This window comes from Cinclus cinclus, chromosome 2, assembly GCF_963662255.1.
Source record: "Cinclus cinclus chromosome 2, bCinCin1.1, whole genome shotgun sequence".
NCBI lineage: Eukaryota > Metazoa > Chordata > Aves > Passeriformes > Cinclidae > Cinclus > Cinclus cinclus.
The window spans coordinates 54,333,850-54,462,802 of NC_085047.1; the positions used below are offsets into that span (position 1 = coordinate 54,333,850).

The 128,953-nt window shown below is 42.9% G+C and overlaps 1 protein-coding gene across 1 annotated transcript; it reads right to left on the minus strand.

The window, feature by feature from the left end:
- Positions 1–47,942: 47,942 nt before the first annotated feature.
- FOXO1 (forkhead box O1) lies at positions 47,943–104,164 on the minus strand. The gene is made up of 2 exons (XM_062487657.1): positions 103,544–104,164; positions 47,943–50,345 (listed from the first exon to the last, which is right to left on the minus strand). The coding sequence occupies exons 1-2, from the start codon at positions 104,147–104,149 to the stop codon at positions 49,002–49,004; spliced, it is 1,950 nt and encodes a 649-aa protein (XP_062343641.1). The 5' UTR covers positions 104,150–104,164; the 3' UTR covers positions 47,943–49,001.
- Positions 104,165–128,953: the final 24,789 nt, after the last annotated feature.

Genomic DNA, 128,953 nt, shown 5'->3' on the forward strand with positions numbered 1-128,953 from the left:
TTCTGGCTTTTCATGTGTTTGTGCACATAGGCATGTCTGCAAGTGACTTTCCCTGTCGATTCCTCACCAAGAACCGAGCCTAAAAAGCTGAAATCAAGTCCGTCCCAAAATAATGCATCCCAGGTTCTCAATCAAACCTCTCATTTTCTGGCAGTAGGAACTTAGTCAGTATATTGTCAGTGTTCACACATTGCAGACGTGATCATTCAAAAAAGCTTAGGGTTGTCTGCAGCCCAGACTCCCTGTTAGACCCCTTCATTTTGCAGCACTGAGTCTGTGTCCTGGAAAGGCAGTGGCAGCACCCCCTAATCCTTTAAACTCAACTCTTCCAGACTACCAACAAGAAGCAGGGTCGATTATGTGTCAGCCTGTGGTTTTCCAGCTGCATGTTAGGAGACCTCTTTTTCACTGCCTCCAGCCTGAGGCTGGTATTTTCGGCTGCAATGTCTGTGGTGTTTACCTCAGGGAGGGGCTGCCAGAAGGGCAGCTGCCCTCCTGCCCTGAGGCACTCTGGACTGGAAGGAAGCAGGAGATCCACCCGCTCCTGCATCCCTGAAGGAGCTGCCCCTGCCTGGCTGCAAGGAGCAAGCACCTGACTGAGCCAAAGGGCTTTCCCTGCTCAGGTTCCTAGGTGTGGGAACATCTTACCTGTCATCTCCAGTCTTTATCCCACAACAGTCACCACTCCAAAGCATAAACAGGAGTAGAAACAAGATGTGAATATAGGGAGAGCAGAGTGTCCTCACCCTCTCCACAGATATATTTGCCCAACTATAAGTCTATAAGAAGAAAAAAACCTGTAAGAATTCTTTAATCTTAGTTTGGGCATGACTAGTAAGTAAGCTAAGTGTTGTATTTCCAATCTGTACAGTGTCATGAGATTCAGTTTCTCAGTGATGAACAGAACTAGAAATTATGCTTTGACAGACATACTTAATTCTATTGATTGAAAAATCTAGCTAAATATAATATAACCAATATATTTTTATCAATTAGTCTGTTTTCCATGTAGCAGTAAAAATTGCCCTAGTACAGCCTGGCAAAAGAAAAATAAATTACTCAAGTTGTCTGTCTCTCTTTTCCTTCCCCACCATGAGGTCATGCAGAGCCATGCATTATCCTAATATGGGCTAGTTAATAACTCAAATTAGAAAGAATAAATATGCACACTTTCATGTTGTGCCATGATTACTTGCTAATGATAAAAATAAATCTGATCAGGCAGGAACTTTGGAGGGTTCCAAGTGGCCAAAAAAGGTCATAATTTCCCAAAAGGATATGTTTAACAATTAACATTAAGTTATTTTCCTAAAATCTTGGTGAAAACCTGCCTAGCTGCAGGTCTAACACTTTGAGGTAGGTCAGAGCTCTATGGTCCCTTATGGGTTAAGATCTATGCAAATTATAAAAGGCACATCCAAAGGGAAGCCAGACAGGTGGGAACTCAAATATTAATTCATGGATCTGGTAACTCTCAGCCTCCAGATTCCTCTCCTGCAGATACCAAATCTGTACAAAGCAAAAATCCACTTCAGTATTCCATTCACCCTTTGCTTCTCAATGAAGACAGGTCAAATAAGCTTCTTCCACGTGAGACTGCTTTGCTGTTTGATGTAAGGGGCTTATTTTGGTACCTCTGAATCAGGGGTTCATATTAAGCATTCATTGCTATCACAATCTTGACTCAACCAAAACTGCAAGGGTAGTTTACGATTACAATAACAAATAGAACTGACTTTATCCTTCTGAAAATGATCTATCAGCAATGAAATACAAAAAACCCCAAACCTTTGATGAGTCAGGATCTTTCACCATCCCCTGCTGGGAAGTTTGAAAGGACAGTAGGTTCCTGACAAAACAATACTCAAGCTAAGACTGGCTTTCGGGTAATACAAAAATTCTTATTCCTCAGTGATCAAACTGTTGTTGTGATTGGCTGGAATTTGTGTTTCCAAAATAAATGACTGACTGCAGGGGATGGTCTAATGGGTGGAGGCTAGTATCCAGTCACAAAGGACTATCCATTTTTAAATAAAATTATATACTTGTAATTGCATTTTGGCTCTTATTCACAATGGACCAAACCACAATAATTCTCAGTAAGACAACCATCAACTACTGAGCCCCAAACAACTCAGACTGAGTTGCCCTGAAGGATTACGGTCAGGAAATCACTTCTGCTAAGATGCGATGTTATGAAAATGTTTCAAAATACGAGCTCTGGGACATAAGGTCAGCTTTGGGGGAATCTGCCAAGCAGGCTTTGCTTTCAAATCCTCACTTCCCACTCTCCAAGTCAGAGAGGGTCTGATTTGGTGTAGATGTCACAGTTTATGCAATATCATCCAGCAAAAAACCAAAATGCACGCGTCCCACGCTGACTCAGCAGAACAGGACTACAGGCATGTGGTCTGATGAGGAGGGATCATGCAAAAGCTCAGGTCACTGGTTCCCCTTTCATGGCCTTTCTCCTCCTAGGCAAACAAATAGTCCACAAGCTGGCAGCCACTCTGGATGTTCCCTGTTCACGGACAGGGTAACGCAGCAGATTTGGGAGCACCCACTCACTAGTGGCCCCAAAGTGCACCTGTGGATATGGAACCAACAGCCCAGACACCAGAGACCTCTTTGTAAGCTCAGGGATGCTGCTGCATGGGAATCATATTGTCTTCCTTCCCTCTTTCTGGGTTACTTTTTCCCTCGCCCAAACCCACTGTCCCTCTGCCTTTCCCCCATACCCTGCTCCAACCAGACCCCCATCATGAGAGGCATTTCTTAATCCGTTCTCATAGCCCCACTTCCTGCACCTCCCAGCTATGAGCTGTAATGTATGAATGCCAACTTTAACATTTCTGGCTTGTTATGAATTCACGTTCCTTTCTTCTTGAACTTGAACTCAAAACTCAGCTGGTGGGAACAGCTGTCCTCTCTTCTTCCTTTTCAGTTACCTGCTGAGGGACAGCCCTTCACATCTGACTCACCACCTCACAGGCAAACCCAGAAGTTAGCTTCCTTATCACCTGGCTTTGAGGCTTTCTGCTTTGATACTGTGAAGAATGAAAAAAGAAAAGGCAGAGGGGGGAAGCCCCTCTTGTTGTAACACCTGGTCACAATTGGCTTGCGTGAATAAAAATTATGCTCCTCTTTCTCTTGAGCTGAAGGTGATCAGGACTATTTTCCTGAAACCAGAACTAAATAAGCATCCAGCCAGACTGAGTAGGGAATGAGGAACTGCAGTTCAGTGTTTGACACACAAGCTGCTGTTGGCTTCAGCAGCTCTGCCTGTACACTGCGGGTGTGGGATGTACTGACCAGCCCACATTCACAACATTTTGGGATTGTCCCTCAATGGCAGAGGGGCTCTATTATACAGCCATGGCCCTAAATCTCTTCCACTGTGGTCCTCTATAACAGTATCAGACTATCATAGACCTTTTTCGACTTGGACAGGACCAATAAGGATGCCTTGATCGTCACAGGACTACCTAAAGCTAAACCGCATGACTAAAAGCATTTTCCAGATGGGCCTTGAACTTTTGACAGGCTTAGTACCATGATGACTTCCCTAAGGAGTCTGCTCCAGTGATTGAGTATTATTAATTTTCATACATTTCTTAAATGAAAATTTCTTAAGTAATGAGGATTTGGCTCTAGCCCAAGGTATAGTGCCATGGCACTATGAGAGGGCCCATGCTGCATAACTCCTGGGGGGACAAGAGAGGTGTGTGGGCACAGCTGAGGATGCACAGCCCTCTGAGAGCAGAGACAGACTGTGTGACTGTGCAGGGCAAAGGCATGCACACCTGCTGCCCTCCTGGGGGAAAACAGGAGCTGTTCCCAGGACTCTGCTGGACTGTGTCTTGGACTCAGCTCGCTGACAGATTTCAAAAGAGAGTCAAGCTGAAGAGTCAATCATGGCTGCAGTGCCCACAGTTCTTTCCTGGCCTTTTCTCTTTAACATTATGAACATACCCTGTGGGGCCGATAGCATGGAGTGTCAGCTTTTCTGGGAATATCCACAGTGGCCTGCCTGCAAGGCTTTTTTCACTGAGAAACAGGAGCCAGCAAGGATGCAGGATCCATTTAAACCAATTGAGCTGATCCATGGCAGCTATGTATGAGTCTGTTTTCTGTCTGTATCAAATGCAAAGAGGACCTGTCTAAACCACACTAATAGGGGGCTAAGCTGTTCAGATTTCCTCCCATGTGCTAAAAGGTAGGAGCAGGCACTCAGGCACTGTGCCCCAGCTGATACTCAATATATTTATTGTGCTACAATATGCTGATCATATGTCTGAGCCTAGAGAAATGATTAACATTTCTGGTTTGATTAAGTGAAGGTCCCTTTTGAAGCTGCAAATGATGCTGCTACAATCTATCAAGCAAATATGTATTTATGAATATTTTAAAATGCTAGTTATGCAAATGTGCACTTAGGGAATTTAAAAATACATGTAATTAATCTCTTTGGGGTTGCTGTGATCTGTTGAGTGAATACATATCCAAGGAGAATAATCAAGTCAATAAGTCAATGACTATTGAAGAAGGATACTCAGTTCTCCACAGATGATGCTAACACACAGTTGTTCTAGAGTAGACTGCTATCTTGCTCTTCAGCCATTTCTCTGTTAGGTTGCAGTAACTCAGGTGGGCTGACGAAGCAATCCCTGCCACAGCCACAATTAATCAGGTTGTTAAGACTCACAACAAAATCATTGCTGCAAAAAATAAAGTATGCAGCATCTTTTCTAGATTCAATGTTTGTGTTTACATCCTTCATTCCACCATTCACTTCAGACAAAGTCCTCAAAGATACTCAATTCTTATTTTTGTACTGTCTGACCCCACAGCACCCCACTCCATGGTGGAATCCTCACGCCTAAGTGCATGCAATTCCCATGGAACATAGATTATCTAACAAAAGAGATCCTGGAAACCAGCCAGGCTGGGATCCACTTAAGCTAGCAAAGACACAAAGGAAAGAGATGGTGCTTAAAGTATAGAAGGGTTGTTTTCACTATCTAATAGCTCTGCTTCCATGCTTACACTGCATCTTGGTCCTCTTGCACCCACACTGCATTTATATTTCTTCACATCTGCAATCTCTTTTGTAGAATTCAACAAGATAAAACATCAGCACAGTAATAGCAGGACAGACATAGCCTAAAAGCTATGGATGGGCAGCATTGCCACACTCTAGCTGCCCAGTTGCTCTCTCATGACTTCCACTAAGCCTATCAGCCTGTCTTTGTGGAGCAAACAAATGGCTCTAGGAGCCATACGTTGTCTCCAGGCTATACAGTGTAAAGGTACCATTGGAGAAATCTGGCATCTTTGAGATTGCTTCCCATTTTCTTAATTTGATTGAAATTAGATAAAGGATATAAAATTTATTGGGGGCTTGGGTGGGGAAAAAGACAGCAAAAACATGCATGTAGAATATATTCTCATCATATTTTTGTATAATTTTCTCAGAAGACAGTATTTTAGAAACTGTATTTGCACATTAATCTCTGTGATTGCTTACCTGGTGACTAAGTAAGAACCTGGAGATTTTTCTACCTGATTCATTTCCTCTTAAGCTTTCAGATATTCTGGGGTGTGCTTCTGGCTAGACCTATTTCACTTCTTCATCCCTTATCCATGTCAACTGGTAATTGGCTTCATAATCTGTTCAAAAGGTACAGGAGGTACCTTTTTGTACTCTGAGGTACAGGAGACTGAGAATCAGATCCTCCTCATAACTTATTCGTACAGCATTCAAAAACTACAGTGAGGGGAGTCTCACACCACAATTCTCCACAGGTAACAGCTCACCTTGCTACTAAGGAAAAGAATTTGAACCTGATAGAGGAAGGTTTTGACTGTCAGGGCTCCATTCTTTCTGCAAAGGATTCAGTCTGCAGCAGGTCCCCTGTCTCTGAGGGTCACTGGCATCTACTGCTGGACTGTCCATGAAGCCAGCAGCCTCTACTGCCCACATGCTCCAGCTCCTAGCCTCCAAAAAAATGCTCTTTGAGCTCAATGTCAACAATGACAACATTGAGTACAAATACTGTGCACTGACAGCTCTGTATAAGCAGCACAGCTAATTTTTTATTTATTTCACATATCAACTAAGACAAGCAGTCAATTTCCATCTCCAGACTTGCCAGAGTAAAACAGAAAGCATTAAAAAACATTAAATTTCCAGTGACGAAAGTGAGAATGCAGTACAGGTATTTAAAAATAATTGCTTCAAAATCATGGGAGCTGGGTCCATTGTTTCTGGAAGTGAAAAGTATATCAGGATCTCCTAGAAGGCATTGAGCAGGCTACAGAACTGGAATACAGAGAGAGCAAGAGCAGTGTTGACTCTCTGGAGATGCCTACAGTAAATTTGAGCTGCATTGAAGCTCACAGTCCACATAGACCTGAGTACTCTCCATCACACACATGGTAACGCAAGCACTCTGCACTGAGGGCACCCACCCCACCCAGGAGCAGGGCTGGTCCCAGAGCAGGCTCAGGAAATGTAAGGGCAGCTGAGTACCAGTGCACTGCAGCAGGTGAAAGTGGGGATGGTTACATTCACTTAATTCCTTTCCAAAAGCACGTAAACACAGCACAGTCTTTCACAAAACTGATGGTGAAATCTACACCTAGAGCCACACTTGTGCAAAGAGGTGAAGCTCAACCTTTAGGGAACAATGTTAGCCTCACAGACACCTTTAGCAGTTACATCTGAATCCATTGCTCCCACACCTTGTGACCACAGGAACAGCACAGGTACCTCTAAACCCTGCCTGGGAATCTGACTGGTGTGAACAGGAACAATGAACTTCAGCACAGCTCAGCAAAACTGACTAAAGTTTAGGAAATGGCAGCCTGTTTCTCATTTCAGATGTCTGTGACAAAAGGAAAAATCAAGACTATCGTGTTCAGCAGTGCACTCACTGATATTTTCATATGTTAGGTTTCAGTAAGAAAACCACATCTCTAGTGGAAATATTGACCCAAATATGAACAGTGGCACTAAATACTTTTAGAAAAGCATTTTATTTCTGAGCTTAGGACTTACTGTTTCAAGCGGCCACAACTAGTAGTTCTCATAAGCAAATTAGGTCCAATTATCTGACGTCTAAATTAGAATCCTCTCCCTCCTCAGCTCCATTTGCAGCAATTTTTAGCACAAGAGCAATAACAGTTAAACACACTTACCTAATTATAGATAATGATCTTTATAAAGAGCTGCTAGAATATGCTAAGCATCTTAGCATAAACATTCTCATTCATTCCTACAGAAGGATTATGGTAAAGCCTAGTGATTGTGGCAAATAGTACCCCTATGAAAGCAACCTGCTCAGTATAAGACACCATATTAGTCAAATGACCTACCTCCTCCCTTTCTTCCATCCCATCAGCTGCAGGTGTTCATTTCCAGCTCAGACAGAAGATCTCAGCCCACCCTTACATCAGCAGTTTGGTGGAAAGCATCCTTTCTTGCCTCTGATTTGTGACACTGTCTCTTACTGCTGCCATGAGGCAGGCCAGCTTGAAGATTCATTTTGTCCCTGACCTCACAGTGCTCACACTGTTAGATAAAAATTCATGACCAAATTCTTCTACCAGGGCAGATTAAAGTCACCACTTGTCACAAACAGGTCAGATTTCCTCAGTATGGGACAGTCAACATAATAGAACTCGAGTTCTGTCTAGTCCTCCTCCTTCCCTTCCTGACATTGCATCCTAGGAGCTCAGGAGCAAATGCCTCTGGTTCCCAAAAGGACACTTTCCACCCTTCCCTGCTTGACAAGACCAGTTTCAAGCTACTGGGAAGACAAGCTCTCCTCCTGTGACCACGAACTCCCATTGGCATGTCTCTGGCAAACACTTGTGCTGCTAAGAGACAACTACTGGGAGCTGAAACACAGCCCTTGTGCAGCAGAAACAGCTGCCAAAGCCCTGGGGTGATCCTTCGGCCACTTTTGGAGGAACCAGATCCTAATGTGCTGTCTGGAGCACACACACTTTCTTATGTCTGAGGACAGGTCTGCAAGCTCTGGGGAAGCAACAGGCAGAGCAGCAAGAGCATTTCCTCCCCTGCTGCCAGCAAACCTGAAAAACCACAAACTGTGGGGCTGAGAGGGACTGTGAGAGCAACCTCTGCACTGCAGACTGCTCTGGCACCTGCACCTGACACAAAAGCCTCCTGAGAGAGATTCTACTATCCAAAAAGTTTCTTCCAGAGTGGTCTGTTCTCTTGCAGCTTTGATAGCACTGGGCTCACGCCCCTGTTATTCCTGCTTTGTATCCCTGCCAAATAACAAGAGAGGAAGCCTAATGCAAACTCTGGTCTGCAGTTCTGTGTTCCTGCCCATCAAATTGCCAGCAGCCACCTCACCATTTTAGGCAATGCCAGTGGCCTGTTGTAGCAAGTTTTGCTATCCTGGTCAGAGCAGAAAAAAAATTCCTGCACAGAGCATTGTGAGAAGCATTATATGGGACACTTAAAAGATGTGTTGCCATGAGTTGTTGAGGGTCTGTATCTCTTGAGACTACAAATAAGCCACTTCTGTTAGGGGAAATACATGAGGGAACACCTTTGCTGCTCTCAGGAGCAAAAGAAGATGCAGCAAAAAGAGAAAATTATAAATTGGCCTCATTAAGGCATCAGCTGTTTGATGCTGCTAAATTACAAGGTCTAGTCAGAGAACAGCATGGTAGTGAAACAAAACTGCTTCGAGAGGCCAAACCCATGCTTGGGAAAAGCAGTAGATATGAGCTGGTTACAAAAGAAGTACGTCTGGTGTAGGACCTGCTTTTACATGTGGTATACTATCTGTGTGAATATCAGCATATCTGATGCCAGCTCCTAAGACAAGTTACTGTGCAAAACCTTTCGTAAGCTAGAGGTGAGGTTGCAAGAACTGCTAAGATCACCATCACAAACCTCAATACTGCAGGCAAACTTACCTCATGGCTGCTGCTTGCAGCCCACAGCCAGACCCTCCCCACATCTCTGCACTAAACCACCATAAAAAAATGGTTTTGGGAAAGTCATACTAATAGTGTGCAGAGGAGATGAGTGTGTAGCTGGTGTGCTGGGTTCTGAAGACTTCCTGCCTCTTACCCAGGAAGGGCAGGGTCCGCAGGTGTCATCTGAGGTGAAAAATAAAGTGCAGCTCCCAATGACTTATTCCTAGTTACTCCTTTGGCTTTCAAGGTCTGCATTAGTGAGAGAAACTGAACTGTATTTATATGGAAATACAAATGTCTACAGAATACGTGTGATAGTAGAAAAAAGAAGTGCCATATTATTTTGGGCAGGCAGAGTGCAATTGCAGCAGCATGCACACAAAACCCCACTCTTTGCAGTGATAGAAAGAATGGACAGACCTGTTTCCAGCACCTGAAGATCTGTCTGCCGTGCCTCCGCATGACTGACTAGAAAGCAGAGACCCCTGAGAGAGGGTTGAGAGAGATTTTCCACCTCAGCCATCTGCCTGCCACAGAAGCTCAGTGAGAACCACCCAAGAATGGCCTGGGTGCCTTTAACTGACAAGAAAACAGGCGTTTCCTGCTGCTATGAGCAACAGCACTGACTCTTTCCTGCACAGAAACCTTTTTTTGTCCCATTTTACATTTAAGAAACAAAGGAACAGAAAAGGGCTGGTTCACCTGACCTGCAGTCAGGCCTAAGACCCATCCAAACTGGTGAAGAGCTTGCACCATCTGCTCCTGTGGTTGAAGGCTTTCTCTTCAAGGGAACACACCAGAAGAATCAATATTAATAGCATCAGCCAGGAGCTATTCTCTTTCAGTAACCTGCAACTGCAGGTTTTCTTCCAAATGAGCTCTGATAAGTGATCTAAAATACTCCATCAAATACAATCTTGAATATATGAACTTTTCCATAAAATACTGCCTCTTCATAACTAGGAAATGTGAAGGGTATACTCTCTTCTGCATACACAGGCCTCTTGCTGCATACGTCCTGTATGCATGTTGACAACTACTTGCCATAGACCTAATCTGGAACAATAATTCTTGTAACGAGGAGAGGAGAGGAGAGGAGAGGAGAGGAGAGGAGAGGAGAGGAGAGGAGAGGAGAGGAGAGGAGAGGAGAGGAGAGGAGAGGAGAGGAGAGGAGAGGAGAGGAGAGGAGAGGAGAGGAGAGGAGAGGAGAGGAGAGGAGAGGAGAGGAGAGGAGAGGAGAGGAGAGGAGAGGAGAGGAGAGGAGAGGAGAGGAGAGGAGAGGAGAGGAGAGGAGAGGAGAGGAGAGGAGAGGAGAGGAGAGGAGAGGAGAGGAGAGGAGAGGAGAGGAGAGGAGAGGAGAGGAGAGGAGAGGAGAGGAGAGGAGAGGAGAGGAGAGCTGGGCCAGCCCTTCAGAACACCTTAACCAGGGTAGTTCATGTGTGGCCATTGTTTCTGTGATTATAGCTCTAGCATGTTGAGAGACTACATCTGTTCCTCAGGTTCTCAATTTATTTCCTAATTGTCTAGATGTGTAAACCTTATGTATTACCTTACACGTAAGATTTAGTCTTGTGCCTTCTTGCAAAGCTTGTTTCCATTAGATGTTGCTTCCCTCCGAGGTGCTGAGCTTCATCCACTTTAATCCATTTAGGAGTTGAGCTGCAATTCACAATGAGCTGGAGGTGATGGTTACTGCATAAACATCAGGAAGAGTGTGTTTTCTTTCCAGCACAAATCACTTCACTTGGCTAGGTCTCTGTCAGCCTCATTTACAGAGGTGAAAATATTTAGCCTCTTTGGAAATCTACAAACACAAAAGCATGAGATAAGTGCTAAGTATTAGCTGAGGGATAGTAACACTTCAAAGAGACATTGCCACCATGATGGAATTTCCTTAGCAGTAAGGAAAAGACATTGCTTTGAGTAGAGGAAGAAAATATAATTCCTTCTTGTTCACTCACTGAAAGCATAATTGTAAATCAGCCTTGACCAGATGGCATGAGAGGGAGAAATGTTGTTTCCAAAGTTGTAGAAATCAGTATATATATAACTAGCACTGACTGCCCCAAATAGTTGTTTTTAAACTGGGGACAGTAAAATTACAGTCCCTGTCATGTACACCAGCAGTGACAGATAATGTAACTAAACAGCTTCTATTCTGCAAATTAAACACAAAATTAAATGCAAGTGCTCTCAAAGGGATGGGTTTATATTCATTTAGTGAACAGCCACAGGCAATTGATTACTGAGTGTATGCATTAGAAAAATTCCCTTTCTCTGCAAGCAGGTGGTTTCAACTATAGACCCTACTAGAAGGTGCACATTCTAAGACCTGTGGTGTTCTGTCCATTTATGCCAATGGGAATTCTATCCAATTATAATCAATGTGCTTGTCATTGTTTGAGTCTCTCTAAAACACACACACATACCACGGGCTGGAGGAAATTACGAGCAAACCATTATAATGATTAAGTAACCGAGCAACCTCTTGATAGGTTCCAAGTAATTTAGTTTCCCCTGGAGCCACACTGTTGAGTCCATAGAGAGAGAGTGCCAGCAAGACTGAGGGTCTGGCTTGGAGAGAAGCCATCCAGCAGCTCTGCTTGTGCATGCAAACAGAGTTTCTGGAACATTCACCTCCTTAATCATGCGTCCACTGAGCTCACTTTTTAAAGCTACAATTATGTTACACGCTCCTGCCAAAAAAGCAGCTGACACATGATGAAATTTTAAAGAATTCTATTTCCTCTATGACTCCAGCACTTGTCCTACCCCACATTATTTTTCTTGATAACTTCATAGAAAGGCTTCATTTCCTGTAAATAAAGATTTGGGGAGTGAGCACCTGGATGGCAGATTCCAGCTCTGCCAATTTTCTTCTTTTTAGAACACTGATTTTCAAGAAACAGGGAACACTCTTCCGAGACAGAGATGCTGACAGACTTCTTTATATTAACAGTACTTCTTAGTCCAGTCTTGGTGATTAAGAAACCAAGTCTTAAAAATGGATTGCAATTTAGCTAGAAGCAACGCTGCAGGAGAGGAACATGGATATGAGTTCCCAGAAAAACCTGGCTTAGCATCTGGAAGTATCTACGGTGCTGTGTTCCTCTGACACAAACCCATAAAGTACCAGTGCCCAAGTAGCACTACTCCATATGCACAAAAATAACTTGCACAGGACCTACACACATACCTCCTAGGCAACTTCAAATGTCTCTCACCACACAAAGAAATACCCAAAAGGTTGAAAGGAAGGAAATGGGTATCAAAGCACCCAGGGAGGGGCTCCCTGCTCCTGCAAAATCAGGTCCTTGGAACCATCATCTCCAGTATTCAAGTGCACCTTCAGGTGCCAGATACTTCTGCAACTCTGACCCTAAACAAACTTCAGTTGCTGGGGAATGACACATCTTCACAACTGTTGCCCTCATCTTCATTTGCAAAATAATCGGAATCTGGTCACTCTTTCTTGAGAGTCAGGTGTTCTACTTATACATACCTCTTAACCTGCAGGAATATAGCAGCATCCCTGTAACTTACTTCACATTATATGGAACTGTAGCAATGAAAGACCAAAAACTTCTGGTTTTAACCACAGCCCGATAGTTAATGTTACATAGATAAACATAGTTCAGAGGCAAATGAAGTTTCAATCAAAGGCGATGAGTGTCATTTTTCTGAATGGGAGAGTAGCAAACACCAAAATCCTGACCTAATGCAATTTTTTTCATGTTTTTCATAAAAGAAAACAAATATTTGGCTGTAAAAGTAGATCTGCTCTTTCAAAAAAAAGATGTGAGGGGCATTTTTTGGTGATATTGTGCTGGCCCATCACCACCATCACTGAAGTCAAAGGCATAGGGAGATAGCAGCTGATTTTGGTAGAGCAAGGTTAAACCTGTGCTGCCTGCCTTTAAAGACCCAGACCCTGGCCTGAGGGTCTTCCATGTGCAAAAGCTTGGCAAAATCAGGGCCCAAATAGCAGAACCTCAAGCAGGAAGGAAGTAGGTGAAGAGACTGCAGTGAGTTTTGATGAAAGAGGAACTACCAATCTGTTGAGAAGCTACTAATAGAAATACTCAGGGAGCAGCCCTGGGTCTGTCTTCTTTAATGTTTTTGCAAGTGACCTTGTTATGCAAAACAAGTGTGCTGCTGGTATTTGCTCATAGCATTAAGGAGACAAGCCCCATTTTTCTAGGAGAGGCTTGCAAAGCCAAGAACTGAGGAGAAGGTGACAGGAGACACTAAAACAGGATGAAATTCAAAGCTACTCAACACAAGATCATATATTTGGGGAGTAACAGTGAGAACTGCCACCATAAGCTGAGAGCTCATTAACTGGAGATGACTGAGGAGAAGAAGCAGAGAGTATTAGTTAATTATAGGATGACTTAAGCTACCAGGTGATGCAACTATGAGAAAAAGCAAATGTGATCCTAGGATATGTCAGCCAAGATACTTCCAGAGAAGACAGGTAGTGGTTGTCATGACATAAAGCAGTGGTGCAACAAGGAATGGTAATAACATAAAAATGGCTGTAATAGTTCCGGCCAAAGCACCTCCTAGCCCATTAGCCTTTCTTCAACCGTGGCCAGAGTGAGAACAGGAAGAATAAGAATAGGACAAGCACATCTAAGACTTCCTTCTGATACTCTCACAGCCTTGAAACATTTTCAGCTAAGGGGATTTCCTTCATTAATTGTCATTTGACTGTTAAGCAACCCACAATGGATTTTTCTTCTAAAGTATTTTCAATCTACTCATGAGCCCATGTAAATTTTTTGAATCCACTTTGTGCTTCTGCAAGGACTTCCTTACATTTACTGCTTATCACATGAATCATCACTCCCTTTTTTAAATGTTTTGAGCCTACTTTCAAATAATTTCATAATGCTTCCCCTAATTCTTCTGCAGGATGTAACACAGAGTAGCCAATCCCCATCAACCTTTTCCCAAATTTTGCAATCTGTCAAAAGTTCCCAAGAGACCTCTCAGACCAAACAAGTCCCATGTATTCAGACAGTTTCTACTCCTGGTCATTCTTGCTGCCCTGCTTTCAGATTAAACAGACCCTTTCTAAGCTAAGGAGAGCAGGAAAGCTTTCAAGGTTTGTTAAGTCACACGTTGTGTCATGAAGATGTGTCCTCTTTGTCCTCCTAATAGTTCCTACATTTGATGTGGATGGGGATTTTTATTTTGCTTTCTGATGGGTATAAATCTACTGTTTGTATGTCTAATCCAGTCATCCATGCCCAAGAAATATTAGCTTCACCTTGAAGAGGAACTGAAGTACAACATCAAACTAAGACAATGAGTGACATGAAGAGTCTGTCGTATGAGTTGAATTTAAAAGTTATGATTCTTCTCTGTACAAAGCACTGAAAGCACCAGGAAAAGAGCAGAGATATTGAGAATGAAAGGCAGTGTTGGGACACGGATGTAAATTTGGTTTGGATGTAAATGAGGCTTGGATATTAATCAGACTCTTGATTAGAACAAAGCCTGGAGACTCTGAAACAGCCTCTCAACAGAAAAGAGGGTAAAAAATGAAATTAGTTTCAGGATGTGCCAGAGTCAGCTTGTGAAATGTTGGTTACCTGCAGTACTGGGAGATTCATAACACAGGAAGGCCCCACCTAGGTTATGCATTTAATAACAAATGAGGTGCTTCACACCAGCTCCCTCTGCGGCTGTATTTAGGCCTTCCCCAGGGCCAATGCTGCTTGCTTTCCCTTTAGGACAGAGTACAGTTCTTTGCACATAGGCATCCAGAGATCTACCAAAAGCATGAACAGAGAAGTAAAGGTGGAGAAAGCAAGAAAGGCTGTAAAGCTTGTTCCTGGTTAGGGTTACAAGCCATTTTGAGATGAAGAATTAGCTTGAGCAGATACATGGGAGTAAGAAACCTGCATGAATCCTACTGCAGAGCAATGTGGTGGGAGGATCAGGCTGCATAATCCCTAACCATTTAAATAATTCTATGCTTATTAAATAGTTAAATCATTTAAGTAATTATTTATGGATTGACTAATCCCCTCATTTATTGTTCCTTGTGTAGACAATCTTGGAGTAACCATTACTGCAAATACCAGAGCTTACAATAGATCAGATAACACAAGTGTTTGACTAGGCACCTGATGGACAAAAAAAAAAAACCCAACCTGATTTAGTTTGTAAAAAGGGGCTTTTTTTTTTCACCAGTCTCAGCACTTATAAAACCTTGGTCTAATGCCACGCTAAAGAGAGGGTAAAAAAAAAAAAGAGAGAGAGAAGACAGAGCTGCCAGAAGTCTTCAGGATCACTGTCTTACTTATCACTGGATTTATGACTAAAACACTAGCGGATACATGCTGGAAAGTTAACTAGCCAAAGGTATTATTGTAAACACTGGCATAACACAGACACATTTCAGTGAAGTGTAAAGCAACTTTAAGGCATTTCTCTGGGGAAGTCAGAAAACGGGGAGGATCATTTCCGTATGCTCAAAGAGGTCCTGTCTCACAGGCAGGGAAAGTAGAAGACTTCTTTACTAAATTGCCAGTAGAGGAGGCAACCCTGATTCAAAAGAGTAAGACTAGTACAGCAAACTCTCTTTACTTCAGCTGCCAAACAGCTGCCAGGCTCTTTGACAATGCTTTCAATGCTGTGTTTTAGTGCCAAAGTCACCCAGACAAAACCTACTGTCCAGAAGGACAAAGATTAGAAATTGACTACAGGTAGGTCTTGTTAGATAATCTTACAACATGAAAATATGAAATATGAAAAAATAATGTCAATTTTCTATAAGGTGCATGGAAAAACACATGTAAAGGTGGTTTAAAATTATTTTTACTTTGGTGTATGTAAGTAATGTACAAATCATTCTTTTCTTGACAAAAATATACTTTTCCCATCACAGAAGCACACAAATGTGGATCCGATAATCACTCAGTAATTTTTCTTTCAAGGCTAGAGGAGGGGTGTATCACAAAGGTAGCTGCAGAGTTGCAGAACTAAAGATTCACACCACCCACCTATAAATACCTCCCAAATGTACATGCATGGAGATCAGCAGAGAACAATGCAACCTCTCTAAAACACAGCCCAAATAAATTAAAGTTATTGACATCTTGTTTGGAAAACAACAACAAAAAAAAAAAGAAAAAGAAAAACCCTCATGATTTCTGCTCTATTCCCACCGGGGTTGTGTCATCTCATCATCAAGAATAACAATAAAATCAATTCATTACGTTCCACTGAAGGCAGCCTCAGGAGAAAGATCAAAGAATAAGAGGAAATGAAAGCTGACCGACTTTATCACCTTTGGAGTCAGTCCCAAAGATCTCAAATTAATTTAGATTGGTGGGGCAGTGCATAAAAGCTGCCAAGGTCTTTTTCCAGTGCGCAGCCTCTATACAAATCAGTGAAGTGCTGTTGTTTCTGGGGTTTTTCAGTAAGCCAAATGTTTCTGTGAGCACTAAGTACTTTTTCCTTTGGCCATTTCAAGTTTATTATCGTATACGGGAGGAATATTTTCACGTTTTCTTCTCGAATTCTGCAGAGAGCCATCTGTCACTCCTGAAAGATCCAGCTGTGACATTTCTGCATGAAAATTCTTCTCCCATGGGAGGCTGCCAGACTTCAGCCCTTTCTGCTCCCAGCAGCAGCCCCGAATAGTCAGCCACCCTGCAACACCATCCCACGTAGACAACAGTCCCTGCAAGGGCTGGGAGCTGCCTGCAGCAAACCTTTCTCCCTGCTCAAGAGAGCAAAGCAATTCCCCAAAGCTGCAAGTCACAGGGAACTTGCTGCGGCTGCTGCAGCACAGAAGCTCTCTGGAAAGGGGCTGTGACCAGAGCGGGCTGCTCACATGGGGGTTGCAGATCCCCCCTCCACTGATTACAGTGGGCAGCACAAAACCTGATTCCAGCTTCTCTCCCCGCATCCACAGCAGGTCCCAGAGATTCCTCACCCTGCTATTCATTTTTGTCTCTTTCCTATGAATTTTATTTCAGATGCTTGAGAGCAGCAGCCCTCTGAGCACTAGCTTTCCCTCTGGACTTTCCTTGCCATGCCTTATTGTATTTCATTTTCAAACCAGACCCCTATTTCCTTTTCAGCCTTTGTTTTAACACCCAGGCCCTAGACAACCAGACATGAGACTGGCTCTATGCAACTTCTGTCTTATCTCAGGCCAGATTTCACAGCATCTGTGGCACCACATGCCAGAGAGAAAGAGAGAAAGAGAGAGAGAGAGAGAGATTTTGATAGACACCTTCCCTTCCTTTCCGTCATTTCTTTGGCAAATAGCTGCCACTTGAAAACACCCAGTTAGTCAGTGGATCCCATTAGTCCCAGTGATTCAAAGCTGTGTAATCTGCAGCTGCAGACAGGCACTGCTTTTTTCCTTTCCACTGTGTGCAACTCTCCAAATGGCATAAAGGTATTTAGCATCTCTGACCTGATTTCTTAGCAGCCAGCAATGTGGAGCCTAAGACTACAAGGCTGCAGCATTTCCTTCGAAAAGAGATGTGCCTGATACCCTAAAACCTCCTACATAAGCTGGAAAATGCTTTGAACTGTGTGTTTTAGAGAGGCCTCCAGGTACCCAGGCATTACTCACTGTGTGATCAAGCCCCACCACCAAAACCAGGGCCCTATGAAAGGACCCTCTTTTCAGCTCACCAAATGTCCAAAAAAAAAAAATTAATTCCTTCATTCAGCCTCAGTACTACATTCAGTGGAAGGTAAAATCTCATTAAAAAATTGTATTTTATAGAATAATTCTTGATCTTCCAATTTTACTTCTTAACTTACCACCTGAGGACTCCCTCAAGGGAGTCCCAGAGTACAAAGTTTACATATCCGACTATATAACCCAATTTCGAAAGCTCAGCCATGAAAGAAAGCTGCTCTAAAGAGCAGCTCTAAATTTACTGCCATTAGAAATCTATACTTCTCACAATCAGTTTGAAAACCAACATTTTCTTTTGCTAGCCCCCCACTGGAGAGCAGCTAATATTTTTGGAGGTTTTCCTTGCCTGTTACTTAGCATGGTGGAAATACATAATGAATAAGCTTCAGCATGAACTGTGTGCTCCAAAAAGTGAAACTCTGTCCTAAATCCACCTATTCATCCACAAGCATTCAAACTTGTACACAAATATAAAATAAAACAAAACAAAACAAAACAAAACAAAAAACAAACAAAAAAAAACAAACAAAAAAAAAAAAAGGAAGGGGGGTAATTTTTTTAACTGTCTGACCAGCTGCTCCTGGACTTTGCGAGGAGTCATTTGTCCCACTGTAGCTCTTGATGGATAGATCCACATGACCAAAACCACTTTCAAAAGCAAAGTGTAGTCAGGCTGCTGGCAAGCTTAGAGGACAGAAGGAAAGAGAGACAGAAGGACTTTTCAGCTGCTTTTCCTGGTGGTCAGTTCAGCTGAGTGTCAAAGTACAGCAATAGTCTCAAGCAGAGTTGCTGTCAGAGGATCATGCCAGCCTTGCCTGTAAATAAATAAAAGGCATCATTTTCCTCTGCTATGAACCTGGCACTTTTCACCAACACTAAATTGATTTTAAACCTTCCAGAGGAAAAGCCTCAATGTTTAATTTCTCTGGCTAGCCTTAGATTCCTGGCCCTACTTTTATTTTCCATAACATCCAGTTTATTTCTTTTGACGTTTGTTATCCTTCAAAAATGCTATTGTAATTAGATCATGACACTCTACAACTATCTCCAAACTTAAATATTTCCTTTCATTTAAGAGACTTTATGTGTAAATTTCATGAGTTTTTGAGCAATGTTATCTTGAAAATACACTGTGTTCAGAGCCAGGGTGAAAGGAAAATAAACCCATAGAAAATAAAAAGCAATTCAAACTTCTACCCCATACTCAAATTAAACTCTTTTGATCCTCCAGAACAACTTACTTGATTTTATTTATTTTCCCATTCTTCTTTGCTTCCTCTGTTCAGACTGGGAGGGAAACACTGAAATACTGCATAAAAAACCCCTCTTTTTTACTGTATTTTCAGCTCAGCAAGGACTGGAAAAATAAAGAGAAAGCAGTGTGGCCTGAAAGTAATCTCTGTTCATTCACCTCAGGAAAGTTGTCTGACCAAGGGTTGTTATGTAATAAATTATCTGAAATACGGATCTGTCTGCTTCAAACTGGTGTGATACCACAGACTCAAGTTCACTGGTACTGCCAAACTTGTTGCTCCCCAAATTACTTTGAGTTCAGCCTCATATAGTTCACCATCAAGTAGTTCTCTCTTCTCTTTTTTCCGGAGTGGCTGTGACCTAAACCAGAAGACTGTTTTCTTTTCCCAATAAAACTCATCTGCTGAGGAAACCTATCCAAAAAGCAAGCAGACTAAACAGCAGTTGGTTTTTAAATATGAAATGCTCCTGCTTGGCCCTTGCCTGTCCCCAAGTTCCTGTGACAGCTTCAGAGTTTGGTTGGAACCTCTCTAACTGCTGGCTACCAGCCTTGAGGGCCCCTTTCCACAAAGGCACCCAGGGATTCCTCCATGGATATCCTCCCAAGCTGATGTATGGGCCAGAAGCAGGTGCAGGCCTTGACTTGGCAAAGCTTCGTAACCAACCACGTAAACACACCTTCAAGATGCTGAATACAAGAGCAAATGAATGCCAGGGGAGGAATCTCTGAGCTGCTCTCAAGCAAGCCCAAAGAAAGAAGAGATAGGAGGAAAAAAGCATGCAAGAAAAAATACTAGAACTGGCTCCAATAATGTTCACACTGCCTTTGTATACTAATGGCACAAAATTTCTGAAAACCAGTGATCTCACCAAAACAGGGTAGAGAACCCAAACAGCAAGACAAGCAACTGAGTGCAAGAGGTGGTTCCTTTTACCATGGTCACATTATGGGGTCCAACCACAGTCACCTACAGGCTATCTGACCCACCTGATCCTGCTGCTACGCAACAGCCCCCTGTGCTGGATATGACTCCGATTTTATGTCATGCTATGGGAATATAATCTCCACCTAATCCGCTCAAAGTGGCGTCTGAATCATGCTTGCTTTATTGGCTTGATTTCCTAGAAGCTTCAGACTACACTCAGTCTACCAACTCTTTCATCCCCATCTCAACCACCCCATCTAATAACAAAGCCTTAAAAGTCAGCATTTCTAGATGCTAAAAGGACACCAAGCATGTTTCTTAACATGCAAGGAGAGACCATTTTTTAACGCTGATGTACTCAACATTTAGGAGCCCAAACCAAGCTCCTGGAATTTTGAAAACTACAGAGGGCATTAAGGCACTTGGCTTTGGATCAATTGCCAGACATCTATTAATCTGGAGATTCTTTTCCTGTTGATTGGTAGATTTTAAAGCAGATGACAGTAACACACCTTTCCAGCACATTTTGTAGGCGGAAAGCATCTTTCTTGGGCCTGCCTGTGAATTTGTCCCTCCCATTTCAAAGCTGACTGCTTTAAACATCTGGTCCCTGGGGCTCCTTGCCCAAACCATCAGTTGTTCTTCTGATGTTGCTTCTTTGGCCTGGCCTCTGCATTCCCCCAGTCCAACAGGCGTGTTCTGGAGAGTAGCCCTGCAATGAAGAGTTAATGAAAGCCCTGGAGGGCTCACAGAATGCACATGAATGCACCCAATCTCCCCACAGCGAAACACTTACAGAGTCCCAGTGCTCCATACAGTGATCTCCAGCAGCTCTCATGCAACAGCCTTGTTTTTAGACACACTACCCAGTGCTTATGCTCGTGTTTCTTAAACATGCAGGAAATGTTGATTCAGCCTGTACTAAATGTAAAACTTCTTGGAGTATAAAAAAAAAAAGTCCTCAAGCATATCATCTAATCATTAAGAAAACTATTTCAGGCAGTTTTGGGGTCCTTTTCTTTGAGATTTGGGTTGCCCTACAGGACCAGCTGGCTTCCAAAATAAAGGATCAATTCAGGATCTTTAGGATAAAAGCTGTAACTGAAATCCATAGGCATTTTTTCTGAAAGGTCAAAGGGAGTGACCATTATAAGGCTCTTCTGAAGGTCTCCCCTTTAAAACCTCTTTTTCTTAATCCAGTCTGCTCTCTAGAAGCAAACATATGGAAAGATCATTAATACCCACTTCTGTCAAACAGGTTTGTTTCCTTCCTCTGCTGATATCCAGTACAACTCACAGCATCAATACACCACTTGAAGGAAAGGCTGTGAATGATCATGAGTTCCAGGGGTTCCAGCTCTTCTCACCTTTTAGGGCACTGGAGTAATCTTCAAAACATGGTTCCATACCTCTCAGTCTGAGTGCCCATTGGAGGGAACCTGACCTCCTCTTGTACTTTTCCTCTTCTGAAAAAAAAACCCAGTTCATACCAGGAGGAAATTAATCCAGGCTTAATTCCTCCAGTATAAAACTTGATGACATTTTGGGTGCTCTATGAACAGATCAGAGGGACTGACTGTGTGCTTTGTGCAATTCAACTAAGTGCAATTCGGGTTTAAAAAAATGTGTGAAAGCAATAGAAGTGCAAAGTTCCTGGGAATGAAAACTGACCTCTTTCTTCTACTGTTGAGGGAATCAAAGGGGGTGCTCTTTCCAATTAATTGTGGTGGCAGAGTCAGTATGTCCCAGGGTCAAAATGCTCCTCCAGTTTCCGCAAGTACAAGATGGAAAGAATTTCATGAGACATTATCAGAAAGAATTCACAGTGAGATAAACACTTACTTCTTCCATTTGTTTTCACTCAGGCTTGACTTGTCACTAGTAATTATGACAGAGGATGTGATAAATGTCCGTCCAACATTTGTAAGAACAATATGCTTTACCTAAACATGAGAACACACAGGAAAAAAAGACTAATCATAAGCTAATTATTTCTTTTACTAATTGTTACTGCTCTGAGTCACTGTTTCTACACTTGCCTCACTTTTTTTTCCTTCAGGAGTGAAGCAAAGGGATGTTTCAACCATGTCATGTTTCTTACTTTTAATCTTTGTCTTTTAAGGTTATTTATTTTATTTCTCCTTGACAAGAGTTTTTTGATGTTCCAAAACCTACACTTAATTTTTCCAGCCTTCAAAAATCTATTTAATGACTAAGAAGAGGTAAAATACCAAAATGCTGTCTTTTCTTTCACCAAAAATGTCTCTCCTGAGGAGCTAAACTCTTTTCATGGTGCTGGAAGGAGCTTGAATGACAATTTAGACCTTTAATTTAGATGCTTTACTCCTCTTTCACCTGCCACTTTTCCAGGGGGTGGAAGAGCCCTTCTGACACAGAGATAAGACCTGTTCTGCTTTGTTTTTGTGCCTTAGCAATGGGTGAAACATCTCCAGCAGATCACCTTCTTACCATTCCTGACGGAAAAAATAAATATGATAGTTTCAAAGTCTTGACACTTCCTGCTGCCAGGAGAATAAAAATCACACCAAAAGCCCTGGAGAGCAGGTGCCATAGGTAGGTGGTGAGGAAAATGACACAGGCTCTTTTGGAAGACTACAACTGATGAACCAGATGCATTTAGAAAAGTTGACATTTCACTGAGTTGAACATTTCCCTCATGAACTGTTGCGGTTCTTTCATCAAAATGTCTGTGTAAAATCGCAAAACTGAACAAACATTTTGGAGTCATGTAATTACTAAGGGAGTTTTATAGACACAGATACCTGTGCTGCTTTTGGGTACATTCTGTAGAGCCACGTGGGCTCTCAAACCCACCATCACACTGTCCAGACATAGATCCATGTATCATGCTGGACATCTTCAGGGGGTTGTGCTGCTAAGTAGGCTTTCTACATATCTTATTATTTCATCTTAAATGACAAAGTCTAGATTCTGGAAATAACTGTGTAACTCCTGTGGTGCTGAGTGATCTCCCATTCTCTTGGCTTCCTCAAAAGTGCAGGATTCTCAGTGCTTTACAGTAGATTCTCAGCAACCTGATGGATTTTCCCCCTGATAAAAAAGTGCTGTTTCTTAAGTACTAAACTCGGGTCTGTCATTTACTTAACATTTGAGAAATGTGAGAAGTTCTTCATATGCCACAAACTCTGAGGAAAAGAAGAAAAAAAACCTACTAACTACCAACAGATGAGCAGGGGCAAAATAAACAAATTGCTCTTTAGAAGCTGCACAGTCTAACAGTTAGACAGCAATTTAGAGTTATTGTCAACAGCCCTATTGCCTTGGAGACTGGCTGACGCTGCAGAGAAATATTAGATGGGAAATTAAGGTTAACAAAGGGTTTCCTACTGTTGTTCCTAGTAATATAAGCACTTTACACATCAGTTCTAATTCTGTTGAAACGGGGAAAAGGAAATGGGAGAGGAAAATTTAAACAGGGACCACCCATTAAAATTAGAGGTACCCTTTTCTCAATAAACTCACTTTCCCACCAGAAAATCACTGCTGCAGCCTTCCTTCACCTTGACTGACTTGTTTGGAGACAATTTTTTGATTGCAGTTTCTTTAAAGTCACATAATTTTGCCATTAACCCAAGTTTGGCAGCTGTTTTTCAGCAAAGTCTTGCTTCTGTTCAGGTAGAAACTTGACATGGCAATGTCCTCAGAGTCCTTATTTATCCAAAAACAATGTCCTTATTTATCCAAAAGCTGCCTCAGGCCTGATGCTGAGAGTCAGCGTGTGAGCCCAACAAGCAGTGCCAATGATGCTGTGTCAGCACTGCTCACCCCCATGCACACCAAGTGTTCCAGCTGAATACCAGCTCAAGACTCTTGATGACAGCTGTGTTGTGCTTTGCTTTCCAGTAAGACTCTGACGTGAATCAATTGAAAGGCAACAATTCCCAATTCTCTTACACAGATGCATCAGCAGTAATGAAAATATTTCAAGAGGTCTAGAAATTCATTTGCAGTCAAAGACTGCCTTTTCTGCTCTTTTCCCCAAGTGCTGTAATGTTGCCATCATCCACTGAGAAACCCTCGGGTGCTCAGAGATCATACTGCCAAGTCCACATTAATATGAGGGGTTATGGTTCCCCGCATTCCCACATGCTTGTGCCAAAGAAGTTGGTTACATTGAAGTAGAAGCAGAACAGTATGCTTGCTTAGGGCATCTTTCATCAGGACCCTGAGAAGGAGCAAACATTTCCCAGGTCAGGATCCTGTCTGAAGAGAAAAGCCTCTCACCCTTCTCATTCATGTGGAGAACACACCCAGCCTTGGACACTGGACTTCACTGATTACAGATTTCCCTGCTCAGTCAGTCCCAGCCTCTCCTTCTCTTCAGCCACAGAGCTGACTCTGTCTTCCCATGCACCTCCCTCTTGGCTAAATCCTTCATCCACTTAAACTGAATTTCTCAGCCTCCAGTGTTTCTCCTCAGTATTTCTCTCCCCTCTTGCTGCCTTGACCCGCTGAGCTCCATATAAACCTCCCCATATTTGATAAGACAGCTTTCTCCTCCGTACTATACTGTGGCGTCAGGGAAAGATCATGCAGGGGAAAGTCATTCTCCATTCTGCTCTCTCTTCCAGCAGCTGTCCAGAGCAGTTCAAGACACCGTCACAGGAGATGCTTTCCAGCCCACCACTAACACAGATGCTCTGCAGGGATGGAGTCTGCACATGAGGATATTGCCAGGGCTGGGAATTGGCCAGTCAGAAAGGTGTCTTCAGGAGATTTGAATTCTAAAAAGACCTGCAATTTTCTACTGCACAAATTTGTTCAAAATGCGTATTTCACATGACCTGTTACTTGAATTATCTTGGAGAGATTTTCAGAGGGATGGGAAAGAGCCATTTTTTTACAGAAAAGCAACAATTTCCTATAGTATTTTGCATCTCTCCTACAAAGCAGAGGGAAGAATGGAAATGAGAGCATTAAAAAAATCGCTAGAGTGATAATAAATTTTAATTTGTTTTTAATTCTACCTTGAACTCTTCTTTGGGGGGGAAACAAAAGCCTTTCTGGCCTCATTTTCCTTATGGCAGCACACTGCATTGAAAATTTCATCCTGCCCAATTGAGCCTTGAGAATGTGAGTAATAATTAAAAGCATAATATTGAGCTGCCACATGACTTTAATGATGACCAAAGCTATCAACCCCACCTATAATCACATCTTTAAAAGAACACAAATGAACCAGCCATTTCTAACCTCTTTATGTTCATTATTACTATGCCTTCAATTTTTTCCCACCTGCCACTCACCTCCAGCTCCTCCCATCCCAGCCTGCATACAATGTGAAAATACCAGTCACAGCCTGAGGGCTATGATTGTTTACTAGGACATGTACATGGAGGATTTCACTACATCTGGCCATTTAATGCTACAGCACATTGTACAGTAACATCATAATATTTTCAAGCAGCTGTGTAATGCTTTATTCTTTCTGAATCAGTCAAGACTTTCATTATCTAAATCCATGTGAGAACACAGGAAGCTGTGTTTCCCCAGCTCCTGAAATATCTGCCTCAGGAAGGAAGGTATATTGTCTTTTTGATGCCCCTGTTTTGCTTGTGAGGTCGTTCTGTGTGCCTGTTTTGCAACAGCACTATGAAAGCAAACTAATTCAAATCTTCTATGGAAATGCCATGTTTGCTAGACACAGTTTGCATCCTTTTAACTCAAGGGTGACTAGATCTTGAGCATATCTCTAGCGCTATCAAAATCTCTATGATCTGAGGAGCTCCAAAGTATGATTGTTGCAGTGTGAGCTGCAGTAGGAAATTAAAAATATGAAAATGATAGCCTGCATTTCAATCACCCCATGTTTTTGTTTTAAGAAAGGGAAATATACTTCCTGAAAATCTTTGGCTAAGTCCAGGACTTAAAAAAAAAAAAAACAGTTTAATCCTTCCTTTTAGTGTGTGAAAAATATCTGTGGCAAGGGATAATTTTTATGACCTCTAAAGGCATGAAAGCAGAGCTGAAATAATAATGATTATCCAGACTTCGACCTTCCTTACTCTTTGGCTACACAAATCCTACTCCAGACACCAGGATTTTGATCTAACCAATAAAAACTAAAGATACAGAGATTTAGCACAGCTAGGAAAGCAATACTAAGTAAGTGCAAGTTGCTGACATGACAAATCTCAATTCACAAGTGTTAATCATCATATTTCTGTGAAGTTCAATTTTTTAGACTTAAAAGGAGGCTAGATTTATAAGGCTTCAAAATAGTTTTTGGAAATTATGCTCTTTTTTCTACTCTCTGCTCTTCCTTCCCTACCAACAAGAGACACAGCTCAGAGAAGCACTTACACATGTACAACAAGACACCATCAAGTCCCACTAGTGTCAGCTGGGAACTGCATGTGAATTTACACCACTTTAAACTACCCCTTTGACTCGCTTTAGACCTGGGAAAAGCATCACCAGCTGGGCAAGGGAGGGGATTGTCCTGCTCTGCTCTGAGCTGGGGCAGCCTCACCTCCAGTGCTGGGGAAAGTTTGGGGTGCCACAATATAAACAAGACATTAAGCTATTAGAAGTGTCCAAAGGAAGGCAATGAGGATGGTGAAGGGCCTTGAGAAGTTGAATGAGGAGTGGCTGAGGGCATTTGGTCTGTTCAAACTGGAGGAGACCACAATGCTGTCTAGAGGTTCTTCATGAGGGGAAGAGAAAGGGCAGGCACTGATCTCTTCTCTCTCACAACCAGTCACAGGACCCGAGGCAAGGCCTGAAGCTGTGCCGGGGAGGTTTAAGTTTGATATCAGGAAAAGGTTTTTCACCCAGAATGTGGCTGGGCACTGGAACAGCTCCCCAGGGAAGTGGTGACAGCACCAAGCCTGACAGAGTTCAGGAAGCATTTGGACAATTCTGTCAAGCATGTGGTGTGCTTCTTTGGGACGGTGCTGTGCAGGGCCAGCAGTTGGATTTGATGACTCTTGTGGGTCCCTTCCAACTCAGAATATTCTGTGATACTATTAATTACCATGAGATCAGGCAGAAACAAGCAAGCTTTGGGAGAGTCATCAGTGGCTCCCCTTCTGAGCATCATTTTGGTCACCAGGGAGAAGCAAGGAGGACAGAAAAGTGACCAAGAAGCCATGCAAAGCAGGTAACTGAGTCTACCCAAGGAGACATCTCCCATGACAAAGAGGGATGTGCTCAGAAACAAGTCAAAAGTCAGGAAAAATCTTTATACAAGGAAAAGGAGCACTGTGGATCTGGAGCCCTGCTGCAGCCTGCCATGCAGATTGGTACTTATTACTGTGCTGAGAACACAAGACAGCTGTAAGCAACAGCTTAGCCTAGAGCTCACCAGTAATTCAGGAAATTTTATACTCACCACATCTACTGTTCTCATATTTACTGGTGTGGGAGAGCTGGCATGTTCTAGCAAAGCTAGTGGAAAGGAATAATGCTTGAAAAAGGTGAAAAGGGGGGTTTTCTTTTTGGACTCATAAATGAATGTTTTTAGAAAGGCAAGATTTTACTTAAGTTTACAGGAAAACTTCTCCCCCTACTACTCATTAGACTGAATAAACATTTCACAGCAACAACAAAAAAAAAAGTCTAGAAATTGTCCCTGTGGGCTCTGGTAGTCCATACCACTTATTATTTCTCTCTCAGCTTAAAAAGACAACTTGATTATTTTTAAAACTTCACATATCCATCTTTATAAATAGTCAGCATTGGTCTACTGGTATAAAACAGGGAAAAAAAACCCCTGAAATGTTAAAAATAGTGCTTTTGGTCCACGTATATGATCAACTCAGAAATCCCCAGGAACAATTTGTGGTAAGAAAAGAATAATAAAATCACACAAAAGGCTGCAGAATAAGATAGAACAGTTCTTCGGGACTCCTTAATGTATTCTCACATGGATATATTTGTACTTTATAATTCAGTTTCTCCACTGTCTAATTATCTACAGACAGTTTAGACTTGGGTGGATTATAATAGGTTCTGCTTCAGTTCAGCCAAGACAGAATCATAGATGGCTGGTACAAGGCCAGCAGCAAAGGACTAGAAGACTGCTGAACTATTTTCAGGGTCACTTCTTATTCTAACCTTCCTAGAGTATGTCCAAGCATAAAGTAATCTTGCCTTTTTATGTGCAGCACATATCCAGATCTGAGGTAGAAATTTTTATTTTCCTGCTTAATTCAAACATCTTTGAGATGTGAATAATTACCAGCTCACCAATTGAGCAGGGTCCAGATATAGCTGGTTTTGTCCTTTTTTCAAGATCAGATGCTACAGACAATGCTTTCTACTGACTAACTTATCTGATGTCCAACTAAGGATAACAGCTTGGTTTTCACTACTTTGCTACAACCTCTTAACTTAGGAGGAGTGGGCCTTGGGGAAAAATTTTCTCTAAGTGCTTTTGAAAATGACAAGTCTATGCTCCACAGTTCAACCAGTATGATACTGCTTGTGCCTGGGAATATACTGAAATAGGGATAAACTGAATGCTAGGAGACCTCCATTATTACAGCGCATTAATACCACAGACTTGAACTTCTCTGTAATTCTTACACACAGCTTCCTGTAATGTTATAAAGTCCCTATTGTCTTGAACAGAACAGAGTCTGGTACTTTCCTCCTTCTTATAACATGCTTGACATTTATAATACCATCAAAAGCTTTGAGGTTTTCTGACAGAAGCTCTCAAAGCCTTGCTTCCTGTTCTGATCTACAGGCAGACATAGAATTCACAGCACAGCAGTATGTGCACCAGCAAGCTCTCAGTTTCGAAAGTGTTCCTGTATTTTAGGGTTGTATTTTTTTCATTTTGCCTCTCCCAGCATTGCACTATTGGCTGATACTCTATTTGAAAACCAGCATCAAGGTGGTCTTAAGCTCCTCTTTGGGCAAAGGTAAACTTTCAAAGTATTATCTGCCAGACAACAGCACGCACTTCAGATTCTTGGAACCCCTGTATGACCTTTCCGTTGCATGGTTTGCTTTTTCCATCACGTTTGCACCAGAGCTAAAATCTGCTTTAGTGTGTTGATGCGGCAATCAACATTCTATGTTGTGAGCTGGAAGAGACCCAGGTGGTGCAAGTACTCACTCTAAACACAAAGGCTCTCCCTGATCCCTCAATCTTTCTGCCAAACTATGGGAAGAGTCTACCTGATTCACGTACACAACACAAGTCCAACTTCAGTGGCTTCACTCCAGACTTGGAGTCCCTGGCTGGCAAGAACATCCTGCTGCGTAGGTGTTCAGGGTGACATGAGCTTTAGCTCCTGCCAGCAGAGACACGCCTGGATCCTCCCACAGAGAGCACCCAAGCTGTTCACAAACAACTATCCTGGAGAGCAAATGTTCCATTCCCTCTACAGGTTTCTCGACATTTTTGAATTTCCTATTGTTCCCAGAGAAGTAACTCCTGGATTATAGCCCTGTTTGGTGCAGCACCTTTCCCTAGAGCTAGGAATATGTTGATTGTGTGAATAATAGAAGGACCTTGGCAATAGCTTCCACCGGATAATATCCATTTCCTCCCACTAAACAACTCAATTTCCATCAAAAAAAATATCCTTAGAAGGATATTTTTCATTTAGATAGTTGTGCTGTCTCCAAGATCAACCAGTCAGACAGGTCTATAGATTTATTCCCTTCTCTAAATTTTTTTAGCGGGATACATCCTTATAACCCAAAGGCATAACTAAAAAGCCAATATCCTCAACATCATTAAATCCTTCTCAAAGGATTTAAATTCAAGACAATAAACTAATGCAGTCAGTGGGCTAACATAAGCTAGGTTTGTTTTCCACTATCTGTCTCCTGGCAGAGACTCTGCCAAATTTAGTTGGACTGTTTACATTGTAGATGGCCCCTTAATTACTTCTACAAGAATCTAACAGCACATCTTGGTCCACACCCTTTTTTTACAGCAAACAGCAATGCCTTTCAATGCCTCTGAGTGACTGTTCTGCAATAATTAAGCCTGTTTTGCAGGAGTCTGTGGGCTGCAAACAGCTAAGGACAGTCAACTCATTCCAGTTCATCCATAGGTCCTAAGGCAACCACCAAGCAAACCTAGCTCCCTGGATGTCTTTTTTTCCTGTACTATTTCAGAGTCATAAGGAATGTAGCAGCAAAGTCCATCATGTCTGGTGGTCTGAGAAGTATTTCAGAGAAGAAATTAGTATGCTGTGATCCTGTTCACAAGGGGAGATCATGGTCAGAGGCTAAGGAAAGTGAACTACTCCCAGTTCACAGAAGCAAAGAGCTCACATTGCAAGTGGCAAACCTGGTGTGCCAGTGAAATACAAATGGTACTTAGCATGGACTTAAGAGATCATTAAGATCCACAAACTGCAATTTAAGACTCACCAGCTTAGGCTTTAATAATACAGACAGTCCATATATCGCTTAAAAAAATTTGTCTAAACTTTTCATTTTTATGGATCTGCAGACAAACAACTTTTCTCACAATCACTGCTCACATTCTAAAGCCAGGTTTCCAAGCTTCCCACCCAGCATTTTCAGGTTACCAAAGGAAGAAAACCTCTAACACTACAAACTCTTAAGCAATAAAAGTGTTTGTCGAGTAGCATAATCAAGACAGTCCGAATGGTTATATTCCTGATTCATTTGTACCATAACTTCTGTGTGACTTCATTCAGAATATTAATACTGTGCTAGGAAAGGTACTAGGCAAACCAAAGACAGAACACATCAGGACTTCAAAAACCCTCAGCACTCAAGGTTGAAAGAAGATTGGAAAAGACGAAAAGCATGGACAATTTGTAATGTCAAATTAGTACCCCAGGTTAATGGATAGATAAATAGGTCAACCCCATTCTATCAGTCTGACACCAACCCTAGTAAAATATCAACGCAATTGACAAAAGTACTGAGAACTGTGTAGAAAATAACTATGTAGAAAATATCCTATCAAATAAATTGATGTCCTATCATGACAGTTTTTTATAGCAATAATGGGAGTGGTAGAACAACTTAAACACATAGAAAGGATTTTGATGGGCACCAACATTTGCACCAGAAAGATAGAAGATGAAGAAATCAATAAAGTGTGTGGTAAATTTAATCAAAACCATATTGTCAAAATATCAACAATGGCCATCAAGTAACAGTCTTAAGGGATGCTTGATAGGCAGAGAATCCCCTCAGGCATCCATGGCTCTGACCAATTACAGGTCATGATTTGATAACAAGCTTGCAGTGCTGCACTTTGGATCTTTGAACAGATCTGTACTAAATCCACTGTGGGAATCATAGGACTAATGCTGCTTCAGTGCACCTACTCCTGATGTCAAGGGGAACACTGGAAATCAGACAGGATCCTAAAGAATGGCCAAGGGGTTTTAAAGATGTGCCTTACGAAGATTACAACACATTGCTCCATTTTTTTCCTCAAAAAGATAAAGAAAGAAACTTTACCAAGGAGCAGAGGTTCATCTACCCTATTAGAAAATAGGAGGACAAGATTCACAGACTGAAGGGAGGGGAAACTGGTGCAGCACCTTCAGCAGGGTTGGTTATTTTGGACTCCCTTGATAGCCCACAGACAAAATTAGGTTCTTGCAGGATGCAGTCCACCTACACCCATTTTAGATATCTAAATACTCTCTCATACTTTAGATTAGATTAATCATAGCCCAAAATTGCCCATGGCTCTTTACTTACCTGAGGGAGAATCTGGGGTGGAGGGAAACAAACTTGAATACCCCTTATGCAGAGATCTGAAGCTGGGAGGGAGAAAACCCACCCAGCCTAACTGGAGGTCAGATTCACTTTTGACAGCACTGGGACAACATATCAAGAGTCAGAGTGGATTTCCTTCAGCAGAGGCATCTAAATCAGGGGCAGAAAGTGCATTGCTGTTGTGACAAGTCCCATGGCCCGCATCATACAGGCAGTCAGGCAGTGCTGCTGCAGTGCTTCTTTCTGGATTTCCATCAATCTACGCTTGCCTAAATTCCTTGCAAGGTGGCTTGAACTCTTCACATGAGCAGCCCCATTCATTTAAACCACTGGTCTTGTTCCACTGACTACTGTCATGTAACAATGCCTATACTATGCAGGCTTAAATAAACATTGTATGTGTGCTTGTATACACATGTAAATATATAACACATGTATGTACAAAGAGTTTTTACATTTATGACGGGATCTTGATCCAGAAACGAGCAAGCAGGTCTCTATTCACAACAGTGTACTTGGATCTAGGTTGTTGGTGACTTTCTGACACTTTCTTTGGTGACTAGCAGATCAAGGGTGGTGATTCTACCCCACTGCCCTCCTCTAGTGAGATCCCACCTGGAGTGCAATATCCAGCTCTGGGGGCATCAATAAAAGACTATGGACCTGCTGGAGTGAGTCCAGAGGAGGGCCATGAAGATAATCAGAGGGATGGAGGGAAGAACTACAAACGCAGGCTAAGTAGCTTGAGAAGTGAGGGATATAACTACAAATAGGGGAGGTGAGCAGTAATTATTTAAAAAGTTGTGCAATCTGTAACCAAGGAATGCTGAAGCATTTGTTAAAATGTGTAAATAGTGTAAACTTTTGATGACTGGGTAGCCAATCCTTTGTGAGTTACCACCCAGCTCCCTACTTCCTCCAAAGTAGAAAAGAAAGTAGAAACAGCTTGCCTTGGTGTGTGAGTTGGTACCATGCACCAGGTAACAAACACTCATGTTTGGGACACCTTGGGCTGTTCAGCCTTCAAAAAAACTCAAGGGAGGTCTTATAGAGGGACTAGAAGAAGATTGGAGTAAGATTTTTTACAAAGGCATGCAGTGAGGAGAATGGCTTTAGACTGAAAGAGGGTAGGTTTGGATTAGGTGTTAGGAAGAAATTCTTGTGAGGGTGGTGAGACACTGGCAGAGGTTGCCCAGGGAAGCTGTGGACATCCTGTCCCTGGCCAGTGTTCCAGGCCAGGCTGGATGGGGCTCTGAGAAACCTGGTCTAGTGGAGGGTATTCCTGCCCATGTCAGAGAGGTTGGAACCTGATGATCTTTAAGGTCCTTTCCAACTCAAACCATTCCATAATTTGGTGATTCTATGATTCACTAAGCAGACCCTTGCTTTAGCACAGCAGCAGTTTACATCTAGACACTTAGAGTGGTGAAGTTTGTTGACATAGTCAACCGGTTTGTTCACATAGTATTTTAAAAATTAGCAAAGTTAGTTGATAGTGTTTACTGATCCCCTGTGAAGCAATGGCAATCTTTCTCAATCCAGAGGGACGGGAGCAACTGCAGAAACATATATAAAAAGACCATTTAAATTGTTTTGCTCAGTAACTAGACATAAGGTCTTGCCAGCAGTTCTTGGTTTGTCCATCCATGCTCTGGGCAAAAATGGAGATTTTTCAAGAAGATACCTACAAACGCTGACCTAGCATCTCTAATAAAAACATTCACACCTGCTGCTTGTAGTTGTGCTCTTCAGGTTCCACCTTGGTGAGCAGCAGAGGCCAAACAAAAGGCAGGAGTTACCTGGGCCAGTTCACATCTTGTGTTGCAATTTTGTGGGAGGGAACACTTGCTCTCACTATTGTAAATTAGGGAGAATAATTCCCTCATTTCTGTCTGGGGTGGAGCTGCCACTGAATTGCACACCTTTGGTTTCTGAAATCCAGCCAAGGGCTATTATAGTCCCATATGTGGCCAAGAAGCAGACAATCAGCTTAAGCTGACCATGCTAGTTTGGTTCTGGTACTCTCACTGTCCTGGCAGCCCTAGGAACAATGATAATAGAGCAATGAGTAAAGAAATAGAAAGTGACATGGGTATTTTCAGACTATTAAGTGAAATCTGTTCCTCAGTCCAGCAGAAAACTCAGATTTTTTGGGTCACTCTTAAACCAAATAAGAACAGCTGCCTAGAAGAATCCAATCCAGTGACAAATGATCGAGCCAACACGTGGAGAGAGGATAGTGTTACTAAGAGAAGCTGGTCAGAGTAGAGAATGTCTGGTCACTTTCTGTAGTGCCAGGTGACAAAGCAAAACAAAACAAAAAAGATTGCAAGATGAGGAGTTTTAAGGCACTTTTTAAACCCTGTGTTTGCTCTAAGTCTAAAACTCCAAATTAGCATAAGCACCTGTTGTGTTTACCAGCCCAGCTCCACAAAAATATCAGGGGATGGCCAAAAGGCCTCTCCAGTTTTCTTGTGCATGGCTTTTATACATACAGAACTCCATTTTATGGTGTGCACAAACGTGAGCAGGAAGCTCTAGGCTAAGTGAACAGCCTCTGTAGGAACAACATTTAGGCATTCCTATGTATTTTCATCCAGAGAACTCAGAATATTTATAAACTGTCATTAACTAACCTCCCAACATTTCCTGTGAAATACGTAGGTAGTCTCATGGGTTTGGGGACATGGTATAGAAGCTCTAGAGTAACTTTTTTTTTCTTTTTTTTTTTTTTAATACCAGCCCATTTCAGTTAAAAGTGAGAAGGCTGGAAGCTAAACAAATGCTGAATCTGAGACCTTAAAACTGGAACACATTTCTTGATTTAGCAGCTTAAATTTTCCAACAAATGCAGTTTTATAGCATGAAGTCTCCAAAGCTGAACATCTCAGACTTAAAGACATCAGGCTTAACCCATGCTTAAAGGTCCCTCAGCACCTGGTAGTCTTCGCAGCTGCTGAGTTTTATTGCTCGAACCAGACAGTTCAAACTGGGGACATCAGCCAGTTTAATAAAAGCACAGCAAAATATCTCAACTGTGACCTATTTCAAGTATCATGTGTTATGGGCATGCTCATGCCTTATCACAAAGCCATGAAAGCCAAAGTTTGGACAGGATGTTGGACTGGAAACAGCAGCTTGCTACACCTGGTTGTGGAGCACATGTCCATTACAAGGAGAAGCCCAACTCTCTGACAGAGAAATACACTGTTACACCAACTACAGGCTCAAAAAATTCTAGCACGGCACAGACCAAAACCAAAGGAAAGTAATGAGAGAGGAGAAAGTCTCAACCTTCCCCTCCAAACAGACTTATTTCTTCAAAATTATTATGAGGAGCGAAGAGTAAATTTGAGCATCAGTCTTATTTTGCACAGATCCATCCATGTCTAAAAGTAAAAGGCCTCCTAGAAATCTAGCTATCATGCAAATAAGGCATATCTTAGTTTCTGCTAGTTTCTGTAGGGGCCCAAAATGTTGAGCAGAGCTTGCAGAGGGTGGGAATGTGGGTAGAGAGGATATGTCAATTGTCATGAACTCTCTCAAATAAATGGGAGTGTGGTGGCTAGCATCATAAACAGGGCTAGACCTCTCAGACAAGAACTGAAAAACAGAAGCACTGGGGACTTTTGATGCCCTCCAGGAATAAGCTGAGACCCTAAGTCAGACATGCCTTACTCCACTTGTTGGAAAATTTAAGGTGCTAAATCCACAGCCATGCTCCAGTTTTAAGGTTTTATCTTCAGCATTTGCTTAGCTGCAGCTAGGTCACTCTTAACTGAAATAGGTTGGCAACAGGATAAAAAGATGAAATTATTCCAAATTTCTGGACCGGAAGCACTGTTTGTAGTTCTGTAAATCAAATGGACCTGGCTTTGCAGAGAAGAAAAAAAATTGAATGGACATGGAAGATATAATATTTAAAGCATGATCCTTCAGGGCTTTCACAAAAGTGAAAGCTTTCTTGCTTGGCCAGTGCTCACAATCACTTGGTTCACAGGCACAGTCAGTGGTGTAGGTCTCTACACCTGCCTTTTAGGCTGGATAGTAATGCCTGGGTTTCCCTGTGCCTTTCTTTGGAGGGAGTGCTGATCTAGCACAGCTCCATCTCTTAGCCACAAATTTCCAAGACCTCTTTTCTGGCATGTTATGTTTTGGCTGAATCAGCTCCCTGGGCTGATTCCTGAGCAGCTCCCATGCATGGTCAGCAAAAAGGTCAGGATGAGTAGCCAGAGTCTCTGAGATTCTGTAGTCACCAGCGTGTGGAGCCATGGGTGATGTTGGGTTTGGCTGGAGCTGAAAGGTGTGTGCCATCTGTTTGTTTTTGCAGGTGACTGCTGGTTAGCAGACAACTAACAGCCTCATCCCAAAATTCAGCACTTGGCTAGATGAATCCCATTTCCAGCTTCCCTAAAGAAAACCAGCCTTGAAAACAGGTCTTTTGAATTGCACATGCACCCACCATTTTCTTGAGACTGTCTACATACACACCACAAATTCATCTGCTTCACCTCAACCCTGTGAGCAAATAGGTGATAGATATATAAGCTGACATAGCAAGCAAAAACGTTTAGCAAAAACTGAGAACAGGTTTGATGTCTTGGAAACAAAGCCCAGGATATACCCCTGTTTGTAGCCCAAGGGATTCAGGAAACATTTTGAAGACTACTTTCAGTTCTGAAAAACCTCCATTTCCATTGCCATCTGCCTTGTTTTGGTTCCACTGGCTCCAAGTGTGCACTGACATCTCCACCTGATGTCAGACTCTCCCAGTGACTGAAAATGTGCTCACATTTATGGCTCACATCTGATCAGCTACACAAATTCCATTAATGACTTCTCAAGGAGCTATTTCCCAGCAGCCTGGTGGCCAAATACTCTCCATATGTAGTCCAGAAAATTCATTTAATACAAGACTTTAAATGCACTCCATAATGTGCCATAGTTATTCACTTAGCTATTAACACCTCCACCAAGCTCATTGCTTTGGCTTTCTTTATCAGCTTTAGCAGAAAGACCACACACTCACATTGCACAAACAGGCCGAGAAGCTGCTTTGCCTGGACGTGTGACTGAGAAAATGCTCTCCCAGCAATTTTGGTTGGCTCTCTGCACTACAGCAACTCTCAGACCAGGTACATCTTGCCCAGCCATTGGTTCAAATGACTGATAACTCTCCCTGTCTCTCTGTTCTGCACTGACCAGCAACTGAGTGTGTCCTTTGCCATTTCTTTCTCCACTGGCCTTCAACTCTCCTTCTCAATCTCCTTCCATTTACCTTCCTTCCTTTCTGCAACTCGTGTCCTTTTGGTTTTTCTTCCCCTTAGCTTCTTTCTTCCTAAACCCATCAAAATCAAAGATGAAAGATTTGGATCATAACACTGATAGACAGCATGCTATTCCATCCATTTATTTGTTCCCCCTTTTCCCATTCTGTTTCCCTTTTCACACCAAAGACCATAGAGACTGCAAAGCAGAAATTACTTTCTGGAGAAGGCTTTTCCAGCACTGACCCCATTCTGACACATACAATGCTGATAAGCAGGAGTATAAAACTCTTCAAAGAGTGGAGGGCCAAAGGAATGTTAAAAAAAAAAACCAGGAATCCAGAAGCCCAGCCCTCCTTAATTTCCATCATCTTTCAATGAGTATGTTTATATCTATGCTCCACAACATTGGATTTCTTTAGGACTGTGTCATATTAAAAGCAAGTCGATTGTTTCTGCACACAAATCTAGGAACTAAGATGTGCCTCGTTCAAATGTACAGATAAAATGTTTCAGAATTTTCTATAAGCTAAGAGAGCATGAAGGAATAGAGGTTCTTTTAAATTTAAATTCACTGATCAGAGCCATATTTTTGTCTTGCCTTAGAAATAAAGTCAAAATAACTTATTAGATATGTTTGTATTGGTATATCAGAATCCTTTCTCAAGTGAGAAAGAAATAATTTTCAAATATGGTTAAATATATCTTGACCTTAAAAGAAATCACGCTTGCAAATTTTTAAAATGCTACTGGTGTAAAAAACACGACAGTCCCCTAGAGAACTGGATCATTTTTCCAACAGATAGAGAACACCCCTAGTAAACACAGATGCTGTTTAACTATGGTTTTCAGAGCCACTGAAGTTAGAGGTTTCTCTTGCAGCTGCTGAGTGCAGTTTATTATGTCTGCACCACTAAAGCCTCTAAGAACCTGAACATGCAGAATCAGAGCTTATCCTTCCTACAGCCTCCCCTTTATGACTATTTTCCAACTGGGTAAACCAAACCCATAAAACCAGTGCCACTGTGATCCCCACACGCAGCCATCAGCAGGGAGAGCTCAGGGCTCCCCGTGGGCAGCTCACAGGTGAAGCAGCAGTGCCTTACCTAAAGCACAGCAGCCTTTGGACCTGGGGGCAGCCATGGGTTTGGCAAAGGCATAGGCAAGCCTTGGCTGGCCAGGGTTCATGCTCTCCCCTTGCGCCGTGGGTAGGAGTCACATTCCAGCAATTAGCACAGCAGCCCCAGGAACGCAGAGCGTGCAGGGCTGGCTGGCTGAGACCCTGAGCCAGCAGATCTGCCAGCTGGATTTCATCCCCTTGGCTGCCAGAAACAGCTTTGTATCATCACTCAGTTAACTAATGCGCAAAAAGCAACTGTGACGCTGGTATGCAGTTGTCTCTTAAATTATGGAATTATGAGGCCTTCCTCAGTCAAATTATGAGGATGCACAGTAAGAGTGAATAAGGGAACTGTCACGGTCAGCCATATTCTGGGTTCCCTTTACCCTGCCAAAGGTGCAAGAAATTCTCCACAAAGCTGCAGTAACGGACTGAGTAAATACCAGCAGATCACTGCACATGACGGGGGGGAAAGCAAATAAAAATAAGATTTTAAAAAATAGTTAACACACGTCACCTCCAAATTAACTTTATTCAGAGGGAGCAGGCTCATATGTTTCACTTTGCATTTGCAATAGCCTCAGATTATCTGTGTAACTTCTGGAGTGGGTGGAAGAGAACTTCCTGAAATTCTCATAATGACCTCAACACATCTTAATGTTGCTAATGGCTAATGAAGTCAAAACAGGGCTCAGCACAAACTAGGAAAATTTTAGGAGAGACACAGAAGCTTTCAGAACCAGTCATACAAAACTACTGCTTACTACAAATTGTCAGTTGCAAGCTTCTTCAGAAACAGGAGTATTTTCATTCTGTTTGGAAAGTGCTCTACACCTTGTGAGCACTGCTAATCAAAGCACACAAAAGAACTGCTAAATAACAGCTGATGCAAATATAAACAGGAAGGAACTCTGGATGCCCAGATGCTGACATTGCACCCGTGATTTGGGTGTCCCTAAATCACTGCCAAACTTATCACCAAGGAGAGGGTGGAGGAGAAAAGACAGAGAAGAGAGAATGGGTCTGCTTGATAATAAAGTCTAACAGTTATTTATAAAATGCATGATTCTCTGTTATTCAATTTGAAATAAGTTAAAAAGTTCCGATTTCAGTCAGCTGAGGTACCAAACATGAAGTTAATTTAAACCTTAAAACCTTACAGTTTGCATTAATGAAGGTTTAGGTATCTCCCTTTCCCTTTTAAAAGTGGAAATTTAGAGAAAATAACCACTCAGTCTTCAAGAGGAACATACAGAGGTGACAGCTTTCTTAAAAATTCTTTTTGAATATTTTGAGAACAGTCAGCATTGATCAGACTGCACATTTCAAAGCTTCACAAAGGAAGCAGCTTTGGACACAGATCTAAGGAAAGAAAGTTACGTTTGCAATGCATATGGTAGTCCATTAGCATTATATTTTCAACACTTGAGTGAAGTCTGTGATTTCCTGCATGTTGACTGGTGAGCTACAGCATAAATTCACTCTCACACAGTATTCATAGCTGCTGGCATTGAAGGCTCAGTTGTGATGTCTACTCAGCGTCTCTTCATATGAAGTCCTCTAATAGGCTGGTTAAGCTTCAGGCAGGGCAAGACTTACCTTTCCTTCATCTTTAGGTCAGCATTTCTTAATCACTTCCCATGAGTTAACAAGCTTGGTGTCATTCTGTTAACACCCAAAGGAAAGAGCTCAAACTATGGACCTGGCAAGAAAATGCTATTCTGTCCTCCACTGGAACTCCATTCTATATCATGAAGACCTTTAAAAAACAGTAAAACGGAACATTTCGAACACATTTCTTTCCTGGCTGACCCCAGCTATCAGTGCTGGAGAAGCTCCTGCTACTGACACACCACTACTTCCAGACCAATACTGCTAGGCTCACTGTCCAGCATCACTGCTGAGTATCTTTGAAAGGTTTTCAAATGCCCACATAAATGACTTTAATTCCTTACTGGTCAACAAAAAAAAAAAAAAATAAAAAATAAAAAAAAAAAAGAAAAAAAAAAAAAAAAAAAGAAAAGAAAGCCACAAAGGTAGTGCTTTAGTCATGGGGGGGATGGATTTGTAACACTGTCTTATCCCTGCCCTTAGCTCAGCCTCCATAGAGCTGCTTGGGATGAACAGAGATTTTTTTTCTCCTTGCTCTGTCTTCCTCTTGACAAATATCTGTGCTTTTTGTCTTTTTTTTTCCTTTTTCCCCCTAAAAGTTTAAAAACCTAACCAGGTATTTTGCATTTGTTACATCACAGGTTAAGCATCATCTCAGCTGATGCCTCCCAGTGACAGGTATCAAGCAAAACACCCAACACAATGTCCAAGACCATTGAGAGAGAACTGGAAAGGGACTCATGGAGGTCTGAAACCTCCTCACAGGAGAGTGTCACACATCTGTTTCTGGCTGCACTTATTCCCAGCATAATTAGATCTCTGAACACAACCCCTGTTAAGGTCAGATCAAGAGGTTCACTTACAACAATGTCCAGTCAGTGATAATGGCCAGCAGCAGATGCAGAGGAAAAAACAGCGTAAGGGACAGGCCACAGACTGAATAAACCCTTCCCTGGAACATGCTCCAAGCTCCCAGCACTGGCCATTTAGAGACTTCCTGAGCTAAAGGCCACATCCAGACCATTGTAATTAGTAGCTACTAGTGGACATATCTTCTGTTAATCTATATAATCTTTCTTTTTAATCCATTTATACTTTTGGCCTTCATCACATCCCATGGCAGTGAGTTCCAAATTTTAATAATACAGTGTGTGAAGAAGTACTTCTTCTTGTTTTAAACCTGCTGCCTGATCATTTCATTGGGTGCCTCCAACTGTGTCACAAGAAATACTGATTAATCACTTCCTGTTCACCTTCTCCATAGCACCCAGTTTTATAAACCCCTATCACCTCACTCAGATATACCCACTCTCACTCACCCTTTCTGCTATTTAAAATCTGCTATGAACTCTGCCAGTCTTACTATTATTTCTCCTGTGGGTTTTTTTTGTCCACAGCTAATTATGAGGTGAGGCTTGCAAGAAATCCTTTCAACTGCTCTAAGATGCTTCTCATGGTGGTAACAACCTCATCCACAGCTGTATGTGCTAAACTCACTTTCTCCTTCTCCCTGTGCATTATTCCACATTTACCAACAATCATATCTGCTAGTTTATCCAGCTAGTCACAAAATATGCTGAAACCTCTTGCAGAGACCAGCATCATAATTTTTTTAACTTAATATACCTGGACCTATTTAAGCAACAGGACTCCAGCAGCTGGAATCCAGCATATTCAATGTAATTAGTCACTACCAGCCCCATCTGCCTGGCAGTCTTCTCAGCCACCAGCAGGCTCTTGCCTTTCCGTACCTACCCCACCAGGACCATGGAGATGGAGACAGTCAGCACACAAGGAGTCTGTAGGAAAGAGTGCTATTTCTTATTTTATGCTGAAAATAAACTTCCAGACAGATGTACTTGTACCAGAAGGGTTTGCCCATGGCAGAACAAGATGTGAAAACCCTACTCGGAAAGTCCTCTTGTGAAAGCCCTGATTGCAGACCAACAATGGTCAGTGAGAGGGTTACAGGATGCTGAGGCTGTGTGAGACAGGGCCAGCAGTGGAACAGATGAATGGCTCCAAGACAAGCCCCCTTCCTAGGGATTACCCTGTCATCTCCAGGCTATTTTCAATTTAGAAGCACCCCCCCAGCAGGACAGCCACAAGCAGACAAAACTTGCCCCCTCAGAGGGCTCCTGGAGTCATCCAGGAATGGATGAAGGTTCCTGGGAATGAACTTTGGCTTCAGGGACGTTTGGGCACTAAAAGGAGATTTGTTTTATGGGCTGGGAAAGGAGGAGGAAAAGAACTTCCTTAGCACAGCTCAGCCATTACTGTGGGGAATGAAAGGACACAGAGTCTTGCCTAATCCAGCTTCTCTGAGTGGGGTGAATAAAAAAACCCCAACCAAACAGGAGCACTCTTCTCAACTGCTGTAAATCGGTGGGGGGGGGGGGGGGGGGGGGGGGGGGGGGGGGGGAAGGAACGACAGGGAGGAGCAGGAAGTGGTAACTTATTTGGCCTCCTGAAATGAAACTCCAGTACTCACAGGGTTTCACAGCTCACCACTTGTTTTCACCTGGTCAAAAAAACTGAATCAACAATTCAGGCCAGGATTTTGTGCTGTCTGTGGTTGCTCCTAGACACAGCTTCAAAATCCAACAAAAAGAAAGCTCTTTTATTTGGAACACTAGCCCTTTCCCCAGAGAAAATCCACTCTTCCTTGGCCCCTAAGGCAAGCACTTAACACACTTCCTCATCCCAGAATCTCTCGCCTCCCCCCCATCTTTCCAATGCATATACACTTTTATATGGGCTTTTCCACTCTGCTGACTTGACTGAAGTTGACCGAATATTTCAGAAACAATTTAGACATTCCAGCAAGGCTCCTGTGGAAGGTCTGAGCTGCTGCCTGCTCAGGTAAGTGTCACTCTAGGGAACTGAGAAAGAAATGTAACTATAGAATCATACAGTCATTTAGGTTGGAAAAGAGCTTTAAGATCATCAAGCCTGACCATTAAATCAGCACTGCCAAGTCCACCACTAAACCATGTCCCTAAGTGACTCATCTACATGGCTTTTTAAATACCTCCAGGGATGGTGACTCAACCACTTCCCTGGACAGCCTATTCCAATGCTTGACAACCTTATGGTGAAGAAATTTTTCCTAATATCCAAACTAAATCTCCCCTTGGGCAACTTGAAGCCATTTCCTCTTTTTTCTTGTTACTTAGGAGAAGAGACCAACACTCATCTTTCTTGGAAATGTCCCTTCGTTTAAGGATGGCGTGAGCAACTGTAGATGAGCAGACAGGAAGGATGGAAAATGTTGAGGTTCCAAGTTATGAACGAGCTCTTTGTCTGATTCTTCTCTCCACAGCCCTATTATACCCATCAGAAGCTTCCTGCAATGCTCTTCCAGTTGTACTGCACAAAGCCCTCATCCCTTTTCCCATCATCTCAGTGATAAACACCCCCACAAGAAGTTTACTTGCAAAAAATACATGCAAAATTTCTGTACGCCCCAGGGTCCAACAGCAATAAGACAGGGTGCAGTCCCTGCCTTCTCATTTTAGCTATCATTTTGGCACATGCCAGAACATTACCCCAAGCAAAACATAATCAGGTAATGAACAGGGATTTGCATGCAATTCCAGCAGTGGGCATGACCACAGGCACTGATCACTGCAAGTTATTCCTTCCAAGGAGCTTCACAAATCCCATCTTTGCACACCAGCTGCACAATAAATGGCTGCAAGACTTAATGTCATTTGTAGTTTTAACTGGATTATCAACTGAGGTGACATAGTAGTTGACGTTTCTGCACAAAAACATGTTTATTACATTGATGTAGAACTGACTCAGAGCACAACGATGCTTTGAGGTTTTCCTGCTTGATCAGCAGATTCAAATCCCTTGCTGCCAGATTGGCATAAATTGCTAGCCAGTCCCTTCCCAAGAGACAAGCTTTGACTATCTCTCCTGACAACAGTAACTAGTCATGTACCAATTAGATGTGCATCCTTTCCAAAAACAGCGTCATGAACACCCAAATAAGAGTATCTTTGGATCTTACAACCCTCTCATTCCAGAAGTCAGGCTTTTGAAAATGTCAGGGAAGATATCCTCAGCTTCCCCTAACATGCAAAAACCCTTCCAAAATGTACACTGAAGAAAAAAGGGTAAAGTTAAAATAAGACGAAACTACAAGGTACAAGCAGAAATTATTTTTCAGCTATCTTTAAATATTTCTATTTTTACATGCAATTAGTTCTTTAATGTTCTTTAGGTCTACCTCTGCTCACTTTAAGATCAAACTGGTGCCTTTTTTGCCAGCAATTCATTTAGAGCCTGCTCTCTGCCACCCCTTCCCTCCCCACCTGCAGGCAAGCAGGGATCTGGGCCTCACAAGACAACTGTGGCGTGGGTGTTATTGGCTGTCTGTTTTGGCAGCCTCTCATCCTTTCTTCCAGTTCTGTTTTGAAACACAATCTAAATTAAAACAAAAAAAAAAAAAAAAAAATTTAAAAAATAGACATTCCTGCTCTCCCTATTCACTCACATCAGCAGCACTCCCATCACCACAGCCTAAAGCATGGCTGCAAAAGGAGCAGCACCAGGAAGGCTGGCAAATGTTCAGCAAGGAAAAAATTAACTCTGAGAAAAGGTACAGACTTCAGGAGGGGCACAGGCAAAAACCAGGGGAAAGATGACCAAGAAGGCTTGGGCCTGCTCTCTCCCACATTTAATAGCATTAGGTTCTAACATATAATTTGGACTAAAAGACTAATTCTTTCCTGTGGTTTGATGGATGTTAACATCCCCTTTTTTATTATTCTTTAATAATGTATTACATAACATTCTGATACACTAATTACCATCTCATGTCATAGCAATTTTATTAAGAGCTTATACTTACAAATACCCATTCTGAAACGATTTCAGGACTTTTTGCCATTTTCTCTGAACTATGCTTGTTGAAGCACTGGCAACACGGTCTGATGCCACTTCGTTCATCTTCCAGTAACAACACATCTCTACACAAAGATGTCTCATGAGCCCTGGGAGTCAGGCATGGATTCTTCTTGTGTTTAGTCTCAAAGACTTGTAAACAAGTTACTTTTAGCACACTAGGTTGTGATTAAACACTGGTAACACAGCCCTATTAGGTTCCTGTACCTGCTACAGTTCCAAATCCAGAAGCAATGCCAAGAGAGAAAAATTCCTTTATACCAAGTAATGGAAAATTTGTTAACTATTCTGCAGTTAGTGTTTGCTCATTAATATGTTATCATCTCGCCAGGCAAGACTTGGTACCATGAGGTATTTTTCTGTATAAAATTGCTAATGCCATCAGGATTGTCCAAATGGGATCATCATCATTAAAAAGATTACACGGTGAGGAAAGTGATTACGACAACATCTCAGTAGAAGGATTACTAATCACAAGTAGAATCCTGGTACAAATCTCATTCTCTGTATACAAGAAAGGACACAAAATCTTTTTAACATAATTTATATACATTTATGGCTTTATACAACAAACTGTCAGGGATTGTTCTCATGTGTCTGTAGAAGTACATCAGGCACTTTTTCTGAAAATATCCACGTATGAATTTTAATTTTGCAATGTGACTAAGTCAGAGCAGTGAAGCGTTGAAGAGCTGTCACGCCACTCACAAATAGAACTAGCAGTATGTACATGCCAATCTCTCAGATATTGCTGGTTTGTGGAACACCTTCAAAAAAGAGGCCAGTTTTCATGTCAAATAATTTGCTTTTCGCTTGCATAAACCATGCTGCATCTTACATTACGATTACCAAAATAATATTAATAATAATAATAATGAGAATACCTTATTTAAAATCAGTCATAAATTAAGAATCCTAGCAATTTCATAATGAAAATAGGAATTTCAAATCAGTAAAAAAATAAAAAAGTACTAACATACATCCAGTGGTTTAACAAGTGCAAATTTTATACTGTTTTATAATTGGTCCAATTTTAACTTCTCAGGGATGCTCTGTTGACTTAAGCCAATAATAAGCAGTATGATTTTTGCTTATAAGTGTAGGCAAACTGTCAGTTTATCAAAGCAGAGCTTTTCAATTAATGCATCTACTACCTAAACATGTATCATATAGCTATATTATGGAAACAATACATCTTTATATTTAAAATATCTGAACAGCTCTATAATACAATAAACTTTTAATAACAGTACAAACCAGAGAAAAGTCAAAAACAAGGCTGCATAGGTAAGATCATCTGCACAATTCACAAACCAATCATTTACAACAATTCTGACAAACTAAGTTACTCCAGAAACTTGGTACTTTTACTGAAAAAGGATTTATAACTAGAGGTCACATAATGTTTATTTTCAAGGCAGACAACATGCTCCTTCACCAACTTCACAGTATTCCAGAATTACAATTGCAAAACATTAGAATGGCACCACAAAAAAAAAACCCAAAACAAAACAAAAAACCCCAAACAAATGAACAAAAAAACCCCTCAACATTAAAAAAAACCCCAAACCCCAAAACATGCCAAATTGACCACGCTGCTCAAATCTCTGATTACCTACAACCTTTTTCTCACAATATTTAAAAGGGCTTTCTACAGACTGATGTAATTAAGGAAAGGCTACATTTATGTTATTCATAGGTATAAAAGGAAATGAATAAAATATCTGTTTACAGGAATTTATACAGTAGCAGTAAATAATAAACAGGAGGTATATTGTTAAATGTAGCATGTTCAGCTGCATCCCCATGGAGTATAGCATTGATTACTGGTGGATTTTATTACTACTTTGGCCTATGTGTATCAGTGCCTATTCAGGAGCAAACACTTTTGCATGTGCAGCAGACAGAATGATCTTCAGAAACCCCTGTATGAGCCCTCCACTTCCTCCACTGCCAGGATTTACTATCACGTTTCAGAAACTAGGCATTTGATGGTGAAGATGCTACTGGAGATATCAGCCTGTAAAAGCAGGTGGCTTCATTGAGGCTTTGGCACTAAGAACATTTGATTTTGTTCAAAACAAGTTCAAAGACCAATTTCACGCTGGGGAAGATCCTGTGTCACATCAGCCTCTGTAACTGCCTGACAACTGTAATAGCAATCTAGAAAAGTAGGACCAGCTGTAATTAGTAGTGATTTAAGCCCAATAGGGAGCTAAATGCTAACACATCAATAAATACATTGCAGAGCCTTAGGAAAGTCATAACAGGATCATTAAATATATGGCTTGTTACTAAACTTCATTTACTTGGCATGTCCTGCTTCCTTCTCCACCATACACCATCACTATGAGTTTCAATTAGGACATCATCTGGTTGTGAGCTATTTGGACAAAAGACAAGTCAGTGTAAAGGTATTTGTTTCTCCCCTTCTTCGTAACAGCCAGCCCTAGCAAAAAAAGATGTTAATTTTGTCAGTGCATGAAAAAAGCTCCAAGGATTTCTGTAACACAAATATTGTGTAGCAACCAGTGAAAAGACAGGTGAGGCCTGTTATTCACACATCCATGAAAACTACATCAAGCAATTACAAAAAAATCAGGAATCATTTATCAGGAATCATTTATTCCAAGACCCACTCCTGAAAATGCTCAGGTAGCTGTCAGTGTGCTTACTCCAGCAAGATCAAGTTTTTCCACAGAAACCAGATGTCTGTGATTAATGCTCCCCACTACCCTAAACCTCATGCATTTGTATAACTTTGCCATTTACTTTATCTTTCTTTTTGAAAACAAGTAATGTTTTGTCCTGCAAAAAGGTTGAAGTTTTAGTCTCCCACTCAAAAGCAGCATTTTTGCCTCTTCAAATCTACTGCTTTACAACAGAAACACTGATGAACCTGAAACTAATGCTAATTAAGACAAATGACAATTTTGTCATTAATTTTACTACAATTACAAATTTTCCGCAACAGGTCCTGCTCTTGAGTGCACAAACATTATGAGACCTCCATGAAATAAATATAAATGTGAAGCATTGTACAAGCATTTTAACAATGAAATACTTAACACTTTGTGGTAGTTTAAATGATAATAGAAGCAGATGCCATTTCTAAAAATGCATATATAAAACTGATTAAATATTTCTAAACATAAAGTTGTCTATATTTATACATTACACAACAAAAAAAAGGGACAGAAATGTTTTGTATTCAAGATCCTTATTAAGCTTTTCCTTTATTAGCACTCCCAAGTGCTAGGGAAATTTATAAAAACATGCATTTAATCCAGTTAAAATACTGTACAAAATGAAGAGGTTATGAATGCTGCCAGATCTCAGATTTATTTTTTTTTAAGTTGCCTATGTAACAAAAGTAGATTTTAATTATAAGAAAAATAGCATGGAAAATATTCCAAAAATTATCTTAAGCCCAACAATAAAGTGATTAATCTGACAATGAAATCCAGATATATTCTTGCATAAATTTACACAAATACAGGTAACTTATCAAATGGTATTTAACCTACTTGTTTGCTTTGAATAGTCAGTGAGCTTAGTAGGATCATATTTAACAGGCTATTCTATTCCCATATGAAATGTGTGGCAATTTTGAGTAAAATAATGCAGTTCATACTGCTGCAAGGCAAGTCCACAGTTATCTCAATTCATCAAAACACAGGTAACATCAACAAAGGTTAAACTTACTTAGGGCATGAGATCATCACAGTATTCTTACAAAAGTTTATAAACTTTTCTTGGACCAAAACAGATAGTCTTAAAAAACAATTCTTCTTCTACAGATCATACTGTACAAAACCGAGAGCACAACATGATGTAAGTAGGAGTCTTTGCTGTGATTATATGGTGTAGTGAATTTGGCACTTCAGAGTAATGAAATTTTCAATGGCACAGTTCTTATCTACAGCAGCACATAACCTGCAAACCTTGGGCAAACATCCTGTACAGGAAAATACTCTCTCTGCTGCCAACTCTGACGAAAGGAAGAAAAAAGAAAAAAAAAAAAAAATACCCCCCCCAAAAAAGTTAGTGCATGCGCACAGCTTTGTCAAGAACATTAAAAAGAAAGGTGAAGGACATCTTTGTACTGCTTTTCTCAGTTCCTGCTGTCAGACAAGTCTGGAGAATTTAACCATAGCCTAGGAAGAAAGAAAAAACAACAAAAAGAACAAATTAACATTCACAACAGATGAATAAATCTATTAAAATATGCTCAAGCTAGCTTTAAGATACTTCAAATGGGGGGGAAAAGTATTCATTACTGGCTAGTAACCAACAAGTTTTTTGTTTAAAACATCAATGACAAAACATTAGCACTCCACATGAAATAAGAGAAGTCGATACTTGACAGTCCTAATGCATCAGTGCAAACCTGATTCTCAAATTAACAAAGGACTGGAAAGTGACTGACTGTTACCAAGGGAGTACACATGCCAACACAGAAGAACTCCCAGATTTTAAGCATCTTGACATTTCTTTCTTTTCCCTTTAGCTGTTTTGCAGATTTATTATAAAAAGCACAGCTTACCTCCTACTACATCCTAGCCTGACACCCAACTGTGTGTGGTTGTCTTTACGCTGTGCTGAAAACTTTGGTTAGGCAATACACTGTCAAAGTTAAAATCTAATGTTTCTCCATCCATAAGGTCATTACGGATAATCGACTCCATGTCACAGTCCAACCGCTCAATTAACATGTCATCTAAGTCACTGGGAAGCTTCTCTTGGTGGAGGGAAACAATTCCCACCCTCCCGTAGCCATTGCAACTGTTAACAGGGGCATATGGATTCATGGCATTCATCTGCATCGGGTGACTCATAGGCACTTGTAACGAAGTCTTCACTGTGGACAGGCGATTCAGCCCTGACGTGTGTGACATGGTGTTCACGGTGTGTGACAAGGCACGGCCATTGACTGCAGGCGCTGGCTGGTTGTGTCCCTGGTGAGGGCGGGCGTTGGGGTTCATCATTTTGCTGTGAGGTGGCTGGCTGCCGTAGGTTGGCACCACCGAGTTGGCGACCATCAGCACACTCTGGCCCAGCGCCCTGCCACCAGCCTGGGAAACGCCGGTGTCCACTGATGCCAAGATATCGTTGTGCGGCGGAGAATCAGAAGTCAGTAACTCCTTCAGAAGTCCTGCAGGACAGTTGTATTGGTTCATTGATCCGTAGCTTGATTTACTGTCTTGGAGAGTCTGCATAGGCATTTGGGACAAAGAGTTCATGCTAGCTTGAGCATAAGTGAATTTCCTGTAGTCAGGATTTGGTGAACCTATACTTGTGGTCGAGGATGCGAATGAGTAACCTGGTGTTTGCTGCATCAGGGTGGCAGATGAAGACTGGGTTGACACAGTCATTGATGTATTAGGTGACAAGAGATTGAGATTATCCAAAAGGTTTTCCATGTTCTCAGAATTACTCATCTCTGAAAGGCTTGGCAGAGTAGAAGTCATTTTGGTGGTTGATGATGGGTATACCATGGAGTGCACATCCCCATCTCCAAGGTCATCTTGCTCTGGCAAAATAGGAGAAAGTCTTCCACTAATTGTGCTAGCATTAGAGCTCGTTCTAGGTCGAAATGTACTCCAGTTATCAAAGTCATCGTTACTGTGAGAGCTGGGACTTGCAGGCCACTTTGAGAACTGTGATCCGGGGCTATCACCGTTTCCCTCTTGACCAGACTGAAGGGCTGCTTTTTTCTTGGCAGCTCTGCCTCTGCTTTTGGCAAACTTGCTGTTGTTATCCATGGATGCTGCTCGCCTCCTAGGAGATTTGCCACTCTTCCCTCCTTCAGGATTGAGCATCCACCAGGAACTCTTCCCTGTTCCTTCATTCTGCACTCTGATGAACTTGCTGTGCAGAGACAGGTTGTGACGGATTGAATTCTGAAAAACAGAAAAGCATGTAAGAAACGGAGAAGACATGCATCTTTTATGGCATATTAACATCTGCTTTTGTAAGCATACTCTCATTTTGTTAGAAAACACAGGGGTAATCATTAAATAAGAAAACATGCCAACCTGGAAACATCTTTTGTCTGCTCACTGCTCTGAACCGGCTGAAACAAGCTTGCAAAGAGTCACCATGTGAATTTGTCTGTCAACTGCCTCCATCACGTCTGACATTATAAAAAGTTAAATAAAACTGCAGGAACTGTTCTGAAATAGGAATTCCACATAAAGAAGACAAAATAAGCCAGAAGATCAAGAAAAAGACTGAAGTGAATTGTCTAATGAGTGAACCTGACTGTATTTATGTATTTTTTAAAATTATTATCTTACACGAAGTTCAGGAGCACTAGATCCTGTTGTATGGTCCTTATAATGGATTATCATTCTGCACATCCCAAAACCCTACGTGACACACAAACTGTCACTATTGCCACTGAGTATTAGTGAGGTTTACATCATCTGTGTTATATAAGAAAACACATATAGAAAACCAGTTGAGGATTAAGTTCTAATTTTTGTAAATATGCATGATAAATGGCCTAAGAAATCATAGAAGATAAAGGAATGTAAAGAGCACAGACAAGCTTGTAATGAAACCCTCAGTCTTAAAACCATCTTTCTCTTTCAAAATCAACATTTTAATATGCAAAATTGACTCTTTAAATACCTGAAGGCACCAGATATCTTTGTGCCAAGAATGACCAGAGGTACTGGAGCTTTTTATTTTACCTCCTCAGCAATGAGTAATGTTTCATGTTTTGTTCTTAAAAACAAAGAATTTTTTAAAAATTCCAAAATGGAAGGCCACAGGCTAACCTGTTAACAAGAGACTAATCTTTGCATTATCAAGCTGTAAATAAATCTATTTCTGCTCATTTGATTTTCTGTTGAGCACATGTAAAAAAACATAGTATGAACAGAAAAGTTTTCCTGTATCTTAACACAATTGCTAACAAAAGGCCACAAGTTCAAAAAGCACTGAAACAGGCTGCCATAGATGTTAGTTTAAGGGTGAGACAGTACCATGGTCTATGCTAGGACTGCAATTTGTGCAGAACAAGGAGGAGGGAACCACAAAGCAACACATGAAATAAATGTTTAAAACCAGAAATTAGGCCTCAGTGGCAGAGATATCAGTAATTCACTACCTGCCTTCCATACACAGTAATTTTTAGCAACTAAAAATCTTAAGTAGGCATGCCAGGCACAGTCATCTCACAGCTTAAACCAGAGACAACTGGCTCAAATTTCCAGCAAGAGCCATGACATGTTTTAGACCATGGAAAGCAAAGAGACAAAGCAGGACTGGCCATCTGCAGAGCTCAACAGAAGTAGTTACTCTGTGATCAAAGAGGAGACTTTCAGTAGATGAGGGCAGCAAGGAGGTGTTACACCTTACAGGTGCTACTGACTTGAGACTATGCCCCCAAAGTGCAGCTTCACCCCAAAGAGGGCCACAAGACACTCCCAGAAGATGGCAGAGCATGGCCTCAAGGCACTGACTGTTCAACCAGCACAGCACTGAGTCAAACCATGTGCCTGAACTCAGAAGCCTTTCCAACCTCTCCTCCAAAGAACCATCTTTACAAGTTATCCCATCTGAACAGACACCACCAAAAATTCCCCATCCCCATCAGTATTCAAGGCCGGGCTTGGATGGGGCTTGGAGCCACCTGGTCTAGGGGAAGGAATCCCTGCCCATGGCAGAAGGGATTTGAACTAGATGATCTTTAAGGTCTCTTCCAACCCAAAGCATTCTATGACTCTGTGATGGCTCTATGATTTGAGTCTTTCCTTACTCAATTTCTAAAGGATGCCATTCTCCTAGAAAACGTAAAGTAGGACAGTAGCTCTTCACTTCAGGTAATCTTACAATCAAAATACCATCTCTGATCTAGCAACAGGGTGCTAGGGAAGGCCTCAGAATTTTTTATTTGGACCAGGTGCAGCTAACACATAGGAAGGATAAGCTTGGAAATCCATCTCTGGACTTGCTCTCATCCCCAGGGCCTGGCCAAGAAGCCTTGTGAGGACAGCCTGGAGCAGTCCGTTGTTTTCACTCAAGGGCCACAGACAAATCCATGGCTGACACAAGTCCAGCTCTACAAATGTCGCAAGAAAGTTGCTCAGTGTGGCTGTTGATTAAAAAACCTCCTGCGCCAGTTCATTTTTTTACTGTATTTTGTAAACATGCCCGGTTGGCTCAGGATCACTGTTTACTATCAAAATAGCCATATCAAACACACAAAACATCGGTCAGGGAAAACACTGCAATGAGGCTCAGCTCCCTCTGCTCTGCTACACAAGCGTTAAATATTTAAGAAATCGCTGTTATTCCTTAGTCATCAAAAATGTTATAATCTGGTATTATTGTACTGAGGACATTTGAGGTCGCTCTTTGAGTAACAGAGCTGTCTCCTAACTCTGCCAGCAATGAAAAAAAAAATTTTCCTAACAGGAAAAGGTTTGCGGCCCAGAGCTTGTTACATAAATTCCTGTTTTTCACGCAGCCAGCAGGACATTAAAGAAGCTATGATTTACTAACTTGGAAAAAGTGTTGAAGAGGTAAATCTTGTGAAAATATGCACTGCTGTTAATGATGTTGTGTCTACAAATCCTTGCCAGATGCAAACATGACCTGATAAAAAAGTATAGTTTCAGCAGTGGATCTTGGCAGCAGGAGGAATGGCGCAGCTGTTAGCGGCTGGGGTGTGCGGCGGCACCGCCAGCCCCAGCACACTGAGGAGATGCCTTCAGCCATGGCTTTCAATCTGGACTTTGAAGCAAAGCCTCCCAAAACCTGGCCTGAATGACTCCAAAAGCAAGCATCTGCATTTTGAAGCGGGTCTTCGCACAGCAGCAGTTCACGACAGATTGCACTGAGCATAACCGCACTGGAATTTTATCAGAATCTGGGTCAGGATGGCAGCAGGGCTGCTGCCACCTGTGGAGTGCTTCCTGGGATTGACTTTTTGCCTCTGGGATAAAGTAAATTTACTGCAGCATTCGGGCCAGGAACTGTGGATATACTTACTGCTACTTTCTGAGTTGAGGCTCAAAATATGCCAAACCCATATCAGCTACGTGCAATGTGAAGAGCACATCCTGACTAACAAAACTCATGGAGTCAAGATAATTATTCCTTTCAATCGACATATTTATATCATTCAACTGTACTTCTGACATTTCCAACAGCTCTACCAATATACAATACTGCATTTAAACCCAAGATATAAGTAGCAAAATGCGCAACTTAAGTTAAATTAAACTTATCTCCTTGTGGTGACAACACCAAAGCAAAAGTTTTGCAGCAGAGAAGACCCCATCCCCCCAGGATTTGCATATGCCTTATGGAAGATATTTAACCTTTCCCCCTAGGCCTTTGTATAGGGAGTCTACAGCAGGTCCAGATGTTCGCAACATCATCCTCCTCTTGGAGTCTCAGTGGCAAGCACCACTCTAAAAAGAAGTCATTAACACTCCTAGTAAAGTGTGCAGAGGCCAGGAAGATCTCCAGCACACTTGCTCACAGTTCATTCAGCATTAACAGCTGGACAGCAGCAGCAGAGGCTATCCATGGCAAGTGGCACCATGTGGCATCTATCCAAGGCTAAGTTAGATCATGCCTGGCAAAACAGGCAGGTTTGCCTGCAATAGCTACACTGCCTGCACCCCTATTTCTGCGTTTTCCAACCACACTGCCAAGTTTACAGGCCTTGGATGAAGAGGCCAAGGAGGAAAGAAAACATTGCTAACTCCAGACCTACCAAAATTTCCTTTGGTACAATAGTCTGGTGTAAGGCAATCCTGTTTGTCTTACCTAGTAACTATGAAATACAAGAAGTACAGATGCTGATGCTGCACATGCAGCTTGGATTTGTCTCAGAGCTAGTGCTGGACAGTCATAAGCACTTGGTCTACTGACAGCACACATTTCTCTCTCAAAAAGTTTCCTGACACTACAATGTTTACCAACACAACCACACTCAGTGTCAGAGGCCTCAAACGCTAATGAAACAGCTAATTTTGCCATTCAGTTGTGGTATTTTTTTATTACAGCTCAAACCTTGTCTGTTGTCCAGTAAGAGTATGGACAGAAAGCATGTCAGTTAGCCTCAGGTCAAAGTGTAATATTTAGAAGATGCTGGAAACTTGCCACCTGCAGCTGCGTGAAGGTGGAGGGGCAGGATTTCCTCCCAAACAGGTCATGCATTTTTTGGGTCCTTTGTTCTTCGGGAGGTGCTTTTGTTTGACTTCATTTTTTCTCCTGCACTGTAAAACAGTTAAAAAGTATCAGCTGGAAAAAGTGAAGAAATACTTCTCTCTTCCTAAGGGGACCTTGCACTGTTTCTTTGTGCTTTCCATGACATATGGTGGCATAGTGAGAGTCTCTCCCAGACCACCACCCACGAAACACCACCTCCAGACATGGAGATACTTCCATAAACTGTTCCACGCGGTAAGATTTCAGCAATGCATCCCTTTTTCCATGCATGAATGTGCAAGAACAGGATGGAGGGTGTGTTATTGCTACATGTGAATCCTGAACACAAAAGGGCTTCCTGTGGTCATGTCAATGGCATTAATCTAAGTCCCGTACGATCTGCTTTCAAGTTCACAGATTTATACTATCCTGTGATTCCTTCTCATGGCTGTCCAACACTAGAAAACTTTGACCACTGAAGGTGTTTGGCCATCCTCCAGGTTGCATCTTGCTGCCACCAGGGACTGGAGGGGATTTCTCACCCACTGGAGTTTTCTTCTCTGGATCATGGTAACATTTAGGAAGAGAAAATGCATTCAGACATTGATGTTTAAGACTTGGCTGTGCATGCCTACGTGTCAGAGAGGGCAACTCTGTTGACATGTATTTGAGTATTTCCCAGCTGCTACACCTTATATCCTCTTCCTCATCCTAGGTAGACTCTTGGAAATCACTTTTCCACAATGACAGTTTGGACATTTCTAATGAGATGATAACACTGCCTACTCTCCCTGCACAGGCATTTAGGAAGAATTAAAGCAAAACCATGAACAAGGTTCACAGTATGTGCACAAAGGGCAAGCACACACCTGGATACTGTTCCACATGATGACCCAAACCAAAATTTCTAATCACTCTTACGTTTTCTGTACCTTCCAGAGAAAGACAGGGCCACAGATAGGTTAACCATCATACTACAACAGTGTCATTACAGTGTTTTATAACTACATTTATTTCTGTGAGCGCAATACAGGCATGATGTCTCATCGACACAGTGTATACCAAATATATAGATATTTCCTAGGATTTTAAAGCCAAGGAAATTATGTGACACTGACTAGGAAAAACAAGTGACAAAATGCACAAGAAAAACATGAGATTTTTAAATTAAGTTTGTTGAATGGACCTTCATCTCTCTGGTAAAACCATCTGGAAAACTAACACAGCCAACAGGATTGTCTAAAATCTATCCATTTTCAAAAGTGAAAGAAAGGCAACAGTAAGATGGCACCTCAGTGTCAGTAAAAAAAAAAAAAAAAAAAAAAAAGCAAATAACCATCAGGATAAATATAAATTACGGCTTCATTTATCAACTTCCTTTACCACAGCATTAAAAGTTAAAATGTAGAAAAAAAAGGGAAGAAATAAATATCAGATAAAAAAATTCAAAGATAACAGAGATAACTATTTTTGGTGATCCAGACAAATTCTAATACTGCCTTTACAAAATTGATGCTGCAAGCTTTCTATTCCCACAGGTAGAAAACAAGTGTTTGACAAATAGAAGGTTTCCATATTTGTAAACAAACATTTATGTTTTCCACTGATATGAAACATATATGTGTATGCACATATACAGCTCACAATGAAGCGAGTTCAGTGCAGTGACAGAGGAGGCCAATAAGGAAACCTCACTGAAGAGCAATGTTTCAAAGCCAGGATGCCCTTCAAAGCAGGGCTTCTCTGCTGTTCTTAAGCACTCTCAGATCTCTGGCCTTCACAAGCAGCCTGTGTAATTAATGTCAGTAACACAAAACCACCAAAGCAGGAGGACTTGTGAATAACCAAGTGTGATCAGGTGCTATCATAGAAAAGCTGCTAAAGGATTCAATTAATAAAACATCAGAGGTCAGGGAAATGATCAGTCTTTCAAACCAGTCCCACAAAATACTGCCCTTCCACGTACAAAAGCCTGCATCTTTTCCTCAGGAAAGATGAGGAATCACCCACATTGTGCCAACACCAGACTGAACGAATGACAGCACACCACTGCAAAGGTGTGCCCATCAAAGGGGTTAGAAGCATTGGCATCATCTGTAGTCCGTCAAGCCCTGAGGAAGGCTGCTGTGATTCGTGGTAGGCAGACAGCCCTTTTACAATTATTCACTGTGGGCTCTAATGCAGCGACCAGGAATGCAACTCTGCAGGGATGCAGGCACTACATAGTCTGAGGAAAAGCTGCCCTCAAATGCAGAGCAAAAGCAGGTTATTGCTAGGAAAACATAAATCATAATTTTAGGCAAAGTTAATTAAGCAGGAAAAAAAAAGAAAAAAAGCAATAAAGTAACAGTTCATCCATACAATGCCAGAATGACTAATAGCTCAAAATTTTATTCTGCAGCTATAGTAAAGAGACTAAGCAGTGTTTATTAGTTTTTTCAGCCAGTGGGAATAATTATGATCAATAGGACAAAAAATGTTAATCACTCGTTTCCTGTTTAACAGACAGCCTGCTTCACCTCTGCCACTCTCCACTGTTACACCCAATTCATCACAAAGACTACAGCACTGTTTTTAGAAATCTTTCCCCCCAGCTCTTTTTCTTTCTAAAACTAAGCTGGCTTTTATTGACATTTGTTAGCTCTAATGAAGAGGTACAAACGTGTATACATACTAAATATATCAATGCTAATTAGACTAACAGATCATCTTAAAAGGAACACTGGAAGTAAGTTCTTACCAATTAGAAGCAATAAGGTCAGAAGTAGGCCAAGGTCTTAAGTGCAAATTACAGAGGTGAAAACACATTGTAGTAGAAAATAGAGTTAATTTTTTGCATTGGCCTTGAGTCCACATCGAGAAATTCCAAGGAAAAAAAAAAATCAAAAACCCCAGATAGGATTACTCAAAAAGTTTTGACTGGTTTAAGTGGAACAACTATAAAGATCCTTGCCGGAGAAGACACATGAGTTTTACGGACTAAAATCTCTGCATAATGGCCAAAGCCAATCTCTGCCGCTTGTCTAGGTAAAGGCTAGGGAGCCACAGATCTTAGTTTTCATGAATTAAGACTATCTCTTTCCACAAAACCACTGATAACCTAAAGGGTTGGAATGAGTGTCAGGACCTGATGGATTTACAGGCAATATGCCGCCCAAAACAGTTGAAAATGATAAAAAACTGAGGCAGGTAAAGCATAGCAGGATGTACTGGAGACATGGGCTAATAAGTTCATGACACTTGCCCCATCCACTGTGCTGTCCATGAGTTTGCCATGCCTGGAGCAGCTCAAGGGCTGTCTGTATTTCTTACCTTGAGAAGCAACATACCAAAGGGGATGTACAGAACCAATGGTATAAAAAGTTCTGTTCACTGAGCCTTCGTATAGAATATAAAACAAAAGTAAATGTATCTCCTTATTACACTTGTATTAGGCATAGCAGAGGCAGTCTTTTCATTTAGCAAACAAAGGACTACAGGACTCACACTCTGTGGTCATGGATGTCACTGAATACCAGTTTTTCAGAAACAAAGAGTCAATGAAAGCAGCAAGCTTCCTCTGCAGCAGGGTTGGCTGTGCCCCACAGGAAATCCTTGGCTTGAGGAAGCTGTAAGGCTTGTGAAAAGAAGGGCAGAGACTTTTATTTACAGGCTGAACAGTATCTTGGGCTACATCTCACTATGCATTCTATCTTTATTTTGACTACGGCAAGTGCAAGGATATACTAGAAGAGTTTTAGTACAATCCCCAAAACTACAAGAAGAAAACTAAAACAAAGTTAAGTGCAATTTTTTGGTTGGTTTAGGCCATTTTAGAAACTATTTAGTGCATGTAATGGTTAATATGCTGAAGGTTTTATATCTGTAAGGGGACAGTGCCAGCTTAAAAGTAACAACCACCCCATGAATTTCACCTTGTGTTGTAAAATCTGATGCTAATGTAGCAAACAAGAGAAACTGAGGACAGAAGAAAGGGACATTTCTCTTTCCCTTAGTTTCTTTTGCATCTGAATACAGTCCAGTGCATAGTTGCTGTTTTACTATTTATGTTTCCACCAGCCAATTTACCCTTTATCTGTCTCATACAAGAAAATAAAATATCATTTTCCTGCTAACAAAGCGCAGCAGAGAATAATTGGCTTCTTACATTTTTATTAAAATAGCTTAAATAGGATCACATTTAAGTTCTCTTTAAACTCCTGCATATATGCAAATATGTAAAGGATATTGATTTATACTGTCAATATTTGTTCATTTCTCTTTTCACAAGAAGCAGTTATATATTTTCTATTACTCCTCTCTGTACATCCTGAAGAGATACCACATAAACTAGGTATTAAGTTTCCCCCCAGATTCTTAGAACACAGTTTGCCTTGGTACTTATTTTTCCCCACCACAGAAGCAGGTCAGACCACCACCACACTCTCATCAGGAGAGCTCTTTCCAATTCAAATTTGGTCCCACAGTCTAGCAGATTTTATGTAACACAATTTACTACTCCAAAGACAGCAAAAAACCCTCATCCAGATTTCAATACAGCCTTTGGCTATATTCCAGCATTCACTGCCCCTCTCCACTGTCTGGCCACTTGCAGCCATGCTCTTTTAAAAGGTGAGGTTAACAGTTAAAGGGATTTAAGTTGATTTTCTTGGGACTCGGAAGACTCCTGATGGGTGGGTGCACTGCTCATGCCAGCGTCTTCCTCTCAGATGCTGCTTGCTGTGATGTTCTTCAGGCTGCAGTTCAAGAATTGCTGGCACTCATCACTGGGTTTTATGACATCTGCTCAATATTATAAAGCCAGAGTCGTCCAGTCTTGCAAAACATGTAGTACCAACTCTGAACAGTTACTGCCAGACACGCTCCCAGTTTTCAGTAGGCTATGGGAAGGCAGAATCGTATTTCTCAGAGCAAGATGGGCACCCAGAGGAGGGAAATCTAAAGGCCAATTTTTTCCCCTCACACCCATTTTGGAAGCATTCCTAGTCCCTCACTACTGTAGGCTGTGCTCTGTACTTAAAAGACCCTTATTAAATCAAAGAACTATTTACAATCTACATACTGGCAAGTCCACATTCCCATAGAATGGCATCTGACTTAAATCATCAGCTCTGTATTTATTTGCTTTCCTCCTTCACAAACAAGAAAAGTAAAAAGGACATGGAAAAAAAACCACATTTTTAATGACAAGAATGGAATTAACAGAGCTCTAATGCACCAGCACTAATCGCAATACACCAATGTCCTTTTTTGTTTAAGCAGTAAAATATTACAATGAGGACAATGAACAAGAAGATTAGCAGCACCATTGTGACATGAAATCTTTTATATACACACCTGCTGCTAGAGATGCAGGACCCCACTAGACTCAAAGTAAGACAGCTTCCAGAGTGGGACACTTGTACAAAAATGAGCTTTATTAGGCATTCTGGGTGCTAGATTTCTCCTGCCAACTAGGTCTAATTAATTACCCCTAATTACTATTTCTTTCCATTTGATATACACAAGGCAACCAGTTTTACCACGGCTGCTCAGAGATCAGACCTCATTCAGTCTCCCATTCCCCTGGACAGAGCCTGACACAGGGAAACTATGGGCACCAGGTGGAACAGGAGGTCTACCAGGGAGGACATCATATCACTCGTATCAGTTCAGAAAAGAAAACACAGTTTTTGAAAAGCCTCCCCTCCTCTATGCTAATCGCTCAAACCCAAAAAGCTCTTATTAACTTCCAGATTAGGCTTCCTTCTCTTAGAGGTCACAGTGCTCAGGTGGTACAAGATTCGCCATCATCACCCCAATCCCCCTCCAAGAGAAGCCTGCATGTAAGCGAGCAGCCTGAGCCTGCCAGCCTCAATATTCAGATTTAAGGACTGCAGCAGTCATAGTCCCAGTCACCAAGCCTGCTAGGGGCCTCCCATCAAAACAAGGAAGGCAGTGGAGTTTCCCTCCAGCTTTCCCCAGATATGCATTAAAGCATATTAAGGCAAAAGCACAGCGGGACACTGGGAGCTAAACACCCTAAATCAATTCAAAAGGGTGCAACAAGGAAGTCTTAAGTTGCACTACAGGGACATGCTCATTATTTGTCTCCTGACAGCTTTTGCTTCTTTCAAGTACTGCAGTTTAGTTCTTTCTCTTGCTGTCAGAGAGCAACACAGCCCCCTGTGCAGCTCCAAAGATGTGCAAACTCTTTAACTGAGCTGGTCAGAATGGGGCACTCATTTAAAAAAAATAAATAAATAAAAAATAAAACTTACAGGACATTAACTTACATCCGATTAAAAATAGCAGGAATGTCAGCAGTAGGAGCTGTCATTTGCAATAACTATCAAGACACAGGAAGTTATTTATTCTGTGGGTCACATAAAGCCCTCTTTAAAAACAAGGATGAAACAAAAAACCATGTTTACGGAAGCCTGTTTTCCAATATTATCTAGCTAATTTTGTTTCTGAAATTCTATAATAATTTGTAATTGATATATATTTGGGTTTATGTCCACAGATCTGTTAAACTGCTCGCCACTGCAGGAAACACTGAAGCCCTTGCTGCTCTTGCTTAATTTTTGGATTCTTTTCAGTTTTGAAGACACTGCAGGGAATTTTCACACATTTTCATTTGCTTTTAAAAAGAAATTAAAGCCTTTCCCTGGAAAAGTCAGGTGTTTTCAAGTATTTTGTTTGCTGGTTATTCATGTAATCATAAATTACGCAGAGTATTTGGCATGCCATGCCTTTCTCTGTTAAAACATTTGCTTTTACTTTTTCAGTTATTGTTTAGATCCTGGTCATAACTTGCTTCAGGTTGTTTTGAACAGCAAAAGGGAAATAAGCAATATTTTAACTTATATCACACTGTAACAACATTAAATGCCTACGCAGCAATATGCTATCTATTCAGTATTTTCCACTTTCTTCCTGTCCACTGCTGGCTTACAACAGCAAGATAATTCACAGTTTTACAGTTCTGCAACCTGTAAAACACAGGCTCACAAGCATGCTCAGAACAAAACACAAAAAGGAGCAAGAAATAGGACATAAAAAAAAAAGAGGAGCAGAATATAAAGTAAACATATTTGCTGAAGGCTGGTTTTGAAATCATAGGAAAGCCAACAAAGCTCTTCTGAAGTCAGCTCACCTGCATGCAGGCATTGCAGGTTGACACAGTTGGACGAGGCAGAGCCCCAGCAAGGCACTGTTTGCCTACATTCACCCTGACACCACGGCAGAGAGTTAGGAAAGAGACTTTGAACTACGTGCCATCACTGCTGCTCAGCAGGATCACAGCCTGCCATGGATGTGATTACTAAACCCATCCCGACCCCTAGAAAAAGCCCTATGGATTAGAAAAAAAGAGAGGCATCATTCCAAACACCACGCAATTCACACAAAAGTCTCTGTGACAAAGCAGAAATCACAGAACTACAATTCAAAAAAATCTCTAGGATTTTTTTCTATAGGTTTAAGTTGAACATGGTGTTTCAAGCATTCAGTTTATGGAGAAGGATTTCCATCTCTACTCTGTTAGCAAAGTCTTAAAAATTTGTCATTTACCTAAGAAGGAGAGGGAGGTGAAGAAAAGGTTTCTTCCATGACTACCTTTGTAAAAAGTAGTTTTAAAACTCAGTTTTGGAGCAATGAGTAAAGGATCTGGACCTAGTACCCTTAAGATATCTACATACCAATTTCAATTTTAAGAAAGTTTAGTAGCTCTTAGACACTCTTTTAAATAAAATTCTCAAGGCATTAGAGAAGTTTAGGACCTACCACTTTAAAACACATTCCTCATATAATGGAAACTGGCAAAGTAGCCATGGGCTTAATCCTCCTTTTTCCTCCTCTGTCAATTATTCAAGGACCCCACATTCACTCATCCACTGCTGTCTACTTCCTTCAATGCCAAGCATTTTTGGGGCATCTGATAAGGAAGTGCAGTGTTATCTTGCTCAAAGTTTTCGTAACAACAGCAGCCATCCCACAAACACACGAGCATATATTCAACAATCAACACGTCTGAGTGATTTTCCAAGGAGAGTAGCCGAGTAATTTTGACAAGAAAATATACAAATCTCTGTGTTCCATAGCTCTTTTTAAAAAACGAAGTAATATTTTAAACTTGAAAGATTGGGGTTTTTTTCTAATTCTCACCTACTTCTCTCTATTTTTGGGTTAAGTTTTTAAACACTAAAACATCCAAGACTAAGCACAATTGACCAAAGCATTAAGATACATATTTCACCTCTAAGGAGACTTGAAGAGAAGCCTGTGATTTGTACAAATCCCTTGGCTGCAGTGATTTCTCGTCAGTGTAGCTGGCTAACAAACAACACAAAAACCCATTTAAAGCAGATTTAAAGGACTTTTTGCCTTAAGAAAGAACTTGCCAGACAGCAGCAGTGACAAGGCACTTGCTTCCTGGCACAGCTAAAAGTACACCACAACTTTTGCATCAGCTTGCTTGACTCCTCTACACTGCCACAGAGGCTGTGCAGACACAAATAGTCCTAACCATGTGGATTTCTATTTTTTTAAATCAAGTCTACTGACAAACTCACATCTTTTCTATTGTAGCTGTTCTCAGCTTGTAGCCCACATACTCCTTGGGGCATCAAAATACTTGTAAAATCCCTCAGAAGGCAGCCAGGGGAGGTAGTGGCAGTCAAATGTCCTCTGCCTGTTTGCACTGGGCTTTCCTGTAATCCTGGCTTAAACACACGTGCACCACAGGAAGAAAACAGACAATTTTAAGTTGCTGACTCTAGAAAAAGAGCAAGAACCATCTAAGATTAAACCTGGCCCCCAGACTTTGTCAAAAGGCTGACTTAAAGGATAAGGCCAAAGAAGATTAACTCAAGTACGATGTCAAAGTACACTCAAACAGCAACAGATTCTTGACAAACACTGAGGGGCTGTAAAAACCAGAACATTTAAGAGGAGGATTCATAACCCTGCAGTCTGTGCCTGAAGGAAAGCTCCCCCAACACAGGCTCTGGCACCTGGTAAACTCCAGCAAATGGTTCTGGTTGTTATGATGCAGCACAACTCACTGAGCCCATAACCAGAAATGCAAAAAAACCCAAATGACTTCAGAGTAAAAAGCCCTCCAAGAGACACACTGTCCAATGTTAAAGGTGACACTGCCATTCTTCCATGCACTATGGGACCAGCCAGTTTTCTTTTCATGTGACAGCAATCAGGGAGAGATGCAGTAGTGAAGAAGTACACAGTTCACCCATCAGCAATGTTAGCAAGGTACAGGGAAAGAGACAGATGCTGCCTCCTCTCACTCCTGCTATGAGGGGCAAAAGGGTTTCGGAATTACTTCTGTGAAAAACCTATCAGCTCCTCATACTGAGGGATCAAACACGAACAAGTCACAGGTCAAGAAGCTCTACCAGTTTGTGGTTGTCGTCTCAAGAGAGTGAAAAGAGATGATGAAAATAATTCCCACTATCAACAGAGAAGACTGTGGCTTTAAAGACCATGGCTTGTATTGTACAGCAGTTTCATCACAGCTGCTTGACAAAGCACAGTAGACAGATACCAGTCACTCTTGGTGGGAAGGAGTATTGACTGCCAAATCTGGAAATGCGTCCCTGAGCACTCTGGGTCATCCAGCTCCCCTGAGGCAGTCAAAGGCTTACAGGGTAGTAGGAGCACCTGCCTCTGACAGGGGGTCTTCCACTCAAGCTGTTTCTGCTTCAGATGAAATGAGGATTCCAGCAGCAGCTTGAAAATAGGAAAGCTGCAGCTTCAGATGAAAAACTTATCCGATGCAAGTCCACAGAAACTTAACAATTCCCTATGCTCAACACACATCCTTCTATTGATGGCATTAAAATACTAAAATTAACACTGCTAGTTAGAAAAGGCTCCAAGGAGGCCTCATTGCAGCCTTTCAGTACTTAAAGGGAACTTTTAAAAAGGTGGCGAGTGACATTTTACACGAGCAGATAGTGGTAAAACAAGGGGGGGACAGTTTTAAACTAAGAGTAGAGATTTAGATGAGATGTTAGGAAGAAATTCTTTACCCAGAAGATGGTAAGGCTCTAAGAACAGGTTGCTCAGGAAAATTGTGGATGCCCATCCCTGAAGCGTTCAAGACCAGAGACTGGATGGTGCCCTGGGCAACCTGACCTAGTGAACAGCATCCCTGCTGATGGCAGGGGTGGGTGGAACTACAGGATCATTAAAGTCCCTGCCAACCCTTCTATGATAGCTCTTCCATATGAAGATCTGCTCTGCTTTGGTGCATTTTTTCCTTTGCCTATATTATGTTTAAATCTTGTTCTTTCCTTTTTTTTTTTCCCTGAAGATTAGTTTATTATCCATTCTACAAGCCCCAAGGTAAGAGAAAAGGCAGTAAAGGCAATAGAAAGAGTACCTGTGAAGATTAAAGACCTTAATGACAATGGGAAGTCACACACACAGAGGAGGCTTACACCCTCACTGGTGTCCTGGTTTCTCTCCCAGATGCAGCTCTCCACAATGAGGTGAGACACAAAAACCTGTGAGACAAAGTAAGCTGCCCTCCCTTATCTACAGCACCATTAGAAACAGGCATTCCCACCAGCCTGGTGCCTGCTTGAGGGTGGAAAGCTGGAAGGAGAAGAAGAGGAGGGAGACAAAGTGGTGCCTGGCACCTTTGTTCGAGGTTTGGAAAACCCCATTTTCTCTCAGGCAGAGAAGGAAGCAAACAGCAAGCACCATCCCTCAGCCATGGCAGCACGCACGCACATGCACACGCATTTCCTGCGGCTTCGCGAAAACAATGAAGTGTGGGGAGCCTGGCTCTCATATGAAGCACACACCAGCTATATATAAAATAAAGAAAGCAGCTGCTTCAAAAACTCAGTCACGCTTTTATCAACAGGGCTTTAATTAGTACCCATCTGCTTCCTGTTTTATACTACAGAACTGACTTTCACCTGTTTCAGCAAAACACCCCCCCAAATGGAAGTGTGCGCACACACACACATGAACACACATGAAAAGTTCACAAACACCTTATGCTTAAGTAATTAACATCTGAAATCCTTGTTCTGAGTGTGTGGGCTATGTAATTGCTTTTTTTAAAAAAATCAGGTTTCGCAGAGCTATCATATTTCACAGCCAACACCTTTAAATCACACACCTTATATATTTCACCACTGATTTTAACTCATCAGCACTTGGGGACCCACAGAACACAGGAGCCCTGTTGTACTGGCACTGCACTACAGAATGGCTGCCCATAGGGCTCACAGTGGAAGCGTGGGCTTTTCCTGAGGTCCGTCACACACATGAAAGGATTTAAATAAACAATGGCAAGGCTGATAGTTTGAATCCATTCTTAACTCACCCCATTGTTTGAAGAGAAGAAACAACACGTAGAAGAAAAATATTACTGAGGGAGGAAATAGCTTCACCTTTGAATTTCCTGACATTTTTCCTCCCACGCTTTTCCCGTTCATTGGTCAATTATTTATTTATTTTACAGGGAGAAGACAAGTGAAAGTTAAAAGCACCAGCACAGCTACGTGCGGTCAGACCTGCCCACCTCTCCTGCACAAAGGAGCTACAAGCACTTGAAAGCTCGCCAGGAGCAAGGTATCCAGAGAGCAAAACAAGAGGAAGCACAGCACTTGGAGAATGGATTTCTTACCAGTGACTGAGCAAGGAGCACCATTTGCCTGCTCCTAGACACAGCTATAGGAATGGGAAGAGGGGCAAGTGCCAAAAGGAGCAGTATTTGTAAGGTTTCTATGTGAATTTTTTTGGTATGCAAAGCCCTCTCAAATTCAAAGTCGCTCATCACAGAAAAGAGCTTTTCTTAGCGCACCTTTAGCATCAGCTACCACCTACAATGCTTATTTTGCCAAAATAAACCTGGCAAACACACGATTCATGCTCCTGTTCCGGAGCAGAAGGAGATCATTCTTTCTTCACAGTTAGAAACCTCATCTGCAACAGCCTTCCCAGATGCACGAAGCTAACCTAACTCAATTAAGAGTTTTCTTCCACAGTATCTTGGAGCTGCTTCCTGAGTTTTTGGATCTGTCTGTCCGTGGGGTTCATGAGATTCACCAAAGATGGAAAAGTAAGAAAAAAAGTCATTCCAATGAACAAAATTACAGCAGTTACACCTTTGATGCAGTTACTCACAGCGGTACCAAGGGCAACCAGCCTACAACATCCTCCTGTGATCCCCGTATCATCACCCAAGGGGAGATGACAGCGCTGGCAGCATCAGAAGGGGCAACACTAACACCAAACACTTGATTGTAAGACTCATGGGAGTATTCATATAAGTATTACTCATGTAAGTATTCATGGGAGCCTACACGAAATATGGGGAGAGATCATTTACAAGGCTATGTAGTATGTAGTGACAGGACAAAGGGGAACAGCTTCAAACTTACTGAAAGCAGGTTTAGATTAGATATGGCCAGGTTGGATGGGGGTCTGAGCAACCTGATCTTGTGGAAAGCGTCCCTGACCATGGCAGGGGTTTTGGACCTAGATGATCTTTATGGTCCCTCCCAATCCAAGCCATTCTATGATTCTGAATGGGTACCCTAAGAAATATATATGCAGCATACTGCCATTTGTTATTAACACAGCACACCTTAGCACCACCTACCTTTGTACAGATGAAGAGATGTGTGCAGCATCACACAAATCTGATAAAGAGTAAGAATTGCCATTCAAAAGTAAAGACCAAACTTTGTTTTTCAATCTCCAACTTCTAAAAGCTCTCAGAAACTCTTCTGCTACCTCACTGTCTAGCAGAAGCAGGATTTTGTACACACACTAAGGGAGTTATTAGTGAAGGGAATGAGCTCTGTTGCTGGAGGAAAAAAATCAGATGAAAACACACAGGCATCCAAGCACAATGAATGCTCTGAGCATGTGAAATATGTGAGAAGGGATGGAGCAAAATGAGCACCAAATGTGAGAACTCCCAAGTATTTCTCAGAAAAGTAAAGGTGGCTCACTTCTAATTCAACCACTTAATGGACAGAAAAAATAGATGTACTCATCTCTTGGGTTGTGTTTTGTTTTGTTGTTTAATTTACAGACTTTATTAATTGATAAACCTGAGTAATCATTTTTTTCCTTAAGAAAAAGAAAAAAATTCTCAACCTTGTGTTTTCACCTAGAAGATTACACCACCACTTAGATATTTTTCCATGCTATCTCAAGCAACATATTACAAAACTTCATCCAGGACTGAAACAACAGATTGTCTCAAGAGCAAATGACAAAATATTTGTACCAGAAATCCTGGCAACATTGAATGCAGATGGGTTTCTGAAAAATGGGGTTCCAAGAATAAGTCACCCATGGTTCCAAAAATAAGAGTTAAATTAAAACAAAAACTGTATGTTCACTTTGCAGGATACTGCAGGCCCTCTCCAGGGTCCCACCCTTGCCACACACGAGACACTTGCTAACCACAAGCCTCTGAAGTCTGAGCTTCAGCTAAACACACAAGGCTGGGGAAATGCAACCAATGCCAACGTCCTGGATGCATAACCCAGAAATCACATGCCATGGGGTGGTGGTCAGCCACCCCACTGCCAGTGGACTGTGACCTGAGTATCGGGGCAGCCCCAAAATCCATGGCCACCATCCCAAGGGGTCTGAACTATGGCAGGAGAGGGATCATCCTATCATGCAGGGCCAGGAACATCTCTGCCTGCAGCTGGAATGTGGGCATGCTGGTCAGATGTACCAGCCTGCCAAGGCACAGCTCAGACAGTCTCCAAAACTCCAAAGACCCTCCCTAAAGCACCGGGGGGAGCCCACGTGTGCGGACACACGGAGACGCGTCGCGCTTCAGCGGGGACACCGGAGCGTGACTGCACCACAGCAGAAACAGATGTCTGAGACTCCTCTCATAAACAGGGATGGAGAAGCTTAAAACCTGCACGTTATTGCTCCACCTTGCCTTTTATAAGGGGAATCAAAAGCAAAGTTCGTTGGACGGTAGTGAACTTTTTAAAGTGATTCCTGGGCTTTGGGACACACTGCTTCCACACTGCTTTTTTTGGTTTTAATAACCTTACTCAGCCAGACATCCATCTTTACTGTATTTTTTTGTTGTTTTTATGGTCAATGCATACTGACCTGATAGGTAATCCCAGGATAATCTGCATTAAGAGGAAGAAAACAAATCCTTAATTTAAAAGACATATTTAGTCAATATATTTCCAATCCCTGCAATCTAGGGCCTTCAACAAACTTTCCACCATAGCTTGTCTTCCTTAGCAATGGCCAGCTTCATTCAAATAAATACTGTTCATAAAGGTTATGCAAAATTAGTGGCGTTGGGCAGGAGACAGGCACACATTAACAGTTCTATCCTGAGATGAAAAAGCTAACATAATTTTTTTGAAATTCAGCACCCATCTGAGACCAAATTTTTCCGTTAAGATGACTAAACAACTGGTTTAAAGTGATTTGCATTAAAGACTTAAGCAATGTAATATGGATATGGAGGAAGGAGAAGTGAAACAAGAATTGGATAATGACATTTCATGATAACAGAGAGCATTACAGTCTGGTGCACATAAGAAAACAGTGTCCTTCCTTTCCTTGCTTCCCGTCCGCATTTCTCTCTATATATGAAATTACAAAACTTTTTTAAAGCCTAAAAATCAGGGCTTAAAGTTAAAGCTCAGTTGTACACAACAGTCCAAAGGATGATGATCAGGGGAATGAAAAACAAATTCATAACCTCATAATATCAGCAGATACAGTACACATATATATTTTTCGTTATAATAATTACAAAGCTACACACACTGGAGTTTGTTCATTCTTTGACATAGCATAAACTTTCAATTTACATTCTCGAGTTTTCCAGAAAAGTCAAAGCTGTTGGTGTTTGAGCAGCCATATAGAGTATACACAATTCTCAAGATATAATTAGCTCAAATGGCAACTGTACCAAAACTTGTTTGCTTTTTGGGGTTCAAAAAGTAAGTTGAGTTTAGAAATTCAGCCACTTTCCAGCATTTAACTGGCTCTCCATCATATTCGTCTTACTTCAACCAAATACGTTTACTTGTGTTGGACAGTCATGCTGTTTTTGTTGCTTCAACACATTTAAGACATTTTTAAGCCATGGTGCAAATATATCTTTTAAACAGATGCACACAAGAAGGCTTGAATTAATGCTCATTGAATATGTATTTGTTTTGAGGAGGTCAAATCATGGGGCATCTGGGCATTGCAATAAGAAATGAAAAGAACAAGAACAAATACAGTTCTTAGAAATTCCAGCTTTTTAAAAATACTAAGTATATTAAAACTAGAATTTCAGAGCCATTAGTAACAGTAATCTCAGTGATGAAACACTAGTAATCCTCAGTTCAGTTATCACATAATGGAGAGCACCCCTTAAAGAAGGGCTCAGATATTCAAAGCTAGCATTTAACTGTCACTGTGTCCCTACGACTGCTAATGTATCCCAAAGTTTGATTTACTGCTAGTAAAACTCAAGCACAGCTGTGATGAGAAGTTTCTGCATACAATTATAAAGATAATCTTATTTTTAAATGGAGTCATTTAACTTCAGTGTCATTTATTTCTGTACTATCTCAATCATGGCAAGAACATGCTTTTGCTTTAGGCCACAGACAGATGTCACATTATAAGGATGAAGAATGAAAAATAATTTTCTGTATTAATGCATCAATACCTCTCAGTTTTTTTCTACATAGTTATTTTACCTGTATGACACCTCTCAAAAGTGGGGGGGAAAGCACATTCTAGAAACTTTATAAAGCAGTCTCTGGACTCACTGCCACCTAATCTTGCCAGCTGGTAGCTGCTTTGTATTACAAACACAACCACAGACAGGACAGGGTAACACCAGTACTGCCCAGATTAGGCTGGTCATGTCACCAAACCCAACAGGACCACACCAACCCACCAGCAACTACATCACTTCTCCCTGCCTCCAAACCAACCACTGGCAGCTTCTCACCACCGCAAGCACATGGATGATTTGGGCAGTGTATTGCCCAAAAAACAGGGATGGAGTACAGTGTAGAGACACGTGGAGTTATGCCAAAATTCCCAGTAACCAAACTTCTCCCAGTTTATTTTCTGTGGGCTCCATCTGGCTGATCTTTCTTGATAACCCTGCCTAAACTGATGCAGAGCAGCTTTCCAAAAAAGCAACCACCCCACAGCTGTTACCCCCTCAAGCAAACCAAGCCCAGACTATTTGAGAATTCAGACCTCTTCATCTAACAAAGCTCAGCTTACAAGACTACTTGAGATTTTTCTGTTGCATTGCCTTACATGTTTTTACTTTAGTACTTAAACCTGACTGCACCCTTCGGACCACAGGACTTCCTGTACAAGGGAGCTGTTCATCCAAGTTCACCTACTTAACAAATCAGATCTCAACATAATAGATCCACCATAATTTTCTTGTTTTGTGGATTATCCTGTCAACCCAGGGACTGCATCCCATTCTAGAAGGCCTTCTGCCAGCAGCCTCTCAGTCAAGATGACATAGCAGAATACAGGAACAGACAACCAGTGATATGGGAGCAGTATAGCACTGAATCAGTGAGGGAAGAACTATCTGCAAGGGAGTAGCTTGAGCACACAAGCAGCCCAGCCTGTCACCAAGGTCTTTAAAACACTGCAAAGAACTGAAATAGGCTTTTAAATGGGGAAAATGAAGCAATTTTGTAGAAGCTTTCTCTCCAACAGACCACTGAAATAGGTTTCGTACAGGTACATCAAGTAGGCAATGGAAACAGATACTGCAGGCACACTATAGGCCGGTGTGAATATCACAGGAGTGAGCAGAAGTGGAAGGGAAAACAACAGTAGGTTTATGAGACGCTGAAAGTGAATATGAGCCATTCAGATGAGATGTGACAGACAGGGGAGGGTGGAGGAGGTGGTTAGGAAGGATGCTGCATGGCCCATTAGGGATATGGGGTGTTAACTCTGCAACCACACTGTGAATGGATGCAAGCATGATGCTTTTCTCATGGTTAGCGGCAGAGTTCAAACATAAAGCAGCTTCTTACTCCTCAACAGTGATCTCTAATTTGTTTGAAATGTGCTTCATATCCTTTAGCAGAACAGAAAGCAGTCATCTGCTTTCATAACACCACCTCACCAGGTCTCTGGCACTATCTCCACTTTTCCCTAGGGGATCACCATTTCCCTGTTTTAAGAAAAGAAACACCTTTACTGTGATGGTGGTCCAGCAGTGGCAAAAGTTGTTCAGAGAAGCTATGGAGCCTCCACCCTTGGAGATATTCAGAACCCAGCTACATCTGGTCCTGAGCACAGCCTTAGCAAATCCAGCTGTGGGCAAGGGCCTGAAGTAGACAATTTCCCAGAGGTACCTCCCTGCCTCCATTACCCTTTAATTCTGTAGTGTCTCTCTCAGCCTGTCTCCCTCCACTGCTGGTCATCTTACACAGCCATGGCAGGGATGGTCATTTACCCTGTCTTAAACATCACTTTGATCCACACTGCCTTTCTGCTCTTTTGACAACTTGGCCCACAGCAATTCCAAAGGAATTGCACTCTCTGTATTTTATGAAAAGCACGAAATATTTTCAAATATTTAATGGAAGATTGCAAGTGGCCTCATGTTCCCAAACCACCTTGGACACTGACTCATCACTGTTGGAGCTTTCCCAAACCAAGTCACTGCTGCTCCAATGTACTATCTATCCACCCCTTGAAACAAAGCTACCACAGCACAACTTTGGTTTACGCTGCTCTGGAGCAGGTTTTGGTAAGACAGTGGAATTTCCCTGTAGAATATAGTATAGAAATAATGACTTCTCTCTAGAGCACAGGACTGACTGAAGAACAGACAGGTTAAGGCAGTTGTACTGTTTCTCTGCTTTGGAAAACAAAGTTCAGACACAGTCACTGCAAGATGTATTTCAGCTACTGTACATGTAAATAAATCACCTTTAACAGGCAGAGCATGCATCTGAGTAGCTCTGCTCAAAATAGCAGCAAGCCTCTCCTCACTCCCTCTGTGCACCCAGAGACATCCATCAGCCATAAGGCTACTCTGAAGGGATCTGTGGTGTCCAAGCCTTCCAGCTTCAACCTGCAAGGATGGTGTTGGGAGGCTGGGCAGCAATGTTCATGCTACTCAGGAGCTGCAGGACAGCTTTTATGGTCAGAAGCTCTCATTCTGGCAAAAAAAAAAATAAAAAATAAAAGACTGCAGAGAAAGGAATACACAGGTTAAAAAGACAACTAAGTCATTGGCAAAGCAACTAGTGTTTTGAGTAAGGGAAGGTCACCTAAAACTGTATCAAAGATTCCAAGTATTAAAGTCCTTGGCCTGTGAAATTCTCTCTCCTGAAGAAATTACACAGGCAGAACAAACAGAATTATTACAAAGTAATATCCATCAATAAAGAAAGCTAAGCAGTTTCCTTGAAATTAATTTGCATTAAGCATTCCAAAAGCATTTCTTTTCCTGAAGAAAATGCTCAGTATAAATTCTAATTCATTTTCAGCTCATTACCTCCTGATGCATTCAAATGCCATCGACAAATAAAGACACAAGAGAAGAAATATCATCTCCCTCTTCTCTCATTTATCATTATGGAAGTTTGGTAAAAAGTCTGTCCTTTCAGAAAAAAAGAGGGGGGAAGAAAAAAGGAAGGGGAATCGAATGCCAGAAGCTGTAGCAGTCCCCCAGAACATAATACAATTCTTAATGAAAAGAATGCAAATAACTGTCCTAGTGGACAGCTTCACAAGGGACTAAAATGTATTAATTTATTTTTAAAACAAGAGCATAGGAGAGGAAAAAAACTCAGCAGTGAAATGAATCTATATATCATTTTGATGAACCACAGCTAAGACTGTGCAGTATTGCTACAGATTTCTGAAAGAAAATTCCAAGCATGTACACAAAAATCAGACTATTTTGATTTTTTGCCAAACAGGCTACCTTCCAAGAATAAAAGTGTGGGAAAAAATGCTAGTACAGTGATAGAACAACATCCTTACTTCTCACTCCTAAAAAAGAGACAATCTGAAGATAAAATGAAAAGGTTGACAACTACTTGGTGGATCTTAAAGCTCAAGTATTCCAAGAACCAAGGTGTGATAAGAAGTGATGTCATTGGGAGTAAGGGGATGAAAAGATTGAAAAGAGTACCTTAAAAAGCACCAGGATTTTCCTGAGTGTTTTTCAGAGGCAAATACTAGAAGTAGTCAAATTTATTGGTAAAGGCATTTATTCTCTTAATTACTCAGAGAGAAAAAGTACTGATAAACTTTAAACCATCGTTTCATTGCCAAGTATTTTTTTTTTCTTGTGAGAAGGGTCTGATAAATTTACTTCTCCCGTATTGTTTTTTTCCCATGGTCAATGCAGAGACATCTTTAATATGCAAACTATGTAGGTTCCACCAACCTACACTAAACATTTTTAAGTATAATCAAATTAACATGGTCTCAAGCATATCAAGTCCATAAATTTTGAATCTGCTATAAAGCAAGAGGCACTTAATGCAAGTTTCTGTTTGTAAAGAACCAGGCAGTACTCGATGGTGTAAACATGGCCACCTGTCTCTCTCTAGAGCCTTCATGTACTGCGCGAGAGCCAGCGTGAACATTTGTTCGCCTAAAACGCTCGGCATATGGTTGAGCTGACAATTTAATAATATCTTGATAAGGATGCTGCCAGATTTTTGGCGGGAGATAAGCATGTTTTATCATTAAATATTTGTACTGCGGTAGCACCCGGAGACCTTGAGCAGAAAGGGCCTCATTGTGCCAGGAGCAGAGGGTAACCGAGTCAGTGACCCACAGAGCTGACAACCCAGGACAAGCAGGCTACAAAAAAAGACTGAGAAGAGTAAGTACCACATGTACTACACTGGAAACCTCTTCCTCCCAATGCACCTATGCCTACCTACAATTGATCCTCCTCAAATTGGGAGTATCAACTCTGCAGCAACTTCCCACCATGCTGAGAAACCACGGTGATATTCACTTGTCTATCTCTGAAAACCAGGATTTTGAGGCAAAATTCAAGTGTGCATTAGTTTTCTGGACATAAAAGCTAAAGGTTGCATTAACAGCACTGCACACTGAAGTTTTGCTCCCCACGTAGTTTCCTTTGAAGAGCTGCATGTAAACATTGCTCTCCCACTGCAAATCATTCCATCTGCAAAATGTATAACTTATTCTTACCCATGATCCAGCACATTAAACCTAGTGGCAGCCCCGTAAAAACACAAAAAAGTCTCCTGTATGCCACAGCTGTCTGAATCTTATCCTTCAACTGATATTTCCTACTCAGTTATTTCATATAATAAATGGGCTTTATTAAACCATGTGCTGGGAGAATCAAAATAACTATGACCCATGGTACAGAGAAAATGAGAGAAACAGAAATTTCTATTTAAAAAGAAACTGTATATATAGCAACTAAGCAGTAGGACTACAATGGAAGACCTCATTACAAGCAGAAATGTCTCACATCTGATTCACCTTAATCTTTGGACAATGGCACAAGACATTTGCTTCACCTTTAAAACCGCCTCATGAAAATAACCGCTGCAGAAATAGGATGTGAGCACATAGGCGCATCTGTCTTTGCAGCAACATCATTATTTGTGTTTTGGCCATTTTACATGGCTCTGTTTTTTCAACATAGACACATCATACACAAATTAGCAACAGAAACATTACTTTTTAAATATTTAATTTTATAGGTAGGTATGTATATATGTATTTCCTTATATATGTCTGTATATTTATAATCCTTATATGTTAAAATGAGGCAACCCTCATGTTAATGTAATGTAAGATGAGGCAGTCTTACATTGCACAACAGCTGGTAACACCTCCTTTTCCATAGCTCCACTCCCAAAGGAATAAACAGAGGCAGGCTCACATAACTTACTTTCAACCCAAGGCTCATACCAACACACAAATTCTTGAATATTTTTGCCTGGCATGTGTTTCCAAATGCTTTTTGTGTACCACATTTGCCCCGACTTCATATTTAACCAGAGGTTTAACTTAAATAACCTCTAGTATTTTAATGTGCCTTTACAAGCCCCATTCACAGCTGACAGTGAACTCTGTCCTTACTGCTATTTGCAGACATGTCTGCACATGCCAAGGTAGCCTCACTCTGCTTTCTTACTTCTAGGACTTGGTGTACTAGGACTTCTAGGACCTCATTTCCAAGAAGGCTTGAAATTATTTCAGTGAAAGCTGCTCTAAAAGACTAGAGAGCCTTACTGCACTTTTTTAGGGTAGTTAACAGGATTCACATTTTTATTTAAAACATTTTTGCCTTTTAGCAAGAAACATGACTGGAAACTTCAACAGCAGCCAATACCTTCTTGATGATGATTCTCAGCTTGCAAAATTTAACAAGTATTTTATGCACACAAATAACAGTAATACTACATCATATTTTAGGTGCCCGATGTGACAGCAGCAGCATTATTTCTTATTAATTTAATTTAACACGACAAAAAAATGAAAATGTAGCATTTAAGAAGATATATGCACAACTTGAAAAGTCAGTGTTCCAATTATCCGTCTATTTTAAGTCACAGGTACAGGCCTTCAACAAAATAAATTCAAAACCCTTGCCTGAGCTGGATGGATACATGCCTTCATCTTGAACTTTAATTAGAATAGATCCCAAGCAGAGAAAAGACTGGAGCAGAAGGATCTTGGCCCTTATTCCCAAAAGGCCACTTTTATATTCTGAAATGCACTTTTAAAACATCGTTTGACTGTGGCTGGGTAATGAAAAGAGCCTGCAGGCAGCACTAAGCATATTCATATTAATTGGTTTTAATCCTGACATTAGGCCTGACAGGTCAACTATCCCCTGTACTTGCCAGCTACATCTCATGGATCCCCTGCCATGGGATATTGCCTGTACATCCTCCCCCCAGAGGGTAAGAACGCACAGCTTTCCCTGGACAGACAGCAATATTACAGGGGGAGAAATCCTTTTACAACCAGCACTCCTCCCCACTCCTTCCTCCCTGCCTTCGCTATCACCATGCTGTAAAACAAACTGGAAGGGAGATGTCGGGATAACAATCACAGGAAGAGAGTTTGTGACAGCCTGGCCGCAGAGTTATGGTGCCCCGAGACGGGAGGGCAAAGGTTCATGCAGGAAACGATGCCGAAACCAGGACCCTGCCCCGGCTGGCAGAAGGCCTCTCAGGGCTAAGGGGCTCGGGAGGAGGAAATGTATTTTGCTCTCTACCATTTTAAAGAGCAACCGTACAGCACGGGCTGCAGGATGTTTGCACTTACAAAAGATCTCAAGGGTTTGCACGGAGAGAAGCCCACCCCACCGTGCCTGGTGGCTCTGCACCGCAGCACAGCTTGCTGCACGCTCCGCAGCATTTGAGCGCCGCACAAAGAATTCAAGCATCGCTCTCGCTCCAGTTGGGAAAAATTTCAGCACCTCCTCCCAGAGAAGGAGGACTTCTCTGGATCCCAAGATTCCTTCCAACAGTGGCAACAAGTTAGTCCATTTAAGAAAATCATCTGCCAAACCAAAACACAGACTCGTGGCTTCCAAGGGACTCGGGTGCATTTGAGAGCTGCTGTGGTTTCCAACACCATTAAACACTGACTACAACAGAAATCATGCACTAAGGAACTAAAAAGTGTCTTTGAAAATAAATATGTTTAGTGTGCTCTAAGTTAAAAAACTCCCTGTGAAAGGATTTCAGATTACACTAAACCAAGTTATACTCCCTTCTTTCTAGTGACTCCCCCCCTCACCTTCTGCTGGAGGAGAAACAACAACATCACATGCTGCACTGCAGGTCTGGGACAGGATAGATGTTCATAAACACTTGGTCATGTGTCTATCCTGTTTTCCATGTTTGTAATTCCATGCCATCTATTTATATGTTTTGAAATTCAAATATAAACACAAGTTTAAGATGCCCTAAAAGCTGCCCGTTCTGGCAATAGCAGATTTTCTAACTTGTTTACCTAGATATATATACTGAACAAAAATACAACGTTCACTTGTGTTTCTCTAACCCGTTTCAATCAAAATTCCCATTTGGCCATTCACAGCAGAAACACTGGGCTTTGGCTGTGCATATTCTCATACAGCTTCCCTTATATTTCACAGCCCCACTGGTGTGTTACTGCAGCCAGTGACTCCAAGGCTGTTTTTTGAACTCGGCCTCCCCACATAAATGCCTCTTTTAGAAGCTCCATCCTGGCACCAATTTCATGCCGATGCATGTGATAGAGGCCAAAGTCCCAAAGCTATAAAACCCAGCAAGTTCAATCACCCACGGGAGCATGAGGCACAGCATTCTGCCCACACACTGCTGTGGAAAAAAGCATACCCAGACATCCTGATCCGATTAGCAATTCTGGCACCAAATCCTCACCCAGACAAAATACGTGTGACTGATACTTGCCTAGGACGAGCTCAAGGTTTCTCAACAGCGTAGGCAAAACTGAATCTGGTGGCATTACCAGGTTCATAAGTGGGAAGCTGAGAACAACTCCAAAAAGGTGTTTCCCACTCCCTGCAGTATGACCTCCTCCATCCATCTACCTCATACACACTCCCACTGCAGCACACACATCCTCTATCTTCTCAAACCCAGACTCAACTAACCAGATCCATCCAAGCCTCATTCCTTCTACAAAAGCTATTAATCCTCCACCTTGTGCTGCAATCCTTAATCAGGGTCAGGCAAATTTCAGGCTGCTGCAAAAGGGAAGAAACCAGGCAGGGGGTTTCTTCGCCTTGGGGAAAGGAGGCAGTGGAATGGGGCAAAAGGACACAGAACGAATGTCGGGGTTTCTTCTTTCACCACAGTCCTACAAGGCTAGAGTGATGACTGATGGCTGCTGAAGAGGGCTTCCCTCCCACAAAAATGTGGACTGCTCCTCCCAGTGCAGCGGAGACCTGTGTGAAGGGGAAGTAAAATAAGCCACCTGGGCACCACATCAGTCCTCACACCCTCTGGTCCAAGCAGCACCGGCAGCCATCACCCTGCCAGCTTCACACACACCATAACATTCCCCAACACCCTCACACGACATGCACAAGGGCTGGAGTTCAAGGATGCAGGGAGGCGTCCTCGCCCCAGCCCTGTAGAAACCATCATAACAAGGTCCATTCCCCTAAGTGTAAAGAAAAAGCTACTGGATGCCATGCAGAACGTCTTTCTGGGAGCAGCTATTTTGTAAGAGAGAGAAGGTAGAAGGAATACTGTAAAAAGGAGTAAACCATTTTATAATCTAAAATAAAATTTTAAAAAAGGGGGGGAATGGTACCCAGTTGTACAAAGCAATGGAGAGCAAGAAAAACTCTGTGCAGATAATGCACTTTTTAAAAAAAAAGGATTGCATCCATCTCTCAGAAAAGAAGAAGACTCAAAACCACACCTAAATACTTCCAACAATGCAATAGCTTTAAACGTGTTTGCTGCCTTCGCTGATTTTCCATGATTATTACCTTGGGACACAGGGGCTTCTTGGCCAGATACTTAGTGGTAAGTTCACAAAGGAAGCAAGGACTGTAAGAAATTAAATAAGCGGAGACCCAAAGGCAGTAAGGATCACACCACAGTTTCTGACATGGTATGGAATGGGTTTTCTCTGCACTGTGAGCTTACTATCATCTTTTAAATGAAATAACGTGCTTCCTAGAAAGACCCTTGCTATTAAATATTTGGGATAACTACAACAAATAGGCTCTAACAGAATACTTCTCACAGAAGCTTTTTAGTGTCTATGTCTGCAGAGAAAATTTAGAAGTCATCCAATTTTAAGTACTTGCTCTTCAAGGAAAACTTAGAATATTTACTAGTGCATGCTCTCAGGTTTTTCTCAGAAATTTAGAATAAAATACACACATATATCCAGCTGGAGTTTTTAAAAAAAATTCTTATTGTAAAACAAATGACAAGGGAGGCACACATACTTGAGCTTAATACAAACCCAGCTTGATAAATTGATGGAAATATGAGGTTAGTAGGATTTAATTCATTCTTAGCCTTTAAGTAGTCTTTGATACTAAGTGCAAAGTTAATAATACTAAATAACTGTAGCAGAAAGATGCTTGGCGTATGTAGAGTTAATCACCTGTATATTCCTGGTTTATGATTACAAAGATGCTCATTATCCACCATTGTGCACCTAAAGGAACATGTAACCACTACATGTTTCTTTACTAACCTGGATGTAAGTATCTAGTCCTGCAACTCTCATTTTTATTTCATCATTTTTTTTCTCCCACGTGCAGTTACATCTTTTCTATTTCATCAATAATTATTTGCCTGAGTCTTTTTATGTCCTAAGGAAAGTATGAAGCAGAAAGCTCTCTCACCTGGAGACCTGGCTTTCCTAGATAAAGGCTTGTGTTAACTAACACCTAATGCAGTGCTACCACCAGACCAAGTAACAACAGCAAATACATAATACCCTGACAACACAAAAAAATCTCACTTAAAAATGCTTTGTAATTCCCAAGGAATAGCTGCTTAGACCTTATCTGTCCATAGACATACAAAGGTAATTTCTACTTTAAATTATCAGGCAGCTCTTCCTACTTACACAGTCACAAGGCTCCAATTAAAGCACTGATCGACTACAATACTATCTCCAAACCTGCTACCCATCTCTCCACAGGAGCCCCAGGGCCATTCACATGTCAAGCCTGTTCTGGGAGAAGCTCTCTGGTTCTGCAAACAGCATAGTCAAAGTCTGTTCAAAGCCTGTGCCTTCTAGTTTTCCTTTGAACACAAGTTCAGGCCAGAGTGAAAAGAAAAACAAAAATGAAACAAAAACCAGTCATTAAAGGAACATGGTCTGTACAATAAATAAGGGGTTCATAATATAAATTTACCCTTGGTCTTACATTGTCTTTTAAATTCTGTGTTTTTCACAATACTTTTACCTACTGTTAGTTTCATATTAGACATGTCTGTATTTTAGCCTACAATCTTGCATTTCCTCTGCATCTTGGAAGACCTGTGCAGACCCACAAGAGCTGACAAGCCTACAGAAAACCAGGTGCAATTTTGAAGCCTTGGATGATTTAAGAAGAACTACACAGGTTGAATACCTTATTTTTTTCTAAATGCAAATATGCAAAGATTCATGAAGATGCAGCTTAACATATAGACAGCAAAGTTATGAAGTTTGGCATTAACATTTACTTATTAAGAAAACTGCATGTTCACCATCAGATTTTTTTCCCAGAAAGTTTGCGCCTTCAGCCATCATACATTCTTTACACACCCTGGAGCTTCAGCACAGCTATTCCCAGAAATTCCTGGGTTCCTACAATGAACTGCTTGTAAGCCTGATTTTGCCATTTCCAAGGAGCCTGAAGCCATGAGACTCTCTCCACTAAGTTTTAAACTGTGTGCTTTCTTACATCCTGATTATGACAACACATTAAGTAACACACACTCCCTAAAGGTGATCTAAAAACAAAACACCAAGCAAAATTTGCTATGCAAACAGTTTTTAGAAGCAGCTTTTGTGATCCCTTGCTCAAATCACCGCACAGCTAAGTGGGCAACCTGCACTGGTAAAGAAACCAAATATTCCGACTCTCGTCAAGTATTAGATTTTGAATAGATGCAACACTGCAAGACAGAAATGCCACAACACTGGTGTACTTTCTGAGCAACCAGGGAGGGAAGAGACAAAACAATAAAATAAGTGTTGAACAGAGGTTCAGGCTTCAAGAAGACAATGACAAGTATCCCCCTTAGCAAGAAGAGGTGGGTATATCAACCTAAAGGGCAACTTAAGAGTGGATCCTGCAAAGCCTAACTTCTTTGGGAGAATAAATGGCAAAAAGCTAGCTCTTATATGTATAGACAGAGCCATGGAATTTTAATTTAGTCTTTGTACTTAAACATGTACTTGGTATCTGGCAACAAAGATTATACAAAAGACTAATTCAACAGCAAACCTCAGCATAAGCTCAGCTCTATGTTAATTTCTCCATCTTCCTCATAAAAAAAAACAATTCAACTCTTATGCACCCCGCAGAAAATCAAGAGGCCAAGATCTTCAGCCATTCTGTCTGCAGTTTGTCTCTTGCAAGTAAATTTCACATGTGTTAAATGTGGAAGGGCACATCTGAATCACACTCTATTTGCCACCCTCTGACAAAAAATCAAGTCAACACGAGAGGCAATCAGCTATGCAGCTCAGGGAACATTTAGCCGGATTTCAGATTAAACAAAATCACCAGCATAAACCAACCTACCACCAGAATCACCAGTGACATCAGCTCTCAGGAACACAAGACCACAAGTCTGTGCTGTTGAAAGAGCAATGAAATATTGGCAGAGCTCCTGTGTGTGGAAGGAGCTGCAGTACTCACCTGCAAGCAGGACTGGTCCCTCTCACTGAGGAAGCCAGCCTTTCTCCCAGGGTAGGGAGATGAGGCCTGAACACCAATACCCTGAGAACAGGGCACTGACTATGCTCTTATTTCTGAAGACTGTCAAAGCAGACATGATTTTCTTATCTGGCTTCCTGCTTCTCTGATTTACTCTGTACATCAATGGGTTTGAGCAGACTAGAGACATCCAGCCATGTGCGGCCTCCTGTGTTCCTTATCAAAGAGCAGGAGACCACTGTGCTTGAATAGCTACATGGGAGGAGTCTTAGCTCTTCACTAAAGAGGATCTCAATATTCCCTTCCCAGTCATCTTTCAACACCTAGCTATCTCACACGGCTCTGAATTTCATAGATGCCCCCATTTATCAGTAAATGCAATAAACAGGCTCCTAATGAAAAAGTAGAGTACAAGATGACGCCACACATCACAGTAAAAGGAACATTTTAGGAGTTGGCTTGGCCAATCAAACACCCAAATTCTGGTTGTTTTCATTCCCAGGACATACACAAGCATCAAAGATGATGGGAGAGATGCTTTCACAAATGCAAAGAATGAAAGCCAGGACTTACCAACCAAAAATGAACCCAAGCATTTCTCAGGCAATGCACAAGTGCAAGGTTAAAGCCACTCATCACCCGATAGCAAATTACAGTTACCTCTAAGGTGCAATGAAGCAGCAACTTCACTTCATCACCACAGGATTGTTTACAAGAGGGGAAATGAAGCTCGACTTCTCCAGCTGAAGCTGTAGAAGAATTCAAGGCAGCCAGAAAGTAGTTATTCAACTGGAGTTTGGCCAGGACACTGGAGTTAGCACTGCTGTTCTCAAAGACTGTGTCGAGGGACTATGCAGTGACCACCAGCACCGTCTATTGTCATCAACGCTGCTTCCCACAGAACCCAGGTTCTCTTTGGAAAAGCTCTATTGCTTCTGCATTGAGTAAGCTCAGCCCTAGTCAGTTTGGGAACAACGAAGGACAAGGAGGAAGAATGAGAAGCATAACTATCAGTGTCACTTTCAAGAGAAGCAAATTTTGCATGGATTAAAGGGATGAAATCTTTATATATAGCAAAAAGGATAATTATAATGAAGGCATTTGTCTAGCTGGCACCACCTACAGCAAGACCTGCAAGCAGTAATTGTACAATAACAACATGATGTTTAGTGTGAGGTTTAGGACATTCTGCCAGAAAACCTAAAGTATCCAGGTTGTAAAACAGTGTAATAAGTAGGCAATCCCCAGCCTGGCGTCCAAGTTACTGCCCTAACCTGTTCCTTATGATTATAAAATGTTTCGGTGTCAGCAGGTTCACTGTGAGTCAGAGCTGAAATAATAAATGGCTTATTCTCCATCCTGATGGAGGAAATACATCACGGCTCATTGTGGCTCACTTACCGAGGCTTTTTTTCAAACAGGAAAATGCAAAAATAACCAACTCATTCTGCCTTATTGCACTTATTTTTGATTAACAAGGCCCTTATTACAATCAAATTAGAAAAGAAAATAACAGCAAAAACAATAGCTTAGGAAAAAATACCCAAGAAAAACACTGCACAAACAGCTGAAGAACAAAATTTGTGACAAATAGTCTCTTTGCCAAAGGGATTCCAACACTCAGCTCCCGTAACAACAGGTTGCCTGAGCTGAGGTAAAGGTCTAGGCTGTAATCTTCAGGCACTTCTGCTCCCAAAAAGCTGTTTTTCGTCAGGTCCCTGTGTTCACAGCACGATGACAACTGAAGTGGTGTGTCTGCACACTCAGGACCTCTAGCTGTGAACTCCAGAAGAAAGGTGCCATCTCTTGCTTCACACATTGTTGGCAAGCAAGCACTGCCCTACTTCTGTCAGGTCTGCCCCAACACTAAACACATAAACCACACAAAATGTCCCCCTTGAAAGCTCTTAAGAGACCCATGAAATGCCAGCAACTCTAAAAAACTCATCCTTTACTTAGCACAGAAATATGTAACAGCAGAAGTATTGTAAGCAAGGTGCAATCAATCCTTTACACTTTTTGCAAACTGAAAGAACGGTAACAAGTGGAAGAAAATAGGCATCATTATTTTAGGTACTTTGACAAAAGTACAGATGTATTAAGATGATTATCTCAAGCTCTAATTTGAAGCACATGTATTTTTATACACACACAGAGTGGCTTACCTATGCATAATATTAAAACAACAGAGTAATATATAAAAGCCAGAACAATACAGAAAATTCTATAAGCAAATTATTACATTTTTAAGTAACACCCATTCTCAAAAAAGAAATGAAAGTACCTAAAATAGTAGAAAATACAAATAGAGAGTGTTTTCAGAAATTATTAAGGGAAAAAAATGGGAGTGAATATCACAAAGACAGCCCTAATTGTTTTCCGAGAAATATCTGTCTGAAAGAATTGCAACTTCTATGAATCTGCATATTTGAAAGACACAATAACTGACCTTACACTCACAAAGAATACTAAATTCTCTGAATTAAAATAACATGCACTAAGAAAATAAAATTTCTCCAACATTTTATTGTGGGGGGAAAAAATCCTCACACTGCATTATATACAGAATAACAAATTGTAAATTCATAATTTATATTGGAGTCAGAAAAATAAATGCTAGTTCACAGAGTACTACTACTAAAAATTGGTAATCAATAACTGAGTTATTTATAACCAATACTACAACAAAAATGCAGATTAAAGCATAAAATTAATGTTATGAGTGGTGCCTCTTGACTGAAAATTTTTTAAATGTACAAATGAACAATTTCTATTTCTTGCATATCCTTTCTTCATCTTCTCATGCACACTTTGGTAATGCAGTTTTGTCATGACCTTTAAAACATCAACATCCTGTGGGTAGCAGTGGCCAGGACTCAGAGCTACAACTGCAGCAGGGCAGGCATTTCCATCCTGTGCATCCTTTGCCAGAGTCTGCCCGTGAGACACTGCAGCTCTGCTTTCCACCCCATGCTGTCTTCTAGCTGAAAACCCCGAATAATCTGACTTCTGTTTCTGGTGCTATCCATCAGCCCTAATTCTTGGCAGCTACTTAAAAGGGCTAATGGTCTTGCAATGGAGTCATGGGACTTTGAGTCATGGTCCCAGCTCCAGGTCCCACCACCAGCCCCCACGCCGCTCCAGACTGGTGCTCCTCCTCAGCTGCCCCATCACCATCACCAGCGAGAACCCCTCTCTTCCCAAGCCCGTCTCCAGGCTTCACACGATTTTGTGACAGCTTTTGATACATTCACGGCTGTCCTGTCCCCCCCTGCACCCTCTCCTCTCCACTGCCCTCAAGAGAAAAGCATGCCAAAATAAGTGAAAATGTGAAAGGTGGATACACTGAAGCTATGCAAGCACAACAAACACTGTCATGCTTTCCTGAAGATTAACCCACACCATCACCCCCCCACACCACATATCCCACAGCTTCCCATGGGCATAATCCCACAATCTGCACCCCCTCTCCAATTTCACTACTTTCACTCCTTTATCTTTAGCAGCCCCCAAATACTGCAAATCCCATGTGAAATGCCTCCAAACTCCACAGCATCCTTCAGCTCCTTCTAATCAAGGCTCCTTGGAGCATCCACCATGTCCATAAAAAGCTTGGACTGGCCAGCAAGCTGCTACCATCAGGAAGAAAACAAGCAATCCCAAGCGTGGCTACTAAACTCTCAAACTGAACCTTTTTTTTTTTAAATCATGTTTTATCACATCCATCATAATGAATATTCCAGTGATGAGCACAGAAGCTGGATTCATTATTGCCTTGTGACTCATTAAGGGTTTTTTGTAAACTCGGCAAAGTTTCCAGATTTTTTAGGCCACATCTCATATCAGAGCTACACTTCAAGGAAGCATCACAAATCAAAAAAACTTCAATGACAACACTACAAAGAACAAAACGCTCAGCACTTGGAATGGCAAGAAATTGGGATTTATAAATATCCCCCAGAGACATTTAGAATTTTTAATCCCTTTCACACTTTGGACTTCAACCCTTAAAAATGCAGGAAGAATGGTTCATTTAAAGCTTCTGGACTTCTTTTTTAAATTTCATTTCCGTTTTGGCTTGTGATGTGAACATATCTGTTCAGTGACATTACACAGCACTGCACCTGAAAGCAAAAGTCTGCTCTTTTCTATCCTATACCAGTGAGAGAAAAAGATTTCTTCCTTCTGACCCAAAGACCACAGAGAAGAATATATTTGTCTAAAGAAGAGATTTGCAGACAGTTGTTAAACCTTGCACTGAATGACAAAGTTGGACAAAGCACACAAGCTTTGAATTACACAAGCTTTTCCTTTAACTCTTTTTATTAGTTTTCTGAATGGGTATACTTATTTCCTTAAATACAACTCATAGCACATTATTTTCCTTATTAATTGCAGCTTCTTTTTGACACTTATTTAATTCTGTATCTTTCTCTTTCATTCTCATCTACATTTACAATGTAAATGAAGAGTTCGTGCTTCCAGGTAAAGATTGTTTTTTTGAACTGATAGGAAATCCTATAAGGTCTTACGGTTGCAGTTTTTCCCCATAACAAACCCCTCCATTACGTTGCAGATTACATACCTTAAAGATATTCCTTTTCTTTGTGACACATATTGCCTTCTCTTTAGAAAGTAAAACTTTCCTCACTAAGCATCAATGACAGAAGGCGGGATTTTACAGAGGAAAAAAAACAGAAAAACACAACAACTCATGGCACTTGCAATTTAACTCATATTTCAAAGTCTCATTTCCTCTCTTGCCTTTTCTTACAAACACCACAACCAAAACACATTTGTTTGCTTTGATTTTCACAACTCTACTACTCCCAAAGATGAGAAAATTTCACTGCAACCCACTGAGGTTACCAGCATGTCACAGCTTTTGTTCTTATATGAAGACCATCCAGCCTTTGCAGACTTTCTAGAAAGCACAGAAGGCCCTACATCTGTCCTGAGAGGGGCAAGCCCAAGACTGATGGATGCCATGGCCATCTCTGGCTCAAGGAATGTATCTCATCGTATGCAGCTGGGACACATCACACTGCTGTGTGCCCCTGGTCCTGCTTTCAAAAGGGTAAAGGGTGACAACCCTGGACTGAATATGCATGGAAGTTTTGCTCTTTATCTGAAAAAAAAAAAAATACCATCTCTGCTGTGTGTAAATTGTGTGGTTGTGCTCAGTATTTAGGAGTTAAGACTTCCCAGTGCCGACAAGCAGGGAGTTAGGTGTGGGTTAAACCCCATGTATAGCTGTCACCTTTCTACCTCCTTGGAGAAGCAGACTTTACTACCCCAAGTGAAACCTGTGATTTCTCTACAGAGTAGGAGATACTTGCTTTTTCTACTCCTTCTTACAGAACCTTGTTTCCAGTCCTTTAGTGGCCACTGTGGTATGTGCAAGAAGATACTCAGATCTTGGTTTCTAAATCAGTCTGCCAAACTATAACCTGTAAAGAAAAAAACCCAGGGGTTCCTAAATTCTCAGTGTCTTGACAACATGGCAAATTGGGTCAGTCCCCTGTGGAGTCAAAATGCAAAGTCTTCACATGAGGTGGAAACAACATGGCCCAAGATTACCATCTTAGTTCCATGCACATAGAGCTACAGGCCTGAATTTGATGAGGATATTTTGCTAACACTTGAAGCTGTCCCCTGTCTTCTTTCCTAAACTAACGATGTCTCATAATTTGAGTCTAAAAAGACCTCTATGGAAGATCACAATGACTTCCTCCTTTCTCAGGAATTACTGTGCCTGATGAAGTTCCTCCTTGTGAACATTTAGAACAGGAACCTATTCCCCTCCACACAGACCAGCCTTCTTAAGCTAAAAGCAGTAAAAGCAGACTACATAACCCTCTTCAGCTGTATCTTCCTTTCCTTCTACAGCTACCCAAGGGCTTTTCCCTGCAACACAGGGAAACTTCGAACCACAGAAGTCAACAAATGGATAGGAACCACTAGGCTTGAATAAAGGTAGGAAGGAATCTTCAGGAAACCTCATACATTGTTCAGAAGAGGACTGTGCTGTTCACACCAGCTGGTCAGCCAGGGAAACTTTGCTGCTGCTGAGGAACCTCAGAATCCTACTGGACTCTCTCACAACTGGTTTACATCAGCAGTTACATACATGACCTTCAGTTTACCAGTAGGAGATGAAGGCAAATCTTAAACAGTAAGCAAGCATTTTTCCTATTGGTGTTGCCTATGTGAACATTGACACATGATTAACACGGCAGAGGAAAACAGAAAATGCAGAGGGGAAATATTCAGTAGAGATACTCTTTGCTACTCTATTTCTATTCCTCATGTAATAAAATTTAGTCTAAGTGGTACTCTAGCAAATCAGCAGCATTAGCAATAAACCTGGTCAGAAGTTTCTGACTATAAAAGCATTCCAACCTCTGGGTTTTCTCCTTAAATTTGGAACAAGGTTTAGTATTTCAGTATAATTCAGTCCACGTTAAAGACATTTCTAGGAAAAGCTATCGTACAGCAAAGCTCAGTTAATAGACGCTTACCAACAACAAACTTAAAGCCTTTACTGGCAATTTCAACTTCTGCTCTGCATGATTCATTTATCCCTGGGATAGGCCTGAGCAAGGGATTCCCCGAGCAGAAGACAGACTAATCAAATTATTTCAAGTCAGTCAGGTATTCACTTCATGCCATCCAGCCCCGATGGCAAAATCGCTTGTAATTGCAGATCTCCCAATGTTAGAGGAAAAAAAAAAATTCACAGGCTAAACACCAACAAAATCAGAGCCAAGAGACAAAGCTCCTACAGTGAGAAACACATAAATGTTACCACTGTCTCATTCTCACTCCTAACCTTTCACGTTGTGTGGGGAAGTGGCTTCTATGCATATACATAAAGGTCTTTTCCAGCCTGAACAATTCTGTATTTCTATGACACACACCCTCATTTCAGACACGCACTAGACAGAACATGAAATTACCCACACACACAAGGCAGCACTGCTACATCGCATCCCAGTGGCAGGCATGGAGAGGACAGATTTTTGCAAGATGCTGAAAGATCACAGTACTGCGCAGCAAACCTGAAAAGACTTGAGGCTCTCCACCCCTCTTTCTGGGGGAGTTGTATGCCATACATCCATCATGTGCTGGTACTGTTACTCATCGTGCCTAGCTGAAGATACCTAACCTGGTAAGCAATTTTTGGTGTCAGTTATTTCTTACCTCTGTCTCACCTGGATGATAACTCAGTAATTAAGAGGCTTGATGCACTTTTACTCCAGCCTGGTTACTGAAGGACAGGCTGCAGCACCAGTTTATTTGCTGAGCACCTGCACAGCACCTCACGGCAGCTAGCTAGCAAAGGAAAGTACAGGAAATACCAGCTCTTGTTCCAGGAGTAGACAGGAAACATGGGTAAAAGATAAGCAATGATACCAGTAACTATGCAGGCTTTTTCTTTTCCTCTGCTTCTACCAATCTCTCTAAACTCCAACAGTTTTCATCCCTCTCACTTAGGAGAGCCATTCAGTCTTCTGCCTCCCCTGGTGGGTGCTCCTTCTCTATACACCTGCCAATGACATTCTTGGCCTCATCATCTGTGAAAATGGAAATATTTCTTCTCAACCATACAGTTTTTTATGCCAACAGCTTCTATTTCACACAGGAAGAACCTCCTGCACACCTGAAAGTTTCCCAGCCTTTTTGCCATGGCACCCTTGACTCTAATAAAAGGCACTGCCTCCTTTAAGAGCATCATCATGCCACCACCAGCACTGCTGTTCCCAATGTTCTGAAATCCAACGCGGAGGGCAGTCACATGCTCCTGTTTATACATCCCATAATATAAGGCTATTTATCAATAAATGCCTTGAGGTGCAGAGCAAAACCCAAGCAAATAAAAATCTGCTAGGATTATCTGCTGGTGTTTCACATCAGCAACACCAGTGGCCAGGGAAAACTGAAGGGGAATTAATGATGTGGCAGAGAGTATACAAAGAGTAAAGAGCAAAAGAAAGGGGATGCTGCAGGTATTTGGGGATTAAAGATGGAAGAAAGGCAACAGAAGTAGAGGCCCAACTTTTCTTCTTTTTCTTCTTTACTTTAAACTTGAATCCAAGGCGTTAAAAGAATGACTTAAATATACACAGGATATTCGTTGTTTTGCTCAGTAAATAACTAACCACTGGAACCCATGCCTGCAGGATAACTGCTGGAAAAAATGATTTGCAGTGATTAAAAAAGGATTAAATGCGTTTTATAAGCAACAGTATCTGTTGTTAAACATGCTAAAATAAAATTACAAGAGTTAATAATAATCTGTTGCTTCAGGGCATAAACTAATCCTCATCTAAGGGTAGCAGAGATCTGCTTGCATGTCAACTCGATATCTGGTGCAACAACTCTCCATTGGCAAGTAGTGCTTGCTTTTGATTCCTGGCATTTAAAAATTGTCTTCCTTGCCTGAGAAAGAGCACATGCTATTGCTCAAGCCTTTTACTGACCTCACATAATTAGGTGGAGTTTACCAGACGTATCATTCCCTTGAGGAGCGGGGATGAAATGCTTGAAAAGGGAAGAAAACAGTTTAATTGCTCCACATTTCAATATCCTGCTCTCAGTTTCTTTAAATACAGTTGTGAGGGCACTAATACCAAGCACATGAGTTGAAACTGTTGGAAAAAGCTTAAAGACATGAACAAAGCACACCATCCATTCCTGCTTTTCAGTGCAAATGGTTCATCAGCCAAATCATTTTATGAGAAAATAAGATCTTTGGGACAGCCAGCAAGGGAAGATTTTTAATATATTAGAACAGAAGAATTTACTCTGCCTGGCAATAGCTAAAGCATTATCTAATATCACAGCCTGGTTCTTAAAGATGGAATAGGGTTGACATACAAACTCCTCAAGATTATGATCCCAGCCCTCTCCAAACCCATGAATCTTACTAACAACTAGATAGGCTAGTCTCCCAAATAATTGTTTCTGGAAAAAACACAACACAGAATGTGACACATCCAGCGTGGTTATGAACTCTTCGTTTCAAGCACCAGTTTGCATGTTGTCACAGGTAGGATGGCTGCACGCTGGGGACACTCCTCCCCTGGCTCAGGACAGCTCCTGGAGGAACAAATCTTGAACATGAACCGTACAGAACTCCTTCCACAAGCAACCTCTCCTTCCAAACTCCCATGGTAAACCCCCCCAGTTCTACTGCTATACAAATTTTTTGTTATTATCTTTCATTTTTAGGGGGGGTGCAAATTCTAACTGGTCCAGTTTGGCAACCCAAATACTCAACATATGAACTGTGTTTTCAGAAAAGGACTTTACAATGGTCCACATTAACTCACTAGCAATTCAGATCATCTCCAGAGTGCTTCTGCAAAGTTTGGCAGTGACCACCCAATAGCTCACTATCAGTGCCCCATGTTACACTCATCGCTAAAGCAAGAAATATAAAATGCCTGGTAGGGAAAAATAACCAAAACACAAAAAAAAAAAAAAAAAAAAAAAAAAAACTAAGCAAGAAAAACCTCTCAAACTTACATAGTATTTTTCAAACCACAGTATGTACATATTCCCTCTCCGCTCCTACTGCTGAAACAGCAAAGCCTGCATGGCAGATGGCATGATTCATCTGAAAATTACTCTAGCAGCACTCTATTAGCCTCTAAGGAGTAAACTAGGATAAAAATATTCTGAATGTTAACTAAAAGTAGGCAGTTGTCATGAGGAGTCATCAGGTCAGTCTACTTGCTTAGTTTGCAGAATTTTCCTTTCAATCAGCAACAAGCACTACACATGGTAACATCACTTTCTTATTCTACCTACCAGGAATTACTACAGAAGAGAAGCAGTAGGGGCACAAAAAGGTTTCTTTTCCCACACCTAAGTAAAAACTTACCAGCCACAGTGAGGCCAAGAGCAACAGGACATCATTAACAATGGCCTCAGCCATAGAGATTCAGTTTCTAGAGACTGCACATCTTATCTAGGAGAACAACTTTCCACATGCCCAGTAGCTGAATGCAAATCTGATCAGTGGAAAACACGGAAGGGGACCTCAGGAAGTCTGTCCTTGCCCCAAGGTATCAGTAATTACGCCCATCAGCCCACATGGCACACAGAGTAACTTGCCAGGGAAGTGACAAAACAAATGCCTGCATCATATTCAGTGTCAGGGCAGCCTTACCAAGCAGCCTGACTCAAAAATGCAGTAAAAGCATTGTGCCATGTGTCCCCCTGCAAAGACAGGAGACAGTGATGCTGCATGTCTTCTTCCAGAAAAATTAAAAAGTATAGGAAGCAAGGAATTGGGATGCCAGATGCAAGGAACGCTGAGCACTTGCTCAGTGACCTATTGGACTAGCACAGGATGCCTCCAACTGAAATGCCATCACTCATTTTAAAATAAGAAACAGAAGAACACTCTCAGGTGTTTCAGATTATGCTGACAGTAAAAACCTCACTACAATGCAGCCCAGGACTGAGTAGTCTGATTGCCTGCACTCTGGGCCCCAAGCTAAAAATCTCCTTCCCAAATAAACAGTCCACAAGAACTGATTTATTTATTTATTTGTTCCATCAACAATAATCCTCAGTCAACAAAAGGTGAGTATTTGGTGTGCTTTAATACGTAGGTTAACCAGGTGAAGCCAGTAGGGCAGTTGCTCTCATCTTTGGGGAGAAGGTGGTGAAACTGTGCTTAATGTCATCTCTTCAAAAAGGCGTTTTCTACATATGTATACGCTACCACGTCAGCCTCGTTGCATAACCAGGTTGTGCAATCACTGCAAATTCATTTACATCTTCTGTTCCAGAGCTCCCTAATTGGGAAGGAGGGATCAGTGTCAAGGGAAGATGTGGATTTTTGCAGGAGTGGTCTCCTTAGCCACAGGAGGATGGTCTGAAGAGAGGTTGAAGGCAGTGGGGAGGGCACCTGGAGTCCATCCCTAATGCCTCTACTGCTCACCCAGCATTTGGAACAGAGTTTTAGTTAGAAACCTCAAAGCAAAGAATGATTTCATAAGCATCAGGGGATGACTAGCATTGGCTTGGGCTGCAAGCAAAGATTATGGTTTCTTCTTTTAATGCTTATGACTATGTCATTGCCACAGAACTGTAAAGAAGAAATAGGCAAGAGTGCAGTATCAGGTTTTCATAGACTGTACAAACTGGATTATTTAGGAGTGACTCAAGTTCCTAACAAGCATGGGGAAGTCAGCATTAAGATAGCATCTTGATTTTTCCCAAAATCAATTCCAACAGGCTGCACTTTAAAATACTGCTTTAAACTCCCATCCTCATTTGTATTTCAAGGTGGCCTTTAATGGATTTACTACACTTGCGCATAAGGAGGACACAAAACACAAACAGTACCAGGGACCAGACCTTAGATCAGCATTAAAACCCCACCAGCCAGAATATACACTCACATAATATTAGGAGAGATGGACAGCTCTTGCAAAAAATACAAACCCTCAGCCATAAAAAAACATAGTTTTTCTCGGAGGCTGCACATATTCATCAAGGAAAAAGGAGAAAAAAAAGCAATAAAATTATCCCCCAGTTTAAGCCAAAAGATGAAACTCCTGGTTCAGCCCTCTCCATCCATCTCTGAGGTTTCCAAGCATTTAAAACACTGAGCTGCCTTCCAGCTCTGCCTTAATAACATCCCAAAGATGGCACGGCCAAGGTACCATAAAAACTATGAAAAATTAAAGCTGCCCTAAGTTAAACAAGCAGACACACTCCGGGTTTCCACATAAAAAAAAAACTGTTTTTTTTAATACCTTCCTCCACTATAGATTTCTAGATATTAATCAAAATCTAAATATATCTAGCTAGAAGTGTGTAGAGCATTTTTATTTATGTAATACAATTTGATCAGATCACACATAAGGCTGCATCCTCATCCTGAATTTCAAATAGCTTCTGCTTTGAGCTGTTCATCTCAAAGAAGCAAGGGCAAGTGTAGCAGCAACTGCAAATATCTAAGCCTGACCTGGCTCTGGCAACTTAGCCTTCCTTAACACCACATCATTTAAAAAAATTAGTAGTAGTAACAATAATGAATCTAATCAATAAACATTATTTACCTTGAAACAACATTTCACAGAATTTTCATAAAATGGTTTGGGTCGGAAGGAATCTTAAGAATAATTGTGTTCCAACTCCACCACCACAGGCAAAGACACTTTCCACCAGACCAGGCTGCTCAAAGTCGCTGGCCTTGAACACTTCCAGGGATGGTGCATCTACGACTTCTCTTGGCAAACTGTGCCAGTGCCTCACCACCCTCACAGTAAAAAATTTCTTCCCAATATCTGATCTAAATGTACTTTCCTCACCTGAACCTCCAGAGACATTGAAAGACGTTACCGAGGAGCAAAGGCAGCAGCACGGCATCCTCTGGAGAGGCCAAGGGACGTACCTCGACTGATCAAAATAGCAAGAAATCTGTTCAGTGAATCACTACAAACGTCTCTGGTAACTGCAAAGAGGAAATACGATTACTTTCCCTGACCTCTCCACCCCTGAGCGGTAAGCAGCAGGGCACCCACAAAGGGGCCTGGCACACGGAAGCATTTTGGCAGGACTCCGCTGGCGGGCTCTGCTCCTGCGCCAGGCAGCTGCCAGCTCACGGCTCAAACGCTCCCTGAAATCTGCCCAGCAGCACGCTGCCAGCACTGGGGCAGAAGCCAGGCTCCAGGCTTCCCCACGCAGCCTTGTGCTCACACCTCCCCACACCTTCCATCGCCGATCCCAGCGAGGACGGCAGCGTGGGGCGCTGGGAGCAGCTCTCAGCCCCACGGCCCTCGGATGCCGGAGACTCGCAGGGCAGTCCTGCAGGGGAACGGTGCCAGGGGACCAGGAAAGAAGAGAGGGCCAACCAAACGGCTACCAACTATACCTGCTTACTGCACTTGCCCAGGTGTAGACAACAACAGCACCCGTAATGTCCCTTGCCTCAGAGCACCGCCAGCATGCCTTCAGAGAGCTGGGTCTTCTGGGAGAAGGGGTTGGGGGCTGGCAAATAATTGTATTTAATTTGAAGGTTCAGACTTGAAGACCATATTTTTGGAAAGAGAAATCAACACGTTTAAGAGTGAGCAGGAGCACAGAGCACATAATCCTTTCACATCCTGACAGGGTAGAACTGCGGAGGGCTGCTATGAAGCATGTCTGAATAACAGCATCTTCATTTTTTGAATATCTAATTAGGAGTTTCTATATATTGCAAAGCATTGCTATAAGATATAATTTAGTTGGCAAACACTAAAGATCTCAGTCTGTAAGTATGCTTTTGGCAATCAAAATTCAAATTGGGATATATATCCAAGATATGTATGGCACTGGTATCTTTTTCCATTTTTAATTCTAACAATTACAATCAAATTAGCAGATTACCTTGTATCAGTTTCAAGAAAATGCAAGTTACAAGCAAATGACTCTACACCACCACCACCACAACAGTGTATTTTTGGACTGTTAGTATCCTTACTCCCATTAGCAACTTCACATATATTTAACACATATTAAAGGGCAGTAAAAATCTAAGAAGGCTACAGATACCCAAACTTAGCACTAACTGCAAACTCACATATGTCAAAAAACCATTTGCAACTGTGCCAATTCCTACTGTGGGAACTGAAAGGCAGATTCATATAACACAATGGGCAACAAATCCATTCCTTTAATTTCAGTCGCCAAATTTTAATTAATTTCCATCCAGGCAAACACCAAGCATTTCTGCTGATCTTGCAGGATGTAAGCTCATTTGCACAATAAATGCGGTTTAACAAGTCACCACATTTATAGCAAGTTGCTTCAGTCTTATCTAACTGCACAGTTTGAAAAGTCAGTGATGGGTAAGTGAAACCCCACCCACGTCACAGTTTCTGGAGTTAAGCACAAGAAAACTGAAGAAGTTGCTACCTTGCCATTCCAAGAGAGACTGCCAACAGCCAATTGACAGAGTCCACATTCTGAATCGTGTATACCTCTTATTCAGGAAGGGAAAAAAACATGGACTTCACACTTTTGAGTTTCTCCTACAAAAATTAATGGCCGTACTCCAATGCTCCAGAGCTTCCCTTCCAAAAAAAAAAAAAAAAATTACCCTTCTCAGACACTGTCAGTGGGGGAGGTTCTGCCAGCAGAATAGCCAAGTGGGGCTGCCCAGGAGCCGCTGCCCATCCACACAGGGCCAGCTCCAGCATGGAAATTTATGACCAGCTCCAAGTGACCAGGAGTGGTGTAGACCTCTCCCAGATAGGGCACTTTTGCTCACCTGTCACCCCCCTCCTCTGCAGCATCAACAGTGGAATGAGAGCAGTGCCAATATTGCTCAGCTATGGAGTTGCAGGTCAGCCTCACCAGCAAGCAGCTCTGCATCTCCTGCCTCATGCACCTTCAACTTCCTCCAGAACCACACTTCCCATGGATAGCACAAAGGCTGCTCACACTTATCACTCGTACATGTATACAAACCTCTCATTTCATTAAAAAAAGGTTTCTATTTCCTGATTTCTGCATGTGATGAAAATTTCATTCTGGTAGCAGCTAAATTAAAGGAGGGGCATTTCTAACATTTCCAAAGAGAGACACCAACACACAAGAAGCAGAGCCCAGCCCACTTCATCGTTTCACATCCTGGAGCTGAAGCAGCATGGAGGCCTGGCACTAAGTGGCCTCTGAGAAAGGGATACCAAAAAAATTAAGATGCTAATAAAATAAGAATTCTTACATGATGCAGAGCACAGCTAGAAGATATAATTTAGTCAGCAAATATTATGGTTAAGGGCACCTCTGCCTGCAAGAACTTGTCTGGTAATCAGTCCAAATTTAAATCTGAATATGTACTATTTCAGAGACCACGTCCCAGTACATTCTCTCAAGTATGCATGCGCCAGGCCCCAGAACCTCCACTCCGTGGACCTGCAGAGCAATAGCCCTGACAAAGCTGAAAAGGCGTCCCACACAGTCACACCAATATGAGCCTACACTGAACACACCAGTAAAACTTGGAGAAACATGGGCAACTTAGAAATGCAATCACAGACATCCCTGGCATGCTGTCTTGAAGCAGCAACAGAACTGAATGCACTTCCAGCTGCATGGATTCCTAGCATTCCCAAAAACTAGGTTTCTAAGACTAGAACAAGAGAAGACATGTACCTTTAAGTTTAATTAACTCTAGAATAAGACGTATTGTCAAAGAGAACCACAACATCATTGATACTGTGCAGTGATACAAGACTCCTTTAACAACTCAGTAAGTCATCTGAGCAAACTGAGTGCTGCCCTCCACTCCTCCAGCAATTCCTTAATCTCTGTCTGATGCAGCAGCTGTCAGAGTCCCGGGAGGTTTCAAGCAACTATATCTTTAAATCTAAAAAACAGTCCCATCTTCCACAAACCAAAGCATTGCTAAAGCTTTTACCATTCATTACAGAAGTGCTTCAATACTTAACACATGTGCCTCTTTAGGTATCATTTTAAGCAATCTAAGCATGAGGCTTAATGAAGATCTTAGAAGATAATAATCAGTCCAGCAAAGGCATCTTAGTTCTTTTCATTCCTTTTCCATTAGGAATGGAGACCTACCAAGAAACCTCATGATGCTGCATTGCTCACTTAAGATATATCACAAATGACAGTGCAGGAATGATGTACCTTTGTTTGACGAATACATATTTAGAAATAATACTTAAATGTGAATAGCACTTATCTTCACAGATCAATTCAATTCATGCTGAAGCTCTCTAAGGAGCAGTACATATTATGTTATTCAAAATGTGACTCTTTCCGATGCACTTAATTGCTGAAGCACAACCTATCATCACCAAGAGCAGTGTTTCCCCAATATTTAAAACCCATTTCAGCAACCAGACTGACAAACAAAATGCTACAAAACTCATTAAAATAATAGTATGCACTACCATATGCTTAACTCTAACTATCTGCAGCCAGCATCAATGAATTTGAAGTTCCTTTCTCACAGGTGTTGACAATGAAGTAAATATATCCATCTTTTATATATTTCTGAAAGAAGAAAATAATAAAGTATATATTTCAGGTTATCTTCACTTTGTCTTAATTTATTATTCATTACTCAAGGTTTTAAAATAATTTCCATCAGAAATCCTCGTTTTGTATAACAACTTCCTCCCAAAACAGAAGAGGCTGAGGGTTGAATTTCTGCAGCCACAGCCCTATATATTTCACAAATCTGTGGCTGCAAAATATATCTGCATTTTTATTTCAGAAGCCAAGCAGTTATTTTACAAAATGATTCACCAGTTGAGTAAACAGAAACACACACATTTAGGCAGCATCAGCTTTGGAAACCGGAAAGATACAAGCAGACATCTCAAGTCTATACAATTTCTGATGCTTTACTGAAAAACCCAAACCACCAAGAGTATCACTTATTTTATTGTATTGAAAAGAAAGAAGGAAAAAGAGAAAAAAAACCCAAAAAAAACAACCTCACATACCTCACCTAAGCATCTTTATCTCCTTGCACCACACTGCTTCCCCTTTGCATCACAGGCAGCAAAGGCTCCAGTTCCCCAAACAACCAACTTCACCAACTACTTGTAAAGCCATGTGATACGAAAATAATGATAATAAGGAAGCAGCTGAGCATGTCATTAAAAAAACCAGTGGCAGAGAGCAGTTACCTTGTCTTTGTATTGAAGTTCTTTAAAGTCAGGCACTTCAAGAAAATTTAGTCCATTATGTCAGTATACAAAGCCACTCACACATTCCATTTTGGTGTTTAGTCTCACCTATAATCATACAAGTAACAGAACAGATACCACAGCAAATAGAAAATGGGCAAAGGAAATAAGGAGAAAATTAAAGCATTATTCAAGGCGCTGATGGGAAGCTCAAAACCACTGATGCAGCTCAGCCATGAGTTATTCAGACAGAGGTGAGGAGAGCACCTTGCACCTGCAAAGATTAAGCTGAACTTTCACACCTGAAACTAAGCAAAATGCAAGCTGGTGACTCACAGACAATGCAGGCTGGTATAAGAGGTATTTTAGTGGCAGTGAGCAGGTATGCAAGACACCAAATAGTTTTCTCACAACAGGGTGGGCTGAGGCCAGGTGTCATGGCAGAGCAGACTCAACTGCAGCTGCCAGCTCTTAAGGCTATTTGTCACATGTAAAAAGGTATGACTGTATGGCATTGACCTTGACAGAACCCACAAACAGAAGGTCAAATATACACACCTCTATCTGCATATGCCTGCATATATGTGCTGTATGAATCCATAATACAATACATGATGCTGGGGGGGGCCACAAATCACCTGGGGAAGTATCTTAAGGGACAGAGGTAAATACCCACAGATATGTAACCAGTACTGAGAGAATATACAGACTGAGTTAAAGGCAATCTTCAGTTGTGATTCTGCCCAAAAAAAAAAAAAAAAAAAAAATCATAAAATAAACCTCACAAAAATTGTATTTAAGGTCCTTTCCAATCCAAAGTATTCCATGATTGTGATTCTATGTACTCATTTCAATGTACATAAATGTACATAATGTAAATAAATCATATAAATTTCCACAATTTAAACTGTTTGCTGATCTAGATTCAAAAGCTTTGAAAAAACTCAGTGAAAATTATTCTTCATTTTTCAGTCTTCAAACCAAACACAACAGAACAAGAACAACCCAGAATTCATTTTGCATGGAGACACATTCACTACAAAACAGTGGCGACCACAGAGAGCTCCTGTGATAAGGCCACCCAAAGCACCCGTCCCATGCCTGTCCTCAGACTTTCAGGCTTACAGCCATTCATCACTCTGCAGCTGGGTATCTGTTCTCATTCCTTTAACAATAGCAGCAAATGAATTTAGGTGAACAAGCTTCCTTGGGACTAGAAGTCAAGGAGATACATGTGCCCAAGGGACCTTAACACCTGCCACTAAGAAAAATGAACATCCACCTCCAGATGAGTGACACCAGAACTCCATGTTTCCTGTACAAAAAAGTTACAGGGTTTTATTTGAACCCATTTTCAAAAGCAGACTGAAAGGACGAGACCATTCAAGGAAGCTTAACTGCGACAGCTCCTTTACAATAAATCTCAACACTTACCATAATGCAAAGATATCATGAAATATGCACGTCACAGAGATGTTTTATATTCTATAAAGGATGATTAGCCAAAAAAACTATCATATTTGTGTCAAAAATAGTTATCAACAGCTGCAGTGGAGTTCTTGCCTCTTCTGTTTTAAGCCTTGTGCCTCCCAGTACCAAAAATAAGGCAAAATGCTGCTTTTACTTGACTACAACAAGAAAAGTCTCCTTCCTCCATGCAACTTTCACAACAATTCCTTTGTTATCTCTGCAGCAGATCTTGCTCTTGCTCTGGCTTTCTCTGAGCAACACAGGTCACTATCAACACTCATTCACAACCAACAATGCATCAAGTCTGGCAGAGCACATCCCAAGTGCTTCATTCAAGGCAGACACCCCATGGGGGGTCATGGGGACTTTGCCCCCTTAGAGTTCAACATGGGATTTGTTCATAAAGTAAAGTTTGTGACAAGAAAATTGGGAATAAACTATGGTATGTGTATAACTGAGAACAATTTACCTACTTAAATAATTTTATGTTACTGATAATTTTACATTAATGCCTTTGGCTTACACCCTTATTTAAAAAGCCATTTTTATTTCAATGTTTTTATTCAGAAGACCTTGCATGCTGTTTTGAGCAGATAGCACTGACACTTCTGCACTTTGTTCAGTGAAGAAAGAAAAAGGTCGATATCGTGTGTTGAATCAGGGCAGTACATGCTCAAGCAATAGAGCAGTTAGCTCTCAACTTCTGCCAGAGAAACACCGTCTTGCCACGATGCAGAAAGTGCACATTCTTTATCAGTTCTTGTGCGTTTCATACATTTTGTGAAGAATCTGAAAAGGTGCTTTATTGCACTCGTAAACACGCAAACCACAACAAGACAAAGCGTCTCGACGTTTTACTTAAGGGGTAGTAAAAAACACCCCCCGTTTCCCAGCCTGCGCCAGCAGCGCACAGCGTACTCCCAGCCTTCAACCAGTGCCAGGCTCTAAGGCGAACCCGCGCTCCCTCTCTCTGTCAGCAGAAAAGTCAGCCGCTAATCTGTGCTCATCTCTGGAGCGATGTTCCTCCTCTGTGGGGCCCTCGACTGACTCAGGCGTCGCTCCCAGCCCTACGCCTGTACCTACAGCAGGTCCCCAGACCACGGGCAAACCGGCGGCTCCCAAAGTGGAGGGAAAAAAAAAAAAAAAAAAAAAAAAAAAAAAAAAAAAAAAAAAAAGTAAATCCTCACTCAAAGTAAGCCATGGAGAACTGACGATAAACAAGGCAAGGGGACTGCACGCCTCAGCCAGGCCAGCTCCAGCATTGGCACCCAGCGGCTGCTGGTTACTAAACTCGAAAGCGTGTTTAAGAAACTCTGCGCTTCCCTGGCTTAAGCGGCAAAACCTGCAAGCGTGCAACTTTGAGAGCAGCCTGGCAGTTTTGCGGCCAAAGGGTTGGGGCAACACATTTCCGACAGCATACGGTGACTATTTAATGATGGAAGGAGATTCTATGTGTATGTTCTGCACTCTACCAGAGGGTACCACAGCCAAAAAACATACACCAGTAGCGGCTCTCCCTGTCACAGCAGAGGTGTGTGGGCATGGGATGTGCTCAGTCTGTTGGAGGGAGGTGTGCGACATTTCTTCCTTGCTGAAACACCACAGGACGAGTAGCCATAAAATAGGAAGTGCCAAGTAAGTTACACTATCAGTGTAGCTATCAGTGTTTCTTACTTGCTCGCCTGAATTTGGGAGCTGCTTGATTTTGTTTTGGTTTGTTTGGCTTTTCGTTCTCTTCTACTCATTCTGAAAAGGCACTTAAGGAGACTAAAAATACCACTGGAAAAAAAGCAGCGTTTTGAAATGACAAGATACCTTATTTAAAAGCTGCCAGCAATCAATCACTTCACTCCTATTATAGCTTCTCATGACAGATGTCTTCAGAAAATTATCCTCTAAATTTTTTAGTCAAACACATCAATAGAAACTAACAAACCACTTTCAGAAGCCCTAAAAGCTTTCAGCTAAAGAAGTTACAGATTGAACTGCATCTCCGTAGTAGGATGTTGCTTACCTCTAAAAAACATAGAAATTTACAACAAGTCAATGTAACAAACATTCATACCAGTGCAATTAAAAAACACATAAATGCAGGACTTAAGTTGACACTTCTTTTTAAAAAAAAAAAAAAAGGCATATAATACAAATACTAGAAAGCGAAGCTAAGAGTTTGACGGGCCCTAACTGGAACTAAGTCCCGAACACACCAGAGTGCGCCTCACGCATTTATTGCCATCATTTAATCCCTCACAGGGCGGAGGAGGCTCTGCCTGTACGCAGACGGCACAGGCTCCTTGTGACAATGCTCTCACGCAACAGGGTCACGAAACTCGGCGCCGCCTCGCCGCGCACGGGGACGCGGGTGGGTGACACTTTCTCGGCGGAGGCCTCGGAGAGAGAGGATTCATCGGCAGCAGCGCTAAGCCTTTATCACCCGCGGGGATGCAAAGCCGGGGGGTACCACGGGCCTGGCACTGCCAGCGGGGCCGCACAGCCCCAAGCGCAGCCTCGCCCGGCTCGCCCCGCGGCTGCTCGGGGGGCACCCGGACCTGCGAGCGGGTGACCCGGGCTCTGGAGCGGCAGGAGATCAGGAGATTCCCACCGCGGGGCTCCGGGCAGCGCCGGCTGCGGCTCCGGCCGGCGCGGGGCTCAGCACAAATGCCGGCCGCCAACAGGTTGTTCCCGCCGCTCCGCTCAGACGGCAAGGACTGCGCTGCGGGACAGAGGGATTCAGAGAGCTCCGTCCCACCACGGAACACAAGAAATACGCTCCCGCAACTCAAGTTTAGCAAAGCCATCAGGTCAAATACTGCGGCTTACTCATTAAACACATGGTATTTCTGCAACCCTTGTTCTGCCTCCGCTCTTTCCCCATCCCTGTTTGCCTCCGTCCCCGCTCCGCCGCCCGACTGCAAAGCCCTGCAGCGCCGGGGCGGACGGCGGCACGGACCGCCCCCGCGGCACCCCCAGCACACGGGTGCGAACCCCCGGGCCCCGCTGGCCGCCCGCGGGGAGCAGGAGGCGGACGCGCTCCTGCCAGCTTTGCCCGGGGACGGCGCCGTGACACCGCGTGAACTTTTGCTTTCGGCGGGGCAGGGCTGGGGGAGGCGGAGAGGTGGGGGGCGGCCCCGGTCCCTCCAGCGACCCAGCGGCGGGACGGCTAGAACGCTATTCCCCCTTAGGAGTTCTCCCTTTGGAAAGGTGAAAAAAAAAGTAGAAATGTGAGGTTAGACTGAAAGCGCGGAGCCGGAGCACTGCAGGCTGCGCAGCGGGCGTCATGATGCCGGGGAGGGCGGCGTGCCCAGCCGCCTGCAGCGCCGCGGCTCCTGCCCGGGGGCGGCGGAGCCTCCCGGGATCCCCTCCGACGGGGCGTCCCCCACCACCCGCCTCTTACCTTCCAGCCGGCCGAGCTGTTGCTGTCACCCTTATCCTTGAAGTAGGGGACGCTCTTGACCATCCACTCGTAGATCTGTGAGAGGGTGAGCCGCTTCTCGGGGGAGCTCTCGATGGCCTTGGTGATGAGGTCTGCGTAGGACAGGTTGCCCCACGCGTTGCGCCGCGACGAGCTGCTTTTGCGGGGCTGCCCGGCCACGGGGCCCGGTGACAGACCGGCCACGGGCGGCGGTACCGGCGGCACCGGCGGCGGTCCCGGCGGGTGGAGGCGGCAGCCGGCCTCGGGCGCCGGGAAGTCCCCGCAGCGGCAGGCGGCAGCCTCCGGGGGGCCGGCGGCGGGAGGCAGCGGCGCGAAGTCCTCGCTCTCCTCTAGCAGGCTGAGGTTGCTGATGAAGTCGGCGCTCAGCGCTCCGGAGGCAGCGGCTCCGGCTCCGGTCGCGGCTCCGGCCGTCCCATCGGGCTGCCCGCCGCACGACGGCGCCGGGCTGGAAGTGGCCGAGCTGGGGGGGTTGAACTCCGGCCGCGGCAGAGGCCAGGTGCAGGAGCGGGGCCGCGGCAGCGGCTCGAAGTCGGGGTCGATGTCCACCAGCTGCGGTGCTTCGGCCATGGCGGGGTCGGGGCGGGAGCGCGGAGGGAGCGGGGCGGCTTGGGCTCAGCGCCGCCGCCCCATGCAGGCTCCGGGCGCGGATCGGCGCGGCCCCGACGGCGCGACCGCCAGCTCTCCCGGCTCCGCCGCCCTAGACCACCGGCCTGACCTCCTGGCCCCGCCGCCCTAAAGCCTGCCCCTGCCCGGATCCCGGCTCCCTGCCCACCGCAGCAACTGCAACAGCAGCGACCCGGCCGCCCGGCGCGCACCGACTGAAGCGACCGCCCCGCGCGGGCCCGCCTCCAGCCTCCCTCCTCCTCCTCCTCCTCCTCCCCCTCCTCCTCCTCCTCCCGGCGGGGAGGGACGGCCCGCGCCGCGCCAATGGCAGCGCCGGGCCGCCGCCCGCCTCCCGCCGCGGGGCCGGTTTGGCAGGAGGGTGCCGGTGCCCCCGTGCTGCTTCTGGGTGGTTTTTTGTTTCCCGGCGGCGCAGCGGGGAGGGAAGCGGCGAGCCGCGGGGGGATGGCCGCGGAAAATGCCCCCGCGAGTGTTTGTCCTCGGAGAAATGCCGCCCGCATCGACGGCCCCGGTGCGTGTCGCGGCCGGGGATGAGCGGGGACTTAGGAGCATCCCTCGGCTGCAGCGGGGCGGCCGTGGGAGTGCGCGGGAGCGGGGGGCGTCTCCCCGTTCCCACCGGCATCCCGGCGGCGCTGGCTCCGTGCGGAGCGCTGCTGCCGCCCGGCTGCCCGCCCCGCGGGGGCCCTGGCAGTCCCGCATACCGGACCGGGGGTGCGACAGCTGCCCTGCCTCGCTCCCCCCACTCCCTCCCTCCTTCCCTGGCCGGCTTCTCGCCAAAAAGTGTCTGCACCTCCCGAAGTGATAAATCTCCCCTTCGGCTGAGCATGTTTTCATACCGTGAGCTGGTGTTTTATTCCGTGAGCAGGCACGGAGCACGGGACAATTTCATCCTAAGTCAACTATTGAACATACTTTGTATTTTTCCCGGCAAACCCCAGGGCTACTCAATTCATTAAGGTTCATTCTTCCCTTTCAATGAGGCGGCAGACACAGGACACATCGCCTCTGCTTCCCCTGCGCATAAACTTACAAAGATATAAATGTATATGTTCGATTTAACACAGAAGTGTTACTTTGTTTAAACTTAAAAAGAAGACATTTGCTCAGGACAGGGAAATAATCCCGAGAATGAGACACGACTCAACACTTTGTTCAAACTGGCAAACCCTACATTTTAGAAAATCTGTTTTGTTTTCAGTAGGAGGAGTGCTTTTGAAAAACATACTTCAGACATGGCTTCGTAAGTCACAAAATTCACAACCAGCCATGGCATTTGACGTTCCCTGTCAAAGAACCAGCGGAACTGGGTAACTGTCAAAGCTGAGCCAGGAAACCTGTTATCCTTCCCTCCTCTCTGCATCAAGTAGAAAGTGTTAATGTTATTTAAATGCAGTTTATTGTTCCTATAAAAATATTTTCTGAAAATGAGTAACAATAATGAAGGGGAGGGAATACAAGACTGGATTTAGGCCACAGCATGTAATTTAGTGTCAGATCATGCATCTAGATACTCATGCTGTCTATTATGAAAACATTTTTTAAGTACGTGGTGACACCTAACTATATAGTTTGTGCAAAATATGCATAAGTGCATAGTAACTGATCACATTTTAAAGCACTGTTTTTGTCATGTTTATTTTACCAAATGCCAAAGGTGATTATATCTTATTATAGGTTGGCTGCTCATCAGATTTCAGAGTTGCTTTGCCTTTAAGTCATTTCTGTGTTTTGTAAATTCTTTAAAGGATTCAACCCACAAATTTATATTGTTCAGCCCACAGATTTTAGAAAACACTTTTTTTTCAGCAGTTTTTTTTTCAGTTTAAGGGGGGGGAAAAAAAAAAGAAAAGAAAAGAAAGCAAAGTAGTCCCAGTTCAACCTAATAACTTGCATGCCACGTTTCAGTTTGGAAACAGCTTTATGTGGCAGTGTTACACAACTCGGCTGCAGTAGTTGCCCTGCAATAAGGGAGAGCACCCTGCCTTGGAGAAGCAGAGGTTATATAATGGTGAGAAGCAGCCAGAGACGTGCAGAGAATGGATGTGTTTAAATGGGAGCCAAAACAAAAGAAGTGCTTGAGAACACAGAAACATTTTCTTTTTCTTCCCTTGGGGTCTGAAAAAAAAAAATGGGGGTTCTAAGAGCCAGGCTGGCACCCATCCTGCTAAAGGAAGTGGATTTATTACCCAGGCTTTCTTCTAAGGAGTTTTTTTTTAAATCTTGCAGTCCTTGCTCTTCTATTTTGTCCAAAGTAGAGATAGATGTTAGTTCCTGAACTCTATTGGTATATGCAGATGTTGAAAAAAAAAAAACAACTTTCCTTTGTCAGATGACAGCTGTGAAAACTGGGAAGAAATCTACTTTTGGGGGATTTCAGGCAGCCCCAGTGCATTTGTAGTTCAATGCAGGTCATTCTGCAAGACAGAGATTGTATTCCCCTTTCTTGGCCCTACATGACATCGCTGTCACTCCCCTCATCTCCTTGGCAGGGCTCTGCCACCTTTGTGCCCCATGTCACTGATGTTCTTGCAGCTCAAAAGTTAGCAGTGAATGCAGAGAGGGCAGAATGCAGTTTCCAATGAGATGTGAGGGATATGGAGGTGAAGAAGATAAAACCAGAACCTTCCAAATGCTGCATTTGCTCAGCAAGTGGGGCCCCGTGACTCACAGTGCAACAGGCAGAGATGAGCTGCAGAGATTTTGGCTATTGCATGCCAACAGCTGGGACCAGGTCTGCTGAGGGTTGGAGGAAGGATGAAGGCCAGTGAGACAATGCTGTGCACTTTCCTGGCATGAGTAATCCTGGTAGTTTGCTCTGACTTTGGCAGAACCACCCAGGTGAGTGAGTTGTTCTGTAGGGCTCCAGTCCACTCATAAGTGATCAGCCACTTTTCTTTTTAAAATTTCTTCTCTCCGTCAAGAATTTGGGGCTTGCATCAACAGATTTTAGGCTCAAAGCAACACATGCAGTGCACAGCAAAAGTGTCTAACCCTCTCTGCACTGCTCTCCTAGTGCACTCCAACACTGCTGACCACCCTTAGGCAATGCCATCTGAACAAACCCACCCATTCAGTTGCTATGGGGAGCTCCCTGCTCCTAAAACAGCTCAGCACAGTGATGGCTCAGTACAAGAAATTTTACTGCATCTACAAGTGACAGCATTAGGTTTATCTCATCTCCCACAACACTGAAATGCTGATGAATGCACCGCAATTCATTATCTACTCCCACCCTCCTCCTCCTACACTCCACCTTTTCATTTCTCTACTCCTACTCCTGCTCCCATTTTCTACTCCTCTACAATATCTCCTATCAACCTTAGCATCGACTTGTAATTTTTTTTCAAATTTAAGACCTGAAGATTGCCTTTTATCATCACTGAAATAAAGAGGAGCTTTCTATTCATATTCTGTGTTTGAAGCAGCCAAAATAAAGGATCTGTGCTGTCTTTTTACTACTGTCTGTATAATTCATGTTCTGAGGTTTTGATCAAATTCAGCAGGAGATTACATGAAGTCGAAAGCACTCGTACTCTATGTACAGTTCTTTTTTTTTACACATATGTGCATAGTGAGAGAGTACAAATGTTATAACAGCATAAAAAGCAACAATGAAATATTGAGTTGTGTCTGGTGTCATCAGACCTGTGAGAAATCATATTTTCTGAGGAAGTATGAGGAAGTTCAGCAACCCAGTTCCCTCCCCTGAACCTCAGAGGGGACATGATTTGCAGTGCATGTTTCTGAGCAGCCGAAGTTACCAGAGGGCTGGCATGGCACATCCCCTCCTAGCTCAGGGTAGCTGAGGGCTGCCCCACACAGAGGGTTTGGACATGTCCTGGCTGAACCAGGCATTTACAGTGCCCTGACAAGGGAGTTCAAAGGGTCTGGTACTCTTGCAACACATCTGAGGCTTCTTACAGAGCCACTGGAGAAAGGCAGTCCCTCCTGCATGGCCTTTCAGAGTGGGAGCTTCACTTCTGTGAGTTACTTCCTGGGGCTGCACATCTTTCCCCACCAACCGTACAAACCACAGATGGAATTTAAAGATCTGCTGATTCCTCACCACAACTTGGTAAGCCCACTCCCTTTCCACCTGCCCTTAGCCTCCAGCCTCAGACAACAGCACTGAGTAGGCAGGTCAGGGTCTGTCTGGCTTAGGGAGAGGTGGGTATCACATTTAGGGTCACTCCACAATCAGTGGAGAGAAATATGTTCTTTCCGTGGGTCATCCACCACCCCAGATGGTGGAGCTGATCAGACATTGAGGTGCCAGGCTCTTACTCCAGGTGGTTCACAGTCACTTTCAGCCAGCTAACTTCAGACCAGCAAATCCCACTTGTCCCACTTTGTCCTACAGTACATGGAAAATACACAATCTCTGACCCCTCTGCCATTGCATCAACAGCGAGAGAAAAAGGCTGTGCACACAAGGGATTACAGGCTAACAGGGTGCTGCAGAGATGGCAAAACAAAGGCAAAATGGCTTGTTCTGCTTTGCAGGGGGGAATGCTGCCTACTGTGAATTCATATGAAGTGCAGATGACCTCACAGAGGATGTATAGGCAGGGCCTTTGGTCCAGGCCCTTAAAATAAAAAATTAAAAAAAACATATCACCACAGGGTTGTCAGGCTACTTGCTGGTGAGGGGTTTGAAGTTATCTTGATTTAGGTCCATCTCCTTCTACACACAGGGGAAAATCCTGAATGCTGTCATAGAGACAGCAAGGCCCTTCTGGATTTGCATCCATATGGCTGGAACTGGGGCCATGTGCTGACTGGACTGGTTGCCCACTTCACTGCACATATTTCAGAGTTGAGAACTGACAGATCTTCTCACAGTGTGGTACAACTCCAGTCTCCAGAAAGCCTTCTGGCAACCCACCCATTCTTTTCAGAGGATATGGGGAACTGTGGCTGGTGATGGCAGAGCTGCCCAAACAGCCAAACGCCTCTCCCTTCATCTCCCCACGGACTGCTGCAGGGAGCTGGGGTGCTGTGGCGGGGGTTCATACCGCTGTGCCGCATCCTCCTGCTCCTTCTCTTCCTCACCCTCCTTCTTCTCCCCCTCCTCTTCCTCTTCTTCACTACCAGCAACTGACAGTGAGTCTTCAAAACAGACAGCGAGTCTTCAAAACAGACAGCAGCAGCCCGCGGCCGACTCCTTCCTCCTCCCTCAGTTTCTCTGTAGCAGCTTTGGTGGCAGAGAGTGGCCAGAGGGTTTGCCAGGCACTGCTGCCAGGAGGAAGGGTGAAGGACTTGTCAAGTGGGACAAAGGTAGGGTTGTGCTTCCCAGGCTAGGAGATGGAGCTGCTTGGTGTTGGGCAGCCAAAATCTTAGGCTGCTGATTTTGGACCATCATGGCTTAAAAGAAGTGCTGCAATAAATATTTCGTTACATAAATTTAAAAAATAATTTAGTATTAAAAATATTTTTCCTTAAAATAGATAGCAAAAATATTTACTATGTGTTTTTGAACTGTTTCCTTTGATGTTGTTCATACCTCATTTTTTCTCAGTATCTGCAAAAATGTAAACAATAAAGATTTAAGGGCAAGGTTTCATGGAACCATTTCTAAGTGGCAATTTTATAAGGAATCAGAATTTAATTTTAAATTCTCTCATGTCAGCTGTTATGCCAGAAGTACTTGCATGTTTTTCCAATCAAAGAAAAGAAATAATAAGACAACTTTACTGGTTAGTGCAATTGATGCAGCTCAAATTCCTACTAAGCATGATTCTTAATATTTGGACAAAAGTATATTCACTGAATGAGCTGAAATGGGGCGGAAGTTACTGGGAACCAGAGTCTGCTGTCACAGTTTGTAAACAGAAGCTAAACAGAAGAAAGTATTTCATGCAAGCTTTTCTCTCAACTCACAATACAGGCTCAAGACCTCCCATTTAAACATATATCCTCTGGCACCCACACACACACACACCCCTAAGTGAAAGATTGAAGTGCAGCATGACCAAGGAATGATCCTTACCAGGATCGATACAATAAATACCAAAGGCAGTGTCTGCATAGAGGTATCTGTTCCTAATGTGTCATGTGCAATCACTGGCTGTGATGTAAAAACAGAAGGCAAGAGTTTATCAGGTTTCAGATTCAGCTGAATCACCCGGCCCACCCCTATGCAAAGGCCAATGTGCCTGGAAGTAAATTCAGTTCAAGTGCTCTGTGTGTTTTCCAGGGTGTTGAGTTTCTGTTTTGTTGTAAATATGATCTATTACAATATTCTCTAACATTCTACTGTCAATGTTTCACCATTTCCAGGGGCACTTCTCATTCCTTGTTTTCCTCCATGTATTGCTGAAGGAAAGACCAACTGGCTCCGCATGATAGCTTTTGTATATTAAATAATTTCATTGTGTTTGAGCAACAAACTAAAAACAGGACGCTTGACAGTTACGATATAATTCAGTGGTTTCAGCCCGTAGGAAGGAAAATTCATGGCATGGTACAATGCAATGCTTGACAACTATTTCATCTTCTTTTCCTTTGTTTCCCTGGAAAACTGATAGCTACCTGTTATCAGCAAGAAAAATAATTCACATGCAGAATCAGCATGAAGGCATAAAGTCTTACTTTTAAAAGCAAATATTTTTTTTCCATTGCTGAATTCATGCTTGAAAAGCATATTTACTTATGGATATAACTGTATTTGCATACAAAGAGATGATTATGTATATGCTACACAAATACATATGCATGATAACATTATATGCATTTTATGCTAGATTTATATAGATACAAACTTGCCTAGACAATAATAGTAAGACAATATTTTGGTACATATACCTATGTTCCTACCCTAGCTAGCACAGAAGGCAATGCTTGGGCAGGACACTCAGTGGGTAAGGTCTGTAGCGAGCAAATCCAGTCCCTAGGGTACATTCCCACAGCCCATGCACAACAACCCCAGGCAGTTTCACTCTTCCACCTCTCTGTAAAATGGGTATAAGAAATGTCTACCCATTGCAAGCCTGATGATTAACACTGTGAGGGCTTTGAGATCTAGTGCTGCAAACGCAGACCTTGCTTGTGCCTGGCCTGTGAGGGAGGAGAATATACTGATGAAACCGAAGCCAGCATGGTCTCAGCAGCAGGTTCTGGGAGAGGCAGAGGCACACCATGCACTGGCCTGCAAACAGATAAGAAGAGCAACCAATAGTTTCAATTTTACAAGTACGTCTGCCAAGCCCCAAAGAGTGAACGTCAACCACGACCAGGGAAGTTCCTGCCACAAGATCAAAAATGGGAAGGGACATGCTGGACAGCAGTTTGGTGGCTTCTCTTTTTATCCCTGAAGGAGACAGGGATCTCCAATGAGATTTAGGAGGGGGATTGAGACAGAGAAAGGCGTGGGTGCAAAGGAGACAACGGTGGGGTTATTCAGATCCATCCACCCACACATTACAGAAATGTGCTCCAACTGCACAGAACTCTGCAGTGGTTCCCTGAGAGCCACCCACTTTCACTCTTCACTCCCATTGTGGCTATGAACCTTGCTGGCTCATGAAGCATCTTTGCAACAAAAAGTCCATCCAAAACCTAAAAAAAATAATAAAAAAAAAAGACATAAGCAAACAGAAAATTAGTTTAAGACAGAAACTGAACTCTCTAATATCACTTTTCTGGGGTGGGGATCTCTTCCTTGAGGCATACACAGGGGATATGCTTTTCTCTCTAATGGGTAGAGAGAAAACAGCAGCTGGAGAATGGGAAATATAATGAAGGGAAAGAGGGAGAACAGAGGAAAAAGGGAAGAAGGAAACGGTGGGGAAAGATAAGAAAATCACAAAAATAAGTCACAATGAGGGAAAAACTGTCAAAAAAGAAAAGGAAAAAAAGATAAAGGAGGAAAATGAGCGTGGAACGAGGAGAGAAATGTCCTCTGTATGAAGAAAGAGGATGTACATCAGAGCACCACAAATTGAAACTTTTGCAAAACAAAAAACCCACAAAAATACTTAAAAGACACTGAAGGGTTGTCATTCCAGAGTTCCAATGGACAGCAGGCAACCTCTCCAGGGGTCATGGGCAAGTCTGCATGGGTGTCCCCCTGAGGGATCACCCAGGCCACATCCATGTTCCCACCACAGTGTGCATTGTGATTTAGTGGGCAAATGGAACCAGAGCTTCTGCCCTTGGTGCCGTCAGAATTAATTTTGCTTTTCCAAGTCTACACTGCAGTGAAGTTCACATGGCCGAGTGTGTGCTGGGAAGATGGTCCTGTCTTACTTTCTGCCATGCAAGAGCTAGTCATCATTCCCTTCCCATTTAATCCTGGGGCATGGCTGCCATCATCCTGCAGCACTCACAAATCTGGAATAAGCACCCCCAGGCTACAATTCCCCGTGGTGTTCCAGCAAAGCCAGGAAGTGCTGCAAGAAGAGGCAAGATGTGGAGCTGGCAAAGGAGTCCTTGCCCAGAGATGCTCATTAACCAAGGGGGCTCAGGGACTGAGAGCTCTTGATGAAGTGCTGTATCAGACAGCCAACTGCTCCCTCCTTGACCCACCTGAATAAATGCCAAGGGACCCTCAACAATTCTTGCAAGCCATCTACTCAGAAGGACCCAGCAGAGGTGGACTCTGAATGTGAATACACATTTGAAGAAGTACTCAAGAGTCAAAATAAAATAGACAATAAACTGAATTTTAAGGAATTCTTAAATATATATGGGTTTGTTAAAAACTCAAGTCTTTCATAGTTCTGTTGTACAACTGAATTCTTACATTACAGGAAATTGAGTGCAGAAAAGCAGGACTCCTTTTTACTTCCCAGCCCTGTCAGATGTGTTTTTCCTTTCAGCTGGTATCTTCCTATATTTTTCTTTTCAGTGAAATCTTTTCCATTTGTTCTATTTGTACACCTCATCTACTCTCTGTTAAATGTCTGTGGTGAAGTTACTTTGCAAACAAGCAAGGACACTTTTCTCACAAGTCTCAAAAAGTCTCAAATACCCTCTCTACACATCAAACTTCCTGCAAAAACAGACTTCTATAATGAAAAGCAAGAAATGCAATTCTAGATGCTGAAAGTGTTTGGGCTTTAACAGAGCCAAGCAGAGCTGCCTTCTCCGTTGTTCCTGAGCAAGCCTTTCCAGCCACTCGTGATGTCAGGAGGCGCCATTCAGACAAATAATTGCAACCCACATCTCTGTGGATTTTCCTCAGCCTTCATAAATAGACACTTTCTTTGTTGCTCCATCATGTGAATCTAATGAGTGGGGCTTTTTTGACATTGGAATTAAATCAGGAGTGCAAGCACAGGCACCAGTCTGACTGTGTCTAGACCCTTCCTCCCCAGGCCCCTGTTGGCAGAGAGGCACTCAGGGTGTGAAGCAGATGTCTGGCCTCCTTCAGAGAAACACCCAAAATCCTGCCCAGCAGCGTGTAACCATTCAAAGTCAGTTCCCCAAACCAGCAGGACTCCAAGCCTTAGCCTGCTGAAAAGCACAAAGGACTTACCCTCTCCAGAGCCCCAAAGCTGTGGAGAAGGAAGCTGCAGAGGCAGAAGCCCAAGGCTGAGAGATGACTTGGGTTGTCACCAACAGTCTCCAGGTTTTTCATCCTGGAGACTGACCGATGGACACTACCTGTGTTTTACACCTCTTCTATTATGGTACATCATCCAGACTCCTCTAGGACACCAACTTCAACCAGTGTTGAACAACTGGCTGCTTGAAGAGCTGGAGAAAGAGTGAAGAAGGTGGTTTTCTCTCATCTCATGGAAGTCCCTGTGAAGGGTGGCAAGGACAAGGGGAAGACAAGAAAGAGAAAGGACAATGGCAAAGAAGCCCAAAACAATGTCATCAAGATCCTAAAAAGCTACCAAAATCAGGTAGCTGAGTGGGGAGATTGTAAAACTCACCACTGAGTACACTGAATTTCTCTGCAGCAAACTGGTTATCAAGGGTTGTAGTCTGAAGACAGTGATGACGGAATATTTCTGACTCACTAGAACAGCTCTCCATTTTACTTGCTATTCTGACAGGTCTTCAGGAACGTGTCTTCGTCTCCCACAGTTTTGCAGTATTACAGATTTGCATTATAACTTTTCATTTCAATTCTTGTTTCTCCAGGAACAAGACAGTATTCTGTGGCCCAACACAGCCCAGAAGAAAGCCTCTGCAGAAGGAGTCACACAAATCATTTTCATCCCCTCTTTGTCTTCAGCTTGATCCAGCTGCAGGTGAGAAAGGAGACTCAGTGGTTGCTTGTGGTGTGAAATCAGCAGCCAGAATAGCCCAGTGGCCAGATGGCCACTCTCTTCCTCAGCAGGGTTATGGCCTAGCTGACACAGATTGCTGCATGTGCAAAAATGTCTGAGCCAGACAACGAGATCTGCAGCTGAGCATGGAAGTGGGTAAATGCCATGGAGGTAAATGCAAGGTCAAGAAAATGGCTAGAGACAGAGTGCAAAGTGCTAAGCAGATCAGTGACAGGCATCCAGAAGGGATTTTTCACAAGCATGCTGGCACGCTGTGCTGCACAGCTTGCTCTGCTCCATAGGTTTCAAGCAAAAGCAGACTGTGACAAATATTTTGAGAGTGCTTAGCGGGAATCAAAGCTGCGAGATGTTGAATCTGCACTGGCAGAGCCAAGCAAAAAGTGGCGAGTGAACTTTTTCCTACACAGATTGCACCATGGAATAAGTTCCCTGATTTGCAGAGACTTTTTACACTTCTTGTCATAGGCAGCCCTGCTGTGAGAAAGTTTCTGTAAACCTCTTCTGCAACACCACGGCAGCATATCTTGTTTGAATCAACTGGGGTGGAAAATAGGTCAAAAATTTTGAATATGGTTTCATATTATCAACCCACAAGAGCTGTTGAATGCTCACGTTGGGCATCGTCTTGCAGCAGACGAGGAGAGCAGCCTGGCAGCTGCTACGCTCAGCACGGTAGCGGTGCCGTGTTGTTCCCTTGTGGATGATTCACAAGGGCTTGGTGAGGGAAGCAGGCAATTCGTGGCAGGAATTTCTTCTAATGCCGTGTGTTTAGCTAGAAACCAAAAGAGCAACCCAGGCCATTGGAAACAATTCAGATGTATGATTTTCCTTTTGAGAAGACAACAGCTTTTGCTAGCCGTATCACTGCGGGCGCAGCAAGAACGTGGGAGAAAAGCCCTTTTCCTCAGTATAGTTCACGTGGCTTGCACAAAACCTTTCCTCAGCTAAGTTGGGGGGGAAATGGAGTTAATTAACTTTTTATGGCATTAAAATGGGCCTCTGCTGCCTTCTAACAATACCTCCAGGCAAAGGGGAAAGTATCTGCAATCTTCCTAGTCATAAGGTGGAAGAGCATCTTTCAAGTCCTTTTTCTGCTGTCCAAGGCTTCTGGGGAGATGGGCGTTTAAGAAACTGTGTGTGGCTTTGTTTAGCAGTGGGTAAGACTCACCTGCCATGACTCAAGCATGTAAAACTTACGGTTTTAGTCCTTGCCAATCACCTTTAATTCCATTTGTAGCTGAGGAAGAAAAACAGGCAGAGAAAAATCACTTATCCAAAGCCCAGCCTGAGAGACATGAGAGCAGAGTAGTCCTCTGTTTTGATTTCACAGAATCATGGAGTGGTCTGGGTTGATTGGGACATTTGATGTCATCTAGTTCCACCCCCCTTGCTGTGGGCAGGGACACCTTCCCCTAGAGTAGGCTGCCCTAAACCCCATCCAACCTAGTCTTGAATTCTTCCAGGGATGAGGCATTCACAGCTTCTCTGGACAGCCTGTTTCAGTGCCTCACCACCTTCACAGTAAAGAATTTCTTCCTAATATCCAATCCAAATCTACCCCCTTTCATTTTAAAGCCATTACCTCTTCTCCTACCACTCCATACCCTTGTTCAGTGTCCCTTTCCAGCTCTCCTGTAGCCCCCTTCAGATACTGGAAGGTGTTCTAAAGTCTCCCAGGAGCCTTCTCTTCTTCAGGTTGAACAGCCACAAATCTCTCAGCCTGTCTCCTAAGGAGAGGTGCTCCTGCTCTAATCACCTTCATGGCCCTCCTCTGGACTCATTCCAACAGGTCCACATCCTACTTGTGCCAAGGACCCCAGAGCTGGATGCAGACCTCCAGAAAGGGTCTCCTGAGAGTAAAGTAGAGGGGCAGAATCACCTTCCTTGACCTACAATAAAAGACTAAAAGTAGTATTTTATTAATACCATCGTTACTATTATTACACAGTACTTATAAAACACACAAATTTACATTTAGCTGTGAGTTTACAGGATCTTTAAGGTCCCTTCCAATCCAAACCATACTATGATTCTATGATTTAAGACCATCTTTCTGCTTCACTTTGATAAAAGCTACATAAATTAGTAATCTATTAGTAATCTGTTAGTATTCAATCTCTGCTACTAAATTTACTTTAAAATGGCATTCCAGTGTTGAAGTCCTACTAGCAACTTAAAAATTAGTATGTTGACCTGAAAATGGGCTGGGAAAGGGAGAGAAGATTGACAGTGCCTTTGAATCCTGCATGGATTATAGTCAGAATTACCAATGTCCTTTAGAACACCAGAATGTTCTTGTTTGGAAGAGGTGAAGATGGAGTCAGCTGGTCCTGGCACTACAAGGGGTAGGTTTCCTCCCTCTCAGATTGCTCCCTTCACCTGCTAACCCATTATTTTAACAAAGACTTGTTTTCATCAGCCACTCTTCTGCAGGGCTCACCTTACCTACCAGCAGAGAATGCTGATTTCGTATCAGAAGTGGAGAAAAGGCAAAGAGCAATGATGAGGTAGAGCATAAAAAATACCTTATAAAAGGGGTAGAGAGGGAACCTTGTGGCAGGAACCAGGAATTCCAGTGTGTTGAAGCACCTTGGGAATGTGAGAGGACTTCTTTTCTTTTTGTGAAGGTAGGAAGAACTACTTTAAGGTAATGTGTGCAGAAAGGGAATACTGAGAGTCCAGGGAGGTGCCAGCAAGAAGAACCAAGGATGAACTTAGAGAAAACAGCATGGAAATCTGTCAAAGGCATGGAAAGTTGCACACACTATTGGTGTCTGACTCTCCAAAGATCTGTTCCACTTAAAAGAAATAAAACCTTTTCTCAAGAGTATTTAGACCAGGGCTTCTTGTACTTACTGAGAAACAGAGCATGTACAACCTGCACAGTAAGAAAGAGAAATATTACAGAGAAGCAAGCTATGAGAGGAGAGCTGTCTCCTGCCCCAGGAGACAGCAATTTCCAGTGCCACAAACATCACCTTGACTAGGAACGAGGCTCTTCACCATTAGAAGTGAGACACTGATTTAGAAAGCAGTGCTGCACTGAGAGGCAGCATGAAAGGTCTTGAAGAACAGACCTACATTTGCTGAACACAGCATCTCGTGGTCAGCTGAGATTTGGAGGATCATTCCAGCAGCAAGTTATTTGGTTGAAAAGCTTGAAAAACCTTGAACATGCAAACCATGGGAATGGTCACAGGAACAGAGGTGCAGTGCTAGGGTCACACGCCAGGTTTCTCCCAGGGAAGGGATATGCTGGCACAAGGGTTCGTGAAGGTCAAAACAAACCTGAAGGCTCTCAGGCAGCCATCCAGGTAGCCTGGAATGAAAGCCAGGGATGAGTATCCTCTGCAACTCAGCAAGTGCCAGCTGAGGGTAAAAATGGGGGAATACTTACAAAAACAATGAAAAAAAATTTAACAGGAGAGGATACCCCATGAGCTGTAACTCTGGCACATGCAGAACCTTGTACAGATCTGTAGGGGTGGACTGTAGGCTCCAGAAACATTAAGCACATTAAGTGCTTGTGGAGGCAGTCCCCAATGCTTTCAGGGAATATTAAATCCAAGCAGAGCTACTAGGGAGACATCCCGAGGACCAATAGGAGGAAGATGAACAACCTGCATGGCCAGCTGACCCTCTCTTGCCCTGTTAAAATCTTCTGGCTTGAATCAGCTGCAGCTCATATTGACCTATCCACCCAAGCATCCTGATACCACGAGAAACCACCATAAAATACAGGACAGAAATCCAGGGGGGTTTTTCTCCCCTCACTACCTTCTTCCTTCTCAAATTTTTTCTTAGCTATTGTTCTACAGAAGGCACAATGACCAGTGCAGATCATCATTGCCTCCTTCACCAGCACCACCAGAAAGGAGTGGTTTCAGGTGACTTTTGGCCAGAGCCAGAGGGGTGGTCTTGTAGTGCCTGGAGCCACTGGCTGTGAGAAGGAGCAGGGTGAGCCCACCCAGAGCGCTGGCCCACATCAGAGCAATCCTCCCACACAGGGACTCAGGATGAAACTGAAGCCACTCTTCATTAAAGCACACCTCCCTAATTCCTGTCACGAAGGAGCAGTTGCATCATGAAGTGCCACATTGCTTTGCAGCAGCACCCTTTGGGGAGATACAGTGCACCGGATCTGGGTCACCTCCTGTAGCCTGTGAGGTACATCCCTGCTGTGCTGTGATACAGGAACATCCTAAAGCAACTGTTGGCACCTCTTCGGGGTCTCTTTCAGCAGCTGCAAACCCCACCCAAGCTGATGGTGCTCCCAGTTCTGCAGACACAGCGTGGATGCCCTTTATTGCAGCACAGGAGATGGAGGAGATGACTGCAAAAGGGCATTTAGCAGCAGAGCAACCCGGGGAAGCAGCTCCTGTGGTGCACAGCTTTCCTTACAATGGGTAGCACCCCCACCATCACCTCTGCTGCATGGGGAGAGCCACACAAAGCTGTCGTGCTGCTGCCAGGGTGTTCACAGGTGAGATAATCTCCCCTCCTAACAGGAAAGAGGCACATAAAGTGGGTGTAGGTGGGGGAGGATTCCAGAACACAACAAACAGGTATTCACCACTCAGCAATTACACCCCTGCTCTCCCAGGTGCCTGCGCCCATGTCTGTGGGCACATCTGCCTCCCACCCAGAGCGGGCAGGAGACATTCACATCTGTCCCCAGGGGGCATGGACAGGTGGGTGATGGGTCATCTGGGACTTCATGTTCTCTCTTTTGGTTGGTTGTGACGAAGGCAAAACATAGAGACATTATAAAAGGCTTCTCTTGTGCAGGCCAGTGCAGTGGGCATGGAAGTTGTCCTGCTCTGGCTTTGAAGTGCCCAACTTCTCCCCACCAACTACACCAGCCTTTCTGGGCTACCAAGGAGACAGATTAAAGATTACATTTTAGGGACCTTCCTCAGATGCTGTCAGCATCATTTGTCAGCAGCATACTCGGGAAATCCATCACCCTCTGCTCCCAGAGAGTGCTGGTGGCAGTGGGCTTCTGGCACAGCGTATCTTGTCACCCCCTCTGCAGACTCAGGAGAGCCATCTCCACCCTCTAGCTGGGAAACATCCTCTGGGGTGTAATTCCTTGTTTTTTCCCAACAAAGAGAGCACATGACCTCTGGAAATTATGAGTTTGGGTACCATGGAGTTATGGCTCTTATAACCAGCATGAAGCAAACATTGAGTTGAGGAATAAGTAAAATATTGTGGAACAGAAAAAGGAATTATCCTTCGTGAGTATTTTCAGAGGAGGTTATTGAAACACTGAACAAACATAGTCCTAGAGACTTCTTAAGCTTCAAAGTATTTCTGTAATGTATGTAAAAACACATTAAGCTGAAGCTCCCTGTTCATATTTGGGGTGGGAAAGTGTAGCTCCTTAACATGTGTAGCAACCATAGCCCAGCAGTTAAGCACAGGAAGTGAAGAAGAATACCACAGACATTTTTCTTGTGAAAAGTTAACTAGTCTGTATTTTACCTGAGTAAGGGTGTGGCTAATATATAAGGGCTAAAATCTTTTTAGGGTGTAACAATCTACAGTAGTCCTTCTTTCTCTGGGATAAAGGTTTTCAGTCCTCCCGTGAAAATATCACCCAGGATGGAAAAGGCATTTATCAGGACATTGGTTCAAGGGAAAACCTTGCAATGTGCTGGGTGAGGGGGGGGATGAGAGGCACATAGTTGGGCTGGCACTGGGAACTGCAGTGCTATTTGCATGTGCAATTTCACATCCATTAACACAACTTCGGGAGAGATTCCAGAGCTTTAATCACTCCGATTGATTGTGATTAGTAATGATTTGCTGCGGTGATTTGCAGTGTATTTCCTTATAATCCAGTTTAAGTATGAATCTGCCTTGCCACTTTCTGGGTAATTCAGATAGCCTGCAAGAATTGTTCCTGTGGGAGTAAAAGCCTGGATATTGTAACACCAATTTCCATCATAAGATGCTTTTTAAATAAATCAAAACAATTGTTTTCACTCAGGTCTTTGCACTGAACTGGCAAATATATCTTGCCCAGCTGCTGCAAACTCTGAACCCATTTTTTAGAGAGCCTACTGTGACAATAAAATTGATACATAAGCTTTAAAGGAATGAGTGTCGACCAGCTTGTCATACCACAACATTCATAACACCTTCAGGGAGCAGAAGAAACAGTTAAAAGGAAAGTTAGCTGACTCATTTCGTGAGTAGCTGGTGTTACTCGTAGCAGCTTGGAAGTTAACAGATAAAAATGTTATCACAGCCAGCAGCAATATAGCCCTAACGACAACAGACAGACTGATGTATGAAATAAGTCCAATTAACTGTCTTAAACATGGGTGCATCTTGGATTTGGCATTAATATTCCAGTAGTATGCTGGAGACCAATTGACTGCTGTAGTATGCTTTAGAAGAAAAATCTTGCATTTCTGCATCTTCTGCTGGAGAATAATTTTATTTAAAGACATATAGAGACTTTAAAGTGCTGTTCCTTTCAGGTAAATAGGCCAAATTTTTTATTCAATCACACCAGTATAACTTCAGTTTACAGTAACTCCACTGACTTCATCAGCACAATTAAGCACTGCAACAATTTACTCAGTCATGCTGTGGACTCATCATGACTGGAAACCATTAAATCACAAATTTTTGTCTCGTTTACTTGTTTTTTTACTCTGAAGCAAGGTCTAGTTGAAATTAATAAACCACCCAGCTTGCACTGTACATAGATTATAGGGATATGTTGCCTCCCTTTGAGTTCATGATGCATGAATCACAGGTCTTGTTCACCTGGGAGATTCAGGAGCTCCAGGGTGACATGGGATGGCACGGATAGCTTTACTTCTCTGCAAGCATCTTGGTGCAACACAGCAATCTCTGTGTTGAACCATTTTGATGGGGAGTGACACACATTCATCCCAAAGACAAACCCTTGTCGGGGACCTTTGAACTGACCTAGCCCTGGATGTCCTGGATTCAAATCTTTATCTCCATTCCTGTGAAAAGCCAGACCGTGCACCCTGACAGTCACAGCTCATTTGTAATGACCAAAAACTCAGCATGCGAGTGTCTTCCTGTAAGTGTCTCAGCAATTAATCACTTGCGTCACCTGGATTATCAGAAACCACGAGTTATTTGTTGATTTGTTGATTTTGGCTTCTGTGTAGTAAAATCCTGTGTCTGTGGAGGTGAGCAGGTCTAGCAAATGGTTCAGAAAAGGGTACTGTCTTTCCATAGCCCAATTAAAAATCAGGGACTGCTGCTAAAAAGGCTGTCTGAGGGGAGCCACAGAAACTACTCAGATTAGTGGCTGCTCTATCTGACCTAATTATAAGAGTCAAAGCGAGGAGAGGTGTGTTAACAGCTACATTTAATTTTTTATTGCATTTATTTGACAGCCACCACAGTCATTTACTCCTGGGCAGGATCATGCTGCCAGCGAAGAGGAGTGTGTTCATCCCACAACACAGTTATACCAGACCACAGCAAAGTGAGGAGATAACACTCCAAATAGGGCAGGTTTTGAGACCACAGCCCAAGGTGAACACTTGTGGAAGGCCCCAAGCCCCTCAACTTCTTCTTTTTAAGTATAGAGAGAGCAAAAGAAGTAGGGGACACTTGCCACAGGATTATAATTTCTTCCCATTTTATGCCTGATTCTGTATCCTTTTACAGCAGTAACAACTTCTCCCAGCTTGCCTGCACGATGGTGACAACCTCAGGCCACAGACAGGACATGGGCGTGTTTTCTTTCAGTGCCCCTGACCATTGCCACACACTGCAGAGGCAAGCCATGGCCATAACACTGGAGCTGCTACCACAAGTGACCCTTTCCAGTACAGCATGTCCTGTTTGGTGCCCAGACCCATCCTGTCTGGAAGGAAAGGCTGATTTTCCTTCTCCAAAAGACTCTCACCCCACACCAGGCATCACACAAAACCAGGCAGGGGCTGCATTCTCTCTGCCAGGTTCTCCTCCGCCCAGTTGCCTGCCCCCCTCTGCCCACCACCCTGGCACATACCCCTAGTGCTTTTTGCCAAGAAATTGTTTTAATGTTTGGGGTTTTGTTTGCCAAGCATTAACACAGGCTCGCCTCCATATTTCTGTGCTGCTCCACCCTTTCTTGTCTTTTTAAATCCATGCTCAACTCTCAATTGTGTGAGGTGTGTAGAAGCGCTCACCGAAGTGAGAATAGCAAAATCATGACAAAAATTAAACAAACAAAAATAAACTCACAATAATTTAGCTCTTTTTTGCCAGTCTAAAACCATCTTCTTTCCTGAGCAATGACTGGAGTGACCTTCTCTGTCTGGAAGAACTGGGACAAGTAAAAAAAGTAATAATTAAATGTTATAAATAACATCCAGCAACACCCCTGACACAACCACAGGTGGGACAGATTTTTCTCTGGGTCGCCTTCCCAGTTTGCCCTGTACTGTTACTGTATGAGTCAGGAAAAGCTTTCTCTACAAGCAGGGGTGCCCACCCAGTGTGTCCATTTCAGGTTTCAGCAGACTCCAGTGTGGTCACTGAAGGAGATCTCCATGCCCCAAGCCTCTCCTTTCTCCCTTTCCTCCTTCTCCTTTCAGCTACACAGCAGTGGAAAGTAAAGACAGCTTCTCTTTCCCATCGTGTACAGGAGAGGAGGGATAAGATTTTCCTTCCCCATTTCCACCTGGTAAGATGGGGGAGAAGATCTGATTTACTAGTCTCAGTGCTTTTTTTCATGGCTGGGTGAGAGGGAAAACTGCAGCACTCACCCCTCAGCTCTGGATGATGGCCAGAGATGATGCTGATGGGTCTCAAGGCACTGGGCATCCTGGAGAAGACCAGGGATGTGCCCATTAGCCTCCTGACCAGGTAATAGCTCCAACTTCAGCCTCCTTGGCCTTTCCCAAGTCTGCTCCTGTTGCCAACACAGTGCTTTGGCAACTGAAGGAGATTGGGGATAGCTCCAGGAGGGATAAAGGATCCCCCCCCCCCCGCTCAGCAGTATGGTGGAAATACTTCAGTGGTGGGTGATTAAACAGGTGAAACCTATCTGCTTCCTACTTTGCATTCTGATTAAACACTCACTTGGAGGATGTTCTGCAGAAAAAGAGACAAAGACAAGTTATTGCCAATATCCATGGAGAATTGGGAATGACCCTTGCATGGCCTCATTCAAACTCCAAATAATACTACTGCCAAGACAGAAACCTAAGTTTTGCTTAAAATTTTGGGAAATGTGGGGCACAGGGAGCTGCAGGAACTTCACCCCTGAGCCTGTGGGAGTGCAGCTGGGTGCACCATGGCTCAGGGATGAGGGGATGTGGGCCAAGCATCAGCCAGCCAAGACCACCTCCCCTCAAAAGTGCAGGGCCTGCTCCCTCCCCTCTTATCCAGCGCTTCTCCCTGATGAACGTGACCCACCGTACAACACAGCACAGGCCAAAGCTTTGGAAAGCCAGCCATTCCCAGCTCCTCGGTTCACAGAGGAAAAATGTCAGAGCTGGGTGTTTGAGTTACAGTTTTGGTCAGCCCTATTATCATCACGTTGCAGAAAAACTGCCTGGGGTGTCGGTTAGGTTCACACCAAACCCACAGATTTCACGGTACACACGTACCCAGGGATTCAGAGCAGCCTGGGAGAAGGCAAATCCCCTCCATCATCTCTTCTTGTCAGATGCTTGGCCATAAAGTCTCCTCCAGCAGGGATCTGCCTGCAGGGGGGCCCCAGCCTGGCTTTCCAAACAAGGGTACTGGCCTTGTCTTCCATGGGATTTGGTGCTGGAATCTGTAGCATTAACAGCACAGCTCCTGTGGCTGACAGCACACAGGGTCAGGCCTCCGTGGCTCCTGTGAGGGAGGGATAACCAGCAGCACTGTGCTCTGGGCAAGCAGAAGAGGCAGAGCAGGAGCCTGGAGGAACTTGTTTCACCAAATTAAAAAAAAAAAAAAAAAAAAAAATATTAGGCCGGGAAAGGAGCTTTAACTTTTCACATTTGCAGACACTCATCAGAATAGGATCCTTTCTCTGTGGAGGGGGAGAATAGAAGCTGGGAAACAACAATGGCTTTTAAAGCAGCTGCAGAAGGCACTTAGCAAGGAGCAGGAGATGTTCCAGGTCTGGAAGAGAGGGAAACAGACAGCTGGCCACTGCATGGCACTGAGCAGTCTCTCTTCTCCCTGCTGTATCCTGGCAGGACCCATGGCAGCACCACCAGCCATGGGGGTGCCTTGAGTGGCTTTAGGCAGCCTCCATCCCCCTCTGCCACTCTGAGTGCCATGGCTTGCAGTGACAGAGGAACCAGTTTGACTGCAGTCCTGAATTCAGACAAGCAACCTTTCACGTGCCTGGCAGCCGCTCCTGATTTTGAAGCAATCGGAAACTCGGATTTACACCCTCATGACACCAGCACAATCCATGTCTGGATATTGCTGCTCACTATCACTGCCAATCTGTTAGAGCACTGCCACACTGGGGCCTGGATATCTTGTGACTGTCCTAAAGCAACCTTTCTCAAAAAAATAGCAATATTAAGTTGTTTTCAGAAGAGAGAGGGGAAAAAAGCAACTTCTAATAATTCCATTAGAACAATGTTTCCCTGGGTATTGAGCTCTATGATCATAGGGCCTTTTGAGTGGATCACACTGACAGCACCACTGGAGAAATGTTCACTTTCAACTTAAAATTAGGCTAAATTTGAAAAATGCCTTATATTTTGTTTTCCACATTTTCCTTTTATTTTCTCACTTTTCTCTTATAACTTTACATCCAGCTTTATAAAATAATTTTGCACCTGCTGCTACCATATGTCATATATATATATATATATATATATATGATGGAATAAGCCCTGGTCTAAGAGACTGGGAAGTTTTTAGGAGCAGCTGTTGGTGTGTGCCTCCAGTTCCATTCTTCCCACTGGAAAGCACTAAGCAAATATCTCCTGACCAGATAGGCTTAGGGTGAGTTCAGAGTAAAGACTTGTCAGATTTAAAATGGCACTTTGCTTGAGCAATCCCATTGATTACCGGGGGTAATCACCAACCTGAGGAACAAGATCACAGCTTTGCCCTCAAATCTCCAGTGGCTGTTTTGTTCACACCTTTTCCCTTATCCAATGTGGCTGCTGTGGTGCTGAGCAACAGGATCCATTCTATTTTAAAAATTATCTCAGAAGATAAGATTATCCCACCTTTGAAAACCGCCCAGCTTTGCAGAGCATCCTGGGCAGCCCAGGAACCCATCTCAACCAGGAGTAAGCAGCGAGCAGAGTCCAGCCCTTCAACAGGCAAAATTCCTTAGACATCAAGAAACTAAGAATAATTCTCCAGTGAGGCCAAGTGTCAAATGGAGCCTCACAGGTGCTGTAGCACAGAGGGCAAGCAATCACGAGTGCCTCCTCGGGAATCCCCTGACCCCAGAAAGTCATCTCAACTTCCCCAGGACGAGCTGAGAGGACACACCAAGGAAAGAGGGAGTTTGCATCCCCATCCCTACCTGATCTGCACATCGCAAATGCTAGAAGCGGCTGGCATCCCCGCACATTTAGGTGGGCGAATGCTTGCCCGCAGGGAAGAAGAGACGCTGCTTTCCCCACCACCTGGCTACGAGGCGTTCTGGGAACGGGGCTGAGCCGCACTGCTCTCCCTCCCTGCCTCCCCACTTCCCCAGTGAAATCTGAAACGCGGCTATTTCTGCCACCGCTGACAAACACCGTCACCTTTCGCTCCCCCCCCGGCGGTGACAGGGCGCAGCCCTGCCCGGGACCGCAATGAATCATCGCCCGGCGGCTCCCGAGCCCTCCGGGCAGCCCCGCGCTGTGCGGCGGGGACCGCAGCCCCAGCTGCAAGGAGAGGCGGGGGGGGCTGCATTGCATTTGGCTTTGACTGGGAAAATGGGAGTAAAAGACCAGGCACTGCAAAGAAGAGAGGAGAGCTGGCTCCCTAACGCCCCAGCGCCTGGGACCGCTATGCAGAAGAGTTAAAAGGTCAAGGGGAGCTCCCTTCGGCTGGATGCTATGTCCCAGTTTCTTTGTAGGATCACAGATCACGGGACATTGCAAGTCCACTTTTCGTTTGGAAAGAAACCAAGTAAGCTTTGGATATCATGCAGCCAGCAGTTGCACTTCTTCAGTACATGGCTTGATCCAACCACCCTCACATCATTCCTGCCACCCAGGATGGCACTTCTAGTTTTTCTTCAGGCTTCCAGCTCTTCTTTGAGTAAAATATAGAGCAGTTTATTGCACGGTTACATCTGCAACTTGTCCCCAAGGGAATAAGGGCACCCTGCTACGAGCAAAGCCTTGCCAGTTTTGGCCAAGGGCTCTGCTGCCATCTCAGGGTGACACTCACCCTCCTCCCTCGACGCCAGCGCTCGCCACTTCCATCTTCCACAGGCACCACATTCTAGAGCACAATCAAACCTATTGTTCAGCTTTAGAACAGTTTTTGCTTTAATCTACTGGAGGGAACAGCACGAGGATTTTTATATCTAATCAAATAAATCTACACTGACATCTTGTGGAGATCCTGAGACCAAAATGCCACAGCTGCTGGGCAGGGTGGGATTTACACCTTCGCCATGTCCTGCTGGACACTAGCACAGAGGCAGCTGGACTTTCCAAAGCAGCTGCAGCTGTGCCTGCAGTGAAAAACAGATCCTGCAGCCTCAGAAGTCATTGTTCTCTGCCCACAAACATAATTTTAAGTGATCCTCACAAGCCCAACTAAACCAAGACTATTTACTCTTAAATCCTCACTGGAAGCAACACTGTGGCCATTCTTATGTAACTGCTGCTTCAGGCTTCTCAAAGCACAAGCTTCTGATGAGGACTTATTTTCATGCTGAAATTTAATTATCTCTGTAAGTGCTGCAAAAAATGGACCTAAGTAGCACTCAAGGACTCCTTTGATGCTTCTCTTCATCTAAAAATACATGGGTTAAGAAAAAACTGCCTGCAGTTTGGGAACCTGTGCAAGATTTTCCTCCATATTCATCCCAATCATTTTAGCCCCTCTTGCCAAGTCCAAAGGGTTAAATTAAGCCACTGCCTTCTTTCTTCCAGTGCTCAGGAAAGTGTTCCAGGAGTACAAGCCTCCTGTTAGGCACAGCCCACAGTAATGCTGCAATGAAATTGCTTGGCAGGGGTTAACACCAAGAGCTGGAATCCCAGCACAGATAATCTCACAATCCAACCATACAATTGTTCCTCCAGTTTTTCTTACTACCATCTAGGGAGCAAATGCTCCATCTCCTCCAAGATGGCCAGAGACCCTCTGGAACTGCTGGGGTAGCACCAGACAGGTGGAAAATGGAGACTACTTGGACTGAACAGAAAGTGGGGGAAAAGACTTCTTAACAGTGTAGCATCCAGGCTGGGGAAGCCATGACCATCATTCACAGTGCTAACAACAGCCACTGCTGCCTCCAGCAGTGAAATTCTTAAGCCTTTGCCTGCAATTCCCAGTAACTCAGCCATCCCCACTTGAACAAAAATCCCTCCTTCTGCTACACACCCACTGTAGTTGCCTCAGAGGAAGAACTGTCCCCCAAAAATTGCACATGGACAATGTTCCCCACAATTATGGCTCCAGGTCATTTTGCTCCATCTTCTCACTCTTCTCAGGGCAGCATCAACCCCAGTCCCCCATCAAGGCCAGATAAAATTTCCTTTCCAGGGAGGCACAGCCTTAGCAGCACATTACAAGACCTCAGCTTCATGCACAAAGATGGAAACGGAAAAGTGCAGAATGTAACAAATGCCATTTTACTTGGGACAGATGCTAATGCTGAGCACATTAAGTTACCACATAGCACCACCTAACCAGTTACAAGAGGGGGGAAAAGCAGCCATCCAAAAAGCCCAAATGACTCCAGAGTGAGAATCACTAGCTGCAGCACTGGCTCCACTCTGAACAAAAGCTTTTATCCTTTGGGATTCAAAAGAAATGGGGAAATTTTCATGCTTGAAAGTGACTAATCTGCAAGCAATGCTTGAAAAGGTAGCAAAGCCTACTACCAAGCAGTTACACCCCCAAAATCCCCACACATAGAAGTCCTGCCATTTAGACTCTCATAGTTTGCCTTGAGCAGTCCCAGAAGCATCCAAATATATGTGCAGCTAGGTCTGATTATTCAAATCCTGTTGCCTAGTATTAACTCTCAAAACTATATTTAAGCACCTAAGAAGGAATTAATGCAGCTTTCCAAAGATCCTAAGCATCAAGAGCTCTTGTTAAGAGCTTACCCAAGTACTGACCTCCTAATGAATCTGTTTAAATGGCAACATTCACCTCAGTCCCAGTGCAGTGAAATTCAGTACGTTCATGCACTCCTGAACCTCTTCCAGCAAAAGCCAAGCTTGTGAGCGTCCTGTCTTTCATATCAAAACACAGACTACAGGCAAATACACAAGAGGAGCTATTTCTAAAATCCTGCACTGACTTCAAAGTCACTCTACCTTGTTTTAGAAGCTTGAAAACAGCAGGACGCAGGCTGTGCGCTACAGTTTGGTAGGAATTTGGG

Coding starts and splice junctions, on each gene's coding strand:
- FOXO1 (XM_062487657.1), bottom strand. CDS start 104,149: ATGGCCGAAGCACCGCAGCTGGTGGACATCGACCCCGACTTCGAGCCG. Junction 50,346..103,543: donor ACAGCTCGGCCGGCTGGAAG/GTAAGAGGCGGG, acceptor TCTGTTTTTCAG/AATTCAATCCGTCACAACCT.